Source organism: Oncorhynchus mykiss, unplaced genomic scaffold, assembly GCF_013265735.2.
Source record: "Oncorhynchus mykiss isolate Arlee unplaced genomic scaffold, USDA_OmykA_1.1 un_scaffold_119, whole genome shotgun sequence".
Taxonomy (NCBI): domain Eukaryota; kingdom Metazoa; phylum Chordata; class Actinopteri; order Salmoniformes; family Salmonidae; genus Oncorhynchus; species Oncorhynchus mykiss.
This window is the reverse complement of record NW_023493660.1, coordinates 1,263,952-1,385,847: the sequence shown is the minus strand read 5'-3', so window position 1 is coordinate 1,385,847 and position 121,896 is coordinate 1,263,952. Positions and strand designations below refer to the sequence as shown.

General features: G+C 48.4%; 2 protein-coding genes across 14 annotated transcripts in view; one reads left to right on the top strand and one right to left on the bottom strand.

Annotated features, from left to right (window-relative positions):
- Nucleotides 1-12,480: 12,480 nt before the first annotated feature.
- On the bottom strand, nucleotides 12,481-56,030 carry LOC118947021 (receptor expression-enhancing protein 3-like). Of its 3 annotated transcripts, XR_005041650.1 has the most exons (10): nucleotides 55,968-56,008; nucleotides 55,465-55,919; nucleotides 45,897-45,969; nucleotides 41,575-41,651; nucleotides 39,484-39,604; nucleotides 39,097-39,210; nucleotides 27,862-28,021; nucleotides 22,234-22,370; nucleotides 12,938-13,305; nucleotides 12,481-12,906 (listed from the first exon to the last, which is right to left on the bottom strand). XR_005041650.1 is itself a non-coding variant. In XM_036972046.1 (9 exons), exons 2-9 carry the CDS (start codon nucleotides 55,494-55,496, stop codon nucleotides 13,231-13,233), a joined length of 789 nt encoding a protein of 262 aa, XP_036827941.1. In that variant the 5' UTR covers nucleotides 55,497-55,916; nucleotides 55,966-56,030; the 3' UTR covers nucleotides 12,481-13,230. The 3 variants fall into 3 exon arrangements, 2 of the variants coding, with proteins under 2 accessions (XP_036827941.1, XP_036827940.1); XM_036972046.1 differs by having other exon boundaries at nucleotides 12,481-13,305; nucleotides 55,465-55,916; nucleotides 55,966-56,030; XM_036972045.1 differs by having other exon boundaries at nucleotides 12,481-13,305.
- Nucleotides 56,031-70,593: 14,563 nt separating this feature from the next.
- Nucleotides 70,594-121,896, top strand: part of LOC110517734 (probable JmjC domain-containing histone demethylation protein 2C) — a 225,697-nt gene continuing 174,394 nt past the window's right edge. For 10 of the 11 annotated variants that reach the window (XM_036972063.1, XM_036972064.1, XM_036972068.1 and 7 more), the window contains exon 1: nucleotides 70,594-70,994. In XM_036972063.1, coding sequence (XP_036827958.1) covers nucleotides 70,833-70,994 — 162 coding nt within the window. In that variant the 5' untranslated portion in view covers nucleotides 70,594-70,832. The remainder of the gene's footprint in view (nucleotides 70,995-121,896) is intronic. The other variant, XM_036972062.1, reaches the window with a different exon arrangement.

Sequence of the window (121,896 nt, the reverse complement as noted above, 5' to 3'; positions counted from 1 at the left end):
CTTCTTCCCTCCATCCCCCATCCCTTCATCCTTCATCCTCCATCCCTTCATCCCCCATCCCTTCATCCCCCATCCATTCATCCCCCATCCCTTCATCCTCCATCCCTTCATCCCCCATCCATTCATCCTCCATCCCTTCATCCCCCATCCCTTCATCCCCCATCCCTTCATCCCCCATCCCTTCATCCCCCCCATACCTTCATCCTCCATCCCGTCATCCTCCATCCCTTCATCCCATCATCCTCAATCCCTTCATCCCTCCATCCCCCATCCCTTCATCCTTCATCCCTTCATCCCCCATCCCTTCATCCTCCACCCCTTCATCCTCCATCCCTTCATCCTTCATCCTCCATCCCTTCATCCCCCATCCCTTCATCCCCCATCCCTTCATCCCCCATCCCTTCATCCTCCATCCCTTCATCCCCCATCCCTTCATCCCATCATCCTCTATCCCTTCATCCTAAATCCCTTCATCCCCCATCCCGTCATCCCTTCATCCCCATCCCTTCATCCCTTCATCCTTCATCCCACATCCCTTCATCCTCCATCCTTCATCCACTATCCTTCATCCCTTCATCCTCCATCCCCCATCCCTTCATCCTTCATCCCTTCATTCTCCATCCCTTCATCCTCCATCCCTTCAACCCCCATCCCTTCACTCTCCATCCCTCCATCCCATCATCCCTTTATCCCCACCCCTTCATCCCCCATCCCTTCATCCTTCATCCCCCATCCCTTCATTCTCCATCCCTTCATCCTCCATCCTTAATCCACTATCCTCCATCCCTTCATCCCTTCATCCTCCATCCCCCATCCCTTCATCCTTCATCCCTTCATTCTCCATCCCTTCATCCTCCATCCCTTCATCCCCCATCCCTTCACTCTCCATCCCTCCATCCCATCATCCCTTTATCCCCACCCCTTCATCCCCCATCCCTTCATCCCTTCATCCCCCATCCCTTCATTCTCCATCCCTTCATCCTCCATCCCTTCATCCCCCATCCCTTCATTCTCCATCCCTCCATCCCTCCATCCCTTCATCCCCCATTCCTTCATCCTCCATCCCTTTATCCCCATCCCTTCATCCCTCATCCCTCCATCCTTCATCCCCCATCCCTTCATCCCCATCCCTTCACCCCCCATCCCTTAATCCCCCATCCCTTCATCCTCCATCCCTTCATCCCCCATCCCTTCATCCCCCATCCCTTCATCCCCCCCATACCTTCATCCTCCATCCCTTCATCCCCCATCCCTTCATCCCATCATCCTCCATCCCTTCATCCTTCATCCCTTCATCCCCCATCCCTTCATCCTCCACCCCTTCATCCTCCATCCCTTCATCTTTCATCCTCCATCCCTTCATCCCCCATCCCTTCATCCCCCATCCCTTCATCCCCCATCCCTTCATCCTCCATCCCTTCATCCTCCATCCCTTCATCCTCCATCCCTTCATCCCCCATCCCTTCATCCCATTATCCTCTATCCCTTCATCCCCCATCCCTCCATCCTTCATCCCTCCATCCATCATCCCCCATCCCGTCATCCCTTCATCCCCATCACCCATCCCTTCATCCCCATCCCTTCACCCCCCATCCCTTCATCCCCCATCCCTCCATCCCTTCATCCTCCATCCCTTCATCCCCCATCCATTCATCCTCCATCCCTTCATCCCCCATCCCTTCATCCCCCATCCCTTCATCCCCCCCATACCTTCATCCTCCATCCCTTCATCCTCCATCCCCCATCCCTTCATCCCATCATCCTCCATCCCTTCATCCCTCCATCCCTTCATCCTTCATCCCTTCATCCCCCATCCCTTCATCCTCCACCCCTTCATCCTCCATGCCTTATCGTTCATCCTCAATCCCTTCATCCCCCATCCCTTCATCCCCCATCCCTTCATCCCCCATCCCTTCATCCTCCATCCCTTCATCCTCCATCCCTTCATCCTCCATCCCTTCATCCCCCATCCCTTCATCCCATCATCCTCTATCCCTTCATCCCCCATCCCTCCATCCCTTCATTCTCCATCCATCATCCCCCATCCCGTCATCCCTTCATCCCCATCCCTTCATCCTTCATCCCCCATCCCTTCATTCTCCATCCCTTCATCCTCCATCCCTTCATCCCCCATCCCTTCATTCTCCATCCCTCCATCCCATCATCCCTTTATCCCCACACCTTCATCCCCCATCCCTTCATCCCTTCATCCCCCATCCCTTCATTCTCCATCCCTTCATCCTCCATCCCTTCATCCCCCATCCCTTCATCCCCCATCCCTTTATCCCCATCCCTTCATCCCTCCATCCTTCATCCCTCCATCCTTCATCCCCCATCCCGCATCCCTTCATCCCCATCCCTTCATCCCCATCCCTTCACCCCCCATCCCTTCATCCCCCATCCCTTTATCCCCATCCCTTCATACCTCCATCCTTCATCCCCCATCCTGCATCCCTTCATCCCCATCCCTTCACCCCCCATCCCTTCATCCCCATCCCTTCTTCCCCCATCCCTTAATCCACCATCCCTTCATCCCCCATCCCCCATCCCCCATCGCTTCATCCCCATCCCTTCATCCCCAACCCCTTCATCCCCCATCCCTTCATCCCCCATCCCTTCATCCCCATCCCTTCACCCCCCATCCCTTCAGCCCCATCCATTCATCCTGCATCCCTTCATCCCCCATCCCTTCATCCCCCATACCTTCATCCTCCATCCCTTCATCCTCCATCCCTTCATCCCCCATCCCTTCATCCCATCATCCTCCATCCCTTCATCCCTCCATCCCCCATCCCTTAATCCTTCATCCCTTCATCCCCCATCCCTTCATCCTCCACCCCTTCATCCCCCATCCCTTCATTCTCCATCCCTCCATCCTTTCATCCCCCATCCCTTCATCCTCCATCCCTTTATCCCCATCCCTTCATCCCTCCATCCTTCATCCCTCCATCCTTCATCCCCCATCCCTTCATCCCATCATCCTCCATCCCCATCCCTTCACCCCCCATCCCTTCACCCCCCATCCCTTCATCCCCCATCCATTCATCCTCCATCCCCCATCCCTTCATCCCCCATCCCTTCATCCCCCCCATACCTTCATCCTCCATCCCTTCATCCTCCATCCCTTCATCCCCCATCCCTTCATCCCATCATCCTCCATCCCTTCATCCCTCCATCCCCCATCCCTTCATCCTTCATCCCTCATCCCCCATCCCTTCATCCTCCACCCCTTCATCCTCCATCCCTTCATCCTTCATCCTCCATCCCTTCATCCCCCATCCCTTCATCCCCCATCCCTTCATCCTCCATCCCTTCATCCTCCATCCCTTCATCCCCCATCCATTCATCCTCCATCCCTTCATCCCCCATCCCTTCATCCCCCCCATACCTTCATCCTCCATCCCTTCATCCATCCCTTCATCCCCCATCCCATCATCCTCCATCCCTTCATCCCTCCATCCCCCATCCCTTCATCCTTCATCCCTTCATCTCCCATCCCTTCATCCTCCACCCCTTCATCCTCCATCCCTTCATCCTTCATCCTCCATCCCTTCATCCCCCATCCCTTCATCCCCCATCCCTTCATCCTCCATCCCTTCATCCTCCATCCCTTCATCCTCCATCCCGTCATCCCTTCATCCCCCATCCCTTCATTCTCCATCCCTTCATCCACTATCCTCCATCCCCAATCCCTTCATCCCTTCATCCTCCATCCCCCGTCCCTTCATCCTTCATCCCTTCATTCTCCATCCCTTCATCCTCCATCCCTTCATCCCCCATCCCTTCATTCTCCATCCCTCCATCCCATCATCCCGTTATCCCCACCCCTTCATCCCCCATCCCTTCATTCTCCATCCCTTCATCCTCCATCCCTTCATCCCCCATCCCTTGATTCTCCATCCATTCATGCCCCATCCCTCCATCCTTCATCCCCATACCTTCATCCACCACCCTTTCATCCCCAATACCTTCATCCTCCATCCCTTCATTCCCCATCCTTTCATCCCAATTCCTTCATCCCCCATCACTTCACCCCATCCCTTCACCCCCATCCCTTCATCCCCCATCCCTTCTTCCCCCATCCCTTAATCCACCATCCCTTCATCCCCCATCCCCCATCCCCCATCGCTTCATCCCCATCCCTTCATCCCCAACCCCTTCATCCCCCATCCCTTCATCCCCCATCCCTTCATCCCCATCCCTTCACCCCCCATCCCTTCAGCCCCATCCATTCATCCTCCATCCCTTCATCCCCCATCCCTTCATCCCCCATACCTTCATCCTCCATCCCTTCATCCTCCATCCCTTCATCCCCCATCCCTTCATCCCATCATCCTCCATCCCTTCATCCCTCCATCCCCCATCCCTTAATCCTTCATCCCTTCATCCCCCATCCCTTCATCCTCCACCCCTTCATCCCCCATCCCTTCATTCTCCATCCCTCCATCCTTTCATCCCCCATCCCTTCATCCTCCATCCCTTTATCCCCATCCCTTCATCCCTCCATCCTTCATCCCTCCATCCTTCATCCCCCATCCCTTCATCCCATCATCCTCCATCCCCATCCCTTCACCCCCCATCCCTTCACCCCCCATCCCTTCATCCCCCATCCATTCATCCTCCATCCCCCATCCCTTCATCCCCCATCCCTTCATCCCCCCCATACCTTCATCCTCCATCCCTTCATCCTCCATCCCTTCATCCCTTCATCCCATCATCCTCCATCCCTTCATCCCTCCATCCCCCATCCCTTCATCCTTCATAACCCCATCCCCCATCCCTTCATCCTCCACCCCTTCATCCTCCATCCCTTCATCCTTCATCCTCCATCCCTTCATCCCATATCCCTTCATCCCCCATCCCTTCATCCTCCATCCCTTCATCCTCCATCCCTTCATCCTCCATCCCTTCATCCCCCATCCATTCATCCTCCATCCCTTCATCCCCCATCCCTTCATCCCCCCCATACCTTCATCCTCCATCCCTTCATCCTCCATCCCTTCATCCCCCATCCCATCATCCTCCATCCCTTCATCCCTCCATCCCCCATCCCTTCATCCTTCATCCCTTCATCTCCCATCCCTTCATCCTCCACCCCTTCATCCTCCATCCCTTCATCCTTCATCCTCCATCCCTTCATCCCCCATCCCTTCATCCCCCATCCCTTCATCCTCCATCCCTTCATCCTCCATCCCTTCATCCTCCATCCCGTCATCCCTTCATCCCCCATCCCTTCATTCTCCATCCCTTCATCCTCCATCCTTCATCCACTATCCTCCATCCCCAATCCCTTCATCCCTTCATCCTCCATCCCCCATCCCTTCATCCTTCATCCCTTCATTCTCCATCCCTTCATCCTCCATCCCTTCATCCCCCATCCCTTCATTCTCCATCCCTCCATCCCATCATCCCGTTATCCCCACCCCTTCATCCCCCATCCCTTCATCCCCCATCCCTTCATTCTCCATCCCTTCATCCTCCATCCCTTCATCCCCCATCCCTTGATTCTCCATCCATTCATGCCCCATCCCTCCATCCTTCATCCCCATCCCTTCATCCACCACCCTTTCATCCCCAATACCTTCATCCTCCATCCCTTCATTCCCCATCCTTTCATCCCCATTCCTTCATCCCCCATCCCTTCATCCCCCATCCCTTCATCCTCCATCCCTTCATCCCCCACCCCTTGATTCTCCATCCATTCATGCCCCATCCCTCCATCCTTCATCCCCATCCCTTCATCCTTCATCCCTTCATCTCCCATCCCTTCATCCTCCACCCCTTCATCCTCCATCCCTTCATCCTTCATCCTCCATCCCTTCATCCCCCATCCCTTCATCCCCCATCCCTTCATCCTCCATCCCTTCATCCTCCATCCCTTCATCCTCCATCCCGTCATCCCTTCATCCCCCATCCCTTCATTCTCCATCCCTTCATCCTCCATCCTTCATCCACTATCCTCCATCCCCAATCCCTTCATCCCTTCATCCTCCATCCCCCATCCCTTCATCCTTCATCCCTTCATTCTCCATCCCTTCATCCTCCATCCCTTCATCCCCCATCCCTTCATTCTCCATCCCTCCATCCCATCATCCCGTTATCCCCACCCCTTCATCCCCCATCCCTTCATCCCCCATCCCTTCATTCTCCATCCCTTCATCCTCCATCCCTTCATCCCCCATCCCTTGATTCTCCATCCATTCATGCCCCATCCCTCCATCCTTCATCCCCATCCCTTCATCCACCACCCTTTCATCCCCAATACCTTCATCCTCCATCCCTTCATTCCCCATCCTTTCATCCCCATTCCTTCATCCCCCATCACTTCACCCCATCCCTTCATTCTCCATCCCTTCATCCAACATCCCTTCATCCCCCATCCCTTCATCCCATCATCCAACATCCCTTCATCCCCCTTCCCTTCATTCTCCATCCCTCCATCCCATCATCCCTTTATCCCCACCCCTTCATCCCCCATCCCTTCATCCCCCATCCCTTCATCCTCCATCCCTTCATCCCCCACCCCTTGATTCTCCATCCATTCATGCCCCATCCCTCCATCCTTCATCCCCATCCCTTCATCCCCCATTCCTTCATCCCCCATCCCTTCATCCTCCATCCCTTCATCCCCCATCCCTTTTTCTCCATCCCTTCATCCCCCATTCCTTCATCCTTCATCCCTTTATCCCCCATCTCTTCATCCCCCATCTCTTCATTCTCCATCCCTTCATCCTCCATCCCTTCATCCTCCATCCCTTCATTCCCATCCCTTCATCCACCAATCCTCCATCCCCCATCCCTTCATCCCCCATCCCTTCATCCACCATCCCTGCATCCCCCATCCCTTCATCCCCCATCCCTTCATCCTCCATCCCTTCATCCTTCATCCCCCATCCCTTCATTATCCATCCCTTCATCCTCCATCCCCATCCCTTCATTCTCCAACCCTTCATCCCCATCCCTCCATCCCTTCATCCCCCATCCCTTCATCCTCCATCCCTTCATCCCCCATCCCTCCATCCACCATCCCTTCGTCCCCCATCCCTTCATCCACCATCCCTCCATCCATCATCCCCCATCCCGTCATCCCTTCATCCCCATCCCTTCATCCCTTCATCCTTCATCCCCCATCCCTTCATTCTCCATCCCTTCATCCTCCATCCTTCATCCACAATCCTCCATCCCCCATCCCTTCATCCTCCATCCCTTCATCCTTCATCCCTTCATTCTCCATCCCTTCATCCTCCATCCCTTCATCCCCCATCCCTTCATTCTCCATCCCTCCATCCCATCATCCCTTCATCCCCACACCTTCATCCCCCATCCCTTCATCCCTTAATCCTTCATCCCTTCATCCCCCATCCCTTCATCCTCCACCCCTTCATCCCCCATCCCTTCATTCACCATCCCTCCATCCCTTCATCCCCCATCCCTTCATCCTCCATCCCTTTATCCCCCATCCCTTCATCCTCCATCCCTTTATCCCCATCCCTTCATCCCCATCCCTTCACCCCCCATCCCTTCACCCCCCATCCCTTCATCCCCCATCCATTCATCCTCCATCCCCCATCCCTTCATCCCCCATCCCTTCATCCCCCCCATACCTTCATCCTCCATCCCTTCATCCTCCATCCCCCATCCCTTCATCCTTCATCCCCATCCCTTCATCCTCCACCCCTTCATCCTCCATCCCTTCATCCTTCATCCTCCATCCCTTCATCCCCCATCCCTTCATCCCCCATCCCTTCATCCTCCATCCCTTCATCCTCCATCCCCCCATCCCTTCATCCCCCATCCATTCATCCTCCATCCCTTCATCCCCCATCCCTTCATCCCCCCCATACCTTCATCCTCCATCCCTTCATCCTCCATCCCTTCATCCCCCATCCCATCATCCTCCATCCCTTCATCCCTCCATCCCCTCTCCCTTCATCCTTCATCCCTTCATCTCCCATCCCTTCATCCTCCACCCCTTCATCCTCCATCCCTTCATCCTTCATCCTCCATCCCTTCATCCCCCATCCCTTCATCCCCATCCCTTCATCCTCCATCCCTTCATCCTCCATCCCTTCATCCTCCATCCCTTCATCTTCCATCCCTTCATCCTCCATCCCGTCATCCCTTCATCCTCTATCCCTTCATCCCCCATCCCTTCATCCTCCACCCTTCATCCCCCATCCCTTCATTCTCCATCCCTCCATCCCTTCATCCCCCATCCCTTTATCCCCATCCCTTCATCCCTCCATCCTTCATCCCTCCATCCTTCATCCCCCATCCCTTCATCCCCATCCCTTCATCCCCATCCCTTCACCCCCCATCCCTTCACCCCCATCCCTTCATCCCCCATCCATTCATCCTCCATCCCCCATCCCTTCATCCCCCATCCCTTCATCCCCCCCATACCTTCATCCTCCATCCCTTCATCCTCCATCCCTTCATCCCCCATCCCTTCATCCCATCATCCTCCATCCCTTCATCCCTCCATCCCCCATCCCTTCATCCTTCATCCCCTATCCCTTCATCCTCCACCCCTTCATCCTCCATCCCTTCATCCTTCATCCTCCATCCCTTCATCCCCCATCCCTTCATTCTCCATCCCTCCATCCCTTCATCCCCCATCCCTTCATCCTCCATCCCTTTATCCCCATCCCTTCATCCCTCCATCCTTCATCCCTCCATCCTTCATCCCCCATCCCTTCATCCCCATCCCTTCATCCCCATCCCTTCACCCCCCATCCCTTCATCCCCCATCCATTCATCCTCCATCCCCCATCCCTTCATCCCCCATCCCTTCATCCCCCCCATACCTTCATCCTCCATCCCTTCATCCTCCATCCCTTCATCCCCCATCCCTTCATCCCATCATCCTCCATCCCTTCATCCCTCCATCCCCCATCCCTTCATCCTTCATCCCCCATCCCCTATCCCTTCATCCTCCACCCCTTCATCCTCCATCCCTTCATCCTTCATCCTCCATCCCTTCATCCCCCATCCCTTCATCCCCCATCCCTTCATCCCCCATCCCTTCATCCTCCATCCCTTCATCCTCCATCCCTTCATCCTCCATCCCCCCATCCCTTCATCCCCCATCCATTCATCCTCCATCCCTTCATCCCCCATCCCTTCATCCCCCCATACCTTCATCCTCCATCCCTTCATCCTCCATCCCTTCATCCCCCATCCCATCATCCTCCATCCCTTCATCCCTCCATCCCCCATCCCTTCATCCTTCATCCCTTCATCTCCCATCCCTTCATCCTCCACCCCTTCATCCTCCATCCCTTCATCCTTCATCCTCCATCCCTTCATCCCCCATCCCTTCATCCCCCATCCCTTCATCCTCCATCCCTTTATCCCCATCCCTTCATCCCTCCATCCTTCATCCCTCCATCCTTCATCCCCATCCCTTCATCCCCATCCCTTCATCCCCATCCCTTCACCCCCCATCCCTTCACCCCCCATCCCTTCATCCCCCATCCCTTCATCCTCCATCCCCCATCCCTTCATCCCCCATCCCTTCATCCCCCCCATACCTTCATCCTCCATCCCTTCATCCTCCATCCCTTCATCCCCCATCCCTTCATCCCATCATCCTCCATCCCTCCATCCCTTCATCCTTCATCCCTTCATCCCCATCCCGTCATCCCTTCATCCCCCATCCCTTCATCACCCATCCCATCATCCCCATCCCTTCATCCCCCATCCCTTCATCCTCCATCCCTTCATACCCCATCCCAACATCCCTTCACCCCCCATCCCTTCATCCCCCATCCCTTCATCCCCCATCCCATCATCCCCATCCCTTCATCCCCCACCCCTTCATCCCTCCATCCTTCATCCCTTCATCCCCATCCCTTCACCCCCCATCCCTTCATCCTCCATCCCCCATCCCGTCATCCCCCATCCCATCATCCCTTCATCCCCCATCCCGTCATCCCTTCATCCCATCATCCCCCATCCCATCATCCCCCATCCCTTCATCCCCCATACACTGCGCTTCCTCATGTCAACACTCATCATACTGCTCTTCATCATGTCAACACTCTGCTCTTCATCATGTCAACCCTCATCACACTGCTCTTCATCAAGTCAACACTGCTCTTCATCATGTCAACCCTCATCACACTGCTCTTCATCATGTCAACACTCTGCTCTTCATCATGTCATCACTCATCACACTGCTCTTCATCATGTCAACACTCACCACACTGTTCTTCATCATGTCAACACTCATCACACTGCTCTTCATCATGTCAACACTCATCATACTGCTCTTCATCATGTCATCACTCTGCTCTTCATCATGTCAACACTCTGCTCTTCATCATGTCATCACACTGCTCTTCATCATGTCAACACTCACCACACTGCTCTTCATCATGTCAACACTCATCACACTGCTCTTCAACATGTCAACACTCATCACACTGCTCTTCAACATGTCAACACTCATCATACTGCTCTTCATCATGTCAACACTCATCACACTGCTCTTCAACATGTCAACACTCATCATACTGCTCTTCATCATGTCAACACTCATCATACTGCTCTTCATCATGTCAACACTCTGCTCTTCATCATGTCAACACTCACCACACTGCTCTTCATCATGTCAACACTCTGCTCTTCATCATGTCATCACTCATCACACTGCTCTTCATCATGTCAACACTCATCACTCTGCTCTTCATCATGTCATCACTCACCACACTGCTCTTCATCATGTCATCACTCACCACACTGCTTTTCATCATGTCAACACTCATCACACTGCTCTTCATCATGTCAACACTCATCACACTGCTCTTCATCATGTCAACACTCACCACACTGCTCTTCATCATGTCAACACTCTGCTCTTCATCATGTCAACACTCATCACACTGCTCTTCATCATGTCAACACTCACCACACTGCTCTTCATCATGTCAACACTCACCACACTGCTGTGAATAACACTTTCAATTAACCTCTTCTATACTAATTGTTTTGTTGATCGTACATCATCCTCATAGTCCAGCGTCAATCAGCACTCCTTCTAAACAAGTGGTGGGTGTGTTTTAGTAATTAACAATATGTAATAAATCATTGATTGTTCCTCTGAATGAACTGATTTAGTGAAGGTTAACTCATGGAAGGATGTTGCTATATGTCCCATGCACCATGTCATGTTTTAACAATTTGACTCTGTTCTATTCAAACCATGTTAAATGTGTTTCTGGTCTAGTTGGTGTGCTATGGGAAATGTGTTTCTGGTCTAGTTGGTGTGCTATGGGAAATGTGTTTCTGGTCTAGTTGGTGTGCTATGGGAAATGTGTTTCTGGTCTAGTTGGTGTGCTATGGGAAATGTGGAATCCCAAAATGAGTTGCATTGAATACCAAAGTCCTCTCTTTTTTTCTGATTTTAATGTTCAACAGCGACCCCTGGTGGAGGTGATTAGAACTGGGGGGAAATGAAATCCATTGTGAGTGGCTTGAAGAGAACTGGCCAGAGAAGGGCACTTACCTCCCGGTAATAACAACAAAGGATGACAGGTAAAACGCTTGTCAGTCAGAATGTCCATGTAAGGTCTACAGCGGTTGTAATCTGCATGTGACAAATGAAATGTGATGACTAGAAGTCCCATCAGAGGAATCCCTATCAGCTGTTGATTGGTAGTAACATATTATATTCCACTTGTTGCCATGGTTTTGTTGAAAACCACATGATCAAAAGTTGAATTACTTTGCAGACATTCAGACATTGTTGAATGTATACATTTATTTACAACACCTCTATGATACATTCCCACACAAATCAGACCCAGGTCACTGGTTTAGTAGATAAAGCTTTGGTATTAAATAGGTTTCATCATGTGGTTAAAAGCATCCCAGAATGCAGCAGGACACATTCTAAAACAGATGACATCAGAGCCTTACAAAAGGACATCGTTTTGGAAGAGAGTGTACAAAAATATTGGTTATGGGAGAAAAAAAAGCTTTGTTCCAAAATCTAAAACAGGAAATGCAGTCATTCAAACTGGACAGGCCAGTTACGGTCAACACAAACATACCTCAACATTGGGTTGCATTCCCTAATGGCACCCTATTCCCTACGTAGTGCACTACTTTAGAGCAGGGCCCTATGGCACCCTATTCCCTACGTAGTGCACTACTTTAGAGCAGGGCCCATTGGGTAGTGCACTACTTTAGAGCAGGGCCCATTGGGTAGTGCACTACTTCAGAGCAGGGCCCTATGGAACCCTATTCCCTACGTAGTGCACTACTTTAGAGCAGGGCCCATTGGGTAGTGCCCTGTATAGGGAATGATGCCATTTGGGACACATATAACAGGCTTCTCTGTTCCCTTTCTCTCATCATTGGTTTATTCCTCCGGAAGGAATAAGGGACACTTTTTGGTCAGCTGTTACTTGGTAACAATCTTTTTAAGTGCCAGAATGATCACTATTATAATGTATTCTACTATTTAAAATCGGCTAAACTCAAAATACAAGGCAGCATATATGACAAAATGAAGCTAAATGAATTATATAACCCCTCAAAAAAAAAAGACAAGATCCTAAAAAGTCCACATCCTCACATAAAAACAACCCAGAATATAAGATCCATGCAACAACAACACTTAACTAAAAGACAGGAAACCTTAAGATTCTTTCTGTACAGCTACCGCTGTACGATGGTTTAAATACACACAGTCAGAATAATGTCATAAATATAGTGAGTTGGTGGTTCATTTAAAAAAAGACAGATGCTCCCAGCGTGAATAGAATTAGACCCCAGGACAGTTTAAAAAAAACACCAGGAGAACAGTTCCACAGCATCGTTCTCCATAGAATGGATGGTCTAACATGTCAGTAGTCACTGATATGGATGTTGGAGCCGTCAGTAGTCACTGATATGGATGTTGGAGCAGTCAGTAGTCACTGATATGGATGTTGGAGCCGTCAGTAGTCCTTCCTGAATTGTTGACTGATTTCCTGGTCCGTCCCAAAAAGCCTATTCCCATTCTAGTGCACTACTGTTGGCCAGGGCCCATAATGCACTACTGTTGGCCAGGGCCCATAATGCACTACTGTTGGCCAGGGCCCATAATGCACTACTGTTGGCCAGGGCCCATAATGCACTACTTTTAGCCAGGACCCACCGTGCTCTGGTCAACAGTAGAGCACTACAGAAGGAAACCCCATCCATGGCACCAGCCAGCAGTCACGTCTCCTGGACCGTTCATTACATGGCACTGTAGGTAGCAGCAGTCAGAACCGGTCTCCGCTTTCCTTTGATCTTCAGAGATCCATAACGGGCCTGTTGGACAGAACAGATTATTTATCATCATCATCAGACTGGTGTAACTCTGACCTAGTTAATATACTATAACAAGCATTACAGCCTCCTGAAACAGACCATCAGACTGGTATAACTCTGACCTAGTTAATATACTATAACAAGCATTACAGCCTCCTGAAACAGACCATCAGACTGGTATAACTCTGACCTAGTTAATATACTATAACAAGCATTACAGCCTTCTGAAACAGCCCATCAGACTGGTATAACTCTGACCTAGTTAATATACTATAACAAGCATTACAGCCTCCTGAAACAGACCATCAGACTGGTATAACTCTGACCTAGTTAATATACTATAACAAGCATTACAGCCTCCTGAAACAGACCATCAGACTGGTATAACTCTGACCTAGTTAATATACTATAACAAGCATTACAGCCTCCTGAAACAGACCATCAGACTGGTATAACTCTGACCTAGTTAATATACGATAACAAGCATTACAGCCTCCTGAAACAGACCATCAGACTGGTGTAACTCTGACCTAGTTAATATACTATAACAAGCATTACAGCCTCCTGAAACAGACCATCAGACTGGTATAACTCTGACCTAGTTAATATACTATAACAAGCATTACAGCCTCCTGAAACAGACCATCAGACTGGTATAACTCTGACCTAGTTAATATACTATAACAAGCATTACAGCCTTCTGAAACAGACCAGACCATCAGACTGGTATAACTCTGACCTAGTTAATATACTATAACAAGCATTACAGCCTTCTGAAACAGACCATCAGACTGGTATAACTCTGACCTAGTTAATATACTATAACAAGCATTACAGCCTCCTGAAACAGACCATCAGACTGGTATAACTCTGACCTAGTTAATATACTATAACAAGCATTACAGCCTCCTGAAACAGACCATCAGACTGGTATAACTCTGACCTAGTTAATATACTATAACAAGCATTACAGCCTCCTGAAACAGACCATCAGACTGGTATAACTCTGACCTAGTTAATATACTATAACAAGCATTACAGCCTCCTGAAACAGACCATCAGACTGGTATAACTCTGACCTAGTTAATATACTATAACAAGCATTACAGCCTCCTGAAACAGACCATCAGACTGGTATAACTATGACCTAGTTAATATACTATAACAAGCATTACAGCCTCCTGAAACAGACCATCAGACTGGTATAACTCTGACCTAGTTAATATACTATAACAAGCATTACAGCCTCCTGAAACAGACCATCAGACTGGTATAACTCTGACCTAGTTAATATACTATAACAAGCATTACAGCCTCCTGAAACAGACCATGAGACTGGTATAACTCTGACCTAGTTAATATACTATAACAAGCATTACAGCCTCCTGAAACAGACCATCAGACTGGTATAACTCTGACCTAGTTAATATACGATAACAAGCATTACAGCCTCCTGAAACAGACCATCAGACTGGTATAACTCTGACCTAGTTAATATACGATAACAAGCATTACAGCCTCCTGAAACAGACCATCAGACTGGTATAACTCTGACCTAGTTAATATACTATAACAAGCATTACAGCCTTCTGAAACAGACCATCAGGCTGGTATAACTATGACCTAGTTAATATACTATAACAAGCATTACAGCCTCCTGAAACAGACCATCAGACTGGTATAACTCTGACCTAGTTAATATACTATAACAAGCATTACAGCCTCCTGAAACAGACCATCAGACTGGTATAACTATGACCTAGTTAATATACTATAACAAGCATTACAGCCTCCTGAAACAGACCATCAGACTGGTATAACTCTGACCTAGTTAATATACTATAACAAGCATTACAGCCTCCTGAAACAGACCATCAGACTGGTATAACTCTGACCTAGTTAATATACTATAACAAGCATTACAGCCTCCTGAAACAGACCATCAGACTGGTATAACTCTGACCTAGTTAATATACTATAACAAGCATTACAGCCTCCTGAAACAGACCATCAGACTGGTATAACTCTGACCTAGTTAATATACTATAACAAGCATTACAGCCTCCTGAAACAGACCATCAGACTGGTATAACTCTGACCTAGTTAATATACTATAACAAGCATTACAGCCTCCTGAAACAGACCATCAGACTGGTATAACTCTGACCTAGTTAATATACTATAACAAGCATTACAGCCTTCTGAAACAGACCATCAGACTGGTATAACTCTGACCTAGTTAATATACTATAACAAGCATTACAGCCTCCTGAAACAGACCATCAGACTGGTATAACTCTGACCTAGTTAATATACTATAACAAGCATTACAGCCTCCTGAAACAGACCATCAGACTGGTATAACTCTGACCTAGTTAATATACTATAACAAGCATTACAGCCTCCTGAAACAGACCATCAGACTGGTATAACTCTGACCTAGTTAATATACTATAACAAGCATTACAGCCTCCTGAAACAGACCATCAGACTGGTATAACTCTGACCTAGTTAATATACGATAACAAGCATTACAGCCTCCTGAAACAGACCATCAGACTGGTATAACTCTGACCTAGTTAATATACTATAACAAGCATTACAGCCTCCTGAAACAGACCATCAGACTGGTATAACTCTGACCTAGTTAATATACTATAACAAGCATTACAGCCTCCTGAAACAGAACAGACCATCAGACTGGTATAACTCTGACCTAGTTAATATACGATAACAAGCATTACAGCCTCCTGAAACAGACCATCAGACTGGTATAACTCTGACCTAGTTAATATACTATAACAAGCATTACAGCCTCCTGAAACAGACCAGACCATCAGACTGGTATAACTCTGACCTAGTTAATATACGATAACAAGCATTACAGCCTCCTGAAACAGACCATCAGACTGGTATAACTCTGACCTAGTTAATATACTATAACAAGCATTACAGCCTCCTGAAACAGACCATCAGACTGGTATACCTCTGACCTAGTTAATATACTATAACAAGCATTACAGCCTCCTGAAACAGACCATCAGACTGGTATAACTCTGACCTAGTTAATATACTATAACAAGCATTACAGCCTCCTGAAACAGAACAGACCATCAGACTGGTATAACTCTGACCTAGTTAATATACTATAACAAGCATTACAGCCTCCTGAAACAGACCATCAGACTGGTATAACTCTGACCTAGTTAATATACTATAACAAGCATTACAGCCTTCTGAAACAGACCATCAGACTGGTATAACTCTGACCTAGTTAATATACTATAACAAGCATTACAGCCTCCTGAAACAGACCATCAGACTGGTATAACTCTGACCTAGTTAATATACTATAACAAGCATTACAGCCTCCTAAAACAGACCATCAGACTGGTGTAACTCTGACCTAGTTAATATACTATAACAAGCATTACAGCCTCCTAAAACAGACCATCAGACTGGTATAACTCTGACCTAGTTAATATACTATAACAAGCATTACAGCCTCCTGAAACAGACCATCAGACTGGTATAACTCTGACCTAGTTAATATACTATAACAAGCATTACAGCCTCCTGAAACAGACCATCAGACTGGTATAACTCTGACCTAGTTAATATACTATAACAAGCATTACAGCCTCCTGAAACAGAACAGACCATCAGACTGGTATAACTCTGACCTAGTTAATATACTATAACAAGCATTACAGCCTCCTGAAACAGACCATCAGACTGGTGTAACTCTGACCTAGTTAATATACTATAACAAGCATTACAGCCTCCTGAAACAGAACAGACCATCAGACTGGTATAACTCTGACCTAGTTAATATACTATAACAAGCATTACAGCCTCCTGAAACAGACCATCAGACTGGTATAACTCTGACCTAGTTAATATACTATAACAAGCATTACAGCCTCCTGAAACAGACCATCAGACTGGTATAACTCTGACCTAGTTAATATACTATAACAAGCATTACAGCCTCCTGAAACAGACCATCAGACTTGTATAACTCTGACCTAGTTAATATACGATAACAAGCATTACAGCCTCCTGAAACAGAACAGACCATCAGACTGGTATAACTCTGACCTAGTTAATATACTATAACAAGCATTACAGCCTCCTGAAACAGACCATCAGACTGGTATAACTCTGACCTAGTTAATATACTATAACAAGCATTACAGCCTCCTGAAACAGACCATCAGACTGGTATAACTCTGACCTAGTTAATATACGATAACAAGCATTACAGCCTCCTGAAACAGACCATCAGACTGGTATAACTCTGACCTAGTTAATATACTATAACAAGCATTACAGCCTCCTGAAACCCTTTGAAAAGACTGAAGAATAAGACCCTTGTATAGAGATTGTAGAGGTGGTCACCAGTCTTTCCTCAGTCCAGATCACTTTCAGTGTCAAAAAGCAGAGATGATTTATTTAAACATTCTAATGTAACTTTAAACCAATAAAAACAGCACAGCGGCTATATGCCTGGCCTAATACATTATCACAGCATAGTGGCTATATGCCTGGTCTAATACATTATCACAGCATAGTGGCTATATGCCTCCTGGCCTAATACATTATCACAGCATAGTGGCTATATGCCTGGTCTAATACATTATCACAGCATAGTGGCTATATGCCTGGTCTAATACATTATCACAGCATAGTGGCTATATGCCTGGCCTAATACATTATCACAGCATAGTGGCTATATGCCTGGTCTAATACATTATCACAGCATAGTGGCTATATGCCTGGTCTAATACATTATCACAGCATAGTGGCTATATGCCTCCTGGTCTAATACATTATCACAGCATAGTGGCTATATGCCTGGTCTAATACATTATCACAGCATAGTGACTATATGCCTGGTCTAATACATTATCACAGCATAGTGGCTATATGCCTCCTGGCCTAATACATTATCACAGCATAGTGGCTATATGCCTTGTCTAATACATTATCACAGCATAGTGGCTATATGCCTCCTGGCCTAATACATTATCACAGCATAGTGGCTATATGCCTGGTCTAATACATTATCACAGCATAGTGGCTATATGCCTGGTCTAATACATTATCACAGCATAGTGGCTATATGCCTGGTCTAATACATTATCACAGCATAGTGGCTATATGCCTGGTCTAATACATTATCACAGCATAGTGGCTATATGCCTGGTCTAATCCATTATCACAGCATAGTGGCTATATGCCTCCTGGCCTAATACATTATCACAGCATAGTGGCTATATGCCTCCTGGCCTAATACATTATCACAGCATAGTGGCTATATGCCTCCTGGCCTAATACATTATCACAGCATAGTGGCTATATGCCTCCTGGCCTAATACATTATCACAGCATAGTGGCTATATGCCTGGTCTAATACATTATCACAGCATAGTGGCTATATGCCTCCTGGTCTAATACATTATCACAGCATAGTGGCTGTATGCCTGGTCTAATACATTATCACAGCATAGTGGCTATATGCCTGGTCTAATACATTATCACAGCATAGTGGCTATATGCCTGGTCTAATACATTATCACAGCATAGTGGCTATATGCCTACTGGCCTAATACATTATCACAGCATAGTGGCTATATGCCTCCTGGCCTAATACATTATCACAGCATAGTGGCTATATGCCTGGTCTAATACATTATCACAGCATAGTGGCTATATGACTGGTCTAATACATTATCACAGCATAGTGGCTATATGCCTCCTGGCCTAATACATTATCACAGCATAGTGGCTGTATGCCTGGTCTAATACATTATCACAGCATAGTGGCTATATGCCTGGTCTAATACATTATCACAGCATAGTGGCTATATGCCTCCTGGTCTAATACATTATCACAGCATAGTGGCTGTATGCCTGGTCTAATACATTATCACAGCATAGTGGCTATATGCCTGGTCTAATACATTATCACAGCATAGTGGCTATATGCCTGGTCTAATACATTATCACAGCATAGTGGCTATATGCCTACTGGCCTAATACATTATCACAGCATAGTGGCTATATGCCTCCTGGCCTAATACGTTATCACAGCATAGTGGCTATATGCCTGGTCTAATACATTATCACAGCATAGTGGCTATATGCCTCCTGGCCTAATACATTATCACAGCATAGTGGCTATATGCCTCCTGGCCTAATACATTATCACAGCATAGTGGCTATATGCCTCCTGGCCTAATACATTATCACAGCATAGTGGCTATATGCCTGGTCTAATACATTATCACAGCATAGTGGCTATATGCCTCCTGGTCTAATACATTATCACAGCATAGTGGCTGTATGCCTGGTCTAATACATTATCACAGCATAGTGGCTATATGCCTGGTCTAATACATTATCACAGCATAGTGGCTATATGCCTGGTCTAATACATTATCACAGCATAGTGGCTATATGCCTACTGGCCTAATACATTATCACAGCATAGTGGCTATATGCCTCCTGGCCTAATACATTATCACAGCATAGTGGCTATATGCCTCCTGGCCTAATACATTATCACAGCATAGTGGCTATATGCCTGGTCTAATACATTATCACAGCATAGTGGCTATATGCCTGGTCTAATACATTATCACAGCATAGTGGCTATATGCCTGGTCTAATACATTATCACAGCATAGTGGCTATATGCCTGGTCTAATACATTATCACAGCATAGTGGCTATATGCCTGGTCTAATACATTATCACAGCATAGTGGCTATATGCCTGGTCTAATACATTATCACAGCATAGTGGCTATATGCCTCCTGGCCTAATACATTATCACAGCATAGTGGCTATATGCCTCCTGGCCTAATACATTATCACAGCATAGTGGCTATATGCCTGGTCTAATACATTATCACAGCATAGTGGCTATATGCCTCCTGGTCTAATACATTATCACAGCATAGTGGCTGTATGCCTGGTCTAATACATTATCACAGCATAGTGGCTATATGCCTGGTCTAATACATTATCACAGCATAGTGGCTATATGCCTGGTCTAATACATTATCACAGCATAGTGGCTATATGCCTACTGGCCTAATACATTATCACAGCATAGTGGCTATATGCCTCCTGGCCTAATACATTATCACAGCATAGTGGCTATATGCCTGGTCTAATACATTATCACAGCATAGTGGCTATATGCCTGGTCTAATACATTATCACAGCATAGTGGCTATATACCTCCTGGTCTAATACATTATCACAGCATAGTGGCTATATGCCTGGTCTAATACATTATCACAGCATAGTGGCTATATGCCTCCTGGTCTAATACATTATCACAGCATAGTGGCTGTATGCCTGGTCTAATACATTATCACAGCATAGTGGCTATATGCCTGGTCTAATACATTATCACAGCATAGTGGCTATATGCCTGGTCTAATACATTATCACAGCATAGTGGCTATATGTCTGGTCTAACACATTATCACAGCATAGTGGCTATATGCCTCCTGGCCTAATACATTATCACAGCATAGTGGCTATATGCCTGGTCTAATACATTATCACAGCATAGTGGCTATATGCCTGGTCTAATACATTATCACAGCATAGTGGCTATATGCCTGGTCTAATACATTATCACAGCATAGTGGCTATATGCCTGGTCTAATACATTATCACAGCATAGTGGCTATATGCCTGGTCTAATACATTATCACAGCATAGTGGCTATATGCCTGGCCTAATACATTATCACAGCATAGTGGCTATATGCCTGGTCTAATACATTATCCCAGCATAGTGGCTATATGCCTGGCCTAATACATTATCACAGCATAATGGCTATATGCCTGGCCTAATACATTATCACAGCATAGTGGCTATATGCCTGGTCTAATACATTATCACAGCATAGTGGCTATATGCCTGGCCTAATACATTATCACAGCATAGTGGCTATATGCCTGGTCTAATACATTATCCCAGCATAGTGGCTATATGCCTGGTCTAATACATTATCACAGCATAGTGGCTATATGCCTGGCGGTATCGTTATTCTCAGACCATATGACATTTCAGAACTTGAGCTCTGATAACAGAAGAGATCAGTTGGTGTTGCACTTGCGAGGCACAGCTGAGAATAAATTTAAATAGTTTGCTTTATTTTTTATCTTTCTCAATATTCGATGTTGGCTTTTCAACACAAATGTTTGGTGATCAACCGGTTGGTGACCACTGCATTAGAGAGCTAGTATTTAACCTATCCAAACCAGAGGAGAGCAGCCGCAGAGTGTGGTATATTCAGACAGACATCTTTACAGGGTGTTATATTCAGACAGACATCTTTACAGTGTGGTATATTCAGACAGACATCTTTACAGTGTGTTATATTCAGACAGACATCTTTACAGTGTGTTGTATTCAGACAGACATCTTTACAGTGTGTTATATTCAGACAGACATCTTTACAGTGTGTTGTATTCAGACAGACATCTTTACAGTGTGTTATATTCAGACAGACATCTTTACAGGGTGTTATATTCAGACAGACATCTTTACAGTGTGTTGTATTCAGACAGACATCTTTACAGTGTGTTGTATTCAGACAGACATCTTTACAGTGTGTTATATTCAGACAGACATCTTTACAGGGTGTTATATTCAGACAGACATCTTTACAGCGTGTTATATTCAGACAGACATCTTTACAGTGTGTTATATTCAGACAGACATCTTTACAGTGTGTTGTATTCAGACAGACATCTTTACAGTGTGTTATATTCAGACAGACATCTTTACAGTGTGTTATATTCAGACAGACATCTTTACAGTGTGTTATATTCAGACAGACATCTTTACAGTGTGTTGTATTCAGACAGACATCTTTACAGTGTGTTGTATTCAGACTTACATCTTTGCGAGCTTTAGAGCGCACGATCTTGACACTCTGGGACCTCCTCAGACCTCTCTGGGTGACAGCCTCGTCCTCTGAGAAAAGTTGTTCCCCCTCCTCGTCTGTCCTGTCCTCCTGATCATAGGCATAGTACTCTGGGGAGAAACGTCCCTATCAGTTAGACATGGTACTCTGGGGAGACATGTCCATATCAGTTAGACATGGTACTCTGGGGAGACATGTCCATATCAGTTAGACAGGGTACTCTGAGGAGACATGTCCATATCAGTTAGACAGGGTACTCTGGGGAGACATGTCCATATCAGTTAGACAGGGTACTCTGGGGAGACATGTCCATATCAGTTAGACAGGGTACTCTGGGGAGACATGTCCATATCAGTTAGACAGGGTACTCTGGGGAGACATGTCCATATCAGTTAGACATGTCCATATCAGTTAGACAGGGTACTCTGGGGAGACATGTCCATATCAGTTAGACAGGGTACTCTGGGGAGACATGTCCATATCAGTTAGACAGGGTACTCTGGGGAGACATGTCCATATCAGTTAGACATAGTACAACTAAACCAGAAGAAGGTTAACTTGGTCTCCTAGGTCGTGTCCTCGTGGTAGAAGTGCTGAGTCCGAGGGGGGCTGACTGACATTCTGACTGGGGTGTTGGAGAGAGAGAGAGAGAGACAGGCTGCCTGGGGACGGAGCCAATCACTGGGGATGAATTCCACAGCTGAGGCCACAACAACCAACGGTGTTATCCCCTAACAGATTGCTATAACATACACTACATGACCTAAAGTATGTGTAAACTGTGCAGGACAGTCAAGTTCTTCCACACTGATCTCCACAAACCATTTCTGATTGGACCTCACTTTGTGCATGGGGGCATTGTCATGGTGAAACAGGAAATGGCCTTCCCCAAACTGTTGCCACAAAGTTGGAAGCACAGAATCATCTAGAATGTCATTGTATACTGTAGTGTTAATATTTCCCTTCACTGAAACTAAGGGGCCCGAACCATGAAAAACAGCCCCAGACAATTATTCCTCCTCCACCAAACTTTACAGTTGGCACGATGCATTGGGGAAGGTAACGTTCTCCTGGCATTCGCCAAACCCAGATTTGTCCGTCAGACAGCCAGATGGTGAAACATGACTCATCACTCCAGAGAACAAGTTTCCACTGATCCACAGTCCAATGGTGGCGAGATTTACACCACTCCATCACCACTACTAGCTGACTGGGGATGTTCTGTAATATCATCACTGGGCTACGACCCCTACTAACTGACTGGGGCTGTTCTGTAATACATTCACTGGGCTATGACCCCTACTAACTGACTGGGGCTGTTCTGTAATATCACTGGGCAATGAGCCCTACAAACTGACTGGGGCTGTTCTGTTCTGTAATACCATCACTGGGCTATGACCCCTACTAACTGACTGGGGCTGTTCTGTAATATCATCACTGGGCTACGACCCCTACTAACTGACTGGGGCTGTTCTGTTCTGTAATACCATTACTGGGCTACGACCCCTACTAACTGACTGGGACTGTTATGTAATATCATCACTGGGCTACGACCCCTACTAACTGACTGGGCCTGTTCTGTTCTGTAATATCATCACTGGGCTACGACCCCTACTAACTGACTGGGGCTGTTCTGTTCTGTAATACCATCACTGGGCTACGACCCCTACTAACTGACTGGGACTGTTATGTAATATCATCACTGGGCTACGACCCCTACTAACTGACTGGGCCTGTTCTGTTCTGTAATATCATCACTGGGCTACGACCCCTACTAACTGACTGGGGCTGTTCTGTTCTGTAATACCATCACTGGGCTATGACCCCTACTAACTGACTGGGGCTGTTCTGTAATATCATTACTGGGCTACGACCCCTACTAACTGACTGGGACTGTTATGTGTTTTGAGTCACAACAGCTGCCATTCTACCAGCCTCCACCAGGGGGCAGCAGTAACATAGTAACTGCCGCCAGTCCTCCTTTCCTTTGTTCCTGTAGTCACATCTGCTCTCCATTCTAGAAAGATCCTTGGGATCTGCAGCCACTATTAACTCTACAAGGCTGTTCATATTTGTTTGAGGATTTAAACTTTCTGCAACCTAAGAAATTTGTTTTTTATGCTAGCCTTCACACAGTCCAAGGCAAACTGGTATCAGATGAAGCTATTGAGCCCTATTGGTTGACAGCTGTTTTAGGAGAAACATCTAATTCTCCACATCAGATATCATTTTCCTAGTATGACAAAGGTGAGGAGCCCATTCCATTCATCCCACTAATGATCTATTTATCTGTCTTCTAGCATACCTCTGACTGGTCATGGCTGAGCTAGTCCAGTCCAGCCCAGAACAGCCCAGAGCATACTTGCGTGATGACGAGTAATGAGACTTTCCCTCCCTGAGAACAGAACCAACCAACCCTTCCCTGTACTGATCCTCTGTCAACCTGAGGAGAACAGAACCAACCCCTCCCTGTACTGATCCTCTGTCAACCTGAGTAGAACAGAACCAACCCCTCCCTGTACTGATCCTCTGTCAACCTGAGGAGAACAGAACCAACCAACCCCTCCCTGTACTGATCCTCTGTCAACCTGAGGAGAACAGAACCAACCAACCACTCCCTGTACTGATCCTCTGTCAACCTGAGGAGAACAGAACCAACCAACCACTCCCTGTACTGATCCTCTGTCAACCTGAGGAGAACAGAACCAACCAACCACTCCCTGTACTGATCCTCTGTCAACCTGAGGAGAACAGAACCAAATCCCTCCCTGTACTGATCCTCGATCAACCTGAGGAGAACAGAACCAACCCCTCCCTGTACTGATCCTCTGTCAACCTGAGGAGACACTACATAGGGAATAGGGTGCAGTACGGTTGTCTAGCAGTGATCAACAACCAATTCGAAAGAGCATGAAGAAGTTTGAAAATAATAGAAATGGGCAAATATTGTACAATCCAGGTGTGCAGAGCTCTTAGAGACAAACAGCTGGAATCACTGGAACAGCTCTTAGAGACGAACAGCTGGAATCACTGCCAAAGCTCTTAGAGACAAACAGCTGGAATCACTGGAACAGCTCTTAGAGACGAACAGCTGGAATCACTGCCAAAGCTCTTAGAGACGAACAGCTGGAATCACTGCCACAGCTCTTAGAGACGAACAGCTGGAATCACTGCCACAGCTCTTAGAGACGAACAGCTGGAATCACTGCCACAGCTCTTAGAGACGAACAGCTGGAATCACTGGCTCATAGGCACCCTACATCCTATAGAGGACACTGCTTTAGACCAGGGCTCATAGGGAGGGTTAACCCATGTTACTCATAGGGAGGGTTAACCCGTGTTACTCATAGGGAGGGTTAACCCGTGTTACTCATAGGGAGGGTTAACCCGTGTTACTCATAGGGAACAGGGAGGGTTAACCCATGCTACTCATAGGGAGGGTTAACCCATGTTACTCATAGGGAGGGTTAACCCATGCTACTCATAGGGAGGGTTAACCCATGCTACTCATAGGGAGGGTTAACCCGTGTTACTCATAGGGAACAGGGAGGGTTAACCCATGTTACTCATAGGGAGGGTTAACCCGTGTTACTCATAGGGAGGGTTAACCCGTGTTACTCATAGGGAGGGTTAACCCGTGTTACTCACAGGGAGGGTTAACCCGTGTTACTCACAGGGAGGGTTAACCCGTGTTACTCACAGGGAGGGTTAACCCGTGCTACTCACAGGGAGGCTTAACCCGTGCTACTCACAGGGAGGGTTAACCCGTGTTACTCACAGGGAGGGTTAACCCGTGTTACTCACAGGGAGGGTTAACCCGTGCTACTCACAGGGAGGGTTAACCCGTGCTACTCACAGGGAGGGTTAACCCGTGCTACTCACAGGGAGGGTTAACCCGTGCTACTCACAGGGAGGGTTAACCCGTGCTACTCACAGGGAGGGTTAACCCGTGCTACTCACAGGGAGGGTTAACCCGTGCTACTCACAGGGAGGGTTAACCCGTGCTACTCACAGGGAGGGTTAACCCGTGCTACTCACAGGGAGGGTTAACCCGTGCTACTCACAGGGAGGGTTAACCCGTGCTACTCACAGGGAGGGTTAACCCGTGCTACTCACAGGGAGGGTTAACCCGTGCTACTCACAGGGAGGGTTAACCCGTGCTACTCACAGGGAGGGTTAACCCGTGCTACTCACAGGGAGGGTTAACCCGTGCTACTCACAGGGAGGGTTAACCCGTGCTACTCACAGGGAGGGTTAACCCGTGTTACTCACAGGGAGGGTTAACCCGTGTTACTCATAGGGAACAGGGTTAACCCGTGTTACTCATAGGGAACAGGGTTAACCCGTGTTACTCATAGGGAACAGGGTTAACCCGTGTTACTCATAGGGAACAGGGTTAACCCGTGTTACTCATAGGGAACAGGGTTAACCCGTGTTACTCATAGGGAACAGGGTTAACCCGTGTTACTCATAGGGAACAGGGTTAACCCGTGTTACTCATAGGGAACAGGGTTAACCCGTGTTACTCATAGGGAACAGGGTTAACCCGTGTTACTCATAGGGAACAGGGTTAACCCGTGTTACTCATAGGGAACAGGGTTAACCCGTGTTACTCATAGGGAACAGGGTTAACCCGTGTTACTCATAGGGAACAGGGTTAACCCGTGTTACTCATAGGGAACAGGGTTAACCCGTGTTACTCATAGGGAACAGGGTTAACCCGTGTTACTCATAGGGAACAGGGTTAACCCGTGTTACTCATAGGGAACAGGGTTAACCCGTGTTACTCATAGGGAACAGGGTTAACCCGTGTTACTCATAGGGAACAGGGTTAACCCGTGTTACTCATAGGGAACAGGGTTAACCCGTGTTACTCATAGGGAACAGGGTTAACCCGTGTTACTCATAGGGAACAGGGTTAACCCGTGTTACTCATAGGGAACAGGGTTAACCCGTGTTACTCATAGGGAACAGGGTTAACCCGTGTTACTCATAGGGAACAGGGTTAACCCGTGTTACTCATAGGGAACAGGGTTAACCCGTGTTACTCATAGGGAACAGGGTTAACCCGTGTTACTCATAGGGAACAGGGTTAACCCGTGTTACTCATAGGGAACAGGGTTAACCCGTGTTACTCATAGGGAACAGGGTTAACCCGTGTTACTCATAGGGAACAGGGTTAACCCGTGTTACTCATAGGGAGGGTTAACCCGTGTTACGCATAGCGAGGGTTAACCCGTGTTACTCATAGCGAGGGTTAACCCGTGTTACTCATAGCGAGGGTTAACCCGTGTTACTCATAGCGAGGGTTAACCCGTGTTACTCATAGGGAGGGTTAACCCTTGTTACTCATAGCGAGGGTTAACCCATGTTACTCATAGTGAGGGTTAACCCATGTTACTCATAGGGAGGGTTAACCCCTGTTACACAACACAGACCCAGCTATAGAGGATGTTTGAGGAAGGTGGAGACCAGAGTCTTACTGTGGTATAATTGGCTCCCTCTTCAGATCAATGATTAACAGACCAGTGGAAGGTACTAGGTGATGGGTTCATGTAAGGACCTGTGTGTGTGTGTGTGTGGAGGGGGAACATGTCCTACCTGTTCTGTCGGTCGAGTTTGCGGTGAGAGCCCTCCTGCTCACGGCAGGGTTGCCGGCATGGGCCGTATAGATCTGATTGGCTGCTGCGTCGTCGAGGGGTATCTGAGTCAGGTCGTGCATACTGAAGCTCCTCAGCTTCTCTGTGATCGCCCCCTGGCCCTACACACACACACACACACACACAGTTAGTGTCACCACAGGGATAACACTGTCCTCTAAATGCCTCCCCTCTCCTCATGACATCATGGCTCCAGTATCTTACTGTGCTCCGACAAAATACAGTAACAGGCTGAGGGAGTGTTTGTGTTGTTGTGTTCTGACAGACAGTAACATACTGAGGGAGTGTTTGTGTTGTTGTGTTCTGACAGACAGTAACAGTGTTTGTGTTGTTGTGTTCTGACAGACAGTAACATACTGAGGGAGTGTTTGTGTTCTGACAGACAGTAACAGGCTGAGAGAGTGTTTGTGTTCTGACAGACAGTAACAGGTTGAGGGAGTGTTTGTGTTGTTGTGTTCTGACAGACAGTAACATACTGAGGGAGTGTTTGTGTTGTTGTGTTCTGATACAGTAACATACTGAGGGAGTGTTTGTGTTGTTGTGTTCTGACAGACAGTAACATACTGAGGGAGTGTTTGTGTTGTTGTGTTCTGATACAGTAACAGGTTGAGGGAGTGTTTGTGTTGTGTTCTGATACAGTAACAGGCTGAGGGAGTGTTTGTGTTGTTGTGTTCTGACAGACAGTAACATACTGAGGGAGTGTTTGTGTTGTTGTGTTCTGATACAGTAACAGGTTGAGGGAGTGTTTGTGTTGTGTTCTGATACAGTAACAGGCTGAGGGAGTGTTTGTGTTGTTGTGTTCTGACAGACAGTAACATACTGAGGGAGTGTTTGTGTTGTTGTGTTCTGACAGACAGTAACAGTGTTTGTGTTGTTGTGTTCTGACACAGTAACAGGCTGAGGGAGTGTTTGTGTTGTTGTGTTCTGACAGAGAGTAACAGGCTGAGGGAGTGTTTGTGTTGTTGTGTTCTGACAGACAGTAACAGGCTGAGGGAGTGTTTGTGTTGTTGTGTTCTGACAGACAGTAACAGGCTGAGGGAGTGTTTGTGTTGTGTTCTGACAGACAGTAACAGGCTGAGGGAGTGTTTGTGTTGTGTTCTGACAGACAGTAACAGGCTGAGGGAGTGTTTGTGTTGTTGTGTTCTGACACAGTAACATGCTGAGGGAGTGTTTGTGTTGTTGTGTTCTGACAGACAGTAACAGGCTGAGGGAGTGTTTGTGTTGTTGTGTTCTGACACAGTAACAGGCTGAGGGAGTGTTTGTGTCATTGTGTTCTGACACAGTAACATGCTGAGGGAGTGTTTGTGTTCTGACAGACAGTAACAGGCTGAGGGAGTGTTTGTGTTGTTGTGTTCTGATACAGTAACATGCTGAGGGAGTGTTTGTGTTGTTGTGTTCTGACACAGTAACAGGCTGAGGGAGTGTGTGTGTTCTGACACAGTAACATACTGAGGGAGTGTTTGTGTTGTTGTGTTCTGACACAGTAACATACTGAGGGAGTGTTTGTGTTGTTGTGTTCTGACACAGTAACAGGCTGAGGGAGTGTTTGTGTTGTTGTGTTCTGACACAGTAACAGGCTGAGGGAGTGTTTGTGTTGTTGTGTTCTGACACAGTAACAGGCTGAGGGAGTGTTTGTGTCATTGTGTTCTGACACAGTAACATTCTGAGGGAGTGTTTGTGTTCTGACAGACAGTAACAGGCTGAGGGAGTGTTTGTGTTCTGACAGACAGTAACAGGCTGAGGGAGTGTTTGTGTTCTGACACAGTAACAGGCTGAGGGAGTGTTTGTGTTGTTGTGTTCTGACACAGTAACAGGCTGAGGGAGTGTTTGTGTTGTTGTGTTCTGACACAGTAACAGGCTGAGGGAGTGTTTGTGTTGTTGTGTTCTGACACAGTAACAGGCTGAGGGAGTGTTTGTGTTGTTGTGTTCTGACACAGTAACAGGCTGAGGGAGTGTTTGTGTTGTTGTGTTCTGACACAGTAACAGGCTGAGGGAGTGTTTGTGTTGTTGTGTTCTGACACAGTAACAGGCTGAGGGAGTGTTTGTGTTCTGACAGACAGTAACAGGCTGAGGGAGTGTTTGTGTTGTTGTGTTCTGACAGACAGTAACATACTGAGGGAGTGTTTGTGTTGTTGTGTTCTGACAGACAGTAACAGGCTGAGGGAGTGTTTGTGTTGTGTTCTGACAGACAGTAACAGGCTGAGGGAGTGTTTGTGTTGTTGTGTTCTGACAGACAGTAACATACTGAGGGAGTGTTTGTGTTGTTGTGTTCTGACATAGTAACAAGCTGAGGGAGTGTTTGTGTTCTGACACAGTAACAGGCTGAGGGAGTGTTTGTGTTGTTGTGTTCTGACAGACAGTAACAGGCTGAGGGAGTGTTTGTGTCATTGTGTTCTGACACAGTAACATGCTGAGGGAGTGTTTGTGTTCTGACAGACAGTAACAGGCTGAGGGAGTGTTTGTGTTGTTGTGTTCTGACAGACAGTAACATACTGAGGGTGTGTTTGTTGTTGTGTTCTGACAGACAGTAACATACTGAGGGTGTGTTTGTGTTGTGTTCTGATACAGTAACATACTGAGGGAGTGTTTGTGTTGTTGTGTTCTGACAGACAGTAACAGGCTGAGGGAGTGTTTGTGTTGTTGTGTTCTGACACAGTAACAGGCTGAGGGAGTGTTTGTGTTGTTGTGTTCTGACAGACAGTAACAGGCTGAGGGAGTGTTTGTGTTGTTGTGTTCTGACAGACAGTAACAGGCTGAGGGAGTGTTTGTGTCATTGTGTTCTGACACAGTAACAGGCTGAGGGAGTGTTTGTGTCATTGTGTTCTGACACAGTAACATGCTGAGGGAGTGTTTGTGTTCTGACAGACAGTAACAGGCTGAGGGAGTGTTTGTGTTGTTGTGTTCTGATACAGTAACATGCTGAGGGAGTGTTTGTGTTGTTGTGTTCTGACACAGTAACATACTGAGGGAGTGTTTGTGTTGTTGTGTTCTGACACAGTAACATACTGAGGGAGTGTTTGTGTTGTTGTGTTCTGACACAGTAACAGGCTGAGGGAGTGTTTGTGTTGTTGTGTTCTGACACAGTAACAGGCTGAGGGAGTGTTTGTGTTGTTGTGTTCTGACAGACAGTAACATACTGAGGGAGTGTTGGTGTTGTTGTGTTCTGACACAGTAACAGGCTGAGGGAGTGTTTGTGTCATTGTGTTCTGACACAGTAACATGCTGAGGGAGTGTTTGTGTTCTGACAGACAGTAACAGGCTGAGGGAGTGTTTGTGTTGTTGTGTTCTGATACAGTAACAGGCTGAGGGAGTGTTTGTGTCATTGTGTTCTGACACAGTAACATGCTGAGGGAGTGTTTGTGTTCTGACAGACAGTAACAGGCTGAGGGAGTGTTTGTGTTGTTGTGTTCTGATACAGTAACATGCTGAGGGAGTGTTTGTGTTGTTGTGTTCTGACACAGTAACAGGCTGAGGGAGTGTTTGTGTTCTGACACAGTAACATACTGAGGGAGTGTTTGTGTTGTTGTGTTCTGACATAGTAACAAGCTGAGGGAGTGTTTGTGTTCTGACACAGTAACATACTGAGGGAGTGTTTGTGTTGTTGTGTTCTGACACAGTAACATACTGAGGGAGTGTTTGTGTTGTTGTGTTCTGACACAGTAACAGGCTGAGGGAGTGTTTGTGTTGTTGTGTTCTGACACAGTAACAGGCTGAGGGAGTGTTTGTGTTGTTGTGTTCTGACACAGTAACAGGCTGAGGGAGTGTTTGTGTCATTGTGTTCTGACACAGTAACATTCTGAGGGAGTGTTTGTGTTCTGACAGACAGTAACAGGCTGAGGGAGTGTTTGTGTTCTGACAGACAGTAACAGGCTGAGGGAGTGTTTGTGTTCTGACACAGTAACAGGCTGAGGGAGTGTTTGTGTTGTTGTGTTCTGACACAGTAACAGGCTGAGGGAGTGTTTGTGTTGTTGTGTTCTGACACAGTAACAGGCTGAGGGAGTGTTTGTGTTGTTGTGTTCTGACACAGTAACAGGCTGAGGGAGTGTTTGTGTTGTTGTGTTCTGACACAGTAACAGGCTGAGGGAGTGTTTGTGTTGTTGTGTTCTGACACAGTAACAGGCTGAGGGAGTGTTTGTGTTGTTGTGTTCTGACACAGTAACAGGCTGAGGGAGTGTTTGTGTTCTGACAGACAGTAACAGGCTGAGGGAGTGTTTGTGTTGTTGTGTTCTGACAGACAGTAACATACTGAGGGAGTGTTTGTGTTGTTGTGTTCTGACAGACAGTAACAGGCTGAGGGAGTGTTTGTGTTGTGTTCTGACAGACAGTAACAGGCTGAGGGAGTGTTTGTGTTGTTGTGTTCTGACAGACAGTAACATACTGAGGGAGTGTTTGTGTTGTTGTGTTCTGACATAGTAACAAGCTGAGGGAGTGTTTGTGTTCTGACACAGTAACAGGCTGAGGGAGTGTTTGTGTTGTTGTGTTCTGACAGACAGTAACAGGCTGAGGGAGTGTTTGTGTCATTGTGTTCTGACACAGTAACATGCTGAGGGAGTGTTTGTGTTCTGACAGACAGTAACAGGCTGAGGGAGTGTTTGTGTTGTTGTGTTCTGACAGACAGTAACATACTGAGGGTGTGTTTGTTGTTGTGTTCTGACAGACAGTAACATACTGAGGGTGTGTTTGTGTTGTGTTCTGATACAGTAACATACTGAGGGAGTGTTTGTGTTGTTGTGTTCTGACAGACAGTAACAGGCTGAGGGAGTGTTTGTGTTGTTGTGTTCTGACACAGTAACAGGCTGAGGGAGTGTTTGTGTTGTTGTGTTCTGACAGACAGTAACAGGCTGAGGGAGTGTTTGTGTTGTTGTGTTCTGACAGACAGTAACAGGCTGAGGGAGTGTTTGTGTCATTGTGTTCTGACACAGTAACAGGCTGAGGGAGTGTTTGTGTCATTGTGTTCTGACACAGTAACATGCTGAGGGAGTGTTTGTGTTCTGACAGACAGTAACAGGCTGAGGGAGTGTTTGTGTTGTTGTGTTCTGATACAGTAACATGCTGAGGGAGTGTTTGTGTTGTTGTGTTCTGACACAGTAACATACTGAGGGAGTGTTTGTGTTGTTGTGTTCTGACACAGTAACATACTGAGGGAGTGTTTGTGTTGTTGTGTTCTGACACAGTAACAGGCTGAGGGAGTGTTTGTGTTGTTGTGTTCTGACACAGTAACAGGCTGAGGGAGTGTTTGTGTTGTTGTGTTCTGACAGACAGTAACATACTGAGGGAGTGTTGGTGTTGTTGTGTTCTGACACAGTAACAGGCTGAGGGAGTGTTTGTGTCATTGTGTTCTGACACAGTAACATGCTGAGGGAGTGTTTGTGTTCTGACAGACAGTAACAGGCTGAGGGAGTGTTTGTGTTGTTGTGTTCTGATACAGTAACAGGCTGAGGGAGTGTTTGTGTCATTGTGTTCTGACACAGTAACATGCTGAGGGAGTGTTTGTGTTCTGACAGACAGTAACAGGCTGAGGGAGTGTTTGTGTTGTTGTGTTCTGATACAGTAACATGCTGAGGGAGTGTTTGTGTTGTTGTGTTCTGACACAGTAACAGGCTGAGGGAGTGTTTGTGTTCTGACACAGTAACATACTGAGGGAGTGTTTGTGTTGTTGTGTTCTGACACAGTAACATACTGAGGGAGTGTTTGTGTTGTTGTGTTCTGACACAGTAACAGGCTGAGGGAGTGTTTGTGTTGTTGTGTTCTGACACAGTAACAGGCTGAGGGAGTGTTTGTGTTGTTGTGTTCTGACACAGCAACAGGCTGAGGGAGTGTTTGTGTTGTTGTGTTCTGACAGACAGTAACAGGCTGAGGGAGTGTTTGTGTTGTTGTGTTCTGACAGACAGTAACAGGCTGAGGGAGTGTTTGTGTTCTGACACAGTAACAGGCTGAGGGAGTGTTTGTGTTGTTGTGTTCTGACAGACAGTAACAGGCTGAGGGAGTGTTTGTGTTCTGACACAGTAACAGGCTGAGGGAGTGTTTGTGTTGTTGTGTTCTGACACAGTAACAGGCTGAGGGAGTGTTTGTGTTGTTGTGTTCTGACACAGTAACAGGCTGAGGGAGTGTTTGTGTTGTTGTGTTCTGACACAGTAACAGGCTGAGGGAGTGTTTGTGTTGTTGTGTTCTGACACAGTAACAGGCTGAGGGAGTGTTTGTGTTCTGACACAGTAACATGCTGAGGGAGTGTTTGTGTTGTTGTGTTCTGACAGACAGTAACAGGCTGAGGGAGTGTTTGTGTTGTTGTGTTCTGACAGACAGTAACATACTGAGGGAGTGTTTGTGTTGTTGTGTTCTGACAGACAGTAACAGGCTGAGGGAGTGTTTGTGTTGTTGTGTTCTGACAGACAGTAACAGGCTGAGGGAGTGTTTGTGTTGTTGTGTTCTGACAGACAGTAACAGGCTGAGGGAGTGTTTGTGTTGTTGTGTTCTGACACAGTAACAGGCTGAGGGAGTGTTTGTGTTCTGACAGACAGTAACAGGCTGAGGGAGTGTTTGTGTTCTGACAGACAGTAACAGGCTGAGGGAGTGTTTGTGTTGTGTTCTGACAGACAGTAACAGGCTGAGGGAGTGTTTGTGTTGTTGTGTTCTGACAGACAGTAACATACTGAGGGAGTGTTTGTGTTGTTGTGTTCTGACATAGTAACAAGCTGAGGGAGTGTTTGTGTTGTTGTGTTCTGACACAGTAACAGGCTGAGGGAGTGTTTGTGTTGTTGTGTTCTGACAGACAGTAACAGGCTGAGGGAGTGTTTGTGTTGTTGTGTTCTGACAGACAGTAACAGGCTGAGGGAGTGTTTGTGTTCTGACAGACAGTAACAGGCTGAGGGAGTGTTTGTGTTGTTGTGTTCTGACAGACAGTAACATACTGAGGGTGTGTTTGTGTTGTGTTCTGATACAGTAACATACTGAGGGAGTGTTTGTGTTGTTGTGTTCTGACAGACAGTAACAGGCTGAGGGAGTGTTTGTGTTGTTGTGTTCTGACAGACAGTAACAGGCTGAGGGAGTGTTTGTGTTGTGTTCTGACAGACAGTAACAGGCTGAGGGAGTGTTTGTGTTGTGTTCTGACAGACAGTAACATACTGAGGGAGTGTTTGTGTTGTTGTGTTCTGACAGACAGTAACAGGCTGAGGGAGTGTTTGTGTTGTGTTCTGATACAGTAACAGGCTGAGGGAGTGTTTGTGTTAAACTACTACATAAGTTAAATTCCTAGAATCTATTCACAGTGTTTATCATCGTGTTTTCAAACAGCTTATGACAACGCAGAACCTTTTCCATAACAGAACTGGGGAACAGACAGCAGTGTACTATCATGAAGGGAACATTAGTGGTTGTGTGTGCAGCACAGCTTGACAACATCACAGAAAATACCAAAAAGATTTTAAAAAATAGCAAACGCCATAAAAACAATGAATAGGTGAATCTATGAATGATCTGAGTAGGGCTGGGCGGTAGACTGTGTTTAGCGATATACCGGTATTGATGCACGGACTGGTTTGGGTTTTTACTTTATCTTCTATCCCAGGTATTTGAATGTTTGACTTGTTAAATGTGATGGCAGTGTCCATGTGTTCCTCTCTCTTTATGACGCACACACCTAGCCACGCCCCCTGTCACTCAAGGAGCGCATTGGATGTTCCTCAACCACGTGACCCATGTGTTCAGTCCGCCTGGTCAATGCAGCACAAGTAACACTGTTGACGACAACAATGCTGCTTTCCCTTTGCTTCTTAATATATAAATCTACTAGCGTTTTAGAATTACACTATTAGCTTGTGTTTCTTAAATCTGCAAACAGCTAGTGTCTTTTCTTAGCCGCTGATTGTTAGCCGCTAATGCTAATCGCTAGCTAGCTAATAAAAGTACTGAGTAAGAGCAAACGTAACTTAGCTAGCTAATACAGCCTGATAATACCAGTGATTGTGTAGGCCTAAATCAGCATGTTGTTTGTGCAACAGTGTCTTATGAATTAAAGAGGTAAACGTAAAGCAAGAATATGTTAGCTACATGAAGTAGTTATGACAACACGTTCAATCTAGCCAAAGATTATAGGATCCCCTAGGAAACACTTAACAACACATTAGTTCCTACCCTGTCACAACAACTCCTCCCTGGCAATTTCATTCGTTGTCTCAGTCAAACACTGTATTAAAAGTGCCCAATTATATTTTAACTATATAATTATAATATACATTCTATTTCCATGATTCCAACAGTTAACCCGAGTGTTTCGCTCTAAATCGCAAGTCAAATTGCAACATTTGGTTAAAAATAAGGCCCAGATGACTTGCCCATATAATGCAGCCCTACGGGACAGTGTGGAAATTCTCAATATGCAGAAATTGAATTTACAAAAAAATTGCTATAATCGTGATATATATCATTATCGGGATATGTGAGATTTTGGCCATAATCGCCCAGCCCTAGATCTGAGGTATTTCTTCATGCTACAGTAAAATATATCTCTATCATTATTACCTCAGAGAGCTGCCACTAGTAGTGCTGTGCCTCTAGAGACAGACTGCATGTCAGACAAGATTGGTAGAAAGACAGATCAACACCAACGTTAGAACACAGTCAGGAGAACAGGAAACAAAGAAGAGACTTGAAGGAGGGGAAAAGTAGAGCCATAGAAGACCTGATCAATTGGCTGGTTTGATAGAGGCAGAGTAGAGACATAAAATATATGTATTTACAAGCTCCAGGAAGAGACAGTGAGAGAGGCTGCTGGATGCAGAGTCAAGGTTATATGCTGTTTCTGACTTTGTGTTGAAAGATAGGACATAGAAAGAAGGCAGCCTATTGTTGCTTTATCCAGGCCTGGACCGAGGCTCTGTCCCAGCTAGCATGCTCAGGTTGTTTATCCAGGCCTGGACCGAGGCTCTGTCCCAGCTAGCATGCTCAGGTTGTTTATCCAGGCCTGGGCAGAGGCTCTGACCCAGCTAGCATGCTCAGGTTGTTTATCCAGGCCTGGACCGAGGCTCTGACCCAGCTAGCATGCTCAGGTTGTTTATCCAGGCCTGGACCGAGGCTCTGTCCCAGCTAGCATGCTCAGGTTGTTTATCCAGGCCTGGACCGAGGCTCTGTCCCAGCTAGCATGCTCAGGTTGTTTATCCAGGCCTGGGCCGAGGCTCCGTCCCAGCTAGCATGCTCAGGTTGTTTATCCAGGCCTGGACCGAGGCTCTGTCCCAGCTAGCATGCTCAGGTTGTTTATCCAGGCCTGGGCCGAGGCTCCGTCCCAGCTAGCATGCTCAGGTTGTTTATCCAGGCCTGGACCGAGGCTCTGACCCAGCTAGCATGCTCAGGTTGTTTATCCAGGCCTGGGCCGAGGTTCTGTCCCAAATCTGTTTCCCCACCCCAGGTTTCAGGTTTCTGCCTATTTTCTTCTCGCAAAAATCACACTGATAGAAAAAAAACTTTTGGATGTTCTTAGTCCATAATGTGGAGACCACTTTGGAGGTCTGGGAAAAATCTAAGAAATATGCACATTTTGGGGTGTTGATACCCTTTAATTCAAGTGCAAGAAACTTGTATGGTTAGCGGTGTTCCTGTAGCACGTGATGGCCGAGTTTTCAAAAACAAAATGGCCACTTGATCGACGCAAATAATCATCTCATTCTGGCAGGTAGACAGAGGCTACTTTGTAGTTAACATTTAATAGAAACCATTTTTTTTTTTGGACAGCCTTTCCATCTACCAGAAGACGGTTATCACGAATTGCGTCAACGCTAACAGGTAGACACACACACTGGGGCGTTCCTGTGTCCTTTCAGAAAGTTGTAGGAAAATACCAAATCACTGATACACTTCGTTCATGTGTTTTGATTAACTGGGTTCAAACTAATATACGTTTTCTAATAAATTCAATACATTTAGTTGCTACTAAGGTCAACACATTTCAGAATATTGTTGAATTCCGTTTTAGAATGCCTGGATTCCGTCCTCATGGCAGCCTTTATAGGGCTCAACACTAGCATGTTCCTATTGTTAGTCACAACCAGTCAGCCACAGGACACAATACCAGCACATCAATCAGATCCGTCTGGCTTCAACAGACAAGACCGATGCCTCCATGGAACTCTCGGTCTCTGAAGCAACAACAGTCCTATTAAGAGTAGAGAAGGAGAACAAACACTAGTCCCTCTGTGTTGAATCCTGATGACACAGCCCAGGGACTGGCACGTGCTGCTCTGTGCATGGCTGTTAGCCCAGGGACTGGCACGTGCTGCTCTGTGCATGGCTGTTAGCCCAGGGACTGGCACGTGCTGCTCTGTGCATGGCTGTTAGCCCAGGGACTGGCACGTGCTGCTCTGTGCATGGCTGTTAGCCCAGGGACTGGCACGTGCTGCTCTGTGCATGGCTGTTAGCCCAGGGACTGCCACGTGCTGCTCTGTGCATGGCTGTTAGCCCAGGGACTGACACGTGCTGCTCTGTGCATGGCTGTTAGCCCAGGGACTGGCCCGTGCTGCTCTGTGCATGGCTGTTAGCCCAGGGACTGGCCCGTGCTGCTCTGTGCATGGCTGTTAGCCCAGGGACTGGCACGTGCTGCTCTGTGCATGGCTGTTAGCCCAGGGACTGACACGTGCTGCTCTGTGCATGGCTGTTAGCCCAGGGACTGGCACGTGCTGCTCCGTGCATGGCTGTTAGCCCAGGGACTGGCACGTGCTGCTTTGTGCATGGCTGTTTGCAGTTACACCCAATAGAGAATCTCACACAGACACGTTTCCACGTCAGTCCTTTAAACAGACACGTTTCCACGTCAGTCCTTTAGCAGACACGTTTCCACGTCAGTCCTTTAGCCAGACACGTTTCCACGTCAGTCCTTTAGCCAGACACGTTTCCACGTCAGTCCTTTAGCCAGACACGTTTCCACGTCAGTCCTTTAACAGACACGTTTCCACAACCATATATCACAGTAGTTAGTATATTCAGATAGCTAGGTGGACAACCACATATCACAGTAGTTAGTATATTCAGATAGCTAGGTGAGACAACCACATATCACAGTAGTTAGTATATTCAGATAGCTAGGTGGGACAACCACATATCACAGTAGTTAGTATATTCAGATAGCTAGGTGAGGGTGGGGGTGGGGGCGGTAGGGTGGGGGTGGGGAGACGACTCGTGCAGTACTTGCCTTGACAGCTGCGGAGACAGCTGCAGTAGCAGCTATACTTAGGCCCTGCTTGCCGAAGGTCACCATGGTCTCGTAGCTACGCTCCTTGGCCTGGACAATGTACTCATCTATCTCCTGGGTGACAACAACCGTTACAGAGACAAGCAGAGAGTCAGTTCACAGAATAACAACTATAGTATGCAACAACATGTCAAAACCCATGACAACACAAAAGCTAAATATCTTGTCATCAACTGACAGCAGATCATTTTACGTGTCAGCCAGCTTTCTTAGTAGAAGGAATCAAAACAAATATAGGATTCAAACGTATTCTTCTGTTGCTTGACCAGGCTTCATATTCAATACACATTCAATACACAGTTACAGTGCTCAGTCAGTCAGTCTTACCCTCTCTCTTGAGGACAGTAGAGGATGGAGGCACTTCCTGTAGATGAGACTAGCTCCTCTGGTGTAGGGAGACAGCAACCAGATAACAAATGCTATCTTAATCTCATAGTACAGGGGGAACCTAGAGAGAGACACCACATTACAGTATTAACCTAGAGAGAGACCAGATATCTCATAGTACAGGGGGAAGGAACCTAGAGAGAGACCAGATATCTCATAGTACAGGGGGAACCTAGAGAGAGAGACCAGATATCTCATAGTACAGGGGGAACCTAGAGAGAGAGACCAGATATCTCATAGTACAGGGGGAACCTAGAGAGAGAGACCAGATATCTCATAGTACAGGGGGAACCTAGAGAGAGACCAGATATCTCATAGTACAGGGGGGACCTAGAGAGAGACCAGATATCTCATAGTACAGGGGGAACCTAGAGAGAGACCAGATAACTCATAGTACAGGGGGAACCTAGAGAGAGACCAGATATCTCATAGTACAGTGAGGGAAAGGGTTAGCGTTAGGGAAAGGCATTGGGTTAAGGTTAAGGAAAGGGTTAGTGTTAGGGAAAGGCATTGGGTTACGGTTAGGGAAAGGGTTAGCGTTAGCATTAGGGAAAGGGTTAGCGTTAGGGAAAGGCATTGGGTTACGGTTAGGGAAAGGGTTAGCGTTAGCATTAGGGAAAGGTATTGGGTTACGGTTAGGGAAAGGGTTAGCGTTAGCGTTAGGGAAAGGCATTGGGTTACGGTTAGGGAAAGGGTTAGCGTTAGCATTAGGGAAAGGTATTGGGTTACGGTTAGGGAAAGGGTTAGCGTTAGCATTAGGGAAAGGCATTGGGTTACGGTTAGGGAAAGGGTTAGCGTTAGCATTAGGGAAAGGCATTGGGTTACGGTTAGGGAAAGGGTTAGCGTTAGCGTTAGGGAAAGGCATTGGGTTACGGTTAGGGAAAGGGTTAGCATTAGCGTTAGGGAAAGGCATTGTGTTACGGTTAGGTCTGTATTCAGGCTACAGCGAGGTCTGTATTCAGTCTCCCCAGGCTACAGTGAGGTCTGTATTCAGTCTCCCCAGGCTACAGTGAGGTCTGTATTCAGGCTACAGTGAGGTCTGTATTCAGGCTACAGCGTGGTCTGTATTCAGTCTTACCAGGCTACAGTGAGGTCTGTATTCAGTCTCCCCAGGCTACAGTGAGGTCTGTATTCAGGCTACAGTGAGGTCTGTATTCAGGCTACAGCGTGGTCTGTATTCAGTCTTACCAGGCTACAGTGAGGTCTGTATTCAGTCTTACCAGGCTACAGTGAGGTCTGTATTCAGTCTTACCAGGCTACAGTGAGGTCTATATTCAGGCTACAGTGAGGTCTGTATTCAGGCTACAGTGAGGTCTGTATTCAGGCTACAGTGAGGTCTGTATTCAGTCTTACCAGGCTACAGTGAGGTCTGTTTTCAGTCTCCCCAGGCTACAGTGAGGTCTGTATTCAGGCTACAGCGTGGTCTGTATTCAGTCTCCCCAGGCTACAGGGAGGTCTGTATTCAGTCTCCCCAGGCTACAGTGAGGTCTGTATTCAGTCTCCCCAGGCTACAGTGAGGTCTGTATTCAGTCTTACCAGGCTACAGTGGGGTCTGTATTCAGTCTTACCAGGCTACAGTGAGGTCTGTATTCAGGCTACAGTGAGGTCTGTATTCAGGCTACAGTGAGGTCTGTATTCAGGCTACAGTGAGGTCTGTATTCAGGCTACAGTGAGGTCTGTATTCAGTCTTACCAGGCTACAGTGAGGTCTGTATTCAGTCTTACCAGGCTACAGTGAGGTCTGTATTCAGTCTTACCAGGCTACAGTGAGGTCTGTATTCAGTCTCCCCAGGCTACAGTGAGGTCTGTATTCAGGCTACAGTGAGGTCTGTATTCAGTCTTACCAGGCTACAGTGAGGTCTGTATTCAGTCTTACCAGGCTACAGTGAGGTCTATATTCAGGCTACAGTGAGGTCTGTATTCAGGCTACAGTGAGGTCTGTATTCAGGCTACAGTGAGGTCTGTATTCAGGCTACAGTGAGGTCTGTATTCAGTCTTACCAGGCTACAGTGAGGTCTGTATTCAGTCTTACCAGGCTACAGTGAGGTCTGTGATGGTCTCCACTACGGTGTAGAGAGCAAACACAATCCAGTACATCATCCAACGGACCTGTTGGAACAGAGAAAGAGAGAGAGATAATCAACACTTCCTACATGTTACAGTATGCTAGACATACACCTGTTGGAACAGAGAAAGAGAGAGAGATAATCAACACTTCCTACATGTTACAGTATGCTAGACATACATCTGTTGGAACAGAGAAAGAGAGAGATAATCAACACTTCCTACATGTTACAGTATGCTAGACATACATCTGTTGGAACAGAGAAAGAGAGAGATAATCAACACTTCCTACATGTTACAGTATGCTAGACATACACCTGTTGGAACAGAGAAAGAGAGAGAGATAATCAACACTTCCTACATGTTACAGTATGCTAGACATACACCTGTTGGAACAACAAAGATATATACTTTGGAACAGATTTCTTAAATGAACCTACAGGCTACAGACCTACAGGCTACAGACCAACAGGCTACAGACCAACAGGCTACAGACCTACAGGCTACAGACCTACAGGCTACAGACCTACAGGCTACAGACCTACAGGACTACAGACCTACAGGACTACAGACCTACAGGCTACAGACTACAGACCTACAGGCTACAGACCAACAGGCTACAGGCTACAGACCAACAGGCTACAGATCTACAGGCTACAGACCTACAGGCTACAGACCTACAGGCTACAGACCTACAGGCTACAGACCTACAGGCTACAGACCTACAGGCTACAGACCTACAGGCTACAGACCTACAGGCTACAGACCTACAGGCTACAGACCTACAGGCTACAGGACTACAGACCAACAGGCCACAGACCAACAGGCTACAGACCTACAGGCTACAGACCTACAGGCTACAGACCTACAGACCTACAGGCTACAGACCTACAGGCTACAGACCTACAGACCTACAGACCTACAGACCTACAGGCTACAGGACTACAGGCTACAGACCAACAGGCCACAGACCAACAGGCTACAGACCTACAGGCTACAGATCTACAGGCTACAGACCAACAGGCTACAGACCTACAGGCTACAGACCTACAGGCTACAGACCAACAGGCTACAGACCAACAGGCTACAGACCAACAGGCTACAGACCTACAGGCTACAGACCTACAGGCTACAGACCTACAGGCTACAGGACTACAGACCAACAGGCCACAGACCTACAGGCCACAGACCTACAGGCTACAGGACTACAGACCAACAGGCCACAGACCAACAGGCCACAGACCTACAGGCTACAGACCTACAGGCTACAGACCTACAGGCTACAGACCTACAGGCTACAGACCACAGACCTACAGGCCACAGACCTACAGGCTACAGACCTACAGGCTACAGGACTACAGACCAACAGACCTACAGGCTACAGACCTACAGGCTACAGACCTACAGGCTACAGACCTACAGGCCACAGACCTACAGGCCACAGACCTACAGGCCACAGACCTACAGGCTACAGGACTACAGACCAACAGGCCACAGACCAACAGGCCAAAGACCTACAGGCCACAGACCTACAGGCTACAGACCTACAGGCTACAGACCTACAGGCTACAGACCTACAGGCTACAGACCTACAGGCTACAGACCTACAGGCTACAGACCTACGATCTACAGGCTACAGACCAACAGGCTACAGACCAACAGGCTACAGACCAACAGGCTACAGACCAACAGGCTACAGACCTACAGGCCACAGACCTACAGGCCACAGACCTACAGGCTACAGACCTACAGGCTACAGACCTACAGGCTACAGACCTACAGGCTACAGACCAACAGGCTACAGACCAACAGGCTACAGACCTACAGGCTACAGTCCAACAGGCTACAGACCAACAGGCTACAGACCAACAGGCTACAGACCTACAGGCTACAGGACTACAGGCTAACAGGACTACAGGCTAACAGGCCTACAGGCTAACAGGCCTACAGGCTAACAGGCCTACAGTTCTACCGGACAACAGGCCACAGGACAACAGGCTACAGGACAACAGGCTACAGGACAACAGGCTACAGGACAACAGGCTACAGGACAACAGGTTACAGGACAACAAGCTACAGGCTACAGGACAACAGGCTACAGGACAACAGGCTACAGGACAACAGGCTACAGGACAACAAGCTTACAGGCTTACAGGCCTACAGGCTACCATCCAAAGCAAGCATTCCTCCCTCTTAGACAGACTCAGAGAGGAGATACCTAGCCAACAAGCCATGAGCTCTGAGAAATTACATGTCAACTTGTTCTAGCTAGATTATTCCTCATGTCTAACTAAAGCCTTGTTCGGGCCTTAAGGCTAAAACCAGTTTGGGAGGCAGTCTCTCTCTCAAATACAGCTGTTGAAAATGTTATTTTTATTATAACATACAAAGCAAAAGAAAATAAGCATCATTGTTGCTCGTGCTGCATTGACCATGCAGACTGAACGCATGCGTCTCGTGGTCAAGAGACAACAGTCGGGCTCCTTGAGTGACAGGGGGCGGGGCTAGGAGAGAGAGGACTCAAGTAGTGTAGTAAACTATAAAGATGGACGTTACACAAGGTGTATCACATTTAACAAACCAAACATTCAAATACCGGTATAGAAGGTAACGTAAAAACGCAGTGGTCTGTGCATCAATACCTGTCTATAGTCAAATACCATATGTATTTTTAAAAAAGAAGGAGGAGAGGAGGGAGAGACAGGGGAGAGGAGAGAGAGACAGGAGAGGAGGGAGAGACAGAGGAGAGGAGAAAGGACGGAGGAGAGGAGGGAGAGACGGAGGAGAGGAGGGAGAGACGAAGGGAGAGACGGAGGAGAGGAGAAAGGACTGAGGAGAGGAGAAAGGACTGAGGAGAGGAGAAAGAGCTGAGGCGAGGAGGGAGAGACGGAGGAGAGGAGGGAGAGACGAAGGGAGAGACGGAGGACAGGAGAAAGGACTGAGGAGAGGAGAAAGGACTGAGGAGAGGAGAAAGAGCTGAGGAGAGGGAGGAGAAAGGTCTGAGGAGAGGGAGGAGAAAGGTCTGAGGAGAGGGAGGAGAAAGGTCTGAGGAGAGGAGAAAGGTCTGAGGAGAGGAGAAAGGTCTGAGGAGAGGAGAAAGGTCTGAGGAGAGGAGAAAGGTCTGAGGAGAGGAGAAAGGTCTGAGGAGAGGAGAAAGGTCTGAGGAGAGGAGAAAGGTCTGAGGAGAGGAGAAAGGTCTGAGGAGAGGAGAAAGGTCTGAGGAGAGGAGGGAGAGACGGAGGAGAGGAGGGAGAGACGGAGGAGAGGAGAAAGGGCTGAGGAGAGGAGGGAGAGACGGAGGAGAGGAGGGAGAGACGGAGGAGACGGAGGAGAGGAGGGAGAGAGGAGGGAGAGACGGAGGAGAGGAGAGGAGAAAGGGCTGAGGAGAGGAGGGAGAGACAGGGGAGAGGAGAGAGAGACAGGGGAGAGGAGAGAGAGACAGGGGAGAGGAGAGAGAGACGGAGGAGAGGAGGGAGAGAGGAGGGAGAGACGGAGGAGAGGAGGGAGAGACGGAGGAGAAGAGGGAGAGACGGAGGAGAAGAGGGAGAGACGGAGGAGAAGAGGGAGAGACGGAGGAGAAGAGGGAGAGACGGAGGAGAAGAGGGAGAGACGGAGGAGAAGAGGGAGAGACGGAGGAGAAGAGGGAGAGACGGAGGAGAGGAGGGAGAGAGGAGGGAGAGACGGAGGAGAGGAGAAAGGGCTGAGGAGAGGAGGGAGAGACGGAGGAGAGGAGGGAGAGAGGAGGGAGAGACAGAGGAGAGGAGAAAGGGCTGAGGAGAGGAGGGAGAGACGGAGGAGAGGAGGGAGAGACGGAGGAGAGGAGGGAGAGACGGAGGAGAGGAGGGAGAGAGGAGGGAGAGACGGAGGAGAGGAGAGATGGAGGAGAGGAGGGAGAGACGGAGGAGAGGAGACCGATGATATCCTTATAGAGAAACTCTCCTAAACCTGTTGGCCACACACTCAATATAGCATTCCTGTAAAGCACCTGCTTGGAGCCCATCCTTCACAGTGCCCTGCTGCACGTCTCCACAGATAGGCATGTCAATGTGTTTGTTCCAGTCATAGGCAGTTAACTCCCATTCACATGCCTGGACTTGTCCTCAATACCTTCACACCAGACATGGGCTGCTTTTCAAACTCATAAAAGACACACCCTCAGGGGAACCCCACACCCCCCACACCCCACACCCCCCCCACACACACACACACACACACACACACACACACACACACACACACACACTAGTATGATGAAATCAATGATGTTGAAATAAGGGTTTTTGTACTTACATATTCCTTGACATTTTTGGTTTTCACTGCTTTGTAGGAATAGTATGCAGGATACAGGGTCCCGAAGACGAGCCTGTGTAGAGACCAGAGAAATATGAAACTATCAGCGTCAAATCATCTACCAAGAGAGAACATATAAGAGGACACATTCAGTTAAACTAAAGCAACAACAAGCCAGACTCACTGAAAGCATCATAATCACAGGCTGCTAAGAGCTGCTCTACTGAACTAGACTCCTGAGTTTCCTGTAGTCCTCTACGTAGCCTGGTGTTAGGATGCACTACCACTCCCTACACATGGGGGGAGCTGTGTCTGTTTCACAACAGCCTCCTGAGTTTCCTGTAGTCCTCTATGTAGCCTGGTGTTAGGATGCACTACCACTCCCTACACATGGGGGGAGCTGTGACTGTTTCACAACAGAGATTTGATCCAATATGTGCTCTTAATTTACATCCTGGGGTCCAAGCTTTTCTGGGAGGGGGGTTCTCAGGGAGAGAACACAACCCAGCACGTCCCAGTGGATGACCCACACCAGATGTAAAGCCTACACATGGTTGTATACCGAATGGCATCCTATTCACTACCCATGAGCCCTGGTCTAAAGTAGTCCACTACCCCATGAGCCCTCGTCAAAAAGTAGTCCACTACCCCATGAGCCCTCGTCAAAAAGTAGTCCACTACCCCATGAGCCCTCGTCAAAAAGTAGTCCACTACCCCATGAGCCCTCGTCAAAAAGTAGTCCACTACCCCATGAGCCCTCGTCAAAAAGTAGTCCACTACCCCATGAGCCCTCGTCAAAAAGTAGTCCACTACCCCATGAGCCCTCGTCAAAAAGTAGTCCACTACCCCATGAGCCCTCGTCAAAAAGTAGTCCACTACCCCATGAGCCCTCGTCAAAAAGTAGTCCACTACCCCATGAGCCCTCGTCAAAAAGTAGTCCACTACCCCATGAGCCCTCGTCAAAAAGTAGTCCACTACCCCATGAGCCCTCGTCAAAAAGTAGTCCACTACCCCATGAGCCCTCGTCAAAAAGTAGTCCACCATATAGGAAATGCTGCCATATGGGATGTACTCTGTGTGTCATTTATAGGCCCTATAGGATCCTCTCTGATCTGAGACCGGGCTGCAGTGAGGAGTCACTATGTATGTATGTACGTACGTACAATGCAGGTGAAAAATATTCAGACCCCTTGACTTTTTCCACATTTTGCTACGTTACAGCCGCATTAAAAAATATATATATGTCCCCCCCTCACTTCAATCTACTCATTCCAGGGTTATCTTTATTCAAGGTCCCTTTATAAAAATGTAGCAAATTGATTCCCTGAAGAATTCAGTGTTCTGGAGGCAAAGGTGGATCCAACCCAGTACTAGATGGGTGTACCTAATAAACTGGCCAACGAGCGTATAAGAGTGAAATTCTCTTCCTGTTCGTTTTATGTTTCATGGCCTCTGTCCAGGGATCCACCTCACTCGCCTCCATGACAGAGTTTATTGAGCTGTTGCCATAGAAACAGCAGAGGACTATACAGGGTCTCCAAGAATAGCCGTGGTTGGCTGTAGTCAGACAGTCCTTTCTCTAAGCCTCCAACAGGGAAGGAAGGAAGGGGTGTAATTTGTAAAAGTCCTTCCATGTAACAGCTACTTGTTGAATTAAAACGGTGGTCTGCTTAGTTAATAGGTGCCATTTTTCCTTCAATTTGGCTGCTGTTCTTAAAAATCAGCTTAATCTAGCGCCACCCACAACACAGATAGCAGGCAGTAGACAAGACCACAGAAGTAGATTTACACTGGGAAGAAAACGCCAACATCCCTTCCTACTGGACAGCAACGACTGTTAATGATAAAACATATGCATATTATCACACCTCATCTAGTTCTTCTGTTTGAACAGGAGCTGCCCTGCAGGATACCAGGTAATAACACGGCTACACACAGGAAGTACCAGGTAATAACATGGCTGTATACAGGGAGGACCAGGTAATAACATGGCTGTATACAGGGAGTACCAGGTAATAACACGGCTACACACAGGGAGTACCAGGTAATAACACGGCTACACACAGGGAGTACCAGGTAATAACACGGCTACACACAGGGAGTACCAGGTAATAACGCGGCTATATACAGGGAGTACCAGGTAATAACACGGCTACACACAGGAAGTACCAGGTAATAACACGGCTACACACAGGAAGTACCAGGTAATAACACGGCTATATACAGGAAGTACCAGGTAATAACACGGCTATATACAGGGAGTACCAGGTAATAACATGACTATATACAGGGAGTACCAGGTAATAACATGGCTATATACAGGGAGTAGTAATAACATGACTATATACAGGAAGTACCAGGTAATAACATGACTATATACAGGAAGGATATGGATATAAGGATATGTACATTTAACTAGGAATATAGTGACTGATCAGAGTAGCAGCGTATGTGATGAGTCATACAAGTCAGTGAAAATGCAGATAGTTGAATGGTTCAAATAGCTTCCTGCACTAACTAGTCTAATGGGAAGGTAAAACCTTGTCAGTTGTACAACAACGCATTCAACCGAAATGAGTCTTCTGCATTTAACCCCTCTGACTCACAGAGTTAAGGCCTTAAAAACCCACGCTGTCGGCGCCCGGGGAGCTGTTGTTGTGAGTTAACTGCCGTGCCAACACTTAACCGCTAGGCTACCTGCCACCCTCGGGGGTAGAAGCTGTTCAGGGTCCTATTGGTTCCAGACTCACTTGCAGTGCGGAAACAGAGAACAGTCTATGACAAGCGTGGCTGGAGTCTTTGACAATCTTTAGGGCCTTCCTCTGACGCTCCCTGGTATAGAGGTCCTGGATGGCAGGAAGCTTGGCCCCAGGGACGTACTGAGCCGCACTACCCTCTGTGGTGCCTTCCCCTGACACCGCCTGGTATAGAGGTCCTGGATGGCAGGAAGCTTGGCCCCAGGGACGTACTGGGCCGCACTACCCTCTGTGGTGCCTTGCGGTCGGATGTCAAGCAGTCAGTCAAGACGCTCTCAATGGTGAAGAACTTGGAGGATCTGAAATCAGCTCCTTTGTCTTGCTGACGTTGAAGGAGAGGTTGTTGTCCTGGTAGCCCACCATCAGCTGCTTTGTCTTGCTGACGTTGAAGGAGAGGTTGTGTGTCCTGGTACCCCACCGTCAGGTCTCTGGGACACAATCATTGGGTCACGCTTTATTTGGACAATCTGGATTTTCCATCTGTAGATGCTTTCAGGATGGTCATACTATCAACAAACTGCCTGTTGATAAGCAATTACTTGCTAAGGTTAGGGTAAGGGTTAACGTTAAGGCTAGGGTTCAGTTTAGGCTTAGGATAAGGGTTAAGAGGTTAGGGTTAAGATAAGGGTTAAGAGGTCAGGGTTTATGTTAAGGGTTAGGAGAAGGGTACTGTTAGCGCTAGTGTTAGTAGTTATTATATAGAGCATCTACAGATGGACAATCCAAATAAAACATAAATCATTGTTTGCCTGCAGAAATAGACCCTGTCCCGCTCGGGGCAGGCTGGAGTATTTTCACACAGGAGAGGAGGAATATTTCTCCATGAAGGAGACAGAGCCTGCAGAAATAGACCCTGTCCTGCTCGGGGCAGGCTGGAGTATTTTCACACAGGGGAGGAGGAATATTTCTCCATGAAGGAGACAGAGCCTGCAGAAATAGACCCTGTCCCGCTCGGGGCAGGCTGGAGTATTTTCACACAGGAGAGGAGGAATATTTCTCCATGAAGGAGACAGAGCCTGCAGAAATAGACCCTGTCCCGCTCGGGGCAGGCTGGAGTATTTTCACACAGGAGAGGAGGAATATTTCTCCATGAAGGAGACAGAGCCTGCAGAAATAGACCCTGTCCAGCTCGGGGCAGGCTGGAGTATTTTCACACAGGAGAGGAGGAATATTTCTCCATGAAGGAGACAGAGCCTGCAGAAATAGACCCTGTCCCGCTCGGGGCAGGCTGGAGTATTTTCACACAGGAGAGGAGGAATATTTCTCCATGAAGGAGACAGAGCCTGCAGAGGCTTCTTGAAACAATTGTGTGAAATGGGGCCTCTCTAGCAGTATGCAGCAGGAAAACACGATACACAAGCCTTGACATTCTGTTTTTAGATCAACTTTCCCAGTTCTGGTAAAAAAATAAAGATGTAATGTCTGACAGTACACCCAGCGCTCGCTCACAGCTCCTAGCATGAAGCCTGGGAGAGAGTCAGATGTAGAGTTACTGGGAGAGAGTCAGATGTAGAGTTACTGGGAGAGAGTCAGATGTAGAGTTACTGGGAGAGAGTCAGATGTAGAGTTACTGGGAGAGAGTCAGATGTAGAGTTACTGGGAGAGAGTCAGATGTAGAGTTACTGGGATAAAGACGGAGGAAGGACTTTAAGATCCAGGCAGAGATCTCAACTCCAACATCTGGTTTCAGCTACAGGGGTAAAGGGCTGAAGGCTTTCCCCTGTGGAAATACACATCTGTTGCTAAAGGCACACTTTAGCGGTGGTTCTGTCAGCCATCTTTTGAGGTTAAAATGGCGTCTTTCGTTTCCCCCAACGCAGTTAGGCCAAAACCACGCCCCGTTATTCAGTACTACTATGCTCCCATTGGCTTGCTAGCGTTGTCTCACTCACAGGCAACCAGCGCAGATACAGTGACCTTCCAAAGTAAGGATGGAAAGTGTAATTTAACAGTTAGCTGCCTGCCGTAATGCAGGCCAATTATTATCATCATGTTTGGTATCATTTGCCCATATATTTATTTTCAGAGTTTCAGTGAGTTGTAAAAATGTCTCAGAGAACTCTGCTGAATCCCCTGTATTGAAGGTCAGCTAAGTTAACCCAGACTACTTAACATTACTATCTCGGTATTAGAAGTTGTTTTATTATCATTAGCAGTCTATTATCAGGTAAAAACATATGCTTATTATTCATAATTTCTTAAATATTAATTTAAGAATACGCTATGACTACAGCCATTGACTGTCTGAGCGTTAAGGGATGTTAATGGTTAGTTCGGTCCACCACATTATGTTGGTATATTTTTCAGGACAAATGTTATTAAATCGGTGACTGAAATGTCACGCTACGAGAGCGCTCAAAGCGTTGTAGAACGGCCCTCTGAATAAACGGGGCCTGGTTTTGGATTTAACCAAGTTGGGAGAAAGAAAGATGCGTTAAAAATTAACAGGCATTTCTAATCTGTCGTGGTCATTATCCAAACTAAAATTAACAGGCATTTCTAATCTGTCGTGGTCATTATCCAAACTAAAATTACAGGCATTTCTAATCTGTCGTGGTCATTATCCAAACTAAAATTACAGGCATTTCTAATCTGTCGTGGTCATTATCCAAACTAAAATGACAGGCATTTCTAATCTGTCGTGGTCATTATCCAAACTAAAATTACAGGCATTTCTAATCTGTCCTGGTCATTATCCAAACTAAAATTACAGGCATTTCTAATCTGTCGTGGTCATTATCCAAACTAAAATGACAGGCATTTCTAATCTGTCGTGGTCATTATCCAAACTAAAATGACAGGCATTTCTAATCTGTCGTGGTCATTATCCAAACTAAAATTACAGGCATTTCTAATCTGTCGTGGTCATTCTCCAAACTAAAATTAACAGGCATTTCTAATCTGTCGTGGTCATTCTCCAAACTAAAATTAACAGGCATTTCTAATCTGTCGTGGTCATTCTCCAAACTAAAATTAACAGGCATTTCTAATCTGTCGTGGTCATTATCCAAACTAAAATTACAGGCATTTCTAATCTGTCCTGGTCATTATCCAAACTAAAATTACAGGCATTTCTAATCTGTCCTGGTCATTATCCAAACTAAAATTACAGGCATTTCTAATCTGTCGTGGTCATTATCCAAACTAAAATTAACAGGCATTTCTAATCTGTCGTGGTCATTATCCAAACTAAAATTACAGGCATTTCTAATCTGTCGTGGTCATTCTCCAAACTAAAATTACAGGCATTTCTAATCTGTCGTGGTCATTATCCAAACTAAAATTACAGGCATTTCTAATCTGTCGTGGTCATTATCCAAACTAAAATTACAGGCATTTCTAATCTGTCGTGGTCATTATCCAAACTAAAATTACAGGCATTTCTAATCTGTCCTGGTCATTATCCAAACTAAAATTACAGGCATTTCTAATCTGTCGTGGTCATTATCCAAACTAAAATTACAGGCATTTCTAATCTGTCGTGGTCATTATCCAAACTAAAATTACAGGCATTTCTAATCTGTCCTGGTCATTATCCAAACTAAAATTACAGGCATTTCTAATCTGTCGTGGTCATTATCCAAACTAAAATTAACAGGCATTTCTAATCTGTCGTGGTCATTATCCAAACTAAAATTAACAGGCATTTCTAATCTGTCGTGGTCATTATCCAAACTAAAATTACAGGCATTTCTAATCTGTCGTGGTCATTATCCAAACTAAAATTACAACGTTCCAGTAGAAGTAGAAACAATAGAAAAACAAAAGTGTTGGTCCCATGAGCCAAAATAAAAGATCCCAGACATTTTCCTTATGAACAAAAAGCTTATTTTTGTGCACAAATGTGTTTCCATCATTGTCAGGGAGCATTTCTCCTTTGCCAAGGTAAGATGACAGAGCGTGCAGTTGGCATGCTGACTGCAGGAATGTCCACCAGAGCTTCTGCCAGAGAAGCCACCTCCTAAGTCCATTTAGATCATTTGTCATTACATCCCACCGGCCTCAACCACAGACCACATATAACCACGCCAGCCCAGGACCTCTACATCGGCTTCGCCACCTGCGGGATCGTCTGAGACCAGCCACATGTCTAGTAGAGTGGGCCAGACGGAAGCCACTCCTCAGTAAAAAGGCACATGACGGCCCGCTTGGAGTTTGCCAAAAAGTCACCTAAAGACTCTCAGACCATGAGAAACAAGATTCTCTGGTCTGATTAAACCAAGATTGAACTCTTTGTCCTTAAGGCCAAGCATCAGGTCTGGAGGAAACCTGGCACCATCCCTACGGTGAAGCATGGTGGTGGAAGCATCATGCTGTGGGGATGTTTGTCAGTGGTGGGAACAGAGAGAATAGTCAGGATCGAGGGAAAATAGCTATGCAACGACGCTCCCCAGCCAACCTGACAGAGCTTGAGAGGATCTGCAGAGAAGAATGGGAGAAACTCCCCAAATACAGGTGTGCCAAGCTTGTGGCGTCATACCCAAGAAGACTCCAGGCTGTAGTCACTGCCAAGCTTGTAGCGTCATACCCAAGAAGACTCCAGGCTATAGTCGCTGCCAAAGGTGCTTCAACAAAGTAATGCGTAAATAAGTTTAAATAGAAATTAACAACCATTTCTGAATACCACATAATGACAAAGCAAACACTGGTTTTGTGTGTAGATTGATGAGGGCGGGAAAAAAGTAATTTTAGAATAAGGCTGTAACATAAAAATATGGGAAAAGTCAAGGAGTCTGAATACTTTCCGAAGGCCCTGTATCTGTGACCAACAGACTGTATTCCCAGTCATGTGAAATCCATAAAGTAGAGCCTAATTTCTTTATTTCAATTGATTGATTTCCTTATATAAACTGTAACTTTGAAATGGTTGCATTTTGTGATTTATATTGTTTGTTCAGTGTAGTAAGAAATACTCAAATTGACCCCCCCCCCCCCCCCCCCCAACATTTCCAATGATGTAAACAAATGTGATCACAGAAACAGCGAGTTCATTGTAAGTTACATGACTAATTTCACATTCCTATTCCACGACGCCTCAAAAACAAACCAATCATGAACACACCTTATAATGACTAACCTATGGAAAGGACCCAGCCAGCGCCACACAGCAGCCTGGTAAAACTGGTTTTACACATGCTTATAAGGTTCACCGTGACTTGGGAGACCAGATAATCCACTAAACCATAATGTGCTTAAATAACTGTAATAACCACTTAAAGAAGGCTGTACAACACATGCCCCAGTACATTAGAAAGTTATTTTTGTCATTGGTGAATTAAATCATGTGATTTGGGGCCAGCCACATGATCAGGTTGATTTGATTAGGTGAAACCAGAGCGACGTCAGAATCAGTGCAGGAGCCTAGTTCTGCCCTCAAGACTTCAGACTTAGAACTTGAAACGCTAAACGTGGACACAGGCAGACCGTAACTGCCAAGTTAACTTGTCTGCAGCGTAATATGGCTACTAGCCCTGTAGACCAGAACATGTTATCTAATGCATATGGCTACTAGCCCTGTAGACCAGAACATGTTATCTAATGCATATGGCTACTAGTTAGCCCTGTAGACCAGAACATGTGCTGTCTAATGCATATGGCTACTAGTTAGCCCTGTAGACCAGAACATGTTATCTAATGCATATGGCTACTAGTTAGCCCTGTAGACCAGAACATGTTGTCTAATGCATATGGCTACTAGCCCTGTAGACCAGAACATGTGTTATCTAATGCAAATGGCTACTGATTGTTTTGAAGCATTGCCATGATGCCTTTACCAGTGACTCATGTCCAGTGTAGGCTACAGTGGAAGAACAGGACACAGAGTAGACTGTAAATACTGTGCTGTCTCTTCTCCCAATCACACCTGAAGCAGTCTCCCCCTTCCATGTACTGTAGCCTACAGTACAGTTATGTAATTGTACTGGGCCATGAGTTGTGAGGGGAGCCCAGAGTAAAGACAGGGCGTTTTCTTTCTCTAAAATGTACAAACTCATCCATCATCTGATCGCACATACTTGTGTGGTCAGCAAACTAACTAGTAGTCATGGGACACAATATTGGAAGTCTGTATTAGTTGGGCTACTTGAGGTGTGCATTATTCTGGAGGACGGCGACTGAAAATAACCCTACCACGATAAAGCCGGCTCTACCAAAATGCAAAGGCAAATGAATTCTCTCGATTAACTCTACTTTATGTAAAGTGAAATGTGTCCTTCGCTATCAAATAAACATCTGAAACCAACTTTAGTCCGAACCGCACCACATTCCGTGTTTCCATTAAACCACCAACTTTCGGCCTAAACATCCCACTGAATCTACCACAGTCCACACAGATGGGGAGTATTTCGGTTCCAAAGCTAACTAACTAACTAGCTAACTCATTTAACTAACTAACTCGTTTCCAGAGAGCATAACTCACCGAGCTGCCTCTAGTTAGTTAAGACGTGGTTAAACATCCTTAGTTACTAAGTTACAGGGACAAAAAACGTAAACAACAACAAGCTAACGTTAGCTAGCAAGGTAACGATTAGGTAATACTTCTCAATGTTGACAATATGAGGTTGTTGTTTTAAAAAAAAGTTTTTATAGAACTTCTACAGAACTTTTACAAATATAACTTCGAAATTAATACCATTACAATAAGCGAAATTGCTTTGCTTAATTAAAAGTTAGTTGAAGTGCCGTGCTAAAATTTGCGTTAGCTAGCTACTTGGTTAGCTCTCCAGCTAGCTACAGAAAACAGCTTTAAAACAACTCGTAAAATAATAATCATTTCAGCAAAATACAATATACAATTCTCGTCCTTAACTTACACAACGCTTCTGGAGATCATCCACGACACCATCTTTCCCAGATCGAGGTTAGCTGAGAGGCAGAAGAGATAGAGAGACAGGGCCCAGGGGCTGGAGGGGTAACGGGTACACCGGGTGGTGATGGTAGACACAGTAAACGCCGGTAACAAGTTAATAACTACAAGCGATCTTCTCAAACATGTCCGTGAACTTTGGAGAAAAAAAAACACAAAAAAACGTGTTGTTTCACAAATCTAAGTTAAAAGCGAGAGGTTACGATTTAGCCAGCTATGTTTAAATTATGTTTTATTAAAGCTTGTCCAACTCCTCTTTGGGTTCAACTCTCCTTTGGGTTCAACTCTCCTTTGGGTTCAACTCTCCTTTGGGTCCAACTCCTTTGGGTCCAACTCCTCTTCGGGTCCAACTCCTTTGGATCCAACTCTCCTTTGGGTCCAACTCCTCTTCGGGTCCAACTCCTTTGGATCCAACTCTCCTTTGGGTCCAACTCCTCTTCGGGTCCACTCCTTCACCTCTCTTCTGTCTGTGCTCCGCAAGCAGGAAGGAGCTCCACACCAGGCGACCTGAGATCAGATAGACCTTCCTCCTGCTTTATCTCATTGGACAGAAGTGCCTGTTTACACCAATGCCGCATAACTATTGGCTATTGAAGATGGTCCATGTGAAATAATTATGAAATATCATACTCAACTCTGATTGGTGTAGATTCGATGCGTGGCGAGTATGAACCAATCACGGTACAAAGCGTTGAGAATAGTATTGTTGCTTTACAATACGCTGTTGTTGCAAGTTGGTACTGTAAAATAATAACCTCAATGGTTGGCAGTGATTTATTTAAAAATAGACAACACCTTTATTTAACCAGGTAGGCTAGTTGAGAACAAGTCCTCATTTACAACTGCGACCTGGCCAAGATAAAGCATAGCAATTCGACACATAGAACAACACAGAGTTACACATGGAATAAACAAAACATACAGTCAATAATACAGTAGAAAAAAACAAACTAATTAAAACAAAAAGTTTATATACAGTGAGTGCAAATGAGGTAAGATAAGGGAGTTAAGGCAATAATTAAGCCAATGGTGACTAAGCAATTACAATATAGCAATTAAACACTGGAATGGTAGATGTGCAGAAGAGGAATATGAGATACTGGGGTGCAAAGGAGCAAGATAAATAAATACAGTATGGGGATGAGGTAGATAGATGGGCTGTTTACAGATGGGCTATGCACAGGTGCAGTGATCTGTTAGCTGCTCTGACAGCTGGTGCTTAAAGCTAGTGAGGAAGACATGAGTCTCCAGCTTCAGTGATTTTTGCAATTCGTTCCAGTCATTGGCAGCAGAGAACTGTGCAAACTGGAAGGAAAGGCGACCATAGGAGGAATTGGCTTTGGGGGTGACCAGTGAGATATACCTGCTGGAGCACGTGCTACGAGTGGGTGCGCTATGGTGACCAGTGAGCTGAGATAAGGCGGGGCTTTACCTAGCAGAGACTTGTAGATAACCTGTAGCCAGTGGATTTGGCGACAAGTATGAAGCGAGGGCGAACCAACGAGAGCATACAGGTCGCAGTGGTGGTAGTGTATGGGGCTTTGGTGACAAACGGATGGCACTGTGATAGACTGCATCCAATTTGTTGAGTAGAGTGTTGGAGGCTATTTTATAGATGACATCGCCGAAGTCGAGGATCGGTAGGATGGTCAGTTTTACGAGGGTATGTTTGGCAGCATGAGTGAAGGATGCTTTGTTGCGATATAGGAAGCCGATTCTAGATTTAATTTTGGATTGGAGATGCTTAATGTGAGTCTGGAAGGAGAGTTTACAGTCTAACCAGACACCTAGGTATTTGTAGTTGTCCACATATTCTAAGTCAGAACCGTCCAGAGTAGTGATACTGGACGGGCGGGGAGGTGCAGGCAGCGATCGGTTGAAGAGCATGCATTTAGTTTTACTTGCATTTAAGAGCAGTTGGAGGCCACCGAAGGAGAGTTGTGTATGGCATTGAAGCTCGTCTGGAGGTTAGTTAACACAGTGTCCAAAGAGGGGCCAGAAGTATACAGAATGGTGTCGTCTGCGTAGAGGTGGATCAGAGAATCACCAGCAGCAAGAGCGACATCATTGATGTATACAGAGAAGAGAGTCGGCCCGAGAATTGAACCCTGTGGCACCCCCATAGAGACTGCCAGAGGTCCGGACAACAGGCCCTCCGATTTGACACGCTGAACTCTATCAGAGAAGTAGTTGGTAAACCAGGAGAGGCAATAATTTGAGAAACCAAGGCTGTCGAGTCTGCCAACAAGAATGTGGTTTGATTGACAGAGTCGAAAGCCTTGGCCAGGTTGATGAATACGGCTGCACAGTAATGTCTCTTATCGATGGCGGTTATGATGTTGTTTAGGACCTTGAGTGTGGCTGAGGTGCACCCCGTGACCAGCGGAGAAGGTACGGTGGGATTCGAAATGGTCGGTAATCTGATTAATTACTCTGGAGCACATCACATAGTTTTCATTTTCAGAGAGATAAAGAGTCACAACACAGAGAGAAACCTATATCTGTTATCATGGATAAATATATGTGTATAATTATATGCTCCAGAGTGGTGCAGCGGTCTAAGGCACTGCATCTCATTGCTACAGGCTTCACTACACACACAGTTCAAATCCAGGCTGTATCACAACCGGCCGTGATTGGGAATCTCATATTGCGGTGCACATTTGGCCCAGCATCTTCCGTGTTAGGGTTTGGCCGGGGTAGGCTGTCATTGTAAATAAGAATTTGTTCTTAACTGACTTGCCTAGTTATATATATATATTGATTCATTTCATGCACTGTGCTATAAAGTATTCTCTCTTATACAACACCGTACAAAGTCCAACAACAAATCCATTTGAGATATTGATCCGTATCATGGGGTTTAGAAACTATTATGATATACGCAGTAGAGTAGATCAAGAATAACTCTTTATCATGGTGATTACTACGATCACAAAAACAAAGTGTCTGGTTACTGATGAACCGTATACTATTGTGTTCTGGTCTGGTTACTGATGAACCATATACTATTGTGTTCTGGTCTGGTTACTGATGAACCATACTATTGTGTTCTGGTCTGGTTACTGATGAACCATACTATTGTGTTCTGGTCTGGTTACTGATGAACCATACTATTGTGTTCTGGTCTGGTTACTGATGAACCATACTATTGTGTTCTGGTCTGGTTACTGATGAACCGTACTATTGTGTTCTGGTCTGGTTACTGATGAACCATACTATTGTGTTCTGGTCTGGTTACTGATGAACCATACTATTGTGTTCTGGTCTGGTTACTGATGAACCATACTATTGTGTTCTGGTCTGTAACCTACTGATGAACCATACTATTGTGTTCTGGTCTGGTTACTGATGAACCATACTAGTGTGTTCTGGTCTGGTTACTGATGAACCATACTATTGTGTTCTGGTCTGGTTACTGATGAACCATACTATTGTGTTCTGGTCTGGTTACTGATGAACCATACTATTGTGTTCTGGTCTGGTTACTGATGAACCGTATACTATTGTGTTCTGGTCTGGTTACTGATGAACCATACTATTGTGTTCTGGTCTGGTTACTGATGAACCATACTATTGTGTTCTGGTCTGGTTACTGATGAACCGTATACTATTGTGTTCTGGTCTGGTTACTGATGAACCGTACTATTGTGTTCTGGTCAGTAACCTACTGATGAACCATACTATTGTGTTCTGGTCTGGTTACTGATGAACCGTACTATTGTGTTCTGGTCTGGTTACTGATGAACCATACTATAGTGTTGTGGTCTGGTTACTGATGAACCATACTATTGTGTTCTGGTCTGGTTACTGATGAACCGTACTATTGTGTTCTGGTCTGGTTACTGATGAACCGTACTATTGTGTTCTGGTCAGTAACCTACTGATGAACCATACTATTGTGTTCTGGTCTGGTTACTGATGAACCATACTACTGTGTTCTGGTCTGGTTACTGATGAACCATACTATTGTGTTCTGGTCTGGTTACTGATGAACCGTATACTATTGTGTTCTGGTCTGGTTACTGATGAACCGTACTATTGTGTTCTGGTCTGGTTACTGATGAACCGTACTATTGTGTTCTGGTCAGTAACCTACTGATGAACCATACTATTGTGTTCTGGTCTGGTTACTGATGAACCATACTATTGTGTTCTGGTCTGGTTACTGATGAACCATACTATTGTGTTCTGGTCTGGTTACTGATGAACCATACTATTGTGTTCTGGTCTGGTTACTGATGAACCGTACTATTGTGTTCTGGTCTGTAACCTACTGATGAACCATACTATTGTGTTCTGGTCTGGTTACTGATGAACCGTATACTATTGTGTTCTGGTCTGGTTACTGATGAACCGTACTATTGTGTTCTGGTCTGGTTACTGATGAACCGTACTATTGTGTTCTGGTCTGGCTACTGATGAACCGTATACTATTGTGTTCTGGTCTGGTTACTGATGAACCGTATACTATTGTGTTCTGGTCTGGTTACTGATGAACCGTACTATTGTGTTCTGGTCTGTAACCTACTGATGAACCATACTATTGTGTTCTGGTCTGGTTACTGATGAACCGTACTATTGTGTTCTGGTCTGGTTACTGATGAACCATATACTACTGTGTTCTGGTCTGTAACCTACTGATGGGAGATCAGAGGAAAAGCAGACCACTGGGAGCCTCCTGTTCCATGCAGTGGATTTAGTCTGTGAACAGGGGAAAGCCCTACAGTGTATTTCAGCTATTTTAAAGAGAGAAAAACTATAAATGTCCACTCCACTCCACAGTGAAGTAAACCCCAGCACACCATCCCGTTGCACATGATCTCATCCAATCAACCCCAGCTACAGGAGACGTTCTCCAAATGCACTGCAGAGGACTAATGTAATAAGAGACCATTGTATTAACCCAAATGGGCTTTCTTCCAAGGTCTTTAGTGAGCTATACATTAGCTCACAATGCTCTACTACTAATACACAGTAGTGGCCTGCTAACTTGTATAGTGATAGCCCCTTGTCGGAAAATATAGATGTCTTTCTATTTAGTAAATGGTAATGTCCAAGAATGTAGGCAGTCTAACGGCCCACAATGATATAGCAACATCAGCAGGACAGGAGACGAATCAGACTAAACTCAGTGGCATGGTGTTCATCACAGTATATTCACTATATCCTCAGGTCATATCATGTATAATGCATCTGGCATCTGATAGAATCTGTGGATTGAACTGTGGACTCCATCCACACAGTGGCAAGAAAAAGTATGTGAACCTTTTGGTAATACCTGGATTTCTGCATAAATTGGTCATCAAATTTGATCTGATCTTCATCCACTGGGATTGTCTGCCTCTAACCCTATTACAGGGGCTGAGTCACTGGCTTACTGGTGCTCTTCCATGCCGTCCCTACGAGGGGTGCATCACTTGAGTGGGTTGAGTCACTGACGTGATCTTCCTGTCTGGGTCGGCACCCCACCTTGGGTTCGTGCCATGGCGGAGATCTTTGTGGGCTATACTGAAGATATCCCTCTAGTAGTGTGGGGGCTGTGCTTTGGCAAAGTGGGTGGGTTTATATCCTGCCTGTTTGGCCCTATCCGGGGGTATCATCGGATGAAGCCACAGTGCCTCCTGACCCCTCCTGTCTCAGCCTCCAGTATTTATGCTGCAGTAGTTCATGTGTCGGGGGGCTAGGGTCAGTCTGTTAAGTCTTATCCGGTGTCCTATGTGAATTTAAGTATGCTCTCTCTAATTCTCTATTTCTCTCTTTTTTTTCTCTCTCTCTGAGGTCCTGAGCCCTAGGACCATGCCCCAGGACTACCTGGCATGATGACTCCTGGCTGCCCCCTGTCCACCTGGTCATGCTGCTGCTCCAGTTTCAACTGTTCTGCCTGAGGCTATGGAACCCTGACCTGTTCACCGGACATGCTACCTGTCCTAGACCTGCTGTTTTCAACTCTCTGGAGACAGCAGGAGCGGTAGAGATACTCTTAATGATCGGCTATGAAAAGCCAACTGACGTTTACTCCTGAGGTGCTGACTTGCTGCACCCTCGACAACTACTGTGATTATTATTATTCGACCCTGCTGGTCATTTATGAACATTTTAACATCTTGGCCATGTTCTGTTGTAATCTCCACGCGGCACAGCCAGAAGAGGACTGGCCACCCCTCATAGCCTGGTTCCTCTCTAGGTTTCTTCCTAGGTTTTGGCCTTTCTAGGGAGTCTTTCCTAGCCACCGTGCTTCTACACCTGCATTGCTTGCTGTTTGGGGATTTGGGCTGGATTTCTGTACAGCACTTTGAGATATCAGCTGATGTAAGAAGGGCTATTTAATAAAATTGATTTGATCTGAGTCACAACAATAGACAAACACAGCCTGTTTAAACTAATAATACACAAACAATTATACGTTTTCATGTCTTTATTGAACCTACCATGTAAACATTCACTGTGCAGGGTGGGAACAAGTATGTGAATCCTTGGATTTAATAACTCATTTGGCAGCAATAACCTCAACCAAACGTTTTCTGTAGTTGCGGATCAGACCTGCACAACGGTCGGGAAGAATTTAGGAAAATTCCTAAATTCCTAAATTTCAGTTCAGCAATATTCTTGAGATGTCTGATGTGAACCGCTCTCTTGACTTCATGCCACAGCATCTCAATCCAGAAGGCGTATTTTCTTCTGTTGAAGCCATTCTGTTGTTGATTTAATTCTGTGTTTTGGGTCGTTGTCCTGTTGCATCATCAAACTTCTGTTGAGATTCAATTGGCAGACAGATAGCCTTACATTCTCCTGCAAAATGTCCTAATAAACTTGGGAATTTGTTTTTCTGTCGATGACAGCAAGCCTTCCAGGTCCTGAGGCAGCAAAGCAGCTCCAAACCATGATGCTCCCTCCACCAGACTTTATAGTTGGGATGAGGTTTTGATGTTGGTGTGCTGGGCTTTTTTTTCTCCACACATAGTGTTGTGTGTTCCTTCCAAACATCTGTAGTTCCATCTGTCCACATAATATTTTGCCAGTAGCGCTGTGAAAAATGCAGGTGCATTTTTGCAAATTTCAGACTTGCAGCAAAATTTTTATTTGGACAACAGTGGCTTCTTCCGTGGTGTCCTCCCATGAACACCGTTCTTGTTTAGTGTTTTACGTATCGTAGACTCGTCAACAGAGATGTTAGCATGTAAGTCTTTAACTGACACAGTAAGATTCTTCTGAACCTCATTGAGCATTCTGCTCTGTGCTCTTGCAGACATCTTTCACTTACGGCCACTCCTAGGGAGAGCAGCAACAGAGCTGGACTTTCTCCATTTATAGACCATTTATAGACAACATCAAGACTTTTAGAGATACCTTTGTAACACTTTCCAGCTTTGTGCAAGTCAACAATTCTTAATCTTCAGTCTTCTGATATCTCTTTTGTTCGAGGCATGGTTCACATCAGGCAATGCTTCTTGTGAACAGCAAACTAACATTTTGTGAGTGTTTTTTATACTTCTAGGCAGCTCTAACCAACATCTTCAATCTTGTCTCATTGATTGGACTCCAGGTTAGCTGACTCCTGACTCCAATTAGCTTTTGGAGAAGTCATTAGCCTTGGGGGGTTCACATACTTTTCCCAACCTACACTGTGAATGTTTAAATTATGTATTCAATATAGACAAGAAAAATACCATAATTTGTGTGTTATTAGTTTAATCCCACGGTGTTTGTCTGTTGTTGTGACTTAAATGAAGATCAGATCTAAATTTTATGACCAATTTATGCATAAACCCAAAGGGTTTTCTTGCCACAGTAGATAATACTGAATGTTATTCATGAGCCCGCCACGAGGCTGGAGAGATTCCCCACGGGATCCCTGGTCTCACCGTAGATAATACTGAATGTTATTCATGAACACGCCAGGAGGCTAGAGAGATTCCCCACGGGATCCCTGGTCTCACCGTAGATAATACTGAATGTTATTCATGAACACGCCAGGAGGCTGGAGAGATTCCCCACGGGATCCCTGGTCTCACCGTAGATAATACTGAATGTTATTCATGAACACGCCAGGAGGCTGGAGAGATTCCCCACGGGATCCCTGGTCTCACTGTAGATAATACTGAATGTTATTCATGAACACGCCAGGAGGCTAGAGAGATTCCCCACGGGATCCCTGGTCTCACCGTAGATAATACTGAATGTTATTCATGAACACGCCAGGAGGCTGGAGAGATTCCCCACGGGATCCCTGGTCTCACCGTAGATAATACTGAATGTTATTCATGAACACGCCAGGAGGCTGGAGAGATTCCCCACGGGATCCCTGGTCTCACCGTAGATAATACTGAATGTTATTCATGAACACGCCAGGAGGCTGGAGAGATTCCCCACGGGATCCCTGGTCTCACCGTAGATAATACTGAATGTTATTCATGAACACGCCAGGAGGCTGGAGAGATTCCCCACGGGATCCCTGGTCTCACTGTAGATAATACTGAATGTTATTCATGAACACGCCAGGAGGCTGGAGAGATTCCCCACGGGATCCCTGGTCTCACAAGCGAAGCTGAACACAGATGCCACATTGGTGCATTGAAGAGACAAGGCTTAACCTCTCCATGAACTGCCAGGGAAGGTGTTGCTACACAATGTCAACATTACAAGGCTGTTCAAAATGTGGAATCTTTACAATAACGGATAAGGATAGAATGACATTCCTCTTGAGTCAGACAATTGCATTTTTCTCTGTACGCTACATGCGAGGATTTGATTAATGCACGAAGAAGCAATTGCAGAAATAATGCAGTGATTTTGCTTCTGACTGAAAGCACGATGCCACTGAAGGGTGCGATGCCATTTCTGATTGCAGTCATTGGTGTTCAAGTGGCTGAACATTAGACTGGTGGAATTGTCTGCTCTGCTTGGGTACATCTCAGCTGGTTGGACTCTGTTTTCAGGAGGAGAGTGTATCTAGGTCCCAAAAGGCACCCTATTCTCTATATAGTGCACAACGTTTGACCAGGGCCCATAGAGTAGTGCACTATGTAGGGAATAGGGTTCTGTTTGGCCAAGCAGCACAGTTTAACAGTCGTCTCAGGTGACATGTAATTCTATCAGTAGCTGAGATATGTTTCTCCGTCTACTGCCCTGACCTGAAGGTAACACAAGGCTGATTGGCTCCAGTGGACAGGTTTTACATACAGCGAGACACCTTCTCCTTTATAATACAGGCAGCACAGCCATAAGGCAGCACAGCCATAAGGCAGCAGAGTCATAAGGCAGCACAGCCATAAGGCAGCACAGAACAGCCATAAGGCAGCACAGAACAGCCATAAGGCAGCACAGCCATAAGGCAGCATAGCCATAAGGCAGCATAGCACAGCCATAAGGCAGCACAGCACAGCCATAAGGCAGCACAGCCATAAGGCAGCACAATACAGCCATAAGGCAGCAGAGCACAGCCATAAGGCAGCACAGCCATAAGGCAGCACAACACAGCCATAAGGCAGCACAGCACAGCCATAAGGCAGCACAGCACAGCCATAAGGCAGCACAGCACAGCCATGAGGCAGCACAGCACAGCCAAAAGGCAGCACAGAACAGCCATAAGGCAGCACAACCATAAGGCAGCACAGCCATAAGAAAGCACAGCAGAGCCATAAGGCAGCACAGCACAGCCATAACGCAGCACAACACAGCCATAAGGCAGCACAGGCATAAGGCAGCACAGCACAGCCATAAGGCAGCACAGCCATAAGGCAGCACAGCACAGCCATAAGGCAGCAAAACACAGTCATAAGGCAGCACAGCCATAAGGCAGCACAGCCATAAGGCAGCACAGCACAGCCATAAGGCAGCGCAGCACAGCCATAAGGCAGTACAGCCATAAGGCAGCACAGCCATAAGGCAGCACAGCCATAAGGCAGCAGAGCACAGCCATAAGGCAGCACAGCCATAAGGCAGCATAGCACAGCCATAAGGCAGCACAGCACAGCCATAAGGCAGCACAGCCATAAGGCAGCACAGCCATAAGGCAGCAGAGCACAGCCATAAGGCAGCACAGCCATAAGGCAGCATAGCACAGCCATAAGGCAGCACAACACAGTCATTAGGCAGCACATCCATAAGGCAGCACAGCCATAAGGCAGCACAGCCATAAGGCAGCACAACACGGCCATAAGGCAGCACAGCCATAAGGCAGCACAGCAAAACCATAAGGCAGCACAACACAGCCATAAGGCAGCACAGCACAGCCATAAGGCAGCACCACACAGCCATAAGGCAGCACAATACAACCATAAGGCAGCACAACACAGCCATAAGGCAGCACAACACAGCCATAAGGCAGCACAACACAGCCATAAGGCAGCACAGCCATAAGGCAGCACAGCACAGCCATAAGGCAGCACAGCCATAAGGCAGCACAGCACAGCCATAAGGCTGCACAGCACAGCCATAAGGCAGCACAGCCATAAGGCAGCACAGCCATAAGAAAGCACAACACAGCCATAAGGCAGCACAGCCATAAGGCAGCACAGCCATAAGGCAGCACAACACAGCCATAAGGCTGCACAGCACAGCCATAAGGCAGCACAGCCATAAGAAAGCACAACACAGCCATAAGGCAGCACAGCCATAGGGCAGCACAGCACAGCCATAAGGCAGCACAGCACAGCCATAAGGCAGCACAGCCATAAGGCAGCACAGCACAGCCATAAGGCAGCACAGCACAGCCATAAGGCAGCACAGCACAGCCATAAGGCAGCACAGCCATAAGGCAGCACAGCATAGCCATAAAGCAGCACAGCCATAAGGCAGCACAGCACAGCCATAAGGCAGCACAGCACAGCCATAAGGCAGCACAGCCATAAGGCAGCACAGCATAGCCATAAAGCAGCACAGCCATAAGGCAGCACAACACAGCCATAAGGCAGCACAACACAGCCATAAGGCTGCACAGCACAGCCATAAGGCAACACAACACAGCCATAAGGCAGCACAGCCATAAGGCAGCACAGCCATAAGAAAGCACAGCACAGCCATAAGGCAGCACAGCACAACCACAAGGCAGCACAGCCATAAGGCAGCACAGCACAGCCATAAGGCAGCACAGCCATAAGGCAGCACAGCCATAAGAAAGCACAGCACAGCCATAAGGCAGCACAGCACAACCACAAGGCAGCACAGCCATAAGGCAGCACAGCACAGCCATAAGTCAACACAGCCATAAGGCAAGGCAGCACAGCCATAAGGCATTCTCAGGGGGAGAGCTGTAAAGGGATAAACAGAGAAACACACTAAACATATTATAGATGTTTCCCTAAACTGGAGCTGCATCAACATGAGAAAACAATTTTTTTTACATAAAAAAAATAAACATCAACATCATTTTCTTACATGTAAAATATATATTGTCTTATGCATCGTATTTTATATCTGTCGAGTTATTATCAAAATATACACCACTAATATTCAATATAATAATACATCATTTTATTTTTTGGGACAAATGTACATAATGTTTCAGCAGCAAAACCAGGTGGACTGGGGACAGCAAGGAGTCATCAGGCCAGGTAGTCCTGAGGCATGGTCCTAGGGCCAGGTGGACTGGGGACAGCAAGGAGTCATCAGGCCAGGTAGTCCCGAGGCATGGTCCCAGGGCTCAGGTGGACTGGGGACAGCAAGGAGTCATCAGGCCAGGTAGTCCTGAGGCATGGTCCTAGGGCCAGGTGGACTGGGGACAGCAAGGAGTCATCAGGCCAGGTAGTCCTGAGGCATGGTCCTAGGGCCAGGTGGACTGGGGACAGCAAGGAGTCATCAGGCCAGGTAGTCCTGAGGCATGGTCCCAGGGCCAGGTGGACTGGGGACAGCAAGGAGTCATCAGGCCAGGTAGTCCTGAGGCATGGTCCCAGGGCCAGGTGGACTGGGGACAGCAAGGAGTCATCAGGCCAGGTAGTCCTGAGGCATGGTCCTAGGGCCAGGTGGACTGGGGACAGCAAGGAGTCATCAGGCCAGGTAGTCCTGAGGCATGGTCCTAGGGCCAGGTGGACTGGGGACAGCAAGGAGTCATCAGGCCAGGTAGTCCTGAGGCATGGTCCTAGGGCCAGGTGGACTGGGGACAGTAAGGAGTCATCAGGCCAGGTAGTCCTGAGGCATGGTCCCAGGGCCAGGTGGACTGGGGACAGTAAGGAGTCATCAGGCCAGGTAGTCCTGAGGCATGGTCCCAGGGCCAGGTGGACTGGGGACAGTAAGGAGTCATCAGGCCAGGTAGTCCTGAGGCATGGTCCCAGGGCCAGGTGGACTGGGGACAGCAAGGAGTCATCAGGCCAGGTAGTCCTGAGGCATGGTCCTAGGGCCAGGTGGACTGGGGACAGCAAGGAGTCATCAGGCCAGGTAGTCCCGAGGCATGGTCCCAGGGCTCAGGTCCTCTGGGAGGGGAGAGGGAGAGAGAGAGAATTAGAGGGAGCACACTTAAATTCACACAGGACACCGGATAAGACAAGAGAAGTCCTCCAGATATAACAGACTGACCCTAGCCCCCCGACACATAAACTACTGCAGCATAAATACTGGAGGCTGAGACAGGAGGGATTGGGAGACACTGTGGCCCTGTCCGATGATACCCCCAGACAGGGCCAAACAGGCAGGATATAACCCCACCCACTTTGCCAAAGCACAGCCCCCACACCACTAGACTGATATCTTCAACCAAGAACCAAGAACAACCAAGAACGGACAGGAAGATCACCAGGATGTGTACTCAAAGCGTGCGCTGACCAACTGTCAAGTGTCTTCACTGACATTTTCAACCTCTCCCTGACCGAGTCTGTAATACCAACATGTTTGAAGCAGACCACCATAATCCCTGTGCCAAAGAACACCAAGGTAACCTGCCTAATTGACTACCACCCTGTAGCACTCGCGTCTGTAGCCATGAAGTGCTTTGAAAGGCTGGTCGTGGCTCACATCACCACCATTATCCCAGAAACCCTAGACCCACTCCAATTTGCACACCGCCCTAACAGATCCACAGATGATACAATCTCTATTGCACTCCACACTGCTCCAAGCTCATCAATAAGCTATGGACCCTGGGACATAACACCTCCCTCTGCAACTAAATCCTGGACTTCCTGACGGGTCGCCCCCAGGTGGTAAGGGTAGATAACAACACATCCGTCACTCTGATCCTCAACACAGGGGCCCCTCAGGGGTGCATTCTCAGTCCCCTCCTGTACTCCCTGTTCACTCTGGTCTGCATGGCCAGGCACAACTCCAACACCATCATTAAGTTTGCTGATGACACAACAGTGGTAGGCCTGATCACCGACAACAATGAGACAGCCTATAGGGAGGAGGTCAGAGACCTGGTCGTGTGGTGCCAGAATAACAACCTCTCCCTCAACGTGATCAAGACAAAGGAGATGATTGTGGACTACAGGAAAAGGGGGACCAAGTACGTCCCCATTCTCATCAACGGGGCTGTAGTGGAGCAGGTTGAGAGCTTCAAGTTCCTTGGTGTCCACATCACCAACAAACTATCATGGTCCAAACACACTAAGACAGTTGTGAAGAGGGCACGACAAAACCGACTCCCCCTCAGGAGACTGAAAAGATTTGGCATGGGTCCTCAGATCCTCAAAAAGTTCTATAGCTGCACCATCGAGAGCACTGACTGACTGACTGGTTGTATCACTGCCTGGTATGATAACTGCTCGGCATCTGACCGTAAGGTGCTACAGATGGTAGTGCGTACGGCCCAGTATATCACCGGGGCCAAGCTTCCTGCCATCCAGGACCTCTACACCTTCAGAGGAAGGCCCAACAAATTGTCAAAGATTCCAGCCACCCTTGTCATAGACTGTTCTATCTGCTACCGCACGGCTACAGTTCTCTGCTGCCAATGACTGGAACGATTTGCAAAAATCACTGAAGCTGGAGACTCATATCTCCCTCACTAACTTTAAGCACCAGCTGTCAGAGCAGCTCACAGATCACTGCACCTGTACATAGTCCATCTGTAAATAGCACATCTAACTACCTCAACCCCATACTGTTATTTATTTTTTCTCCTTTGCACCCCAGTATCTCAACTTGCACATTCATCTTCTGCACATCTATCACTCCAGTGTTTAATTGCTAAATTGTAATTACTTCGCCACCACGGCCTATTTATTGCCTTACCTCCCTTATCTTACCTCATTTGCACTCACTGCATATAGACCTTTTCTATTGTGTTATTGACTGTATGTTTGTTTATTTCATGTGTTCTCAACTAGCCTACCTGGTTAAATAAAGGTGAAATATATATATTTTTAAAAGCAATAAGTCTAGGTCCAAAAGGTTTCTCAACAGCTTCTATCCCCAAGCCATAAAACCTCTAAACAGCTAATCAAATGGCCGCCCAGACTATTTGCATTGCCCCTCAGCCTTTTACCCTGCTGCTACTGTCTGTTTATTATCTTTGCATAGTCACTTTAACTCTACCTACATGTACATATTACCGGAATTACCTCGACTAACTTTTGCCCCTAAACATAGCCTCGCTATTGTTATTTTACTGCTGCTCTCTAATTATTTGTTACTTTTATTTCTTATTTTTTTTACTTATCTATTTTTTTTAACTTAACACGTATTTTTCTTAAAATTGCATTTTTGGTTAAGGGCTTGAAAGTAAGCGTTTCACTGTAAGGTCTTCTTCATGTGTTGTATTCGGCGGCATGTGACATATCCAATTTGATTTGATTTGATATATTCCTTTTTGTAACAGTGGTAGAGAATAGATCTGTGTCTGGCGGACGGAGAAGTCTGCTGCTGCGGTGTTACACGGTCGTCTGCCTCGGGGAGCGGAGGGATACAGTGTTTCACCACGGCAGTGATGTGGGTGCGGAGGGATACCATGTTTTACCATGGTAGTGATGTGGGTGCGGAGGGATACCGTGTTTTACCGCGGCAGTGATGTGTTCCAGTGTTGGTCTACCTCGGGGAGCGGAGGGATAACTTTTCCACGGCAGTGATGTGGGAGCGGAGGGATACCGTGTATCGCCACGGCAATGATGTGGGAGCGGAGGGATACCGTATATCGCCACGGCAGGGATCTGGGAGCGGAGGGATACCGTGTTTCGCCACGGAGCTGAAGATCGACTGTTTACGGGTGGAGACTGCAAGGAATTTAAATCCCCCCCGGGTTGTTACGCTACACGTTAAAGACGAAATAACAGTGGTAGTTGATGCGTTTCTTTGGATTATTCAGTTCAGTTTAATGTAGTACATGTGAGCTCGATAGGCCGTCGGTGTTAGAGTTTTCCAGGGGGTTGTTTTCGCTGTCAGTGGATGGCCATGGCGGTGGAGACGCGACCGGAGCTGGTTGGGAAGCGGTTCCTGTGTGTCGGTGGAGACGAGCCGCTGGATCTCCGGGATATCGGCCGCTGGGGCTGGCGAGCTGGGGTCATCCGAGCCGTTACTCACCGGGACAACAACCATTCAGAGTTGACGGTAAGGAATTTTATATTATTTTTAATGGTTTGTCCGACCGTAGACCGATGAGGCATTTGGTGTTGGTTTGGCTTTGTAAAGATGAAGTTAGCTTCTTAACGCCGTTAGCTGGTTTTCAGTCGCTATTGGCATATAATTCTAATAAATACATACATTATCTATCTTGTATGAAGTAAATTTAGTTTTGTATCTTTTATAACTGTTTGGCAGTAGCGTCAGACGTTAGTCTTGATCTATCTACCGTAAACCTGACGTTATGCTAGTTTAGCTAACTGTCCGTTAGTAAGGGCGCGTGTCAACAATGTCAGAGATTTCTAACAGCAAATAAACCCGAGAGAGATGAGAGATAGCAGGGAGAGAACATGGAGAGATAACATGGAGAGAGAGCAGGGTGAGAGAGGGGTAAGCAAGCAGAGAGATAGCTGGGACCGGTTTCCCAAAATCATATTAAGGCTAAATTAATCGTCAGAACCATTGACCTGTGATTAAATGACCTAGCTAGCCAACGTTGAGTCGATCACAGCTCTAGCGACCCTTTCCTCGATTTCCACATCAAGGCTGAAATTCCATGACTTGTACAATAATTAGCTAGAACCTGAAGTGCATATTAACAACTGGCATGCCCACCAGTTGTAAAGAGGACAAACATGTTGAATGTGCTGGATAAATAGGTAAATCATTCCAGATTTGTCCTAAATCACAGGGCCCATGTAAAAACCCACTATTTGTTGTTTGTTGCCAGATTTCTAATGGTAAAGCAGTGTTGCTAATGTAGCCTACGTGAATACTGTCTGACAGGTAGCCAGATAAATGAATAGTTGCATTTAGTTTGGGCCCCTTTTTATCAGCCAGGAATGAACAGCTGAGTGAACACAGGGATTTAAGATTAGATCATCATGTCACACACAACTTGCCATTGTACTAGTGTCAGTAGCTGGAATAGCAACACAATTACACTGTCTGGCTGTGTGTTGCTGGTTGAACGGAGGCCTGTCTGGCCATGTGTTGCTGGTTGAACGGAGGCCTGTCTGGCCGTGTGTTGCTGGTTGAACGGAGGCCTGTCTGGCCTTGTGTTGCTGGTTGAACGGAGGTCTGTCTGGCCGTGTGTTGCTGGTTGAACGGAGGCCTGTCTGGCCGTGTGTTGCTGGTTGAACGGAGGCCTGTCTGGCTGTGTGTTGCTGGTTGAACTGTCTGGCCGTGTGTTGCTGGTTGAACGGAGGCCTGTCTGGCTGTGTGTTGCTGGTTGAACTGTCTGGCCGTGTGTTGCTGGTTGAACGGAGGCCTGTCTGGCCGTGTGTTGCTGGTTGAACGGAGGCCTGTCTGCCTGTGTTGCTGGTTGAACTGTCTGGCCGTGTGTTGCTGGTTGAACTGTCTGCCTTTGTTGCTGAGTGGGGAATCTGTAAACGTGTAGCTAACAATAGCTTCAAAAAGTGTTTGGTTCAGAGTACTGTGTGTGTGGAGGGAGAATCAACATGCCGTACAGTATGTTTTGAGGAGTAGGATCTGAACAAGAACACCTTGGCTACACTCATTCATTCTTATCACTGTTAAAACCAGACTGCATGTAGGCCAGCTAGTTGTTTCAATGACTTCTGTTTCAGAGAAAATACACCAATCATTTTACTATGACAATAACGGTAGTTGAAATGAACATGTTATTTTGTTGCCCTAGGAGACAGAATGTAACATGAGACTGGTGGTGGTCAGCAGCACCCCTCCCCCACCGGTACCACAACATAAGGCAGCCATGTCTGTGTTCTATGACAGTAGGCTCTCTCTGGTTTCCAGATTGCAAAGCCATGTTGTGGTTAGAGTGGAGGGACGGCAGGTAGCCTAGTGGGTGGAGCGGAGGGACGGCAGGTAGCCTAGTGGTTAGAGTGGAGGGACGGCAGGTAGCCTAGTGGTTAGAGTGGAGGGACGGCAGGTAGCCTAGTGGTTAGAGTGGAGGGACGGCAGGTAGCCTAGTGGTTGGAGTGGAGGGACGGCAGGTAGCCTAGTGGTTGGAGTGGAGGGACGGCAGGTAGCCTAGTGGTTGGAGTGGAGGGACGGCAGGTAGCCTAGTGGGTGGAGCGGATGGGCGGCAGGTAGCCTAGTGGTTGGAGCGGAGGGACGGCAGGTAGCCTAGTGGTTGGAGTAGAGGGACGGCAGGTAGCCTAGTGGGTGGAGCGGAGGGACGGCAGGTAGCCTAGTGGGTGGAGCGGATGGGCGGCAGGTAGCCTAGTGGTTAGAGAGGAGGGACGGCAGGTAGCCTAGTGGTTGGAGCGGAGGGACGGCAGGTAGCCTAGTGGTTGGAGCGGAGGGACGGCAGGTAGCCTAGTGGTTGGAGCGGAGGGACGGCAGGTAGCCTAGTGGGTGGAGCGGAGGGACGGCAGGTAGCCTAGTGGGTGGAGCGGAGGGGCGGCAGGTAGCCTAGTGGTTGGAGCGGAGGGACGGCAGGTAGCCTAGTGGGTGGAGCGGAGGGACGGCAGGTAGCCTAGTGGGTGGAGCGGAGGGACGGCAGGTAGCCTAGTGGGTGGAGCGGAGGGGCGGCAGGGCTGCCTAGTGGGTGGAGCGGAGGGGCGGCAGGGCTGCCTAGTGGGTGGAGCGTTGGGCCAGTAACCGGCAGGGCTGCCTAGTGGTTGGAGCGTTGGGCCAGTAACCGGCAGGGCTGCCTAGTGGTTGGAGCATTGGGCCAGTAACCGGCAGGGCTGCCTAGTGGTTGGAGCGTTGGGCCAGTAACCGGCAGGGCTGCCTAGTGGTTGGAGCGTTGGGCCAGTAACCGGCAGGGCTGCCTAGTGGTTGGAGCGTTGGGCCAGTAACCGGCAGGGCTGCCTAGTGTTTGGAGCGTTGGGCCAGTAACCGGCAGGGCTGCCTAGTGGTTGGAGCGTTGGGCCAGTAACCATCAGGTAGCCTAGTGGTTAGAGCGTTGGGCCAGTAACCAGTAGGTAGCCTAGTGGTTAGAGCGTTGGGCTAGTAACTGAAAGGTTGCAAGATCAAATCCCAGCACTGACAAGGTAAAAATCTGTTGTTCTGCCCCTGAACAAGACAGTTAACCCACTGTTTCCCGGTAGGTCGTCATTGGAAATAAGAATTTGTTCTTAACAGACTTGCCTAGTTAAATAAAGGTAAAATAAAAAATAGTAGTGGTTTCTAGAATGTAATAATCTTCTGTTCTAAATGTTTTTGATTCTCGTTGCTTTTGTCTTATTTACTGTTGGTACAGTGACACACAGTATTAATTGGCATAATGGTAACAACAAACTGCCCGAGAACATCGTACTTTCCTGAAAGTATATAACTCTGCCTGCTGATTGGCCTCGTTTATTCTGTAGCAGTGTGAGTCACTGGCTTGGTACTTTGATATTTCAGACAGCAGAGCTCTCATTAGGAGTGGAGAGAGAGAGAGAGAGAGAGAGAGACTCTCTTTCACCAATGGCTGGACTGTATCCCGTAGCAACAGCGGCGTAGCCATGTGAATGACGGGTTCTCTGAGTTCACCAGCTCTAGTTAGCTCCACGTTGCTTAACATTCTCCTGCTCCACATCAGAACATCAGATCCTGTTTAACACGGTCTGTTCTGCCCTCGTAGACATGGTAACCTAATGAGAAGGACAAGGCTGGTGTTGGATGTAGCGTCAAGCATAGAGTATTTACCGTATAGGCTCGCCTACATGTCATGTATCATCTGTGTCTGTTGACTGATATAAAGGATTGCTACGTCATGTAGGCCCGACCTTCATCATTTACACTTCTGTTTTTCACACTATTTCACTCCTTTTCCCCAGGGAATACATACGTATCACCCTGTGGTCTTTATGCCCAGTTAGTAGGCTAGGTTTTCCTCTGTTCTGAGACGGCCCAGACCTTCCAACCCATCTCTGTACTGACCCAGTTCTCTGAGACGGCCCAGTCCTTCCAACCCATCTCTGTACTGACCCTATTCTCTGAGACGGCCCAGACCTTCCAACCCATCTCTGTACTGACCCTGTTCTCTGAGACGGCCCAGACCTTCCAACCCATCTCTGTACTGACCCTGTTCTCTGAGACGGCCCAGACCTTCCAACCCATCTCTGTACTGACCCTGTTCTCTGAGACGGCCCAGACCTTCCAACCCATCTCTGTACTGACCCAGTTCTCTGAGACGGCCCAGTCCTTCCAACCCATCTCTGTACTGACCCTGTTCTCTGAGACGGCCTTGTCTCCCCAGACCTTCCAACCCATCTCTGTACTGACCCAGTTCTCTGAGACGGCCCAGACCTTCCAACCCCATCTCTGTACTGACCCAGTTCTCTGAGACGGCCCAGACCTTCCAACCCCATCTCTGTACTGACCCAGTTCTCTCTGCTCTTGTTGAATATATCCAGATGTCTTTGTTTTAGACCCAACTGTATGTTAGTTTTTCAGGACATACTTTCCCAAATCAAATAAACTGAATGTTATTCTAAGGTCTCCACTCCAAATGTTTTGGCCGTTGATATTAAAACATGGTGGTGTTTGAGCCCCTGATATTAAAACATGGTGGTGTTTGAGCCCCTGATATTAAAACATGGTGGTGTTTGAGCCCCTGATATTAAAACATGGTGGTGTTTGAGCCCCTGATATTAAAACATGGTGGTGTTTGAGCCCCTGATATTAAAACAGGGTGGTGTTTGAGCCCCTGATATTAAAACATGGTGGTGTTTGAGCCCCTGATATTAAAACATGGTGGTGTTTGAGCCCCTGATATTAAAACAGGGTGGTGTTTGAGCCCCTGATATTAAAACAGGGTGGTGTTTGAGCCCCTGATATTAAAACAGGGTGGTGTTTGAGCCCCTGATATTAAAACATGGTGGTGTTTGAGCCCCTGATATTAAAACATGGTGGTGTTTGAGCCCCTGATATTAAAACAGGGTGGTGTTTGAGCCCCTGATATTAAAACAGGGTGGTGTTTGAGCACCTGATATTAAAACAGGGTGGTGTTTGAGCCCCTGATATTAAAATATGGTGGTGTTTGAGCCGTTGTCTCTGTGGTGGCAGAGTGCGTATTGGAGGAGCCCGCTGGAATGCCTCAGTCATTAAACCAACCAGGACCTAAACAAGTTTACTCTTGTTACTTCATGTTAGGTACTTGGCCTTGTTTTCATAGTAAATCCAGCCCATCCTTCTGCATGACCAATATCATATTGTTCTGTAATATTATCTAGCTGTAGCTGCACTGAAAATCATTTCCACTTCCTGTTTTATTGCTCCCACTTGTATTGCTCAGTCTGTCCGTTTGGAAATGCGAGCCAGTCTGAGGATCCATCAAATCATGTTGTTGTTAATGTCCTGCCTCTGTCCTGAACGCTGCTTCCCTTCCTGGCGTTAGCATCGTGTCTCCCCCCAATGGATCCCTGTTCTCTATGTAGTGGACTGCTGTAGACCAGGGCCCGTGGGCCAGTGGACTGCTGTAGACCAGGGCCCGTGGGCCAGTGGACTCGTGGACTGCTGTAGACCAGGGCCCGTGGGCCAGTGGACTGCTGTAGACCAGGGCCCGTGGGCCAGTGGACTAATGCGGGGGGCACACAGGGACATTTCTGTGCTGTGATTTGACATGTTATAAAGAAGCACACAGGAATCCATACATCCAGTAGTGGGTCTAGCAGTCTGTTTCCGATGGCTTGGTTTCTGTTTTTTAACAATGACCGAGACAGATTATGGTAGTAATATGATTTACTACAGGTCTGACACATCCAAACCCTTTGAATGACAAAGTACCTGTTTCTACTTGCAGGAAGTTATCTTCAGCTGGAAGACAACCCGGTGAACCTACTGGGGTTTGGTCTGACACACTGGGTCGTATCTGGAGCGCTGTCTAGATATTCAGTTAGGGGATTAGTTGGGGGTTGCCCAGCCTCTGCTGTGTGGCATCCTATATAGTTTGCTGTGGATTAACAACTGATGCGTTTAGTACAAAGTACTTGTTGACATTGCGTCAGTCATTGTGCAGTAGATTGTAGGTCAGTAGATTCAGCAAGGTTGTATTCTTAAAGGAGTCAAATCAAATCAAGATACAGTAGATGGTATAGAGTACAGTATATAATACAAGGTTGTGTTCTTAAAGGAGTCAAATCAAATCAAGATACAGTAGATGGTATAGAGTACAGTATATAATACAAGGTTGTATTCTTAAAGGAGTCAAATCAAATCAAGATACAGTAGATGGCATAGAGTACAGTATATAATACAAGGTTGTGTTCTTAAAGGAGTCAAATCAAATCAAGATACAGTAGATGGTATAGAGTACAGTATATAATACAAGGTTGTATTCTTAAAGGAGTCAAATCAAATCAAGATACAGTAGATGGTATAGAGTACAGTATATAATACAAGGTTGTGTTCTTAAAGGAGTCAAATCAAATCAAGATACAGTAGATGGCATAGAGTACAGTATATAATACAAGGTTGTGTTTTTAAAGGAGTCCTAGCACTTTATTTCACATCATACCTGTAGTAAAATGTACTAAACTAAAAGTAAAGAATAAGAGTAACAATAAGGAGGCTATATACAGGGAGTACCGGTACAGAGTCAATGTGGAGGCTATATACAGGGGGTACCATTACTGAGTCAGTGTGGGGTACCGGTTAGTGGAGGTCATATATACAGGGGGTACCATTACTGAGTCAATGTGTGGGGTACAGGTTAGTGGAGGTAATATATACAGGGGGTACCATTACTGAGTCAATGTGTGGGGTACCGGTTAGTGGATGTCATTGAGGTAATATATACACAAGGGGTACCGGTACTGAAAACACACTGCCCCTGTCAATATGGACGACACACTGCCCCTGTCAATATGGACGACACACTGCCCCTGTCAATATGGACGACACACTGCCCCTGTCAATACTGGCCCAACTGTTCTGGGGAACTATGGGAAGCTTCATAATGTGACTGGCCAAACTGTTCTGGGGAACTATGGGAAGCTTCATAATGTGACTGGCCCAACTGTTCTGGGGAACTATGGGAAGCTTCATAATGTGACTGGCCCAACTGTTCTGGGGAAATATGGGAAGCTTCATAATGTAACATAACGTGACTGGCCCAACTGTTCTGGGGAACTATGGGAGGCTTCATAATGTGACTGGCCCAACTGTTCTGGGGAACTATGGGAGGCTTCATAATGTGACTGGCCCAACTGTTCTGGGGAACTATGGGAGGCTTCATAATGTGACTGGCCCAACTGTTCTGGGGAACTATGGGAGGCTTCATAATGTGACTGGCCCAACTGTTCTGGGGAACTATGGGAAGCTTCATAATGTGACTGGCCCAACTGTTCTGGGGAACTATGGGGAGCTTCATAATGTGACTGGCCCAACTGTTTTGGGGAACTATGGGGAGCTTCATAATGTGACTGGCCCAACTGTTCTGGGGAACTATGGGAAGCTTCATAATGTGACTGGCCCAACTGTTCTGGGGAACTATGGGAAGCTTCATAATGTGACTGGCCCAACTGTTCTGGGGAACTATGGGAAGCTTCATAATGTGACTGGTGAAATGAAGGATCTACTTTATCTCCTAACGTATTACACTAGTTGAGTGCAGGTATTTCCTTAAAGCAGCTACAGAAATGTAATAGTTTTGATGTAATGTTTAATCCTGCAGCTATTTCCAGATAGCCCAGTATATGGTGTGTGTTCTGAATGCAGCCCTAGCCTACTTTTTAAAGTTCACACACACAGATCATTAAAGTGTATTGTATTTTGTCTCTGTCGTCATGTTTGTTACTGTGGCGTCCTGAAGGTTATCTAGCCTGAAGGACCTCGACTAGACATCTGGAACACCAAGTGGCCCTTTACATTCAGGGCTCAAGGTTTGTTTCTCTGGTGTGAACCAGAATGATTTGTTTGGAGCTCTGGAACGCTGGCGGTGTTCTATGGGTTCCGTTGATGGGTTCCAGACAGTGGAGGGGAAACTTGACCCGTTAACAGATGTTTGAGCCTGAGCCAAGGAGCTGCAGTGTGATCTGTAACCCAGAAACGGACAGCTTTCTCCTTGTTGTTTCCGACCATTCACCGAGGAGAGTCTCCATTTGAGACAGAATCCTTATCCTCCTGAGTGAGTTAAAACATTTATCTGGGTCTTGATATGTTATCATTGACTATTCAAATGAGCATAAGGCTTAATCATTTTGTAACAGAGGGGTGGGACACTATAAAAGAAACACATCCCAGATATTATCTTGTAAATATCCCTGCACAACGGGGATTGCCCGACAATGTACCGCCTGCAATTTATGGTGTGTGTGTCTGGTGGAGATGCCCGCCTCGCGTCTCGAGGGAGATGGGATGCTTCTGGTCTCCATTTGAAGGATGTAGCCAACACAGCACGTGATTTAAAGGCTTGTTTCAGTTGGGAAAAAGAAAACGAGGATATGGCTGAATATGGGTCTTATTGTTTCAACACAGCAAAAGATATGGGTCTGTTATTGTTTCAACACAGTGAAAGATATGGGCCTGATATTGTTTCAACACAGTGAAAGATATGGGTCTGTTATTGTTTCAACACAGTGAAAGATATGGGCCTGATATTGTTTCAACACAGTGAAAGATATGGGTCTGTTATTCTTTCAACACAGTGAAAGATGTGGGCCTCATATTGTTTCAACACAGTGAAAGATATGGGCCTGATATTGTTTCAACACAGTGAAAGATAAGGGCCTGTTTCAACACAGTGAAAGATGTGGGCCTGATATTGTTTCAACACAGTGAAAGATAAGGGTCTGTTTCAACACAGTGAAAGATAAGGGTCTGTTATTGTTTCAACACAGTGAAAGATATGGGTCTGTTTCAACACAGTGAAAGATAAGGGTCTGTTATTGTTTCAACACAGTGAAAGATATGGGTCTGTTTCAACACAGTGAAAGATAAGGGTCTGTTATTGTTTCAACACAGTGAAAGATATGGGTCTGTTATTGTTTCAACACAGTGAAAGATATGGGTCTGTTATTGTTTCAACACAGTGAAAGATAAGGGTCTGTTTCAACACAGCAAAAGATTTCAGTGATGAAGAGTGTGAATAGTATTATAGACCTTCCAGATTGCTACGTCTCTAAAATAATAAACCATGAATTATCACAATTGTAAAAGCTGTAGAACCAGATCTATAGAAGCATTATGAAAGATATAGGCCCAGATCTATAGAAGCATAATGAAAGATATAGAACCAGATCTATAGAAGCATTATGAAAGATATAGGCCCAGATCTATAGAAGCATTATGAAAGATCTAGGCCCAGATCTATAGAAGCATTATGAAAGCTGTAGGCCCAGATCTATAGAAGCATAATGAAAGATATAGGCCCAGATCTATAGAAGCATAATGAAAGATATAGGCCCAGATCTATAGAAGCATTATGAAAGATATAGGCCCAGATCTATTGAAGCATAATGAAAGATATAGGCCCAGATCTATTGAAGCATTATGAAAGATATAGGCCCAGATCTATAGAAGCATAATGAAAGATATAGGCCCAGATCTATTGAAGCATAATGAAAGATATAGGCCCAGATCTATAGAAGCATAATGAAAGATATAGGCCCAGATCTATAGAAGCATAATGAAAGCTGTAGGCCCAGATAAAAATAAGCACAATGAAAGATATAGGCCCAGATCTATAGAAGCACAAATGAAAGCTGTAGAACCAGATCTATAGAAGCACAATGAAAGATATAGGCCCAGATCTATAGAAGCACAATGAAAGATATAGGCCCAGATCTATAGAAGCACAATGAAAGATATAGGCCCAGATCTATAGAAGCATTATGAAAGCTGTAGGCCCAGATCTATAGAAGCATAATGAAAGATATAGGCCCAGATCTATAGAAGCATAATGAAAGATATAGGCCCAGATCTATAGAAGCATAATGAAAGCTGTAGAACCAGATCTATTGAAGCATAATGAAAGATATAGGCCCAGATCTATAGAAGCATAATGAAAGATATAGGCCCAGATCTATTGAAGCATAATGAAAGATATAGGCCCAGATCTATAGAAGCATAATGAAAGATATAGGCCCAGATCTATAGAAGCATAATGAAAGCTGTAGGCCCAGATAAAAATAAGCACAATGAAAGATATAGGCCCAGATCTATAGAAGCACAAATGAAAGCTGTAGAACCAGATCTATAGAAGCACAATGAAAGATATAGGCCCAGATCTATAGAAGCACAATGAAAGATATAGGCCCAGATCTATAGAAGCACAATGAAAGATATAGGCCCAGATCTATAGAAGCATTATGAAAGCTGTAGGCCCAGATCTATAGAAGCATAATGAAAGATATAGGCCCAGATCTATAGAAGCATAATGAAAGATATAGGCCCAGATCTATAGAAGCATAATGAAAGCTGTAGAACCAGATCTATTGAAGCATAATGAAAGATATAGGCCCAGATCTATAGAAGCATAATGAAAGATATAGGCCCAGATCTATAGAAGCACAAATGAAAGATATAGGCCCAGATCTATAGAAGCATAATGAAAGATATAGGCCCAGATCTATAGAAGCACAATGAAAGCTGTAGGCCCAGATCTATAGAAGCATAATGAAAGATATAGGCCCAGATCTATAGAAGCACAATGAAAGATATAGGCCCAGATCTATAGAAGCATAATGAAAGATATAGGCCCAGATCTATAGAAGCACAAATGAAAGATATAGGCCCAGATCTATAGAAGCACAATGAAAGATATAGGCCCAGATCTATAGAAGCATAATGAAAGATATAGGCCCAGATCTATAGAAGCATAATGAAAGCTGTAGGCCCAGATCTATAGAAGCACAAATGAAAGATATAGGCCCAGATCTATAGAAGCACAATGAAAGATATAGGCCCAGATCTATAGAAGCACAATGAAAGATATAGGCCCAGATCTATAGAAGCACAATGAAAGATATAGGCCCAGATCTATAGAAGCACAATGAAAGATATAGGCCCACATTTCTCAGAGACCAGGGGAATCGTTGAATGTTCTGATTTCTCAGAGACCAGGGGAAGTGTTGAGAGAGGGATTGTTCTGATTTCTTCTTTTGCATATTGGCCTTTGCATGGCTACTTGGCTAGCTTATTGGTTAACACGAAAGAGGTTTACAGTGTAGTGACCTCTGAATGATTTCCTGTGCTCACTGACTCACTGTGACATTGTTTTACAGACCATGTGTTGATCAACAGAATAGATATGGTAAGGTTAGTTCTGTCCTACAGTCATATGGTAATATGATGTAATGTTTAGCTTCATAGTTACACACGGCTGTTTATTCAGCTTCACGTGGCTACATCCCAGCTTCATAGTTACACACGGCTGTTTATTCAGCTTCACGTGGCTACATCCCAGCTTCATAGTTACACACGGCTGTTTATTCAGCTTCACGTGGCTACATCCCAGCTTCATAGTTACACACGGCTGTTTATTCAGCTTCACGTGGCTACATCCCAGCTTCATAGTTACACACGGCTGTTTATTCAGCTTCACGTGGCTACATCCCAGCTTCATAGTTACACACGGCTGTTTATTCAGCTTCACGTGGCTACATCCCAGCTTCATAGTTACACACGGCTGTTTATTCAGCTTCACGTGGCTACATCCCAGCTTCATAGTTACACACGGCTGTTTATTCAGCTTCACGTGGCTTCATCCCAGCTTCAGTGAAGGCGGAGGTTCCCTCCTGCTTTTACACCACACTTCATCTGCATCTAGTAGGATGATTGTTTGATTCCCTTGGTTGTTGTGCAAACAGACTTGGGTATGACATAGTTGGAGGCCTGGCAGGCAGCTGAGGCTGTGAGTTATCACGGGACAGACCGTGCCGCATGGCTAAGTGGATGTGTATGGAGATTCCTGAAGACTTAGTGGGAAGGAGAATAGAGGAGACCGTGCCGGATGGCTAAATGGATGTGTGTGGAGATCCCTGAAGGCTTAGTGGGAAGGAGAATAGAGGAGACCGTGCCGGATGGCTAAATGGATGTGTGTGGAGATCCCTGAAGGCTTAGTGGGAAGGAGAATAGAGGAGACCGCGCCGGATGGCTAAGTGGATGTGTGTGGAGATCCCTGAAGGCTTAGTGGGAAGGAGAATAGAGGAGACCGCGCCGGATGGCTAAATGGATGTGTGTGGAGATCCCTGAAGGCTTAGTGGGAAGGAGAATAGAGGAGACTGTGCCGGATGGCTAAATGGATGTGTCTGGAGATCCCTGAAGGCTTAGTGGGAAGGAGAATAGAGGAGACCGTGCCGGATGGCTAAATGGATGTGGGTGGAGATCCCTGAAGGCTTAGTGGGAAGGAGAATAGAGGAGACCGTGCCTGATGGCTAAATGGATGTGTCTGGAGATCCCTGAAGGCTTAGTGGGAAGGAGAATAGAGGAGACCGTGCCGGATGGCTAAATGGATGTGTGTGGAGATCCCTGAAGGCTTAGTGGGAAGGAGAATAGAGGAGACTGTGCCGGATGGCTAAATGGATGTGTCTGGAGATCCCTGAAGGCTTAGTGGGAAGGAGAATAGAGGAGCCCGCGCCGGATGGCTAAATGGATGTGTCTGGCGATCCCTGAAGGCTTAGTGGGAAGGAGAATAGAGGAGACCGTGCCGGATGGCTAAATGGATGTGTGTGGAGATCCCTGAAGGCTTAGTGGGAAGGAGAATAGAGGAGACTGCACCGGATGGCTAAATGGATGTGTATGGAGTAGAGGTAGACCGATTTATGATTTTTTTCAATGCTAATACGGATTTTATTGGAAATCCAAAAAAGCCGATACCGATTTAATCAGCCAATTTTTAAAAATGTTTTTATTTATTTATTTGTAATTATGACAGTCAGTTCCTTGCTCAGAACATGAGAACATATGAAAGCTGGTGGTTCCTTTTAACATGAGTCTTCAATATTCCTAGGTAAAAAGTTATTATAGGACTATTTCCCTCTATACCATTTGTATTTCATTAACCTTTGACTATTGGATGTTCTTATAGGCACTTTAGTATTGCCAGTGTAACAGTATAGCTTCCGTCCCTCTCCTCGCTCCTCCCTGGGCTCGAACCAGCAACACAACGACAACAGCCACCCTCGAAGCAGCCTTACCCATGCAGAGCAAGGGGAACAACCACTACAAGGCTCAGAGCGAGTGACCTTTGAAACGCTATTAGCGCCCACTAACTAGCTAGCCATTTCACTTCGGTTACACCAGCCTCATCTCGGGAGTTGATAGGCTTGAAGTCATAAACAGCGCAATGCTTGATGCACAACGAGGAGCTGCTGGCAAAACACACAAAATGCTGTTTGAATGAATGTTTTCGCGCCTGCTTCTGCCTACCACCGCTCAGTCAGATACTTAGATGCTTGTGTGCTCAGTCAGATTATATGCAACGCAGGACATCAACCATGTGTAGTTAACTAGTGATTATGATTGATTTGTTTTTATAAGATAAGTTTAATGCTAGCTAGCAACTTACCGTGGCTTACTGCATTTGCGTAACAGGCAGTCTCCTTGTGGAGTGCAAGGAGAGAGAGGCAGGTCGTTATTGAGTTGGACTAGTTTTGTAACAGTAGTGTTTTATTAAACACATATTAAGAGATACAACAACAGAGGCAAAGCAACAAGACAAAACAGCACTCACTTACACATACCTGTGTGTGTGTGTGTATATATGTATATGTATGTATGTATATATATATATATGTGTATATATATGTGTGTATATATATACATACATACATACATACATACATACATACATACATACATACCATTTTCCTCTTCCCGCTCGGTGATTCTCACCCCATCCCCATCATTGCGTCTCTCAATACGTACGTTTTAAACAAACTTACAAACAGGAATTAAACAAAGCTCAGTTTAAACCAGGAGGTTAGGTTCCACACATGGAACGTACAGTGTAGTTCTGAAATACATACATCCCCGCCATTCTAAGAGAATCCTTGCAGCATAATAGCTGATACCTCAGGTTCTAGGTAATTTACATAAGGTTCCCATACTTTGTAGAACTGATCTGTTTTAGAATGCAATGTACATGTCAGATATTCCAGAGGCACCCATTCAAGCGCTGGACTAGTTAACTGTAAGGTTGCAAGATTGTGTCAGCTCGGGGGATACAATCTTGCAAAGGTGAAAATCTATCGTTCTGCCCCTGAAATAGGCACTGTTCCTAGGCCGTCATTGAAAATAAGAATGTATTCTTAACTGACTTGCCTAGTTAAATAAAGATTAAATAAAGGTCTAAAAAAAACTAAAATTGGCAAAATCGGTGTCCAAAAATACAGATTTATGAAAACTTGAAATCGGCCCTAATTAATCGGCCATTCCGATTAATCGGTCGACCTCTAGTATGGAGATCCCTGAAGGCTTAGTGGGAAGGAGAATAGAGGAGACGTGGCTACTGTGAAGAGAGGGGGACCTGGGAGGGAACAGAGAGGACCCGTGTTCTCTGGGTTCAGGAGAGAGACATGAAAGGGACCTGGGAGGGAACAGAAAGGACCTGTGTCCTGTGAGACAGGAAAGGGACCGGGCTGTGTTCTCTGGGTTCAGGAGAGAGAGAGACTGGGCTGTGTGCGTGGTCAGGGAAATACTCTGCATTTAGCTTGGCTGTCTGTAGGTCACTACCATGACAGACAGTTCTCCCTCCCTGCTGGGCTGTCTGTAGGTCTCTACCATGATAGACAGTTTATTTTTTAAATTTTATTTATTTTATATAGCCCTTCGTACATCAGCTGATATCTCAAAGTGCTGTACAGAAACCCAGCCTAAAACCCCAAACAGCAAGCAATGCAGGTGAAGAAGCACGGTGGCTAGGAAAAACTCCCTAGAAAGGCCAAAACCTAGGAAGAAACCTAGAGAGGAACCAGGCTATGTGGGGTGGCCAGTCCTCTTCTGGCTGTGCCGGGTGGAGATTATAACAAAACATGGTCAAGATGTTCAAATGTTCATAAATGACCAGCATGGTCGAATAATAATAAGGCAGAATAGTTGAAACTGGAGCAGCAGCACAGTCAGGTGGACTGGGGACAGCAAGGAGTCATCATGTCAGGTATTCCTGGGGCATGGTCCTAGGGCTCAGGTCCTCCGAGAGAGAGAAAGAAAGAGAGAATTAGAGAGAGCATATGTGGGATGGCCAGTCCTCTTCTGGCTGTGCCGGGTGGAGATTATAACAGAACATGGCCAAGATGTTCAAATGTTCATAAATGATCAGCATGGTCGAATAATAATAAGGCAGAACAGTTGAAACTGGAGCAGCAGCACAGCCAGGTGGACTGGGGACAGCAAGGAGTCATCATGTCAGGTAGTCCTGGGGCATGGTCCTAGGGCTCAGGTCCTCCGAGAGAGAGAAAGAGAGAAGGAGAGAATTAGAGAACGCACACTTAGATTCACACAGGACACCGAATAGGACAGGAGAAGTACTCCAGATATAACAAACTGACCCTAGCCCCCCGACACATAAACTACTGCAGCATAAATACTGGAGGCTGAGACAGGAGGGGTCAGGAGACACTGTGGCCCACTCCGAGGACACCCCCGGACAGGGCCAAACAGGAAGGATATAACCCCACCCACTTTGCCAAAGCACAGCCCCCACACCACTAGAGGGATATCTTCAACCACCAACTTACCATCCTGAGACAAGGCTGAGTATAGCCCACAAAGACCTCCGCCACGGCACAACTTAAGGGTGAGGGGGGGGGGGGGGCGCCAACCCAGACAGGATGACCACATCAGTGACTCAACCCACTCAGGTGACGCACCTCCTCCAGGGACGGCATGAGAGAGCCCCAGTAAAGCCAGTGACTCAGCCCCTGTAATAGGGTTAGAGGCAGAGAATCCCAGTGGAAAGAGGGGAACCGGCCAGGCAGAGACAGCAAGGGTGGTTCGTTGCTCCAGAGCCTTTCCGTTCACCCTCCCACTCCTGGGCCAGACTACACTCAATCATATGACCCACTGAAGAGATGAGTCTTCAGTAGAGACTTAAAGGTTGAGACCGAGTTTGCGTCTCTGACATGGGTAGGCAGACCGTTCCATAAAAATGGAGCTCTATAGGAGAAAGCCCTGCCTCCAGCTGTTTGCTTAAAAATTCTAGGGACAATTAGGAGGCCTGCGTCTTGTGACCGTAGCGTACGTGTAGGTATGTACGGCAGGACCAAATCAGAGAGATAGATAGGAGCAAGCCCATGTAATGCTTTGTAGGTTAGCAGTAAAACCTTGAAATCAGCCCTTGCTTTGACAGGAAGCCAGTGTAGAGAGGCTAGCACTGGAGTAATATGATGAAATTTTTTGGTTTTAGTCAGGATTCTAGCAGCCGTATTTAGCACTAACTGAAGTTTATTTAGTGCTTTATCCGGGTAGCCGGAAAGTAGAGCATTGCAGTAGTCTAACCTGGAAGTGACAAAAGCATGGATTAATTTTTCTGCATCATTTTTGGACAGAAAGTTCCTGATTTTTGCAATGTTACGTAGATGGAAAAAAGCTGTCCTTGAAATGGTCTTGATATGTTCTTCAAAAGAGAGATCAGGGTCCAGAGTAACGCCGAGGTCCTTCACAGTTTTATTTGAGACGACTGTACAACCATTAAGATTAATTGTCAGATTCAACAGAAGATCTCTTTGTTTCTTGGGACCTAGAACAAGCATCTCTGTTTTGTCCGAGTTTAAAAGTAGAAAGTTTGCAGCCATCCACTTCCTTATGTCTGAAACACATTCTTCTAGCAAGGGCAATTTTGGGGCTTCACCATGTTTAATTGAAATGCATAGCAGTGAAAGTTAACATTATGTTTTCGAATAACATCCCCAAGATGTAAAATATATAGTGAAAACAATAGTGGTCCTAAAACGGAACCTTGAGGAACACCGAAATTTACAGTTGATTTGTCAGAGGACAGACCATTCACAGAGACAAACTGATATCTTTCCGACAGATAAGATCTAAACCAGGCCAGAACTTGTCCGTGTAGACCAATTTGGGTTTCCAATCTCTCCAAAAGAATGTGGTGATCGATGGTATCAAAAGCAGCACTAAGGTCTAGGAGCACGAGGACAGATGCAGAGCCTCGGTCCGATGCCATTAAAATGTCATTTACCACCTTCACAAGTGCCGTCTCAGTGCTATGATGGGGTCTAAAACCAGACTGAAGCATTTCGTATACATTGTTTGTCTTCAGTTCTCCCCCCCTGCTTGGAGGTGGTGGTTGGGCTGTCTGTAGGTCACTACCATGACAGACAGTTCTCTTTCCCTGCTTGGAGGTGGTGGCTGGGCTGTCTGTAGGTCACTACCATGACAGACAGTTCTCCCCCCCCTGCTTGGAGGTGGTGGCTGGGCTGTCTGTAGGTCACTACCATGACAGACAGTTCTCCCTCCCTGCTGGGCTGTCTGTAGGTCTCTACCATGACAGACAGTTCTCCCTCCCTGCTGGGCTGTCTGTAGGTCTCTACCATGACAGACAGTTCTCTTTCCCTGCTTGGAGGTGGTGGCTGGGCTGTCTGTAGGTCACTACCATGACAGACAGTCCCCCCCCCCCCCCCCTGCTTGGAGGTGGTGGCTGGGCTGTCTGTAGGTCACTACCATGACAGACAGTTCTCCCTCCCTGCTGGGCTGTCTGTAGGTCTCTACCATGACAGACAGTTCTCCCTCCCTGCTGGGCTGTCTGTAGGTCTCTACCATGACAGACAGTTCTCCCTCCCCCCTGCTGGGCTGTCTGTAGGTCTCTACCATGACAGACAGTTCTCCCTCCCTGCTGGGCTGTCTGTAGGTCTCTACCATGACAGACAGTCCCCCCCCCCCCCCCCCCCCCCCCCCCCCCTGCTGGGCTGTCTGTAGGTCTCTACCATGACAGACAGTTCTCCCCCCTGCTTTGAGGTGGTGGCTGGGCTGTCTGTAGGTCACTACCATGACAGACAGTTCTCCCTCCCTGCTGGGCTGTCTGTAGGTCTCTACCATGACAGACAGTTCTCCCTCCCTGCTGGGCTGTCTGTAGGTCTCTACCATGACAGACAGTTCTCCCTCCCTGCTGGGCTGTCTGTAGGTCTCTACCATGACAGACATTTCTCTTTCCCTGCTTGGAGGTGGTGGCTGGGCTGTCTGTAGGTCTCTACCATGACAGACAGTTCTCCCTCCCTGCTTGGAGGTGGTGGCTGGGCTGTCTGTAGGTCTCTACCATGACAGACAGTTCTCCCCCCCTGCTTGGAGGTGGTGGCTGGGCTGTCTGTAGGTCTCTACCATGACAGACAGTTCTCCCCCCCTGCTTGGAGGTGGTAGCTGGGCTGTCTGTAGGTCTCTACCATGACAGACAGTTCTCCCTCCCTGCTTGGAGGTGGTAGCTGGGCCTCTACCATGACAGACAGTAGTAGCTATCAAAATGACTAGGATTCTGCTGGGATATTTCTGTTGTGTGAACAGATGGTTTTAGGCCCACTTTTTTTAGTTTCCCTCCAGTTGAATATATAAGTAGGATCTGAGATTATTCAGCCCTATTTATAGAACAATCAGGTAATTTTTCTCCTCTGATCTCTAACCCAGGGGTTGTGTCATTGCCCTAGAAAAGCACTCCTCCTGTACACTATTCCCTTTGAAGTAGTGGTGGGTGAAGATGTTTCAGCGTTAGTTTCTACTGATGAATGGGAGTTTATTTTCCTCAGCTATTTCTGGCACGGCAGCAGTGGGAAAGGGGGTTTCTACCGGATCAGCCTCACATCCTGCCTGAGCCTCACATCCTGCCTGAGCCTCACATCCTGCCTGAGCCTCACATCCTGCCTGAGCCTCACATCCTGCCTGAGCCTCACATCCTGCCTGAGCCTCACATCCTGTCTGAGCCTCACATCCTGTCTGAGCCTCATCTGGATCTCTGTTTACTTTTGCAGTAGCCAGTCCTCCTTCCCTCTCTCCCAGGGGGTCTGGAAATGGGGCCTGAGAAGGGGGGGCTGGAGCAGGGGCCTGGCCAGAGCGGGGGCTGAAGCAGGGGGAGCTGGAGCAGCGGCCTGGCCGGGGGGGGGGCTGGAGCAGGGGCCTGGCCCGGGGGAGGGGGAGGGAGTGTGTCAGTACGGTTTCATCCAAGCGTGGGTGACAAACTGAAAAGGCCTCTTGTGCTGCAACGTGGTCTGGTCCTGGAATGCTGGATTGTGGAGCTGCTCTCATGCTGCTCTCATTAGCCATATTGCTGTAGCTAGCAGCAGAGAAAATGGGGGGGAGTGCGGGGAGAGGTAGTGGGAGGAGGGAGAGCAGCGCGGGGAGAGGTGGAGGGAGAGAGTGGGGAGAGGAGGAGGGAGAGTGGGGATTGGTGGATGGAGAGCAGGGAGAGGTAGAGGGAGAGCAGGGATTGATGAAGGTAGTGGGAGAGTGGGGATTGGTAGTGGGAGAGCAGCGGGGGGAGAGGTAGTGGGAGAGCAGGGAGAGGTGGTGGAAGAGCAGTGGGGGGAGAGGTGGTGAGAGGTAGTGGGGGATTGGTGGAGCGAGAGCAGGGAGAGGTAGTGGGAGAGGTAGTGGGAGAGGTAGTGGGAGAGGTAGTGGGAGAGCAGGGAGAGGTAGTGGGAGAGCAGGGATTGATGGAGGTAGTGGGAGAGGTGGTGGAAGAGCAGTGGGGGGAGATGTGGTGAGAGAGTGGGGGATTGGTGGAGCGAGAGCAGGGAGAGGTAGTGGGAGAGCGGTAGTGGGAGAGTGGGGAGAGGTAGTGGGGGATTGGTGGAGCGCGAGCAGGGAGAGGTAGTGGGAGAGAGGTAGTGGGAATTGGTGGAGGGAGAGGTAGTGGGAGAGGTGGGGGGAGAGCAGCGGAGGGAGAGCAGCGTGGGGGGAGAGGTGGAGGGAGAGCAGCGTGGGGGGAGAGGTGGAGGGAGAGCAGCGGGGGGGAGGGAGAGCAGCGGGGGGAGAGGTGGAGGGAGAGCAGCGGGGGGGAGGGAGAGCAGCGGGGGGGAGGGAGAGCAGCGGGGGGGAGAGGTGGAGGGAGAGCAGCGGGGGGGAGAGGTGGAGGGAGAGCAGCGGGGGGGAGGGAGAGCAGCGGGGGGGAGGGAGAGCAGCGGGGGGGAGGGAGAGCAGCGGGGGGAGAGGTGGAGGGAGAGCAGCGGGGGGAGAGGTGGAGGGAGAGCAGCGGGGGGAGGGAGAGCAGCGGGGGGAGAGGTGGAGGGAGAGCAGCGGGGGGGAGGGAGAGCAGCGGGGGGAGAGGTGGAGGGAGAGCAGCGGGGGGGGGGGGAGAGCAGCGGGGGGAGAGATGGCGGTAGTGGGAGAGCGGGGAGAGGTGGAGGTGGAGGTAGTGGGAGAGCGGGGAGAGGTGGAGGGTGAGGTAGTGGGAGAGTGGAGGGTGAGGTAGTGGGAGAGTGGGGGGGATGTGGAGAGAGAGCAGGGAGAGGTAGTGGGAGAGTTGGAGGGAGAGGTAGGGTGAAAGTAGGGAGAGGTTGTGGGAGAGGTGGAGGGAGAGGTAGGGAGAGGTAGTGGGAGAGCGGGGAGAGGTGGAGGGAGAGGTAGGGTGAGGTAGTGGAAAGAGGGAGAACAGAGAACAGCAGGGGCTGTGAAGTAGTGGGGTTCCCACAGTGAGCAGCATGGGGTCCCTGTAGCCTCTGCCTCAGCCCAGCCGTACCTCACCACCGCTCCCAGAGGCCTCCCCTTCAACCCACCCACTCTCTTCCCACTTCTCATCTAGCTCTCCTGGCTGGATGAGGGATGTTTTCCTGTCTCGCTTTCCCTCCTCCGCTTCTTCTGTCTCCCTCCCACTGCCGCCCTCCTCTAAAATGTGAATGACTGGCTCTTCCTTTCTCTTTCTCCCTCCTGCCGGCCTCCTCTAAAATGTGAATGACTGGCTCTTCCTTTCTCTTTCTCCCTCCCATCGTTCTTTCTTCAGTTCTCTCTCCCTCCCACTCCCCCCTCTAGAATGTGACTGCGGGGTCTGTGTTTACAGCTTCCTGAGCGTAGTTCTTTCCCTCCTTTTTAAGTCTGACCTGCTGAACTCTCCGAGGTCAGGGTGTGTTAGTAATTCCCTGGTGGGACCTGACCCATTGTACATTGTAGTATGGGCGTTTTGTTTCATTTAGTTCCTAATTATCCTGCAGAGCTCCTCAAGGCCTGAATGAAATATTGAATGGCTGCGTATAGAGTGAGTGTTCGTTCTACTGTATCAATCCTACTGCTGAGAGAATGAGGGTTCTGCTGGTTCAACCCTACTGCTGAGAGAATGAGGGTTCTACTGTATCAACCCTACTGCTGAGAGAATGAGGGTTATACTGTATCAACCCTACTGCTGAGAGAATGAGGGTTCTGCTGGTTCAACCCTACTGCTGAGAGAATGAGGGTTCTACTGTATCAACCCTACTGCTGAGAGAATGAGGGTTATACTGTATCAACCCTACTGCTGAGAGAATGAGGGTTCTGCTGGTTCAACCCTACTGCTGAGAGAATGAGGGTTCTGCTGGTTCAACCCTACTGCTGATAGAATGAGGGTTCTACTGTATCAATCCTACTGCTGAGAGAACGAGGGTTCTACTGTATCAACCCTACTGCTGAGAGAATGAGGGTTCTACTGTATCAACCCTACTGCTGAGAGAATGAGGGTTCTACTGTATCAACCCTACTGCTGAGAGAATGAGGGTTCTACTGTATCAACCCCACTGCTGATAGAATGAGGGTTCTACTGTATCAACCCTACTGCTGAGTGAACGAGGGTTCTACTGTATCAACCCCACTGCTGATAGAATGAGGGTTCTACTGTATCAACCCTACTGCTGAGAGAATGAGGGTTCTGCTGGTTCACAGTAGGCTGAATAATGTGAATGTCGTCACCCGAGATTAAATCCTGTATAAGATAGGACAGTATAGGATTTGGAGTCTGTCGGGCGGCAGGCCCCTCCAGGTGGAGTCTGTCGGGCGGCAGGCCCCTCCAGGTGGAGTCTGTCGGGCGGCAGGCCCCTCCAGGTGGAGTCTGTCGGGCGGCAGGCCCCTCCAGGTGGAGTCTGTCGGGCGGCAGGCCCCTCCAGGTGGAGTCTGTCGGGCGGCAGGCCCCTCCTGGAGGCACCACCTAGACGGGAGCTACAGTATGAACATCGGACACTACTAGACGGGAGCTACAGTATGGACGTCAGACACTACTAGACGTGACGATGCTCTGCTTTGGCAGGGGAGACGTGACGGTGCTCTGCTTCGGCAGGGGAGACGTGCCGGTGCTCTGCTTCGGTAGGGGAGACGTGACGGGGGTCTTCTGTAGGGGAGACTTGACGGTGCTCTGCTTCTGTAGGGGAGACGTGACGGGGGTCTTCTGTAGGGGAGAATTGACGGTGCTCTGCTTCTGTAGGGGAGACGTGACGGGGGTCTTCTGTAGGGGAGACTTGACGGTGCTCTGCTTCTGTAGGGGAGACGTGACGGGGGTCTTCTGTAGGGGAGAATTGACGGTGCTCTGCTTCTGTAGGGGAGACGTGACGGGGGTCTGCTTCTGTAGGGGAGACGTGACGGGGGTCTGCTTCGGCAGGGGAGACGTGACGGGGGTCTGCTTCGGCAGGGGAGACGTGACGGTGCTCTGCTTCGGCAGGGGAGACGTGACGGTGCTCTGCTTCGGCAGGGGAGACGTGACGGTGCTCTGCTTCGGCAGGGGAGACGTGACGGTGCTCTGCTTCGGCACCTACACATTTGCCATGTAGCCTATACTTTGAAGACTGCTCTTTCTTAGACCTTGTAATCAATCCTCAGTGTTATCTTGGCCAGGCATGTGTTTTTCTTTCACCAGGACAGTAGTAGTAGTCTTTATCAGATCTTGTATTCTATTCTCAGTGTTGCCTAGGCCAATATCTACTGTCATGTGCTGTGGAATGGGAGATCCTGTCCTCGGATCGTATTCCAGGCTGAGGCTATCCGATCGGCAGTTATTAGGGACGGCTTTAGATTGAAATGGATGTTCTCTATGGGGTTATTGTGGGTCGGGGGATTCTTCTGAGACGGCAAAAACGTTGTCACTGTTTTTGTTTTTATCCTTCAAATAGTATCATGTTGAGTCACTCTGCTTACTTTCACTGACCAACTAGGTCCACACATTTAGCATAAATACCATGGATGTCACCTTTAAATGCATCTGCTCAGTGTTAGGATATAGCCTCCTCTCCTCCCCGGGGTCTGGATATAGCTTCCTCTCCTCCCCAAGGTTAGGATATAGCCTCCTCTCCTCCCCGGGGTCTGGATATAGCCTCCTCCTCCTCCCTGGTGTTAGGATATAGCCGCCTCCTCCTCCCCGGGGTCTGGATATAGCCTCCTCTCCTCCCCGGGGTCTGGATATAGCCTCCTCTCCTCCCCGGGGTTAGGATATAGCCTCCTCTCTTCCCTGGGGTTAGGATATAGCCTCCTCTCCTCCCCGGGGTTAGGATATAGCCTCCTCTCCTCCCCGGGGTTAGGATATAGCCTCCTCTCCTCGCCGGGGGTTAGGATATAGCCTCCTCTCCTCCCTGGGGTCTGGATATAGCCTCCTCTCCTCCCCGGGGTTAGGATATAGCCTCCTCTCCTCCCCGGGGTTAGGATATAGCCTCCTCTCCTCCCCGGGGTTAGGATATAGCCTCCTCTCCTCCCCGGGGTTAGGATATAGCCTCCTCTCCTCCCTGGGGTTAGGATATAGCCTCCTCTCCTCCCCGGGGTTAGGATATAGCCTCCTCTCCTCCCCGGTGTTAGGATATAGCCTCCTCTCCTCCCCGGTGTTAGGATATAGCTTCCTCTCCTCCCTGGGGTTAGGATATAGCCTCCTCTCCTCCCCGGTGTTAGGATATAGCTTCCTCTCCTCCCTGGGGTTAGGATATAGCCTCCTCTCCTCCCCGGGGTTAGGATATAGCCTCCTCTCCTCCCCGGGGTTAGGATATAGCTTCCTCTCCTCCCTGGGGTTAGGATATAGCTTCCTCTCCTCCCTGGGGTTAGGATATAGCTTCCTCTCCTCCCCGGGGTTAGGATATAGCTTCCTCTCCTCCCTGGGGTTAGGATATAGCTTCCTCTCCTCCCCGGGGTTAGGATATAGCCTCCTCTCCTCCCCGGGGTTAGGATATAGCCTCCTCTCCTCCCCGGGGTTAGGATATAGCTTCCTCTCCTCCCCGGGGTTAGGATATAGCCTCAGGTTTATTTCTGAAGAAGAAAACATGCCCTGTAATTTGTTCAACAACCTTCTCATATTTGGTGTGCAAAAATAGTCTGAGGTTCCTAATGCTGTAAACACACATGCTGTAATTAACCTATATTTAACGTCTGTTTAATGATGTGAGAAAGTTAAAAGATGCTACAACCAATGTAACTGAACAGGATTGTGTGTGAATTAGTTTTTCTTTATTTGTTCAGTCACACTCAGAATGGGTTGTAGTCGAGTAGGAAGCAACTCCAACGTGTGGCAGCATCAAGGAACACCGTACTAAAAGAGTGTTTCCCTGCCTGACCTTGTCGTAGTACCTCTGCCAATATGCCACTAATGATCCTGAATCCTAAAATGCTGTTTTCCATGATGTCAGGCAGCCACTGACCCTACAGTGAACCAAAATGCTTGTACAGGGTGTGTTTCTGAAGTCTAGTTTGCTGCATGGAGATGAACCTGGCTTGTTGGCTGTGTATCCAACATGTCTGAGCACCTTGTCTTATCCCCTGAACAATGGAATAGCTATCCAGTATTTGACAAGTGTCTAGTCTACATTTTATTCTGACCACACAGACGGAGTCTTCATTGAAAGCATTTCTACGTTGTCCAGGCGAGTGAGACCGACTAAGTCTTAGTTTAAGGAGATATTTACATGGTAAGGACAGACATTCACATTTTTCTCCACAACTGAAAGACATTAAGTCAGTCCACCCCTCCCTGAGCGGAGCTGGGGTTCAGAGAAAAGGGAAACGGTAACGCACGCCACTCAGCTCTACGGTCACTACTTTCACTACTAGACGGGAGCTACAGTATGGACGTCAGACACTACTAGACGGGGGTGGTGGTCTGCTTCGGTAGGGGAGACGTGACGGTGCTCTGCTTTGGCAGGGGAGACGTGACGGTGCTCTGCTTTGGCAGGGGAGACGTGACGGTGCTCTGCTTTGGCAGGGGAGACGTGACGGTGCTCTGCTTCGGCAGGGGAGACGTGACGGTGCTCTGCTTCGGTAGGGGAGACGTGGCGGTGCTCTGCTTCGGTAGGGGAGACGTGACGGTGCTCTGCTTCGGTAGGGGAGACGTGACGGTGCTCTGCTTCGGCAGGGGAGACTTGACGGTGCTCTGCTTCGGTAGGGGAGACGTGACGGGGGTCTTCTGTAGGGGAGACTTGACGGTGCTCTGCTTCGGCAGGGGAGACGTGACGGGGGTCTGCTTCGGCAGGGGAGACGTGACGGTGCTCTGCTTCGGCAGGGGAGACGTGACGGGGGTCTTCTGCAGGGGAGACGTGACGGGGGTCTTCTGTAGGGGAGACGTGACGGGGGTCTTCTGTAGGGGAGACGTGACGGTGCTCTGCTTCGGCACCTACACATTTGCCATGTAGCCTATACTTTGAAGACTGCTCTTTCTTAGACCTTGTTATCAACCTCAGTGTTATCTTGGCCAGGCATGTGTTTCTTTCACAAGGACAGTAGTAGTAGTCTTTATCAGATCTTGTATTCTTTATCAGATCTTGTATTCTATTCTCAGTGTTGCCTAGGCCTATATCTACTGTCATGTGCTGTGGAATGGGAGATCCTGTCTCGGATCGTATCCCAGGCTGAGGCTACCCGGGGATTGGGTTTCAACACTGGAACCTGCTTTCCCAGGGCGTTGAAGTCAATGCGCCTTCCTCCAAACGCTTTTTCACATGTGGTTTAGTTTTCACGTTGCTGGTTGCGGCTGCAGGGGTAGACAGGCCAGCACGGAGACTGGCAGGTGGCACGGAGACAGGCCATCAGCCAGCCAGCCAGACAGGCCGTGAGACAGGCAGACAGGCCATGAGACAGACAGCCAGGTGGTGAGACAGCTAGCCAGCCAGCCAGACAGGCCGTGAGACAGCCAGCCAGACAGGCCGTGAGACAGACAGACAGCCAGGCAGACAGCCAGGCGGTGAGGGCTACCACTCCCTCCACTTGTACCAGCCTGTTCTATTCCATAATGAACCTCCCCTGTCAGGGGATCATCTGTCGTCAGACCGGCTTGAAAGCCAAATGTGTTCTTAAAGCAACACTAACCTAATCCAGACCCTGCCTGGCAGGGAGCACGTGTCTCTAACAGAGACCTGCTTTGTTCCCCCAGCAGCAGCCTCGTGTGGAACATTGTACTTTTCTCCACCCCCTCTGCTGCTAAATCTTTTGCATCTCAGCATGTTTGAGGCTAACCAATCACATGGCTAAATAGTAGGACTTCTTCCCATGTTAGCTGGTCACTGAACTCTATTCAAGTCCAGATTCTCCATGTTGTGAATGTGTTTGTTCTTGTCGGAAGCTGTTGTCCATTGTGGGATGTTCTGGCCTTCCTACTCCTCTGTCTTCTGAAGGGTTCTGTCTGCGCGCTGACGGAGCTGGGAATGTTTCATCCAAACACAGACATCCTCAGGTTGTTTTCATGCACGGTGGGGCTTGCAGTGTAAAACGGTTTACTCTGCATGTCTCTGAGCGACCTGTTGTAAATTCCCCGGGCTAGAAGTTCTCTGCGAAGGTCATGTTATGGTTGTAATGGGAGGGAGGGGAGGTGGACAGTAGATGGTGTAAACAGGACTGGCCTCAGACCACCCTGCATTCTGATTTAATAGGCTGGCTGTGGCTCGCTGTCTTCAATCACAATAACTCCACTCTACCCCACCTACCTACCTGCACCATCACACTCTGCCCTACCTAACTACCTCCACCATCACACTCTGCTCTACCTACAGATGTTGGAGCTTAATTTGACCTTTATTGTTGCAGCAATTGTAACTTTTAGCCTAACCACTGATCAAACATTATGGACTATCAGCTGTGGTGTTAATCCGCGCGCCGGATGTTTGGGAGGGCTAGCGCGCCGGATGTTTGGGAGGGCTAGCGCGCCGAATGTTTGGGAGGGCTAGCGCGCCGGATGTTCGGGAGGGCTAGAGCGCCGGATGTTCGGGAGGGCTAGAGCGCCGGATGTTCGGGAGGGCTAGAGCGCCGGATGTTCGGGAGGGCTAGCGCGCCGGATGTTCGGGAGGGCTAGCGCGCCGGATGTTCGGGAGGGCTAGCGCGCCGGATGTTCGGGAGGGCTAGCGCGGCGGATGTTCGGGAGGGCTAGCGCGCCGTGCGGCGCCTGTTCGGGAGGGCTAGCGCGCCGTGCGGCGCCTGTTCGGGAGGGCTAGCGCGCCGTGCGGCGCCTGTTCGGCAGGGCTAGCGCGCCGTGCGGCGCCTGTTCGGCAGGGCTAGCGCGCCGTGCGGCGCCTGTTCGGCAGGGCTAGCGCGCCGTGCGGCGCCTGTTCGGCAGGGCTAGCGCGCCGTGCGGCGCCTGTTCGGCAGGGCTAGCGCGCCGTGCGGCGCCTGTTCGGGAGTGCTAGCGCGCCGCGGATGGGCGCATGTTAATCAATTACTTATATTAGAATGTAACATTGAAGAGACCCACTTTTGTTTTAGCAGTCCTCCTGGTCCGTATCTGGTCAGGTAGTCAGCAGTATGAGTGGTCTGGTCTGCAACAGGCTGGTTGTCAGGTAGTCAGCAGTATGAATGGTCTGGTCTGCAGCAGGCTGGTTGTCAGGTAGTCGGCAGTATGAGTGGTCTGGTCTGCAGCAGGCTGGTTGTCAGGTACTCAGCGGTATGAGTGGTCTGGTCTGCAGCAGGCTGGTTGTCAGGTACTCAGCAGTATGAGTGGTCTGGTCTGCAGCAGGCTGGTTGTCAGGTGGTCGGCAGTATGAGTGGTCTGGTCTGCAGCAGGCTGGTTGTCAGGTAGTCAGCAGTATGAGTGGTCTGGCTGTAGACGGGCAGGGAGGCTGTAGACGGGCAGGGAGGCTGTGGACGGGCAGGGAGGCTGTGGACGGGCAGGGAGGCTGTGGACGGGCAGGGAGGCTGTGGACGGGCAGGGAGGCTGTGGACGGGCAGGGAGGCTGTGGACGGGCAGGGAGGCGCTGTGGACGGGCAGGGAGGCGCTGTGGACGGGCAGGGGGAGGCTGTGGACGGGCAGGGGGAGGCTGTGGACGGGCAGGGGGAGGCTGTGGACGGGCAGGGGGAGGCTGTGGACGGGCAGGGGGAGGCTGTAGACGGGCAGGGGGAGGCTGTAGACGGGCAGGGGGAGGCTGTAGACGGGCAGGGGGAGGCTGTAGACGGGCAGGGGGAGGCTGTAGACGGGCAGGGGTTTGTCAGGCTGATTGAGGTAGTATGTAGATATGGTTCATGTGACTGCAGATGATGAACAGAGAGTAGCAGCAGTGTAGAAGGATACATGGCAACATTAGAGACACAGATGGCTGTGGAAAAAATAAATATTGTCATTTCATTTTTCTGTCCAGATCTATTTCACTGTATTTTTCTTGATTAGATTCTTCTCTCTCTGGTCTATAATTGGAGAGCAGTTCAGAGCCAGATACCCAACGAGCTGCTACTGAGAGAGAAACCAATCAATTTGTTTCCTCGGGGGTGATTCGCTTATCATTTGTATTCTGAACATGGACACCAGTAACCCGCATCGCTGCCTAGTTACCACTTCTCCTACATAGTAACCGTCTCGCTGAGGGAGGATGGACATGGTGGTCTTAGTAACCGTCTCACTGAGGGAGGATGGACATGGTGGTCTTAGTAACCGTCTCACTGAGGGAGGATGGACATGGTGGTCTTAGTAACCGTCTCACTGAGGGACGATGGACATGGTGGTCTTAGTAACCGTCTCACTGAGGGAGGATGGACATGGTGGTCGTAGTAACCGTCTCACTGAGGGAGGATGGACATGGTGGTCGTAGTAACCGTCTCACTGAGGGAGGATGGACATGGTGGTCGTAGTAACCGTCTCACTGAGGGAGGATGGACATGGTGGTCTTAGTAACCGTCTCACTGAGGGAGGATGGACATGGTGGTCGTAGTAACCGTCTCACTGAGGGAGGATGGACATGGTGGTCGTAGTAACCGTCTCACTGAGGGAGGATGGACATGGTGGTCTTAGTAACCGTCTCACTGAGGGAGGATGGACATGGTGGTCGTAGTAACCGTCACACTGAGGGAGGATGGACATGGTGGTCGTAGTAACCGTCTCACTGAGGGAGGATGGACATGGTGGTCTTAGTAACCGTCTCACTGAGGGAGGATGGACATGGTGGTCTTAGTAACCGTCTCACTGAGGGAGGATGGACATGGTGGTCTTAGTAACCGTCTCACTGAGGGAGGATGGAAATGGTGGTCTTAGTAACCGTCTCACTGAGGGAGGATGGACATGGTGGTCGTAGTAACCGTCTCACTGAGGGAGGATGGACATGGTGGTCGTAGTAACCGTCTCACTGAGGGAGGATGGACATGGTGGTCTTAGTAACCGTCTCACTGAGGGAGGATGGACATGGTGGTCTTAGTAACCGTCTCACTGAGGGAGGATGGAAATGGTGGTCGTAGTAACCGTCTCACTGAGGGAGGATGGACATGGTGGTCGTAGTAACCGTCTCACTGAGGGAGGATGGACATGGTGGTCGTAGTAACCGTCTCACTGAGGGAGGATGGACATGGTGGTCGTAGTAACCGTCTCACTGAGGGAGGATGGACATGGTGGTCGTAGTAACCGTCTCACTGAGGGAGGATGGACATGGTGGTCGTAGTAACCGTCTCACTGAGGGAGGATGGACATGGTGGTCTTAGTAACCGTCTCACCGAGGGAGGATGGACATGGTGGTCGTAGTAACCGTCTCACTGAGGGAGGATGGAAATGGTGGTCGTAGTAACTGTCTCACTGATGGAGGATGGACATGGTGGTCTTAGTAACCGTCTCACTGAGGGAGGATGGACATAGTAGTCTTAGTAACCGTCTCACTGAGGGAGGATGGACATGGTGGTCGTAGTAACAGTCTCACTGAGGGAGGATGGAAATGGTGGTCGTAGTAACAGTCTCACTGAGGGAGGATGGACATGGTGGTCTTAGTAACCGTCTCACTGAGGGAGGATGGAAATGGTGGTCGTAGTAACCGTCTCACTGAGGGAGGATGGACATGGTGGTCGTAGTAACCGTCTCACTGAGGGAGGATGGACATGGTGGTCGTAGTAACCGTCTCACTGAGGGAGGATGGACATGGTGGTCGTAGTAACCGACTCACTGAGGGAGGATGGACATGGTGGTCGTAGTAACCGTCTCACTGAGGGAGGATGGACATGGTGGTCGTAGTAACCGTCTCACTGAGGGAGGATGGACATGGTGGTCGTAGTAACCGTCTCACTGAGGGAGGATGGACATGGTGGTCTTAGTAACCGTCTCACTGAGGGAGGATGGACATGGTGGTCGTAGTAACCGTCTCACTGAGGGAGGATGGACATGGTGGTCTTAGTAACCGTCTCACTGAGGGAGGATGGACATGGTGGTCGTAGTAACCGTTTCACTGAGGGAGGATGGACATGGTGGTCGTAGAAACCGATTTGGTTTGGTGTGAGAGCTGATTTGGTTTGGTGTGAGAGCTGATTTGGTTTGGTGTGAGAGCTGAGAGCTGATTTGGTTTGGCGTGAGAGCAGAGAGCTGATTTGGTTTGGTGTGAGAGCTGATTTGGTTTGGTGTGAGAGCTGAGAGCTGATTTGGTTTGGTGTGAGAGCAGAGAGCTGATTTGGTTTGTTTGAGAGCAGAGAGCTGATTTGGTTTGGTGTGAGAGCAGAGAGCTGATTTGGTTTGGTGTGAGAGCTGATTTGGTTTGGTGTGAGAGCTGAGAGCTGATTTGGTTTGGTGTGAGAGCAGAGAGCTGATTTGGTTTGGTGTGAGAGCAGAGAGCTGATTTGGTTTGGCGTGAGAGCTGTGAGCTGATTTGGTTTGGCGTGAGAGCAGAGAGCTGATTTGGTTTGGTGTGAGAGCAGAGAGCTGATTTGGTTTGGTGTGAGAGCTGAGAGCTGATTTGGTTTGGCGTGAGAGCAGAGAGCTGATTTGGTTTGGCGTGAGAGCAGAGAGCTGATTTGGTTTGGCGTGAGAGCAGAGAGCTGATTTGGTTTGGCGTGAGAGCTGAGCGCTGATTTGGTTTGGTGTGAGAGCAGAGAGCTGATTTGGTTTGGCGTGAGAGCTGATTTGGTTTGGTGTGAGAGCTGATTTGGTTTGGTGTGAGAGCTGATTTGGTTTGGTGTGAGAGCTGAGAGCTGATTTGGTTTGGCGTGAGAGCTGATTTGGTTTGGCGTGAGAGCTGATTTGGTTTGGCGTGAGAGCTGATTTGGTTTGGCGTGAGAGCTGATTTGGTTTGGCGTGAGAGCTGATTTGGTTTGGCGTGAGAGCTGATTTGGTTTGGCGTGAGAGCTGATTTGGTTTGGTGTGAGAGCAGAGAGCTGATTTGGTTTGGCGTGAGAGCTGATTTGGTTTGGTGTGAGAGCTGATTTGGTTTGGTGTGAGAGCTGAGAGCTGATTTGGTTTGGCGTGAGAGCTGATTTGGTTTGGCGTGAGAGCTGATTTGGTTTGGCGTGAGAGCTGATTTGGTTTGGCGTGATAGCTGATTTGGTTTGGCGTGAGAGCTGATTTGGTTTGGTGTGAGAGCAGAGAGCTGATTTGGTTTGGCGTGAGAGCTGATTTGGTTTGGCGTGAGAGCTGATTTGGTTTGGCGTGAGAGCTGATTTGGTTTGGCGTGAGAGCTGATTTGGTTTGGTGTGAGAGCAGAGAGCTGATTTGGTTTGGTGTGAGAGCAGAGAGCTGATTTGGTTTGGTGTGAGAGCAGAGAGCTGATTTGGTTTGGTGTGAGAGCTGAGAGCTGATTTGGTTTGGCGTGAGAGCTGTGAGCTGATTTGGTTTGGTGTGAGAGCAGAGAGCTGATTTGGTTTGGTGTGAGAGCAGAGAGCTGATTTGGTTTGGTGTGAGAGCTGATTTGGTTTGGTGTGAGAGCTGAGAGCTGATTTGGTTTGGCGTGAGAGCAGAGAGCTGATTTGGTTTGGTGTGAGAGCAGAGAGCTGATTTGGTTTGGTGTGAGAGCTGAGAGCTGATTTGGTTTGGCGTGAGAGCTGATTTGGTTTGGTGTGAGAGCTGAGAGCTGATTTGGTTTGGCGTGAGAGCAGAGAGCTGATTTGGTTTGGCGTGAGAGCAGAGAGCTGATTTGGTTTGGCGTGAGAGCTGATTTGGTTTGGCGTGAGAGCTGATTTGGTTTGGCGTGAGAGCTGATTTGGTTTGGCGTGAGAGCTGATTTGGTTTGGTGTGAGAGCTGAGAGCTGATTTGGTTTGGTGTGAGAGCAGAGAGCTGATTTGGTTTGGCGTGAGAGCTGATTTGGTTTGGCGTGAGAGCAGAGAGCTGATTTGGTTTGGCGTGAGAGCAGAGATCTGATTTGGTTTGGCGTGAGAGCAGAGAGCTGATTTGGTTTGGCGTGAGAGCAGAGAGCTGATTTGGTTTGGCGTGAGAGCAGAGAGCTGATTTGGTTTGGCGTGAGAGCAGAGAGCTGATTTGGTTTGGCGTGAGAGCAGAGAGCTGATTTGGTTTGGCGTGAGAGCTGATTTGGTTTGGCGTGAGAGCTGATTTGGTTTGGTGTGAGAGCTGAGAGCTGATTTGGTTTGGTGTGAGAGCAGAGAGCTGATTTGGTTTGGCGTGAGAGCAGAGAGCTGATTTGGTTTGGCGTGAGAGCTGATTTGGTTTGGTGTGAGAGCAGAGAGCTGATTTGGTTTGGTGTGAGAGCAGAGAGCTGATTTGGTTTGGTGTGAGAGCAGAGAGCTGATTTGGTTTGGTGTGAGAGCAGAGAGCTGATTTGGTTTGGTGTGAGAGCTGATTTGGTTTGGTGTGAGAGCAGAGAGCTGATTTGGTTTGGTGTGAGAGCTGATTTGGTTTGGTGTGAGATCAGAGAGCTGATTTGGTTTGGCGTGAGAGCAGAGAGCTGATTTGGTTTGGTGTGAGAGCTGATTTGGTTTGGTGTGAGAGCAGAGAGCTGATTTGGTTTGGTGTGAGAGCAGAGAGCTGATTTGGTGTGAGAGCAGAGAGCTGATTTGGTGTGAGAGCAGAGAGCTGATTTGGTTTGTTTTTTTGAGAGAGGGAAAATGGCGAGTGAGAATGAAGTCACAGAGAGGAGAAAGAGACTGGGAATGACGTGGCTCCAGGCGTTCAGCTGGCAATGATTTGGCTCCAGAGGTTGAGCTGGGAATGACGTGGCTCCAGGGGTTGAGCTGGGAATGACGTGGCTCCAGGGGTTGGGCTGGGAATGACGTGGCTCCGGGGGTTGGGCTGGGAATGACGTGGCTCCAGGGGTTGAGCTGGGAATGACGTGGCTCCAGGGGTTGAGCTGGGAATGACGTGGCTCCAGGGGTTGAGCTGTATTCAACAGAATCCTCCAGGTTCTCAAAGGGATTTCTATGGATCTCCGTTTTCCTCGTGTTCCAAGAAAACTGCTGCAAAAAGTACATAGACCTGAGAGCTACGCAAACAACCCTCGGTCAGATCCGTTGTGTTGACTGGGGCCTTTATATACTGAACAACAGCAAACAACCCTCGGTCAGATCCGTTGTGTTGACTGGGGCCTTTATATACTGAACAACAGCAAACAACCCTCGGTCAGATCCGTTGTGTTGACTGGGGCCTTTATATACTGAACAACAGCAAACAACCCTCGGTCAGATCCGTTGTGTTGACTGGGGCCTTTATATACTGAACAACAGCAAACAACCCTCGGTCAGATCCGTTGTGTTGACTGGGGCCTTTATATACTGAACAACAGCAAACAACCCTCGGTCAGATCCGTTGTGTTGACTTGAAGCCTTTATTGTTCAATGCGCTCCACCTCCGGGCCAGTTCAATGCGCTCCACCTCCGGGCCAGTTCAATACGCTCCACCTCCGGGCCAGTTCAATGCGCTCCACCTCCGGGCCAGTTCAATGCGCTCCACCTCCGGACCAGTTCAATGCGCTCCACCTCCGGGCCAGTTCAATGCGCTCCACCTCCGGGCCAGTTCAATGCGCTCCACCTCCGGGCCAGTTCAATGCGCTCCACCTCCGGGCCAGTTCAATGCGCTCCACCTCCGGGCCAGTTCAATGCGCTCCACCTCCGGGCCAGTTCAATGCGCTCCACCTCGGGGCGGGCCAGTTCAATGCGCTCCACCTCGGGGCGGGCCAGTTCAATGCGCTCCACCTCGGGGCGGGCCAGTTCAATGGGCTCCACCTCGGGGCGGGCCAGTTCAATGGGCTCCACCTCGGGGCGGGCCAGTTCACTTACGCTCCACCTCGGGGCGGGCCAGTTCACTTACGCTCCACCTCGGGGCGGGCCAGTTCAATGCGCTCCACCTCGGGGCGGGCCAGTTCAATGCGCTCCACCTCGGGGCGGGCCAGTTCACTTACGCTCCACCTCGGGGCGGGCCAGTTCAATGCGCTCCACCTCGGGGCGGGCCAGTTCACTTACGCTCCACCTCGGGGCTGGCCAGTTCAATGCGCTCCACCTCGGGGCGGGCCAGTTCAATGCGCTCCACCTCGGGGCGGGCCAGTTCAATGCGCTCCACCTCGGGGCGGGCCAGTTCAATGCGCTCCACCTCGGGGCGGGCCAGTTCAATTCGCTCCACCTCGGGGCGGGCCAGTTCAATGCGCTCCACCTCGGGGCGGGCCAGTTCAATGCGCTCCACCTCGGGGCGGGCCAGTTCAATGCGCTCCACCTCGGGGCGGGCCAGTTCAATGCGCTCCACCTCCGGGCGGGCCAGTTCAATGCGCTCCACCTCGGGGCGGGCCAGTTCAATGCGCTCCACCTCGGGGCGGGCCAGTTCAATGCGCTCCACCTCGGGGCGGGCCAGTTCAATGCGCTCCACCTCGGGGCGGGCCAGTTCAATGCGCTCCACCTCGGGGCGGGCCAGTTCAATGCGCTCCACCTCGGGGCGGGCCAGTGGAGAAGTGCTGTTTAATCAGAATCTCTAATTATGACTGCATATTAACGTCCCAGTGTGTTCGATGTGTAATTGAAACGTCCGGCTTTTCCAGTGCAGGCTGAGTAGCCATGACTTAGACTAAGCCTGAGTCCCAAATGGCACCCTATTCCCTATATAGTTCCCTACTGTTGACCAGAGCCCTATTCCCTATATAGAACACTACTGTTGACCAGAGCCCTATTCCCTATATAGAACACTACTGTTGACCAGAGCCCTATTCCCTATATAGAACACTACTGTTGACCAGAGCCCTAATTCCCTATATAGAACACTACTGTTGACCAGAGCCCTATTCCCTATATAGAACACTACTGTTGACCAGAGCCCTATTCCCTATATAGAACACTACTGTTGCCTAGGGCCCTATTCCCTATATAGAACACTACTGTTGACCATGTGTTTGTGTGAGAGAGAGACATGTCTGTAACGTGGCCTAGCCAGTCGTCAGTCCACTGCTGCCAGAGTTGTAATCATTCTGTTAGACTGTGTTGTCATTTATTTCTTCAGCCTGGTGAACCAGGACTATCAATCTGAAGTCCATATCACTGCAATTAACAGCAGTAATGTGTGGAACAGCATCCACTATAAACACTGTAGAATCCATTAGTGTTAGAGGGTCAGGGAGAAACTGAAGCTCTGTTTGTCTACCAAATACCACAAGGATTTCAGAGCTACTAGTTAAAAACAAACACAAGACATTTTGTTTTGTCTTTGAAAGTCTATTTTTCAAATCCTTCATTTGAAAGAGGCTAGTTTAGAGAGAGAGAGAGAGAGAGACGTGTTCTGTTAATCTGTCAGGGTCCTGTATCCAGACACAGGGTGGAATCCCCATTCACTGAGTCAACAGGCCTTGTCTGTCTACTGCTACAGACCACTCTGTCAGGGTCCTGTATCCAGACACAGGGTGGAATCCCCAGTCACTGAGTCAACAGGCCCTGTCTGTCTACTGCTACAGACCACTCTGTCAGGGTCCTGTATCCAGACACAGGGTGGAATCCCCAGTCACTGAGTCAACAGGCCTTGTCTGTCTACTGCTACAGACCACTCTGTCAGGGTCCTGTATCCAGACACAGGGTGGAATCCCCAGTCACTGAGTCAACAGGCCCTGTCTGTCTACTGCTACAGACCACTCTGTCAGGGTCCTGTATCCAGACACAGGGTGGAATCCCCATTCACTGAGTCAACAGGCCTTGTCTGTCTACTGCTACAGACCACTCTGTCAGGGTCCTGTATCCAGACACAGGGTGGAATCCCCAGTCACTGAGTCAACAGGCCTTGTCTGTCTACTGCTACAGACCACTCTGTCCTGGACCCCTCTGGCAGCTGTTGGCATCCCGTGCTCGGTCAGGTGGTGTCTCTCAGCCGGCTGGCTCACAGAGTAAAGATGACATCCAGTCAGAGTAAATCGTTACAGGGCTGATGGTTCTCTTTCCTTTTAATGATCAGTCTGTAGTAGCACAGCTACTTCAGTGCTACATGCATGGTCCCCATAGTTCAGTGGTGTGGACTGTGGGGAATGAAGGAGGGCGGTCCTGTGGCGTGGGGAGGGAAGGAGGGCGGTCCTGTGGCGTGGGGAGGGAAGGAGGGCGTTCCTGTGGCGTGGGGAGGGAAGGAGGGCCGTCCTGTGGCGTGGGGAGGGAAGGAGGGCGGTCCTGTGGCGTGGGGAGGGAAGGAGGGAGGTCCTGTGGCGTGGGGAGGAGGGCGGTCCTGTGGACTGTGGGGAGGGAAGGAGGGAGGTCCTGTGGCGTGGGGAGGGAAGGAGGGAGGTCCTGTGGCGTGGGAGGGGAGGAGGGCCGTCCTGTGGCGTAGGGAGGGAAGGAGGGCCGTCCTGTGGCGTGGGGAGGGAAGGAGGGCCGTCCTGTGGCGTGGGGAGGGAAGGAGGGCCGTCCTGTGGCGTGGGGAGGGAAGGAGGGCCGTCCTGTGGCGTGGGGAGGGAAGGAGGGCCGTCCTGTGGCGTGGGGAGGGAAGGAGGGCGGTCCTGTGGCGTGGGGAGGGGAGGAGGGCCGTCCTGTGGACTGTGGGGAGGGAAGGAGGGCCGTCCTGTGGCATGGGGAGGGAAGGAGGGAGGTCCTGTGGCGTGGGGAGGGGAGGAGGGAGGTCCTGTGGCGTGGGGAGGGGAGGAGGGAGGTCCTGTGGCGTGGGGAGGGGAGGAGGGCGGTCCTGTGGGGAGGGGAGGAGGGCGGTCCTGTGGGGAGGGGAGGAGGGCCGTCCTGTGGCGTGGGGAGGGGAGGAGGGCCGTCCTGTGGCGTAAGGAGGGAGATCCTGTGGCGTGGGGAGGGAAGGAGGGCTGTCCTGTGGCGTGGGGAGGGAAGGAGGGCTGTCCTGTGGCGTGGGGAGGGAAGGAGGGCGGTCCTGTGGCGTGGGGAGGGAAGGAGGGAGATCCTGTGGCGTGGGGAGGGAAGGAGGGCGGTCCTGTGGCGTGGGGAGGGAAGGAGGGCGGTCCTGTGGCGTGGGGAGGGAAGGAGGGCCGTCCTGTGGCGTGGGGAGGGAAGGAGGGAGGTCCTGTGGCGTGGGGAGGGAAGGAGGGAGGTCCTGTGGCGTGGGGAGGGAAGGAGGGCCGTCCTGTGGCGTGGGGAGGGAAGGAGGGCCGTCCTGTGGCGTGGGGAGGGAAGGAGGGCCGTCCTGTGGCGTGGGGAGGGAAGGAGGGCCGTCCTGTGGCGTGGGGAGGGAAGGAGGGCGGTCCTGTGGCGTGGGGAGGGGAGGAGGGCCGTCCTGTGGACTGTGGGGAGGGAAGGAGGGAGGTCCTGTGGCATGGGGAGGGAAGGAGGGAGGTCCTGTGGCGTGGGGAGGGGAGGAGGGAGGTCCTGTGGCGTGGGGAGGGGAGGAGGGAGGTCCTGTGGCGTGGGGAGGGGAGGAGGGAGGTCCTGTGGCGTGGGGAGGGGAGGAGGGCGGTCCTGTGGCGTGGGGAGGGGAGGAGGGCGGTCCTGTGGGGAGGGGAGGAGGGCCGTCCTGTGGCGTGGGGAGGGGAGGAGGGCCGTCCTGTGGCGTAAGGAGGGAGATCCTGTGGCGTGGGGAGGGAAGGAGGGCTGTCCTGTGGCGTGGGGAGGGAAGGAGGGCTGTCCTGTGGCGTGGGGAGGGAAGGAGGGCGGTCCTGTGGCGTGGGGAGGGAAGGAGGGAGATCCTGTGGCGTGGGGAGGGAAGGAGGGCGGTCCTGTGGCGTGGGGAGGGAAGGAGGGCGGTCCTGTGGCGTGGGGAGGGAAGGAGGGCCGTCCTGTGGCGTGGGGAGGGAAGGAGGGAGGTCCTGTGGCGTGGGGAGGGAAGGAGGGAGGTCCTGTGGCGTGGGGAGGGAAGGAGGGCCGTCCTGTGGCGTGGGGAGGGAAGGAGGGCCGTCCTGTGGCGTGGGGAGGGAAGGAGGGCCGTCCTGTGGGGAGGGAAGGAGGGCGGTCCTGTGGGGAGGGAAGGAGGGCGGTCCTGTGGTGTGGGGAGGGAAGGAGGGCGGTCCTGTGGTGTGGGGAGGGAAGGAGGGCGGTCCTGTGGTGTGGGGAGGGAAGGAGGGCGGTCCTGTGGGGAGGGAAGGAGGGCGGTCCTGTGGCGTGGGCGGTCCTGTGGCGTGGGCGGTCCTGTGGCGTGGGGAGGGGAGGAGGGCGGTCCTGTGGCTTGGGAGGGGAGGAGGGAGGTCCTGTGGCTTGGGGAGGGAAGGAGGACGGTCCTGTGGCGTTTTGTTTCCTGTCTGGGAGCTGGGAGTGCAGCTCACCTGGCTGTGATATAGGAACCCTTGTAGTGGTGCAGCCTGGATGCAGTTCAGTCAATCTCAATACGTCAGATTAATTCTGTCTTGAATGGCAAGCTAATCCCTATATAGTGCACTACTTCTAACTGGGCCCCCCTCCCCCCAAAATAGGGAGTAGGGTGCTATTTGGGAAACAAGAGGTCTTACAACAGGGCTTACTGCAGGTTTCATGTTAACCAACTGTAGTGGTCTGTAGAGCTGTGTTCTGGGGGGGGGGTCATAGTAACATATTATTCATGTTAACCAACACAACGTGGTCTGTAGAGCTGTGTTCTGGGGGGGGGGGGGGTCACATTGATGTCTTTATTAAGGAGAGAGAAGCTCTGACATTAAGGTAATACAGTCTGCTTTAATCAGCTGGGGGGGTCAGCTCTCATCTCTACGGTGTCACATTGATGGCTTTATTAAGGAGAGAGAAGCTCTGACATTAAGGTAATACAGTCTGCTTTAATCAGCTGGGGGGGTCAGCTCTCATCTCTACGGTGTCACATTGATGGCTTTATTAATGTCCTTTGACTATTTGGAAATCCCTCTAGTCTCTCTCCCTGTCTCTGGAAATCCCTCTAGTCTCTCTCCCTGTCTCTGGAAATCCCTCTAGTCTCTCTCCCTGTCTCTGGAAATCCCTCTAGTCTCTCTCCCTGTCTCTGGAAATCCCTCTAGTCTCTCTCCCTGTCTCTTTCGGGCTTTCTTTCTCGGTCTGTCGGTCTTTCCCTCCATTTCCCTCTCCTCCTCTTTCCCTCCATTCCCCTCTCCTTCCCCTCCATTCCCCTCTCCTTCCCCTCCATTCCCCTCTCCTTCCCCCTTTTCACGGGTGTGTGAGTTGAATTCGAGCAGGGAGGGGGGTTAGACTGCCGGTGTCGGGTTAGACTGCCGGTGACGGTTAGACTGCCGGTGTCGGGTTAGACTGCCGGTGTCGGGTTAGACTGTCGCGCTGCCAGTGTGGGTTAGACTGTCGCGCTGCCGGTGTGGGTTAGACTGTCGCGCTGCCGGTGTGGGTTAGACTGTCGCGCTGCCGGTGTGGTTTAGACTGTCGCGCTGCCGGTGTGGTTTAGACTGTCGCGCTGCCGGTGTGGGTTAGACTGTCGCGCTGCCGGTGTGGGTTAGACTGTCGCGCTGCCGGTGTGGGTTAGACTGTCGCGCTGCCGGTGTGGGTTAGACTGTCGCGCTGCCGGTGTGGGTTAGACTGTCGCGCTGCCGGTGTGGGTTAGACTGTCGCGCTGCCGGTGTGGGTTAGACTGTCGCGCTGCCGGTGTGGGTTAGACTGTCGCGCTGCCGGTGTGGGTTAGACTGTCGCGCTGCCGGTGTGGGTTAGACTGTCGCGCTGCCGGTGTGGGTTAGACTGTCGCGCTGCCGGTGTGGGTTAGACTGTCGCGCTGCCGGTGTGGGTTAGACTGTCGCGCTGCCGGTGTGGGTTAGACTGTCGCGCTGCCGGTGTGGGTTAGACTGTCGCGCTGCCGGTGTGGGTTAGACTGTCGCGCTGCCGGTGTGGGTTAGACTGTCGCGCTGCCGGTGTGGGTTAGACTGTCGCGCTGCCGGTGTGGGTTAGACTGTCGCGCTGCCGGTGTGGGTTAGACTGTCGCGCTGCCGGTGTGGGTTAGACTGTCGCGCTGCCGGTGTGGGTTAGACTGTCGCGCTGCCGGTGTGGGTTAGACTGTCGCGCTGCCGGTGTCGGTTAGGCTGTCAGGCTGCCGGTGTCGGTCAGGCTGCCGGTGTCGGCTAGGCTGCCGGTGTCTGTTAGGCTGCCGGTGCCTGTTAGACTGCAAGGCTGCCGGTGTCGGTTAGACTGCTAGGCTGCCGGTGTCGGTTAGACTGCTAGGCTGCCGGTGTCGGTTAGACTGCTAGGCTTCCGGTGTCGGTTAGACTGCTAGGCTGCCGGTGTCGGTTAGACTGCTAGGCTGCCGGTGTCGGTTAGACTGCTAGGCTGCCGGTGTCGGTTAGACTGCTAGGCTGCCGGTGTCGGTTAGACTGCTAGGCTTCCGGTGTCGGTTAGACTGCTATGCTTCCGGTGTCGGTTAGACTGTCAGGCTGCCGGTGTCGGTTAGACTGCCAGGCTGCCGGTGTCGGTTAGACACCGGCTGTGTCGGTTAGACTGCCAGGCTGCCGGTGTCGGTTAGACTGCTAGGCCGCCGGTGTCGGTTAGACTGCTATGCTTCCGGTGTCGGTTAGACTGCCAGGCTGCCGGTGTCGGTTAGACTGCCAGGCTGCCGGTGTCGGTTAGACTGCCAGGCTGCCGGTGTCGGTTAGACTGCCAGGCTGCCGGTGTCGGTTAGACTGCCAGGCTGCCGGTGTCGGTTAGACTGCCAGGCTGCCGGTTAGACTGCCAGGGTGTCGGTTAGACTGCCAGGGTGTCGGTTAGACTGCCAGGGTGTCGGTTAGACTGCCAGGGTGTCGGTTAGACTGCCAGGGTGTCTGTTAGACTGCCAGGCTGCCGGTGTCAGTTAGACTGCCAGGCTGCCGGTGTCTGTTAGACTGTCGCGCTGCCGGTGTGGGTTAGACTGTCGCGCTGCCGGTGTGGGTTATACTGTCAGGCTGCCGGTGTCGGTTAGACTGTCAGGCTGCCGGTGTCGGTTAGACTGTCAGGCTGCCGGTGTCGGTTAGGCTGCCGGTGTCGGTTAGGCTGCCGGTGTCGGTTAGGCTGCCGGTGTCGGTTAGGCTGCCGGTGTCGGTTAGGCTGCCGGTGTCGGTTAGGCTGCCGGTGTCGGTTAGGCTGCCGGTGTCGGTTAGACTGTCAGGCTGCCGGTGTCGGTCAGACTGTCAGGTTGCCGGTGTCGGTTAGGCTGCCGGTGTCGGTTAGGCTGCCGGTGTCGGTTAGACTGTCAGGCTGCCGGTGTCGGTCAGACTGTCAGGTTGCCGGTGTCGGTTAGACTGTCAGGCTGCCGGTGTCGGCTAGGCTGCCGGTGTCTGTTAGGCTGCCGGTGCCTGTTAGACTGCCAGGCTGCCGGTGTCGGTTAGACTGCCAGGCTGCCGGTTAGACTGCCAGGGTGTCGGTTAGACTGCCAGGGTGTCGGTTAGACTGCCAGGGTGTCGGTTAGACTGCCAGGGTGTCGGTTAGACTGCCAGGGTGTCGGTTAGACTGCCAGGGTGTCGGTTAGACTGCCAGGGTGTCTGTTAGACTGCCAGGCTGCCGGTGTCAGTTAGACTGCCAGGCTGCCGGTGTCTGTTAGACTGTCGCGCTGCCGGTGTGGGTTAGACTGTCGCGCTGCCGGTGTGGGTTATACTGTCAGGCTGCCGGTGTCGGTTAGACTGTCAGGCTGCCGGTGTCGGTTAGACTGTCAGGCTGCCGGTGTCGGTTAGGCTGCCGGTGTCGGTTAGGCTGCCGGTGTCGGTTAGGCTGCCGGTGTCGGTTAGGCTGCCGGTGTCGGTTAGGCTGCCGGTGTCGGTTAGGCTGCCGGTGTCGGTTAGGCTGCCGGTGTCGGTTAGGCTGCCGGTGTCGGTTAGACTGTCAGGCTGCCGGTGTCGGTCAGACTGTCAGGTTGCCGGTGTCGGTTAGACTGTCAGGCTGCCGGTGTCGGCTAGGCTGCCGGTGTCTGTTAGGCTGCCGGTGCCTGTTAGACTGCAAGGCTGCCGGTGCCTGTTAGACTGCTAGGCTGCCGGTGTCGGTTAGACTGCTAGGCTGCCGGTGTCGGTTAGACTGCTAGGCTGCCGGTGTCGGTTAGACTGCTAGGCTGCCGGTGTCGGTTAGACTGCTAGGCTGCCGGTGTCGGTTAGACTGCTAGGCTGCCGGTGTCGGTTAGACTGCTAGGCTGCCGGTGTCGGTTAGACTGCTAGGCTTCCGGTGTCGGTTAGACTGCTATGCTTCCGGTGTCGGTTAGACTGTCAGGCTGCCGGTGTCGGTTAGACTGCCAGGCTGCCGGTGTCGGTTAGACTGCCAGGCTGCCGGTGTCGGTTAGACTGCCAGGCCGCCGGTGTCGGTTAGACTGCTAGGCCGCCGGTGTCGGTTAGACTGCTAGGCCGCCGGTGTCGGTTAGACTGCTAGGCTGCCGGTGTCGGTTAGACTGCTATGCTTCCGGTGTCGGTTAGACTGCCAGGCTGCCGGTGTCGGTTAGACTGCCAGGCTGCCGGTGTCGGTTAGACTGCCAGGCTGCCGGTGTCGGTTAGACTGCCAGGCTGCCGGTGTCGGTTAGACTGCCAGGCTGCCGGTTAGACTGCCAGGGTGTCGGTTAGACTGCCAGGGTGTCGGTTAGACTGCCAGGGTGTCGGTTAGACTGCCAGGGTGTCGGTTAGACTGCCAGGGTGTCTGTTAGACTGTCAGGCTGCCGGTGTCGGTTAGGCTGCCGGTGTCGGTTAGGCTGCCGGTGTCGGTTAGGCTGCCGGTGTCGGTTAGGCTGCCGGTGTCGGTTAGGCTGCCGGTGTCGGTTAGGCTGCCGGTGTCGGTGTCGGTTAGACTGTCAGGCTGCCGGTGTCGGTTAGACTGTCAGGCTGCCGGTGTCGGTTAGACTGTCAGGCTGCCGGTGTCGGTTAGACTGTCAGGCTGCCGGTGTCGGTCAGACTGTCAGGCTGCCGGTGTCGGTCAGACTGTCAGGCTGCCGGTGTCGGTCAGACTGTCAGGCTGCCGGTGTCGGTTAGACTGTCAGGCTGCCGGTGTCGGTTAGACTGTCAGGCTGCCGGTGTCGGTTAGACTGTCAGGCTGCCGGTGTCGGTTAGACTGCTAGGCTGCCGGTGTCGGTTAGACTGCTAGGCTGCCGGTTAGACTGTTAGGCTGCCAAAATCCAATTTTGATAAACTCCCCTATCTACTGGGTGAAGTAACAGTGTGCCATCACAGCAGCAAGATTCGTGACCTGTTGCCACAAGAAAAGGGCAACTAGTGAAGAACAAACACCATTGTAAATACAACTCATATTTGTTTATTGCAACACTGTATATAGACATAATATGACATTTGAAATGTCTTGTGTGAGTGTAATGTTTACGGTTGATTTGTAATTGTTTATTTAACTGTTGTCTATTTCACTTGCTTTGGCAATGTAAACATATGTTTCCCATGCCAATAAAGCCCTTTGAATTGAATGGAGAGGGAGGGTGAGAGCACGGGAGATGGGAGGGGGGGTGTGTATTGGCACTCTCTCAATGCTTCTCTGTCAGGCTGTTCTTTTCCCTGTCAGTGTGGTGTTGCTGTGAGAGAACAACCAAGTGGACTCGTGCTGCTGGGTAGGCTAACTTATTGCTAGTTATTTATCACCTCGTCTGATCACATAGTACCTGGCATCAAACCCAGAGAAGCTAGAATTAGAGGTCACTAAAGCCTGGGTCTTTAACTAGTGGCTCTATCCTAGCCGTGGACAGCAGGCCTCAAGGGTAGCATGGCATGTTGTCACTAAAACCAGGGCCTTTTAACTAGTGGCTCTGTCCTAGCCGTGGACAGCCGGTCTCAGGGGTAGCGTGGTATGTTGTCACTATGCTGGTGGAGGTCACAGACATTGATCATAGCAGTTATTTCAGGTTGAACATTTAGTCCTGTATCTTGTTTTCATGTCTACCAATCAGTACTTCATGTAAGTGATTTGTTGTCTCTGTCTCAAAGGGTTATAGCAGTTCAATAGCAGAGAGGTCAACAGTCTTATGTGATGGTCAGAGTGGCCAAGTGAAAATAACATTTGATCTGTACTGTTGACCATCACATGAATCATTACAGCTCTGGTACAGGGCAGAACTGATGTCATCCTTAACAACTTGCCTAAGTTGTTGTTGCTTTGCTGTGTTCTTCTGTCTATTTAAATAAGATCTTAAAGTTATGGGGCCCTTTATCTACTGACCCCGAGTCAGATGGTCTCCTTTATCTACTGACCCCGAGTCAGATGATCTCCTTTATCTAATGACCCTGAGTCAGATGGTCTCCTTTATCTACTGACCCAGAGTCAGATGGTCTCCTTAATCTACTGACCCAGAGTCAGATGGTCTCCTTTATCTACTGACCCCGAGTCAGATGATCTCCTTTATCTAATGACCCCGAGTCAGATGGTCTCCTTTATCTACTGACCCAGAGTCAGATGGTCTCCTTTATCTACTGACCCAGAGTCAGATGGGCTCCTTTATCTACTGACCCAGAGTCAGATGGGCTCCTTTATCTACTGACCCAGAGTCAGATGGGCTCCTTTATCTACTGACCCAGAGTCAGATGGGCTCCTTTATCTACTGACCCAGAGTCAGATGGGCTCCTTTATCTACTGACCCAGAGTCAGATGGGCTCCTTTATCTACTGACCCAGAGTCAGATAAAGGACCCCATCTACTAGTTGTATTGAACGCTGTCTGTCTGAGGGTTTAGACAGTAATATCTACTAGTTGTATTGAACGCTGTCTGAGGGTTTAGACAGTAATATCTACTAGTTGTATTGAACGCTGTCTGAGGGTTTTATCAGTAATATCTACTAGTTGTATTGAACGCTGTCTGTCTGAGGGTTTAGACAGTAATATCTACTAGTTGTATTGAACGCTGTCTGTCTGAGGGTTTAGACAGTAATATCTACTAGTTGTATTGAACACTGTCTGTCTGAGGGTTTAGACAGTAATATCTACTAGTTGTATTGAACGCTGTCTGTCTGAGGGTTTAGACAGTAATATCTACTAGTTGTATTGAACACTGTCTGTCTGAGGGTTTAGACAGTAATATCTACTAGTTGTATTGAACGCTGTCTGTCTGAGGGTTTAGACAGTAATATCTACTAGTTGTATTGAACGCTGTCTGAGGGTTTAGACAGTAATATCTACTAGTTGTATTGAACGCTGTCTGTCTGAGGGTTTAGACAGTAATATCTACTAGTTGTATTGAACGCTGTCTGTCTGAGGGTTTAGACAGTAATATCTACTAGTTGTATTGAACGCTGTCTGTCTGGGGGTTTAGACAGTAATATCTACTAGTTGTATTGAACGCTGTCTGTCTGGGGGTTTAGACAGTAATATCTACTAGTTGTATTGAACGCTGTCTGAGGGTTTTATCAGTAATATCTACTAGTTGTATTGAACGCTGTCTGTCTGGGGGTTTAGACAGTAATATCTACTAGTTGTATTGAACGCTGTCTGTCTGGGGGTTTAGACAGTAATATCTACTAGTTGTATTGAACGCTGTCTGAGGGTTTTATCAGTAATATCTACTAGTTGTATTGAACGCTGTCTGTCTGGGGGTTTAGACAGTAATATCTACTAGTTGTATTGAACGCTGTCTGGGGGTTTAGACAGTAATATCTACTAGTTGTATTGAACGCTGTCTGTCTGAGGGTTTAGACAGTAATATCTACTAGTTGTATTGAACGCTGTCTGAGGGTTTAGACAGTAATATCTACTAGTTGTATTGAACGCTGTCTGGGGGTTTAGACAGTAATATCTACTAGTTGTATTGAACGCTGTCTGTCTGGGGGTTTAGACAGTAATATCTACTAGTTGTATTGAACGCTGTCTGTCTGAGGGTTTAGACAGTAATATCTACTAGTTGTATTGAACGCTGTCTGGGGGTTTAGACAGTAATATCTACTAGTTGTATTGAACGCTGTCTGTCTGGGGGTTTAGACAGTAATATCTACTAGTTGTATTGAACGCTGTCTGTCTGGGGGTTTAGACAGTAATATCTACTAGTTGTATTGAACGCTGTCTGGGGGTTTAGACAGTAATATCTACTAGTTGTATTGAACGCTGTCTGAGGGTTTAGACAGTAATATCTACTAGTTGTATTGAACGCTGTCTGGGGGTTTAGACAGTAATATCTACTAGTTGTATTGAACGCTGTCTGTCTGAGGGTTTAGACAGTAATATCTACTAGTTGTATTGAACGCTGTCTGTCTGAGGGTTTAGACAGTAATATCTACTAGTTGTATTGAACGCTGTCTGTCTGGGGGTTTAGACAGTAATATCTACTAGTTGTATTGAACGCTGTCTGTCTGGGGGTTTAGACAGTAATATCTACTAGTTGTATTGAACGCTGTCTGTCTGAGGGTTTAGACAGTAATATCTACTAGTTGTATTGAACGCTGTCTGTCTGAGGGTTTAGACAGTAATATCTACTAGTTGTATTGAACGCTGTCTGTCTGAGGGTTTAGACAGTAATATCTACTAGTTGTATTGAACGCTGTCTGTCTGGGGGTTTAGACAGTAATATCTACTAGTTGTATTGAACGCTGTCTGTCTGGGGGTTTAGACAGTAATATCTACTAGTTGTATTGAACGCTGTCTGTCTGAGGGTTTAGACAGTAATATCTACTAGTTGTATTGAACGCTGTCTGTCTGAGGGTTTAGACAGTAATATCTACTAGTTGTATTGAACGCTGTCTGTCTGGGGGTTTAGACAGTAATATCTACTAGTTGTATTGAACGCTGTCTGTCTGGGGGTTTAGACAGTAATATCTACTAGTTGTATTGAACGCTGTCTGTCTGAGGGTTTAGACAGTAATATCTACTAGTTGTATTGAACGCTGTCTGTCTGAGGGTTTAGACAGTAATATCTACTAGTTGTATTGAACGCTGTCTGTCTGAGGGTTTAGACAGTAATATCTACTAGTTGTATTGAACGCTGTCTGTCTGAGGGTTTAGACAGTAATATCTACTAGTTGTATTGAACGCTGTCTGAGGGTTTAGACAGTAATATCTACTAGTTGTATTGAACGCTGTCTGGGGGTTTAGACAGTAGTATCTACTAGTTGTATTGAACGCTGTCTGTCTGGGGGTTTAGACAGTAATATCTACTAGTTGTATTGAACGCTGTCTGAGGGTTTAGACAGTAGTATCTACTAGTTGTATTGAACGCTGTCTGTCTGAGGGTTTAGACAGTAATATCTACTAGTTGTATTGAACGCTGTCTGGGGGTTTAGACAGTAATATCTACTAGTTGTATTGAACGCTGTCTGGGGGTTTAGTCAGTAATATCTACTAGTTGTATTGAACGCTGTCTGTCTGGGGGTTTAGACAGTAATATCTACTAGTTGTATTGAACGCTGTCTGAGGGTTTAGACAGTAATATCTACTAGTTGTATTGAATGCTGTCTGAGGGTTTAGACAGTAATATCTACTAGTTGTATTGAACGCTGTCTGAGGGTTTAAACAGTAATATCTACTAGTTGTATTGAACGCTGTCTGGGGGTTTAGACAGTAATATCTACTAGTTGTATTGAACGCTGTCTGAGGGTTTAAACAGTAATATCTACTAGTTGTATTGAACGCTGTCTGTCTGAGGGTTTAAACAGTAATATCTACTAGTTGTATTGAACGCTGTCTGTCTGAGGGTTTAGACAGTAATATCTACTAGTTGTATTGAACGCTGTCTGAGGGTTTAGACAGTAATATCTACTAGTTGTATTGAACGCTGTCTGTCTGAGGGTTTAGACAGTAATATCTACTAGTTGTATTGAATGCTGTCTGAGGGTTTAGACAGTAATATCTACTAGTTGTATTGAACGCTGTCTGAGGGTTTAGACAGTAATATCTACTAGTTGTATTGAATGCTGTCTGAGGGTTTAGACAGTAATATCTACTAGTTGTATTGAACGCTGTCTGTCTGAGGGTTTAGACAGTAATATCTACTAGTTGTATTGAATGCTGTCTGTCTGAGGGTTTAGACAGTAATATCTACTAGTTGTATTGAACGCTGTCTGTCTGGGGGTTTAGACAGTAATATCTACTAGTTGTATTGAACGCTGTCTGTCTGAGGGTTTAGACAGTAATATCTACTAGTTGTATTGAACGCTGTCTGTCTGAGGGTTTAGACAGTAATATCTACTAGTTGTATTGAATGCTGTCTAAGGGTTTAGACAGTAATATCTAATAGTTGTATTGAATGCTGTCTGAGGGTTTAGACGGTAATATCTACTAGTTGTATTGAATGCTGTCTGAGGGTTTAGACAGTAATATCTACTAGTTGTATTGAACGCTGTCTGAGGGTTTAGACAGTAATATCTACTAGTTGTATTGAATGCTGTCTGAGGGTTTAGACAGTAATATCTACTAGTTGTATTGAACGCTGTCTGTCTGAGGGTTTAGACAGTAATATCTACTAGTTGTATTGAACGCTGTCTGAGGGTTTAGACAGTAATATCTACTAGTTGTATTGAACGCTTTCTGAGGGTTTAGACAGTAATATCTACTAGTTGTATTGAACGCTGTCTGTCTGAGGGTTTAGACAGTAATATCTACTAGTTGTATTGAACGCTGTCTGTCTGAGGGTTTAGACAGTAATATCTACTAGTTGTATTGAATGCTGTCTGAGGGTTTAGACGGTAATATCTACTAGTTGTATTGAATGCTGTCTGAGGGTTTAGACAGTAATATCTACTAGTTGTATTGAACGCTGTCTGAGGGTTTAGACAGTAATATCTACTAGTTGTATTGAACGCTGTCTGAGGGTTTAGACAGTAATATCTACTAGTTGTATTGAACGCTGTCTGGGGGTTTAGACAGTAATATCTACTAGTTGTATTGAACGCTGTCTGTCTGAGGGTTTAGACAGTAATATCTACTAGTTGTATTGAACGCTGTCTGAGGGTTTAGACAGTAATATCTACTAGTTGTATTGAACGCTGTCTGTCTGAGGGTTTAGACAGTAATATCTACTAGTTGTATTGAACGCTGTCTGAGGGTTTAGACAGTAAAATCTACTAGTTGTATTGAACGCTGTCTGTCTGAGGGTTTAGACAGTAATATCTACTAGTTGTATTGAATGCTGTCTGAGGGTTTAGACAGTAATATCTACTAGTTGTATTGAACGCTGTCTGAGGGTTTAGACAGTAATATCTACTAGTTGTATTGAATGCTGTCTGAGGGTTTAGACAGTAATATCTACTAGTTGTATTGAACGCTGTCTGTCTGAGGGTTTAGACAGTAATATCTACTAGTTGTATTGAATGCTGTCTGTCTGAGGGTTTAGACAGTAATATCTACTAGTTGTATTGAACGCTGTCTGTCTGGGGGTTTAGACAGTAATATCTACTAGTTGTATTGAACGCTGTCTGTCTGGGGGTTTAGACAGTAATATCTACTAGTTGTATTGAACGCTGTCTGTCTGAGGATTTAGACAGTAATATCTACTAGTTGTATTGAACGCTGTCTGTCTGAGGGTTTAGACAGTAATATCTACTAGTTGTATTGAACGCTGTCTGAGGGTTTAGACAGTAATATCTACTAGTTGTATTGAACGCTGTCTGTCTGAGGGTTTAGACAGTAATATCTACTAGTTGTATTGAACGCTGTCTGTCTGAGGGTTTAGACAGTAATATCTACTAGTTGTATTGAATGCTGTCTAAGGGTTTAGACAGTAATATCTAATAGTTGTATTGAATGCTGTCTGAGGGTTTAGACGGTAATATCTACTAGTTGTATTGAATGCTGTCTGAGGGTTTAGACAGTAATATCTACTAGTTGTATTGAACGCTGTCTGAGGGTTTAGACAGTAATATCTACTAGTTGTATTGAATGCTGTCTGAGGGTTTAGACAGTAATATCTACTAGTTGTATTGAACGCTGTCTGTCTGAGGGTTTAGACAGTAATATCTACTAGTTGTATTGAACGCTGTCTGAGGGTTTAGACAGTAATATCTACTAGTTGTATTGAACGCTGTCTGAGGGTTTAGACAGTAATATCTACTAGTTGTATTGAACGCTGTCTGGGGGTTTAGACAGTAATATCTACTAGTTGTATTGAACGCTGTCTGTCTGAGGGTTTAGACAGTAATATCTACTAGTTGTATTGAACGCTGTCTGAGGGTTTAGACAGTAATATCTACTAGTTGTATTGAACGCTGTCTGTCTGAGGGTTTAGACAGTAATATCTACTAGTTGTATTGAACGCTGTCTGTCTGAGGGTTTAGACAGTAATATCTACTAGTTGTATTGAACGCTGTCTGTCTGAGGGTTTAGACAGTAATATCTACTAGTTGTATTGAACGCTGTCTGAGGGTTTAGACAGTAAAATCTACTAGTTGTATTGAATGCTGTCTGAGGGTTTAGACAGTAATATCTACTAGTTGTATTGAACGCTGTCTGTCTGAGGGTTTAGACAGTAATATCTACTAGTTGTATTGAACGCTGTCTGTCTGGGGGTTTAGACAGTAATATCTACTAGTTGTATTGAACGCTGTCTGGGGGTTTAGACAGTAATATCTACTAGTTGTATTGAACGCTGTCTGTCTGAGGGTTTAGACAGTAATATCTAATAGTTGTATTGAATGCTGTCTGAGGGTTTAGACAGTAATATCTACTAGTTGTATTGAACGCTGTCTGAGGGTTTAGACAGTAATATCTACTAGTTGTATTGAACGCTGTCTGTCTGAGGGTTTAGACAGTAATATCTACTAGTTGTATTGAACGCTGTCT

Excerpts from the sequence above, each read along its gene's own strand:
- LOC118947021 (XM_036972046.1), bottom strand. The coding sequence starts at position 55,496 with ATGGTGTCGTGGATGATCTCCAGAAGCGTTGT. Across the intron at positions 28,022-39,096 it reads CTGTCTCCGCAGCTGTCAAG|GGCCAGGGGGCGATCACAGA; the intron begins GCAAGTACTGCA and ends GTGTGTGTGTAG. Across the intron at positions 13,306-22,233 it reads GCTCTAAAGCTCGCAAAGAT|GCCCGTTATGGATCTCTGAA; the intron begins GTAAGTCTGAAT and ends TCTGTCCAACAG.